The sequence below is a fragment of the Cucumis melo genome, chromosome 1 (genome assembly GCF_025177605.1).
Source record: "Cucumis melo cultivar AY chromosome 1, USDA_Cmelo_AY_1.0, whole genome shotgun sequence".
Taxonomy (NCBI): Eukaryota; Viridiplantae; Streptophyta; class Magnoliopsida; order Cucurbitales; family Cucurbitaceae; genus Cucumis; species Cucumis melo.
In genome coordinates this window covers 37385429-37496195 of record NC_066857.1, presented here as the reverse complement: position 1 = coordinate 37496195, position 110767 = coordinate 37385429, and the positions used below count along the sequence as shown (strand labels likewise).

Sequence of the window (110767 nt, the reverse complement as noted above, 5' to 3'; positions counted from 1 at the left end):
CTTCCATTCCCTCGCTGGATTGTTGCTTTCTGTACCGGAGATGTTGACGTGTATAGCCTGTTCGAAGCAGCTCAACAATGGATCTCTGCACCAGCAGGAAGGAGAAGATTCCATTGCTACACCGAGGACTAAACAAACAATCAAGGCTCTCACTGCTCAGGTAAACATTTTCGATTCTGTGTTTCTGTTTCTATTCTCTGAGAATTTCAAGGAAATGGAGTCTGTTGCTGCATAATTTTGAGGGTAATTTTCTCTTCTACCACCAATTCTTTCAATTAAACGGGAATCAAAACGGAGGAGGAGTTCGATTTTTAAAGTTGGGGGAAAGAAGCCGGACAATGAATTAATGTGAAATTGACGTTTTCCGTATTGTTATTGACATTCATGAAACCTCATTTTACTGTGAAATTGATGTTTATGATTGGAATTTTTCCTTCTACTTTCAGATCAAGGATATCGCTCTGAAAGCCTCCGGAGCTTACAAGAACTGCAAGCCATGTTCAGGTTCGTCAAGTGATAACCGCAAGTATAAATATGCAGAATCTGATTCTGCATCAGATTCGGCCAGGTTTCATTGTTCATACAAGCGGACTGGGAGTTCAAATTCCACGCCAAGGCAATGGGGAAAGGAAATGGAGGGCAGGTTGAAAGCTCTGTCAAGTGGGGAAGGAACTCCGGCTTCGGGAAGTGGACGAACTGAGATTGTTTTCATGGAAGAAGACGAACCCAAGGAATGGGTTGCCCAAGTGGAGCCTGGCGTGCTTATCACTTTCGTTTCATTTCCACAGGGAGGAAACGATCTCAAACGGATTCGTTTCAGGTAAAGTCATCTGTAATTCAACTGTTGCTCAAGATACCAATTTGTCTGGAAGTGAATCAATTGTTTGTCAGCTTGTGTCGGTCAAGGTTTGGACTCACTTGAAATATTGGTACAAAGTTAAATTTACACCAACACTTATGCTTCAACTTTTAGATTGATTGGTGATTCAAATAGAAGTGTCTGAACTCTTAGTCACTTTTACCCCTCAAGAAATAGTGAGCCATTAGTAAAGATTTAGGTATTTTTCAATTTGGACTATTTTTATTGCTATTTGCTACAATTTTTCATAAGCTGACCATGTGATTTAACACAGAACAACTATTTCTTTGTAAACTGAGGTCATTTGTCTTATTAATTTCTGTAGTTTTGTAAGATGAAGTTTCAGACAGTGAAAATGGTTAGATAGTTTGTTGTCTGGTGCAATGAAACTTCTTCAGATTGCTTCCCAAATTTGTTCAGTAATTACATTATCCTGTAAAATATGCATAGGAGGTGGGAGTCTCGTGATCGAGGTGGAATTTATATATTTTGCTTCATTTCCTTCTTTTTCATGCTTTTGTGTTTATGAATCATGAATTTAAATGTTTTAAATGTATGAGAACATACTGTAATTGCTTGATTGGCTGCTAAGCCTCGTTTTCTTGCATCAATCAGCCGCGAATTGTTCAACAAATGGCAAGCTCAGAGATGGTGGGCTGAAAATTATGAGAAGGTTATGGAATTGTATAATGTGCAGCGGTTCAACAGCCAAGCTGTTCCCCTCCCACCATCCCCACCACAGTCAGAAGACGAGGTAAATTTTGAGCTGCACTTTATGATTTTGAGATGGTTAAAATCACTTTTATCGGTGTTAAAATCTCTCCAAAAGAAATCATTTTCATAATCAATTTTCATGTTTGATTTTACATTTGTCAATTTATACCATAAAAATTGATTTTGAATTATTAAAAGCATGAAGTGGTTTTGAGAGTTATTAACCATATCAAAATTGCACATGCAGAAGCCTATAGTCTCTTTGATTCAGCAAGTTTACGTTTTGCATTGATCGTAAATTTTTGTTACATGGTTAATGAATCCTATTCCTTTATAGGACTCGAAGATTCAATCAGCCAAGGACAGCCCTGCTACCCCACCTTTGACAAACGAGCGGCTTCCTCAAAACACAAATCGACCATTAGGAAACTCGTCTTCAGAATCCTTCGATCACCGTCCTAACCAACCCCCTCGTTGCTATGATTTAGGAGGTTTAGCTTCATCCATTAAACCTTCCACCACAAACGACGCAAAAACTGAGACATCATCTGCAGATGGTTCTGTTAGGACCAGCGAGGGAGATCAGTCAGAAGATCTTTCTGTAAGTAATGCTAGTGACTTGGAGACTGAATGGATTGAGGAGGATGAACCTGGAGTATACATCACTATCCGAGCTTTGCCAGGTGGCTCGAGGGAGCTGAGACGCATTCGTTTCAGGTATTGAATATTCTTAATGAGAATAAATATCTTAAGAAACTGTCCCTTTTCTCGCTGCAATTTTGTAGAAATTATTTTACAGGAGACTATCACAATGTGACTTACAGTTTTTTACCGTTAGACGTATAAGAAGAAAGTGTCTCAATTTTATATTTACAAGCTTTTTAATCCACATGGGTCAATCACATTGAGATAGTCTTCGTCGAATAATTTTTCCACTTTCTTACTATTTCAGAGGTCCCAAAAAATGTTTTAGAAATTAGACACTTCACATTATTACTTCAAGTTTGAAAAATTGGTACGCAATCTAGGCTCCTAAACTACTCTTGGAGCTTGTTCTTAAACAACTGAAGGCTCTATTCTTTTTTTTGAGTTGGATAAATAGATATACCTGTATTTTCAATTGTCATATGCTCATTTTGGTATATTAAGCTGGAAATTACAGGCATGGTTTATGTTTTGAACCATCTTGTTTTTGATTTACTGCAAAAGTGACCTCTTTCGATTTGTTTTGATTCAGTCGAGAAAAGTTTGGCGAAATGCATGCAAGATTATGGTGGGAAGAGAACAGAGCAAGGATACAAGAACAGTATTTGTGATGAGGGGTAACTAAACTGGAGTTGCATTTCCTTTTCCTCATTGCCAAATGATGTTTTAGTTGCAAATTGTGGGTTTTTTTTAATCTCTTTTCTTTTCTTTTCTTTTCTTTTCTTTTCTTTTCTTTTCTTTTCTCCTCTCTCTGCCCTTCTGTCTCTTTCAATTTAGACTTCTCTATGTGACTTGTGCCTCTCTTTCTCAGGTTGTTAGGAATCAAAGGATGTTGAAAGATATAACATTGGTTAAGTTGGTGGTTTTAGGGAAATGGTTTAGAAAAAAAAAAGAGATGATAGTGAGATTATTAACAGAATCTATACTGTTCCATTCAAATATTCCATGTTCTCCATTTTGTGTCTCTCATTTTAGAAAGAACTAATGGTTGTTGGGTGGGAACTTTCATTGGGCCCATTAACCTCTCTTATTTGAGCCCCGTTTTAGGCCCAAACTTCAGGCCATCTTTATTTGAGGCCCATATTAGGCCCAAACTTCAGGCCATCTTCTTCACAACTCTTATTATGGTCTCCATTTTTTCGTGCTACTATTTATTTCCTAAGACTAGGTTATATCTAAAGATTGACCTACGTGGTTCAAATACATGATATTTTATTACATTAGTGCCCATACTCGAAGCAATGCGACTAATTTGAGGTCAAAACAATTTTTTTCTCTTTTATTTTGGGATAGTAAAAAATATAGCAATTAAATCAAAATAATTAAGTATATAACAACATTTTAAAAAAATTTACTAATATAATAAAACCTATCAAAATCTATTAATTATAAAAGTCTTTTGTATTTTGCTATATTTGTAATTTTAAATATTATTTCTAAAAGTGAAACCAATTATAATTATCCTTTATTTTGTAGGGTTTATTTTGTAGGGGTGAATTATTGTCTTTTTTGACATTTTTAATATTTACGAAACAATTTGATACAAAAATATAAAAGTACAATTACATATAATAATTTGCCACTTTTTTAAAATTAGAATGGGCGGAAGGCTAGAGATAAAAATAAAAGTTTATAGGGAATTTATTATTTAATCTAAATAATAAAGTATCACTTTCTTTAATTTTTGGCATATCAAATTTTCTTAATTTTTTTTTTTAAAATGACATGAAAATTCATTTTTCCTCAAGAAAATTAATTTTAAATGAAAGGAAAAGAAAAATAATTACATTTCATTGAAAAGATGAATCCATGGCGCCAGGCCTGGAGATGTTAATGGCCGTTTGACGCTGCTGCTCGAATTCAGCTCATCAATGGAGGACCAACACGAAGAGGCCGCTTATTCCTCAGGTAAAATACTCGTCGACCTGATATCTACTACTTGATCTTTAAACCAAATGTGTTCTCCTTGTTCTTCTGGATTTTTCTTATTTGAATCTTGTACGAAAGCATGAAGAAGATTTAGAGGAATTACAGCTTTGTTTTTACTTTCCTTCACTTTTTTGATAATGATCAGTAGACACTCGATCTATTTCTAAATTTGGAGTAATGAATTTAGGTTATGAAATGAACTGGAACTGCAAAGTTTCGTGGTGTTTCCGACTGTTAATCAAGGCTTATTTTAACTTTGAAATTGATGATTGCTTATAAACAGAGCAGTTTCGTCTATTTTTGGATCTATCAAGCATGTGGAATCTATAAATGGATATGAACGTATAAAACTGAATTCATACTGCATATATCAAACTAAACAGGCCTTTAATGGACTTCAGACGAATTATTTTCGGATGTTGTTTGGGTTTGAGCTGTTAGTGATTACTCCAATTTTTGTTTGAATGTTGATCAAATGTTTCTCATCTTGTTCTGTTTCTCATACTTGTAGTAGTAGCCTTTCACATTTTCAGTGTCTTTGAGAACTGATGTTTTTTTTTTCTTTTCAATCTTGGTATTTTAGAAACTAGGAATTTTCTCATTGCACTGGGAGTGTAGATTGACATTTTGTTTGCTTCTAAGTTCTAAGTGTGTTCTTCAGTGGAACCTAACCCCTAAATAACCCCTCAATTACTCTTGGAAAGCCTAGAGAATGAACCATTTATCCTTCTTTACCATTGCTTCAGTCAATAATCCAAATCTCTCATTTTGTGCTTTTCCTACAAGTTCAAAGGATTTTCTTTAATAGCTAAGGCCATGTTTGATAACAAATGGTTTTTGGTTTTTGAAGTTTGTGATCACTCTCACAATTTTTTGATCATGGTTTTCGTTTTTCCAAAGTAAATATTTAATTTATTTAGCCAAAATTCAGAAAACAGAGAAAATTTTCTTTTAAAAACAGATTTTTTTGGGTTTTCAAAACTTGGTTTTGATTTTGAGAATGATCTTAGACTATAGACCACAAAACAAAGAAACCAATAGGTAGAAGTAATGTTTATAGGCTTAATATTCAAATACAAAATGCCAAAAACCAAATGGTTATCAACAAGATCTAAGCATCTCACCTCCTAATCCTTCCAAGATCTGGAAATTAGGTGAAAATATGATTCCATGCGTTGAAAGGACGAGCTGGGACTCCATATTCATAGCAGGGCGCTGCCTGTGGCAAAATAGGGAGTTTAGACGAGTTGGCTTTAGGTATTGAAGATTTTTAATTATGAAGAACTGTCTTTCCCCCATTAGATTATCTACATTACATCCACACACAAACTCTTACTTATGTTTGAGGAAGAACTGCACAAATTTAGGATATTTATAACTTCAAGTCTTCGTTTCTGATTAGCAAAGCCAACTTCAGAGGAGTATTAGGAGTGAAGGTCTGAGTTTGAAGTTTGGATTAAGATGCAAATTGGCTTGTCCAACCAAGATTTATTGGTCACACCTATGGGCTTTGACACTGACAGTACTCCAAACCCACTAGTTCACATCACAAGTTATTCCAACCAATTTGAGTCGTTATAGATACTAAATATTTGTGATAACAAGTGCATGTGTTTGGGTATAATTTCAATTAATATCTCTGAGTTAGATGTATGTGTCTGAATATAGCTAGAAAATGAGGCTTTATGCTCATAATTATATTACTATAAAGGTTTGTCTGCCTGCTTTTTTGATTAATGCAATGTGGCTGCTTACTGTTTTTCATATTACATATCCTATTTCATTTCGTTGTCTTTCTAGACCCGCAAATGTTAGGAATCAAATAATATTGTGGTGAAAGCTAATGCTTGGATGGTTACATTGAAAGATAACTTTTGCTTTAGCGATTAATAGGGTGATTCCGAATGGATTAAGACACCCGTTATCATTATAAATGTTGATGGTTTGATGTCCACCATTATGGAAAAAAGAAAACTATAGATGAATACATTAAATAGGAATCAAAGGATGCCAAAAGTTTAACCTCACCTACATAGTTATGGAAATAGAAGGATGGGTGTGGGATTCAAACCTTTAATAACTTGGTCTAGCGCACATGTACCTTGATTTGATTAGTTATGTTCAAGTTGGCAACTACTTCCTTGTTCCCTTATTAATAAATCAATTTTTTTACGTAATATTTAAGCTAACCAGCAATTTGTAGTTCTTGTTTTGTATGTGATTTAGGGCCTCTTTTGTTCTTTCGTTAGTGCCATCACATTTGATTTATATACATATTATCAGAACACCAATAAATAATCGATGCTATATTCGTTATCCTTTTGAAAGATGAATTTTATTTTCTCATCAACCTTGCAAGTATACACCATGAAATGTTCACAGTTTCTCACCCGTAGCAATTAAGCCGAACAGTCAAGTAAATAATGTATACAATGATGAGATATGGTTAAGATGTTCATGAAAATCACTCTCCTAAGACATTCAAATCTAGATTTATATGGTTTTTCTAGTACTACGAAAGTTTAGGTACCGTTTCTATTGATAAGCGAGTAAGTATTCTCGTAATACTAAAAACTTTCCACACGGAGGTCCGCAGACTATTGCTTCTCACTTTTAATTATGCAAAATTGTGAAACTTGAACGAGAGTAAAATAAATGTAATAAATATGAGCGTAGTTCAATTGACATAAAAGTTTAAACTATCCTCTTTGGTGTTAAAAATCCAATTCTCTCACCTCATATAATTGTTGAAACGAAACTTATTCAAAAGAAGAATGAAAACTATCTTAGACCAATCAAGTGATTCTAAATTCTCTTTACCATTGATCTACTATAATTTTATGCCGACCCCTTTTAAATATTGGGGGTTATCCCATGTAACAAGAAAAAGGGAAATGAAAAACAAATTAAAAGAAAAGACAATGGGAAAAGTAATTTCCCATTGGTATGATGAACTTTATAAAAGTTGAAAGATTAAAGTTAAATTTTGAGCATATTTCACATGATTAAAAAAAAAAAGAAAGAGAGGGGGTAAGTTTGATTCCTCTACCACATGTTATTCCAAGTCTTTTTAGACTTGTCTAATCTAATTGCATAGTGGTGACAATTGGGGGCTGCATCCCACCATCTCCTCCTCCTCATCATCATCCCATTCTCATTATGATATATATCTCTTAATGTTGGAATTTTTGGGTCCCTAACATGGAATTCCAACTCTCTTATCTCTCTTTCATATTTTTTTTTTATTTTTAACCTAATTTGTTTTTATATTTGTATGAAAAAATATGTCTCTCAAGTCGCAAAATAATATAATAGGATGTTGAACTTTCAATTTTCATGTTTGTTAAGTCTTTTGACATGTTTAATAATTTAAAATTTGTAAAAAGTTATTAAACATATCATTGAAAGTTTAGTGTCTTGTTTTACATTCATTTTATTTGATGTTAGATCGATTTTGCAAATTGAATGAAAAAAATATTGAATATCATCCCTAGAGCATATAATTACACACAAACCGATGTACTGATCTCTAAGAATATAAAGTGGGAGAAACTCTATGAATTCTAATGATATATATATAGGGTTATTCAAACAAACCAATGCACTCTCTAGGAACATAATGTTGAGGACAGGAAGCTATGAAAATAATGATTTAGAGATAGCCAACTATTTTGGACTTTGGCAATGAGCTAACCAATAAGATATATGTTTGTTGTTTGAACTATAAAGGAAAAAGAATAAACAATAATAATAATAAGAAGAAAGAAAAAGCAACTTTTTGTTAGTGTGTTGGTGTGTAGCTCATAACCAATTTAATTGTGAAAAATGAAATAATTTTTAGAAAGTGAGAGAGAAAAGAATTCACTATGTGAGGGAAAAGTGGAGTGACAAAGAAAAAAAAAAAAGAAAAAGAAAAAGAAAAGCAAAAGGTCCTTTTTTAAAAGAAAAAAAAATCTAATTTGTCTTTGCTTCATTAGTTATTTCCAATTTTTTGTTGGATAATCCTAACCCTAACCTTTATTACCCTTAATCTCTTCATTAAGTCATTTAATTGTTTTTATTGTAATCCATTTCTTTAGGTTAATCAAATCACTTTTTATTCATTAATTCTAAAAAATAAACAAAAACAAAAGCTCTCCACGAGCACAATTATTGTTCCAATAAAAACATCTCTCTCTCTCTCCTCTCTCTCTTTGAAACTCACACGTAGGCATAATAAAGGAAAGTATCCAAATTAAAAAGAGAGTTTCTTTTCAATACTAATAATCATAATAATTCTATAAAAAAAAAAAAAGAAAGAAAGAAAGAAAAAAGAGGGAGATGGAATCCATGAAATCACTTTACATTTCCAAAAGATAATATGCCACTCTCTGTCTTTGTGTCTATCCCTATTGCATGGGTCAAATTCTCCAATTACATATATATATATATATATATAAATAGAAGAACAATGAATAGAAAACAGAAGTCAAAGACGAAAAGAATATCGTACAAGATTAACAAATTTAGTGGGAATGCATATGAAATATATTTGGAGTATTTAATTTGAAGATATATATGTGCAATGATTTAGTCTCTTTGTAGTTAAGAATGTTACCAAAGTTTTGAAATTTTGTATATATAGATTGATGATAATTATGTCATCCATATTCCATATTAATAGCTTCATATTCACTTAACCTAAGTGATCTAATTTAGTAATTATTTAATTTTTTGTTTTTAAAAATTAATTAATATATAAATGTTCCTTTGTACTTTTTTTTGTTTTTTTAAAAAATTACTTTTACTAAATAATTTATAAAAAAGATGAGAATTATTATTTTAAGAGAAATGAACAATTTTATTTTTAAAAAGAAGAATATCAATAATTATTATTAGGTTTTGAAAAGAAATTATTTTATAATCAAAGAAGAATTGATGCAAGACGAGCCATCTCAATTACTTGATATCATTGGAGTAGTTGACATTGTGGACAATCTAAGTTCAAATTAATAATAACATTTATAAGTCAACTTTTACAAGATCATTAATTCCAACATAGAATAGTTTCATCTAATTTTTTTGGATTTGATAGCATAACTCAGAAAAAAAAAAAAAAAAAACAATGAGAAACTCATTGCATACATTGAAATTTAGTTTTCATTGTATTATTTTAGAATTACATTTCACTAATAATTGTATTCATATAACATTATCAATTAAATTCCACAATTTTCACACATAAATCAATTTAAGATTCGTAAATTAGAATTTTCTTTGTATTTATTTGACAAAGATACTCTAGAAGATCATCAAGTCTAGAGGATAGATGGATTTTGCAAAAATGGTTGTATTGAAGAGTCTAAAATGATAGACATGCAAATATATAATATATCAAAGTGCATGCTTTCTTTGGACATAAAATACATTGGTATATAATCATTATTCAAAAAGAGAGAGAGAGAGAGAGAGGATAGTGTGGGTGTGTGTGGGAGGGTAATTTAATTAAGAGGTTTTAGGGAATTAAGTTAATGATTTAATTAAGCAATGCCCAAACAAACAACCCTTCATAGGATTAGGGAAGAAGGCTTTAATTTAATTTTGAATGGAACTATTGATTGTTGTTGGAACTGTACTCAATTGGGTAGGTGCCACTGTTTTCATGCTCTTTAATTTTGAGTATATATGTTGAGAAAACCCTATAACACAAATGATTAAAAATGTTGGCCTCTTCTTTAATTAATTAATTAATTAATTAATCCATTCATCTAATTTCTTTATTTTATATTTAATGCAAATTATTAAGGATTTAGAAAGAAAAAAAAAAGGTAAATAATAATGTTTCAAAGTTTGTAATATATATCTCTATAAATCTCTACTTTGATACCCTATAATCATTAATTTGTTGAAATCTCTACATTATCATTTTGAAAGGTTTCAAAAATAATATGGCAACTATTAGCAACACCATATCTTAATTAATTAAGTATTTTCATCCTTAATAACTAATTAATTAATTACAAAATATTTATGTAACAATTCATGCCTTATTAGCTAAACAAATATATCATATATGGGCATATATTAGTTTTATCTAATTAATCTTAGGGTCAAAATATCAAATAAAATTCAACTTTTCCTAAAGAAAAATACCAAAATATACGGTAAGAATAATTCATATTTATCGAACATCCTAAAATTGTCGTAACAAATTAAGAGATTTCTATTAGGTATAAAATGTTATGTTTGAGATTATATACTTTAAAAAATATACGCAAAATGGTTGTTATTTTAAAACCAAACCAAAGTAATTGGATCAAAGTTAGTTTAAACCTAATAATGATAATTAAGATCAAAGAAAATAATTTTTTTTTATCACCCAATTTTAAATATGGGTGTTGTGTCTTTATAACAACACATACTATTTCATCAAGTATAAGATCTAAACCAAAGTTGATCAAATCTAACACCATGATGAATCTTTATTTGGATCTTAGACAGATCCCAAATTGGCTTCTTTATTTATTAATTTATTAAAGAAAGAAAGAAAGAAAAGAGAGAGAGAGAAAGATGATCATGTTTCACAGTAGTTAAGTCACATTAACATGATTGGGGATGATCCCATAAATACTTGGCCACAATTAAGAGACATGATTGAATAATGTCATGCATATTCTTATTTTATCCAATAATATGATATAATTATATGTTTTAGGGTTGTTAATTATTCTTTTTTAACTCACACACACACATATATTCATTATGATCAAGTGAATACTACGTCTTGCTTCTTAATTACTTAAATATTTAGAATTCTAAAATATTTTTTATATATAATTTTTTCTTAATCGCTAACACATTAGTCTTTTCAATTATTTGTATTTTCTTGTTCTTTTTTGTTTAATCGTTTGTATTTCGGTATGCTACTTTTTTAAGTAAATAAAGAATATAATGAGATTAGAACTTTTGTCATACGAAAGAAAGAACAAAATCAAAAGCAAACCGCGATATTCGAACAAAAGGGTATAGGATAAGAGGGACAAAGAGAAAAGGGGAATACAAAACCCTAAGAAAACCAACTTTGGCTAATAAGAACACACAAAAAGGAAAAGGGTGTGTGAAATGGATGAGTTGATCTTTAGACCATTTTTAGTTTTTTCCACCACTTCAAAGGGACAATTAGTGGGAATAGTAATTTGAGATTTAGAGATTCAAAAAATTCTTAAAGAAAAATGAAAAGAAAAGGGTAATTGATCAATAACTTTTGACTCGTTAATTAATTTACACACCAACGAGAGAAAAATGAAGAGATATATTATTGAATTAGAAAAATATTTAAGTGTATCTTAGATCGCATTCAATTACTTGTTCGTAAACTTTGAATTATTTTAGTTTTTTTTTTTTTTTTGCATATTACAAAACATATAGGTTAGTTGAAATTTAGGGTTTTTTAATTAATTAGGGATCCCTTGGACTGTGGGCAAAGTTGGTAAGTCCCCCACAAGAAAGTGCGTTGTCATGCGCCCAAAGAAATTATAATGAAAAACTGCCGCATTAGTTGACCTTTTCCTTACTCACAACAACAAAGAAAAACCACACCAACTCCCAAAACAATTTAACATAATGAATCACGAAATTGTTTGTAAAAGAAAATCCTATAAACATACTTCAACCATATATAATTTATTTGTTTGAGTAAAACAAATATATAGATTAATAATCGAACGTACGTACTTTCGAATTTTAGGGTTAAGAACTCATGTCAAATTGATGTGTACGTACTTTTTTTTGTTAAAGTATTGATATAATATTAAATTTAATACAACTTTATCGGCTTACCTTTTAGGTTAATTGGTAACTTAATATCTTCAAAAGTTGAAGGTTCAAATCACTATAGATATTCGTTTGTTTGTAGTTGGTTAGCAAAAACATCAATGTGGAACGATGATTAGGGAATATGCCTATTTCTCACTAATAAGGAAGAAAATTTTCTCTACTATATGTGATATGAGTGGAAATGTTAAATCTCAATATTCATTATAAGCCACATAACATCGTCTAAGCAAGATCAAAGGTTGAATAACATCAAACTCTTAAATAACAAAAAGAAACTAAATTTATATATATGTAAAATTGTCATTGTCTAATTAACCATTAAACTATAACTATCTAATTCAAATGTGTGGCTAAATTCTAAGATTGAATATAGTGTAGGAAAATAACTTCATGATGGCATTATATATATATATTTAATTTGTAGGTAATTAAACAATTTAGTTTAGGAGTTTGGTCTAAGATTTTTAGTTTGAAATAGGTTGTAGCCTTGCACACACACACTCTCTCTTTTATGATCATTTGGTCACACCTTTTTTAGGCTAAGCTATACCTTGTAGCTCACAATTCATGGAAAAAACTATGATCATAGACTTTCTTTTCTTTCCGTCTCTCTCTCCTTTGATTTTCAATTAAAGAAAAAATCACTCAAAACTCAAAAGTCATTCCATTGGAATATATAATTCAAATTATTTCACTTTATATATTTTTTACTTCAATATTTAAATTTATTTTTAAGTTTAGTTTTGATAAGTTAAAAAAAAAAAGTATTTTCAAATATAACAAAATGAATCAAAATATTTACAAAATATGATAAAGTTTTATCATCGATAGTCAATATCTTTTTACTTATAATTTACTCTCTTGTTAGGAAAGTAATTATAAATAGCATGGGTCTTACATGGGCTTTTTTTTTTCAAAGAAAATTAAATATGTTTGTAAGAGCTGGATTTCTTTTGAAAATATATTTTAATTATTAACTTAGTACTTAATTAGTAGAAAGTATATGAAGGTACACAAGTCATGTGCCTACTTAATTAAATTAACATTTTCTAAAGATTTGGAATTAAAATAGATTAAATTAAAAAGCTTTGTATATGAAGCTATATAATGGGGTCAATTGAGTTTTTTTTTTTTTTTTATTATTATTATTATACTTTATTATTGTACTTTAAAAGGTCTCCCAATTTTTAAAATATTCTCCATCTATTTAATATGATAATATCTATACTTTTTTTAAAAAAATATTCAAGTTTTAATTTAATACCTAATAAATATTATTTTTATTGTATCTTTTAGTGAATAAACAAAATTACAATGTTTAATCAACACAAAACTAAGAGGTTTTTTATTTTTGAAAATTAGAAGTAAAGACATTACTCTAATTAATTTGACTTTTGTTTTGTTTTGTAGGTTAGATGATAAGTGATTTCCAAAGTCAAAAGTTCTGAAAATTAATAGAAATTATAAAAGTATTTAGAGTAAATATTTCACCTTAAAAACACTAATTTATGATTTTAAATATTTAGTTACAAATTTTTTTATTCTTTTTCGAAAAACGAATATTATTAACTTCGAAGTTAAATGTTCAATTTCACGTTATTAAATATATTTTATATATATAAGAAAAAACTCTTATCAAATTGTTTCAAAATTCATTAAAATATTTATAAATATAACAAAATTTTTATATTTATCCATGCAAACAGTAATAGGTGTTGATACATTACATCATATACATATATAAATTTTTCTTGAAAGGCATATATATTAGAGAACAACAAGTAGACTCCACAAACCAAGGTCAAGACACAAAGCAAAAGAAAAAAAAGGATAGGAAACACCAATATCACCTAGAGAACAAAGAAAAAACAACATACACTAGTAAGACATGTAATGCCCTTCGATTAGGTAAGAGCAGAGCACCAGCATATATAATCGTTAGATAATAAAATTTTGTTATATTCATAAATATTTCAATTCATTTTGTTATAATTAAAAATAATCATAAAATTATGAGATAGTGAGTAAATATAGTATTTAAATTCAAAATAATTAAATATATATATTAATATTTTAAAAAATTATTAATATAACAAAATTTATAAAAGTCTACGATGAATATATTTTATTACATTTGTAAATTTTTTAAGTAGTTGTTATATTTTTTATTATTATTTTTAAAATTGTTATCTATTGTAATTTATTTAAGGAATGGTATGAGATAGAAAAATAATTTAAAGTAAATATTGAAGAAAGAAGAAAAGGTGAAGAAATAATTCCACGTCATCATTGTGACCGTGGTTGATCCAGCTTCCCGTGCAAGCGGTGAATGGGCGTCGCCCCCTTATAAGTGCTTCTCAACCATTACTTCACTGACTCTCTCTCTCTGTCTCTTTCAAATCATTTTTTTTTCTTTTCCTCTCTTAATTTTCATTCTTTCTCCTTTCAGGCGTGGCCTTCCCCTTCTCATCATTCTCTTTTCTCTCTCACATTAAACCCTAAATTCACCATTAATGTTTCTTCTTCTTATTCTTCTTCTTCAACCTCTCATCACTTCTTTTTCTCCTCCATAATCATATAACTTCTATACTCTCTTCTTCTTCTTCTTCTTCTTCTTCATCAAACATGGATCTTTGGGATAAACAACTACCGGAACATCCACATGGTGCCCGTCACCGGAGACAGAATCCTTCTTTTTCTTCTTCTCTTCTTGACGCTATTTATCGCTCCATTGACGATACCACCGGCGTCCAACGCCAAGAACACCTCATTTTCTACACTGCAGAGACTATGAGGAACAAACAGAGTAGTAGTAGTAGTAGTATTGATCATCATGAAATTCAAGACGATAGGTTGAATTTCCGCCGTGCTTGTATGATTGAGAAATGGATGGAGAAAAAGGTCTGTGAGAAGGTTGTTGTTCGTCGGACTTCTATGGCGGATTTCGATCGGAAGGCTAGAAATGTTCGTGATCGTGATTTTAATCATAAATTGATGAATTCCAGTTCCAGTTCTTCGGAATCGAGTTCTGGAGGGGGATTTTCTTCGTCTGAATCGGAAACCAGGTCGTCTTCTTATACAATGCAAAGGCCCAGGCCGATTAGAACGGAGAAGCCTCAATTTGAAGGTACTTATGGAGATGGAATTAAAGTTTCAATTCCTAATCAGAAACCGAAGCATGAAAATAGCTTCGTGAAGACGAAATCTAAAGCCCTAAAAATCTATGGCGATCTGAAGAAAGTGAAACAGCCAATTTCTCCTGGCGGCCGTCTGGCGACCTTTCTGAACTCGCTCTTCAGTGGCGGAAGTCCAAAGAAACAGAAATTCACAAATTCCAGTAAACAAAACGACGCTTGTATGAGAAAATCAAAATCCGCTCAAGGATCAACATGCTCTTCGGCATCGTCGTTTTCTAGATCTTGTCTGAGCAAAACACCGTCGTCCGGTGAGAAACTCATAAACAGCGGGAGCACAAAACGATCGGTGAGATTTTGCCCTGTGAGCGTGATACTAGACGAAGAATCTCGACCTTGTGGACACAAAAGCCTTCAAGACGAGCTTGGTTTAATGGCGGCAGCAACAACTCTAAGAAACGCTCTGAGAAACGACCATTGCAGAGGCAAGGAAGGTTCCGAAGAACAACAAGTGATGAGCATGAACCATTGTTACGAAAAGAAGAATATCAATGGTGATGATGTGTATATAAACAGAGAAGAAGATGAAGATGAAGATGAGGAAGAAGACGAAGATGAAGACGAAGACGATGCAGTGAGTTGTTCAAGCTCTGATTTGTTCGAATTGGATAATTTGTCGTCGATCGGAATCGAAAGGTATCGGGAAGAACTGCCGGTGTATGAAACTACGCATTTCAATACGAATCAAGCAATCGCCAATGGATTAATTTTGTAATAATTAATAATTAACCAAAAAAAGAAAAATATTGGGGTTTTGGTAAAAAGTTTTTTATTTTATTTTATTTTATTTCAATAGCCTTTTGGAATTAGTGTGTTGGGGGTTTACATGAAGAATAACTAAAGATTTTCCCTTTCATTTTTTCTCTCTTTGGGTAATTTTCTTTCTCTCTCTCTCTCTCTCTCTTTTTTTTTTGAGAAAAATGCCATTATTCGCCATTGTTAGATCAAAGATACGATTCACTTTTTTTTCTTTCTCAAAGAGACCAAAATAGATTTGAAAATTTTATTTACTCTTTCTTCACATCGACACCATAGATTCGTTGTTGAGTAATACTAATTCGAGTTAATCTAGAAATTTTGTTAAGTCAAAGGAGGCTAAAAGATAGTTTTACTATTTACCTAACGGCTAATATTGATATTATTTCAATCAATAACATAAAGTTTAAAAGCTTGACATCCTAAATCTATACTAAATCCATCCGTGCATAATAGCATTAAAATTTTTACGTATTTTGTATAAGAAATAGACTAATTACGTTTTTAATCATAAGACTTATGTATATATTAGTATTAGATATAATTGAGTTGACGTACGTGAAAAGACAATTAGATGTACAACTAATAAGTTGAATACGACAAAATATATATATATATATAGATAGATAGATATAAAAGAAGTAAAAATTATGTTAAGGTTTTGATAAGGCGTAAAGAAAGTGGGAGAATACGAAAGATAAGGGTAAAAGCAAAGGCAGATTTTCTACCAATATAAACAAGAATGCATGAGAGATTTTCTTCTTTTTTTTTTCTCTCTTTAATTTTCCTTTGGACATTGTAATGTGTAGGGTCATGTTTTGCTTTAAGACAACAATGTCTTCATGTATTACGAATCATTGCTGCCGGAGAGAACAACTTTTCCGGCAAATAAAAAACCAAACAGTCCTTTCTTTTCCATTCCCAAACAACACAAACATCAAACATAAACATACATCATTTTAACCCATTATATATATATATATACACACCTTATAAAATTAATGTGGAATAAATCATTATTTAGTTCATCATTAACTTATTACCAAAATGTTAATTTAACCTTAATTAATCGATTATATAAATATCTTTGAGATAGAAAAATAAAGTAAAAAAAAGAGGAGGGAAAAGGTATGGTTTAATATGCAGTGGTCTCCAAAGTTGTGGACAACAAGATCCAACCTTTTGATCTGTAAAGCCCTTTGATGTCAAATTTTAGTTGCCTTCTAATCAAAGAGTTTATTTTCAAAGATATAGTTTTGTTTTATTTTATATATTCCCAATTCCAATTACCCACTTTCACCTAAAGTATATATATTGCTAACATACATCCTTTTCAAACTTCCACATCATTCCTATCTCCTAACAAAATTTGTACCTTCCCATCTCTTTCCCCTCTCTCTATAGTTTAGTTTAAGTTGTACAACTTTATTTAAAAGAGTTAGCATTATTGTTGGCGTCTTTAACCACAAACCCTAGAAGAAAACTTTGTAATTCGGCCGAATGTAACGTCGACATAAACTATTATTATCATTATTTTACTTGAAAAGTTAAAGCATATATAGTATACTAACGTTGGATTTATAAAGACAGGATTGATCTCCTTCTCCATAATTATTCTATTTAAGGTGTTAGAGAGTTAAAAGAAAGTAATTAGAAAAGATGGAAGTGATTTGAATTAAGTTTTTAAAAAATAAGTTAGAGGGAAGGAATTGAAAGAAAACACTTAACTTTATTGGGAGTCTAAAAAACCCCTTTGAAAGAAGAGGTACAAAACCACATGGGAAAGGCCTCTCTATATATATACATATAACCAATCCCAACCCATTTCCCTCTATTATATTCACATTAACAACTAGTTTTAGGCCCCATTTGTCTCATAATTCAAAAACAATTATTTCATATCTTAATTAATCCCACAAGGAAAGTTCAAGGTTGTTGTACTCTCTTCCGATTCCATTTTCGTCGGACATATTGATATCTTTACGTCTTTATTGTTTGATATCGATACGATAGATAGATCCATACTTTAATTTTATCGTAAAAAAAGAATTAAGCAACATGGTGTAAATATAATAGAAATAATAGAAATCTTAATTTTGTTTTAAAATCACTAATTTAAACTTTTTTTTTAGTTTTATAATTCTTAATCGAATTTGACAATTTATCGACAAAAATATATGTAAAATTAAGACGTTAATATTTTAGTCGATGTCGACATCTTAAAGTTTGATTGTAATTATATATTATATTTGCAACGACTCATTTTCATCCTATTTTAAGTATTGAATATTCTTTTTATTGAAATTTAAGTAAGGTTGATTATTTTTATTAAAATAGACATGATATAACATTTACTTACCCACTTTTTTTCTTTTGAAAATCCAATGTTCAAATCCTCACATAACAAAGGATAAAACAGCATATAATTGATGAAAGGAACAAAAAGAAATTCATTAATTAATTAGCATATCTTTTCTTTTCTTTTCTTTTCTGTCACAAAATAAATAATAAAAGGAATCAATGTGGGAAAATTAAGAGGGCCACTAAATCATATTAGTTTGATTTGCTGATTATAAAGCAACCTCTTTTTCAAAAAAAAAAAAAAATTTGTTAATTTTAGAAAAATTCTAACCCAAGAAATTTAAAAAATAAAAAATAAAGCCTATTAGCCTACAGTCAAAAGTTTCATAGGCTTCAAATAAATAAATTTCTCTTATGGATTTCATATAGATTTGGAGGATTGGTTCTATATGGGTCCTCCCTATACATATTTTTATTTTTCTATATAGTTTAATTTTGGTAATTATAAATTAATATATTCAATTAACCCTATCTTTTTTAATATTGATCAATCCATTTCTAATCATATTTATGTAGTTAAGATATCTTCTTCCATCACATCGGTGTTATCTCAATTCATAATATTATCATTACCTTTAATTAATGTCACTCTTTAACAATAAAAACACACATATTAGACATTTTTAAAGTTTATGTATTCGTTTTGATTTTAAACATAAACAATCGATTTTTAACTATTTCAAAATTACTAAAAATCATTTTAAAATTCCCTCCAAAGAAGTTCTTAATTATATCATCTATATTGGATTCAATCTAACCTCTTTTTATCAAGACTTATGGTAGATCATTTTTAAGACACTCAAAACGATTTTTTAGTACATTAATTTTATTAATAATATATATATAGATAACACTATTTTGTGTTTTAATTAACCATGTTGACATAGGAATGATTAGTGTACGTACGGTATGGTATTAATTGAGGGAATTAATTAAGTATTAAGGGATTAAATTACTTTAATTTTAAACTATGGATGAGGCAATATTGCATAGGGCCATAATGCGCGAAATCAGCGCCACAAATATCTCCAAAGTGTTTGGCGATACAAAACTCTCATTCACCACTATTATATATCTATATCAATAATAATAACAATAATAGAATATATATATATATACACACACATATATGTTTAAATATTTGGCCATGCATGTCACTCAACGACCATGCACAATCCACTGGCACTTATCAAATCCAAAAAAATTTCATTTTATTTTCGTATCATATCTATCCTAAACAATAGTTAGGAAGAATATGACATCATACTGAATTACGGATAAAGTGAATATGGCTCAACCAACGTACAATATATATTAGTGAGTAGTTCAATTTGTATGTATTTCTCTCTTGTTTTGCTCGTAGAAGTAGTTAACAAAAAGTTGATGAATCATGCGTATAAGTCTTTGTATTATCGATTCTCTACCGTTTACATTTTTTATGATTATCTTTGATTGTCAATTTCATAACAAAAAAGACACTCACATCGATTACTATCTTGAAAAAGCCATTGTGATGTGCTTCTTCGATAAATGTGTGTGCGTGTACGTGTAAAAACAAAACCTACACCTCAACGCATAAGCTTTCTTAGGGTAGTTTACACATTACAAACCTGAAATTGCTCTTAGGTCACGCTAGCTCTTAGACTACATATTACTCAGTACCAATAAGTTGGATATAAAATCTTGACGTGATTTGGACACTACTAAAGGCACTATCAGCTCTCACTTGAATACTCATTTTTTAACCAACGTAGAATTTTTATCAATTTAGGGAGACAGAATAGGGCCACCAACCTTTACTTGTTGGTATTAATTTTACTTTTTTTTTTTTTATGCTCTTGAAACTTGTTCAATTGAATAGAAACCAAATGCTTGTCACTTCTGTCTTCAAGTGCATTTGGTGTGTGTATAAATCATAAATCAAAAATCAAAAACCTTGTGTGATTTCTAATTCCCTTTTGTTTTGGCCAAATTATTTGGAAGGATGTTGCCTAGGGGGGCCTTCCCTTTGTGGTGTCTCTTGGTTGTCATATTTGTCCTCCTTTCATTAATTCCTTTCCTACCTCTCTCTCTCCCCAATTATCTATCCACATTCTCTTTTTTAAATAAATTAGTTCTTTGTTTTCTTAATTTATTCCTACCTTATCCTTTACATACTCCTTTTGTTTCTCTCTACTTCATTCATTTTAGTGTATGTAATTTCAATATTTGTTCAATTCATCATCCTTGGTACATGTATACATTAAGCATATATAAGAAGTATAAAAACTAGCAAAATATAACAAATTTGAGAACGTAATTCTAATACTAATTTGAGTAAGTTTTTGGTGATGATTTGTCTACATTTTTCATATAACCAAAGCATTACTTCTTTTTCAACTAAACATATGGTGTGATAACTTTGATTGATGTGATTTAATAAATATTTATCCAAATTATTATTCCCAAAACTAAACAACAATAATATTGAATAAATAAATCTTACCCATCACGTCACAAACTGAATTTTGAGAATGAGTTGTGTCCTTGGAAGCCGAAGGGTGTAGAATAATATCATTTGACATAATACCCACACAATCACTTTCATCCTTCTCCATCATGATCAATTCAAACACTCCCTTCTTATTAACACATCCATATTTTCACGATATTATCACATCTTCGATAAAACATTTACCAACAAATATATATATATATAAACATCAAAGTATCGACCACTATCGATTTATTAATGTTAAACTATGGTTAGGTTGATTAGTGTAGACGTAATTAAATGGTTGGTAGATAAGGATAGTGCAAGGGAGCCCACATCTTAAAAACTTGATTAAAATTTAAGAATAATATAATATTTAACTACCTCAATTAATTACTCTAATTTAATAAACACCGCCAAAATCATACACCAAAATACAGAAGAGAGATAGATAATAGAATCTTATTTAATGAAAAAAAAAAAAAGAAAAGGAAAGAAAGAAAGAAAAGAGAGAACGATGACGTAATAAAAGTGGAAAATAGAGGTGGTGGGCTCAGCAATGCACTCCAAACTCTGGCACCGAAGCGTGCTACGAGAACTGGGCGACACGGTGCCACATGCAAATTCAAAGTTACAATTTCTTTTTATTTTCCTATGAAAATTGAAAAGAAAAAATCTCTCTCTCTCTCTCTCTCCATCTCTCGTCTGTCGCTTTGTAATTTTCTCTGTCCACCCGCCACACGTGACAGATTGGGCCATCGTGTCCCAGCCTTGTCGCGCATGCACACGTGCGTCCAGATCCACCCACTCATCTTAATCACAAATTATTGATAGGACCATCAAATCTTCACTTACACATTTTTTTTCCCCTTCTCTTTCAAACTTCAATCTCCAACGGTTAAGTCCAAAATTTATCAGTTCATACTTTTCAACCATTTTTATATTCCTTTTATATTTTAAATCTTCCTAATTGTATCCGTTTTAACTTAAAATCGTTACTTGAAAAAGGTCTACACGTGTTTAAGGATCAATCCACGAATTGATTAATCGACTAACTTATGAAAATTCTAGAATTAAATTGACTCGAATCACAACTTTTGTACAACATTTTTTGTTGGACAAAAATTTAAAAGAGAGTGTAAATTGATACTACTTACAAAAAATGGAAGGTTTAGATCATATGCCGTTTAATTTGTTAATTGATATATACAACTCGAAATTTAGGGACATAGATTGATATAGTAGTTAAATTTATCTTCATCTATCGACTTAAACTTTTAAGTCAATAGACAAGTAACAATTTTCATAAAAAATGTGTACGTCGTGATTATTTGAAAGAAATCTAATACCAAAGCGAGTATTGCTCACCACGAGTCGTGTCATGTAGTAAAGTTAAGGGTCTTACAACTACATTGACGGTTTTAGGGTATCTTCTCTATCGATACTCAACACAATTCACTTGTTATTTGATAAATTAAATAATTTGATAGAAGTGAGTTGGATGGATAAAAAAAATCTACAAATCATTTGATTCGTTAATAATTAGATAAATTTATTATCTCGTTATTTATATCACGTAGAATTAACTCTCGGGTAATAATAATTTGCTCAACTTTTATCTTATTACTCATAATACGTACGTGTGTGTATATTTGTGATTGTATCCTCGTTAACACAAAAACAGGACCACGTGGGCTGTGACACCTGTACTTGTACGCCACGTGCAACTATACAACCCGCGCTATGGAAAGTACAAAACTGCCCTCTAAGTTTGAGAGGGACATTTCATTTTGAAGTGTGGTTAATGGGAAAAACCAAAATGTGGGGGTACGTGGGTGTAGTGAGGAAGGACAAAAAAGTAAAAGCGGATGGTGACAGAGCAGCTTTGCGAAAAAGAGTAAAGGGGGGGAGAGAAGACGTTGTAACGTGGGTGTGGAGAGAGAAAATAAAATAAAATAAAAGTTTTTCTTTTATTTTCTTTTATTCTTTTAAATTATTATTATTATTATTATTTTATTTTATGATCCCTAGAAGATATGTTGTTTTTGTTTTAACTATAAATAAACCAAAGAGAGCAGCTTTTGTTTTGCATCTTTGAGAAAAGAAGAATAGAAGGCATTTAGGTTATCTTCCTACAAATTGTAAAGACATTTAACATTCTACTTTATTCCATGTAAAAGTTATGATACTATTTTTCTAAATATTAAAAAAAAATTAATTAATTTTTCATCTAAGTAACATCAAATTAAAAAAAAAACGTATCTAATATATAGTTGAAAAGATATGATCTCTTACGTAAAAAAAGAAAATCAAGTTTCTCTTAACCTCTCTAAATATGTAATTTAGGCTGTGAATGATTACGATTATGAAATACCCTTGTAACAATTCTCCATTTATTGTTCATTTTCCTGGATTTTTCGATTTATTTTTGTTGTACGCTTCAAGAAATTCGTATACTAAATAAAATCCAAACAACGGTGTCAAATCTAGATTTTGAGATATGTACTATGTAGCATTTTCTCTCTCTTTAAATTAAGAGTAGGGAAACAATACATTTTTCATCTTCAGGTTTCAATCTGATTTTCATTTGGTCTCTAGATTTCAAAATATTACACATTTAGTTCTTAAGTTTTCAATTTGCAATTTTGTCCTTATGTTTAAAAAAAATTACGATTTTACCCTTATTTCAATTTGGTCCCTTGTATTTCAAGACTTACACTTATGACCTTAATTTTTCATTAAATTCATTTTGATCACTAGACTAAAAATGTATTATTGTTTTCCTTTAAAGTGCGAACGTTTAAAATCTTCTAATAACATATTCTTGTATGTCAATCAAAATACAAGAAACTTTGCGTGTTTGTTAAGACCACCAAACACCTATATATAATCACGTAGGTAATTAGACGAGTGATTGCCGCATTTGGTCGTTCTCAATGCATGAATGTCTGTGAGAGAGTCCAAAACCAATCACTCAAGTTTGTTAGAGAATTGAAATTAAACCAATAGAGAAAATGACTTCCATGAGAAAAATATTGGACATGAAATTTCATACTCAAAGTATAAAACCATTGTGATAGGTAATGACAAAGATATATATCAAAAAAAGACAAAACGCCGCCGTTTCTAACGGTTCTTGTAGCCACCAAAATTTAAAACCTACCAAGAAACTTGCAAACAAAACAGTGCATTGCAATAATATATATTTGGTCAATAATATTTATATCATAATTACTATTATTCTTTTTCAAATATAAATATTATTTTTTTTTATTTTAATTAGTTGTGTAATAGAGAGAGAGAAAAAAAAAAGGAAAAAGTAGAAATGACAATTTGATTAATTAAATTTGAACATTTTCGAAAAAAACAAAAAACAACACCATTATGAGAGATGAGAAATAAGATGAAAAAAGATTTGCTTTATGGCGATTTCAATCAGTGGCCCTCTTGATTTAAATACAAAATTAGGCAAATGTCTTTGTTTGAGCAATCCTATTTCTTTTCTATGAATTAAATTTGTCAAATCTTTTTCAAAACATCCATCCAATTTATCTACATGTGCCACATCTAAAGTTATAAATATGAAGTGCAAAGCGAGCTTGACTTAGTAGTATTCATGTAACTTTTGTTTTTAGAGGTAGAAGGTTCGATCTGATCTCACAAATCATCCCCTAATGTTGTACTTGAAAATTCAAATCATATTGTTATTACAATTATGGTGATGATTTGAATTACGGGTGATTGTTAAACAACGACGTTCATGTTAATGGGTTTTAGTTTTTACCATTATATAGGATTATGAATTTTTTTTTTCAAATAGTAATGATTATGTTATCTTTGTTTAGAATCTATGTTAATCATTGATAAGATAATCAATCATTGCTCGATAAAACATAAACTTACTAATAATTAATGTTAAGTCAATCTACGTTGGATGATTTTTTTTTTTTTAAAAAATCTTATATTTGAGATTCACCTTTTATCGGTATATACGTAAATTATATATGTCTGGAATATGAAGATATATCTTTTTCATAGAACGACCTCACTCCATGACATGGAATTTGAAAGACTATTCGTACGTTATGTTTGTGAGGGATTAAGATTGGAACTGTTATAATTGTTTTTGTTAGGTTCAAAATCACTCAAAATCAATTTAATATTTAGTTTTATAATTTTTATACCATCAAAATGATTTTGAATCGTTAAAATGTAACATGTTTTAGAGTAGTTCTAAAACATAGTAGTGGTAAATATATAACACAATTCGTAAATATAACAAAATTTAGATTCAATTCTTGAACTTTACGATCATATTTTTAATAGAAGTTTATAAACTATAGACTATAACATGGATAAAGATGACTAAATTTTCTATATTTAAAAAATGTTATTATCCACTTTGATTATTATTCATAAAACGCTTGAAAATATTAATCATTTAAGAAGGTCAAAAGTATATTAATTAGTTAAAGTAATTATGGGCTGATTCATTTATCCATCAAAATCGGCCCAATTTGCAATCCAATGAAAGAAGGGCGAAGAACCCAAACGGCCCACTTGTATTTGGGCCTTCATTACAATCGAACTATACTACGATAAGTCCAGGAAAATGCTTTTACGTACCGATCAGCCAGAAGAATAGGTGGCTCCTCCATGGCAAGAGAACATCGCTGTTGCCGGTGACATCGTGGACGGACTTTGAGCAGGGAGAGAGTTGCAGAGTTGCAGAGTTACAGAAGGAGAAGAGAAGAAGGGGTAAGCTCATCGGGATCGGAAATTCCACGTATCTTTTGGTTTTATCAATTGGCGGACAAGTATGAGCTTCCTCTTTGGCAGCCGGAAAACTCCCGCAGGTTCATAACCTTCTTGCCTTCTCAGATTATGCATATTCTGGAGAATTTTTCTTAATGATATTGTTCTTTCTTATGATGAATTTTAAAGTCTCGAGTCTAATCGTAGAAACTTATGTTTGATGTGAATGAAATTCTGCCTTCTTTCCGTCTCAACTTTACTTTCATGTGGATGAAATTCCTTTGGTAGTGATTTCATTAAATGTAATTATACTCGTGATGTCGAGGAATCTAAATTTTCCTGTTCGTTATGATTTGTATGAGTAAATTCGTGCGTTCTACTCAATAGACGGCTCGAGATTGAAATCTGTTTTCCTTTTCTGCGTAGAGCTTCTGCGGGAGAACAAGAGGATGCTTGATAAGTCCATTAGAGAAATTGAAAGGGAAAGACAAGGCTTGCAGTCTCAGGAAAAGAAGTTGATTGTCGAGATAAAGAAAAATGCTAAACAAGGACAGATGGTGAGTTGAGCAATTGGAACTTGTTCTTGGACATCAGCACATTTTCAATCATTACATTTCTGTAGCTCTGTAGGCTTCTACATCTGATTCGAAATATAGTCTTCCTTTCGTTCGTTTCTTTAGGAATGGCGATCGAATCTAGGTTGAATCCACCAATTCCACACAATTTCCTTGATTCCGTTTATCTTTTTCAGGGAGCTGTTAAAATAATGGCCAAAGATCTTATCAGAACTCGGCATCAGATAGAAAAATTTTATAAACTGAAATCACAGCTCCAGGGTGTGGCTTTGAGAATTCAGGTATTCTATGTCAACCTTTTTCCAAAACTTATACTACCTCTCATATTTCATTTTCATGAGAGTGAGTACAATTGCTGCTGAGAATTATCTGTACGAATTTTTGAATTGTAATTTCTGATTTGAACTGCTGGGACACAGAAGTAGTCATTCCTGATAGATAATCTCTAAAAGCCTTTAAACGAGCAATCTAGAGCTTGCTAAGCTTCATTCTATATGTATTATATTGGTTTAAATTCTAATTTAGGTGTGCTTATATCTGTGCTAAGAAAGAAACATTTTACAAACTATAATCTTCTTCTTCCCACATAATGGTAATTAAGATGGGTAATACTTTTTGGGCTAATCATTAAGTTTGTAGCAACATTTTAACGAATTGCAAATATAACAAAATCTACTAGTAGTAGACTCTATCAATGATAGATTTTTGTTAGCAATATGATCTATTGCTGATAGTCTCTAAGAGTTCGATCTGAATTTTACTATATTTTTGCAATATGCATATATTTTGGATTTGATTAATATGTTTGCAATCGTCCCTAAGAAAAGTAACAAAATGCTTTAGTATTAGTTTAATTCACTTGCATCTAATTTTGTTGTGGTGTAAAAGGAAGATTTGAATAAAATTGGGATTAGAGGCAATATTGTTGGTAAATTGGAATTTGAAGTAGTTTGTTCAGATCAGTTTTTAGAATACCTGCCTCTTATTTACTTCTTATGATTTTTCTTTCTTTTTCTTGGTACATTTCCATGGTTTTTCTGATGCCTCGGGGTCTTCTGGATCAGTGTCCATTGAGATAGACTAAGTTTTTAAGAGAGGCTGTTAACATTAAACAACTATTAATTGTTCGTTCTTCTTTTATATATATCCATTTTAAAAGAACCTTGATCTATTATTCAATTTTGTAAATATAACTCCTTTTATAAGCATCATCCTCCATTGAACTCTTTCTTTTTGAGAACATAAATATATAACTCATCTTTTTAATCAATTGACGCATACAGTTTGTGAAGTTGTGTTATTTCAAATTTTGCTCCAATTGTTTGCTTCCTGCAGACGCTGAAATCAACTCAAGCTATGGGAGAAGCCATGAAAGGTGTTACCAAGGCAATGGGACAGATGAATAGGCAGATGAACTTGCCGGCATTACAGAAGATAATGCAAGAGTTCGAGAGACAGAATGAGAGGATGGAAATGACATCTGAAGTAATGGCAGACGCCCTTGATGATGCATTAGAAGGAGATGAAGAAGAAGAGGAGACAGATGAGCTTGTAAATCAGGTGCTGGATGAGATTGGAATTGATATCAACTCAGAGGTAAACGTGCTTTATGCATACATCTCTTTTCATAATGATTCATATATTGTCGTGTGAAAGCCTCTAATTTAAACACTATCGTGATCGCTTTCCATTATCTCCCACATGCAGCTTGTGAATGCACCCTCTGCTTCAGTGTCAGTATCAACTGCAAATAATAGGGTTGCACAAGCAGAAGCCGAAGATACCGGAATCGATAGTGATTTACAGGCTAGACTTGATAACTTGAGAAAGATGTAGGTTTCAATTATGAGATATTAATAACACTCTTATAATATACATAATAAATCATGTATTGTGTTTATATTTGAAGTCTATTCGGCCAAGCTTGTATCTGAATACACCGATGAGTATAATCACTTGTTTGGAGAAGTAAGAACGAATTTAGCACTTGTTATTAGGTTACTCTCTTTTACAAATTTCAAGCCTTCAAGGAAGACAAAGGGTTTGAATTGTTAGTATATGCTAGCATAAGCTTAACTATTCTATTTCTTTGGCAAGTTGTTCTAGAACTAGAAACATAGAAGCTTTCTGAGTGCATATCGGGATCTACTTATTCCGATGTGCATCGAATTATTAAACCATGTTTTCAGACGGCGACCCCCTCCGACTTTCATGAAGAGAAAGCCCAATCTGGAGACTGTTATTAATGACTACTACATGAGAATTCACCACCCCCGATGTCAACTCCCCATTATTACAAGCTACATGGTCGAGTGTTGTCCGGCAGAGCGGGCAGTTTGAATGTGAATACAGCCATACGTCGATACATGAAGCATGAAAGACAAGGTTGCAGGCGAGAAGTTTCCGGATGCATTCCCCATCTTCACAAGGTGACAAGCACAAAGCACACTCACTTGGAATATTAGTTTCTTCGCTCTTGTTTTCTTTCTTGTACATGATAGTTGAGATCTTGATGAGATTTGAGTCTTCATATTTAATATTCTTAACGTCGGTCATCTCAGGCGAACGGCAACAGCAATTAAACCATCCCAGCATCGCAAGGTTGAAGAACAAGAGGGCAATAAACAGCGAGCAAACAATGGCAACGCCGGAGCAGATGAAGAGTACAGACATAGTGCAAGGAAGCAAAATTGAATGCAATATCTGCAAGTTAGGAGCCCTTAAGTGTTGCGCTGAACAATAGCAATTGGATAAAGATGCTGCAGCTGTGCTGAAACAATGAACAGCAGATCTTTTGGATGCATTTACAAATTTGGCAATTGCTCCAGCCCTCCAGGTATCAATCTTCATAAAACGACATAGAAACTGAGGCATCTTTGTTGTTTTTTTCCTGCATAGTTCATCGACTTTTTGCTGAGCTTGAAATATCTGCTTTGTCTATGTAGCTCTGCTTTGTCTACGTCCATGCTCATTGTATTTTCCAATTTCGTTCTTATTTTGGCTGCAGGCTTGCGTTGGGGGATAAATTAACCTCTTTCTACAAGCTTTTAGCTCTTATTTTATACAAGTTAGAACTAAGTTAACTTCTTTCTGTGAGCTGTGCGAAAATTTGAAAAAGTCGGAAAGGATAGGATGTCCTAAAAAAGAAAAAAAAGTTGATCTTTTTATGGGTTTAAACCTTGCACTAAAAGTACGGTCCGTCATAAGAAAAAATTAGATCATGTCTACCCATTAAAAGACAAAAATAACAAAACAAAATTTGTTATGGATCTTCTAAAAATTGTTTGTTTGCATTTGTTATTCGAATTTAGTTTACAAATACAATTGTATTTTTATTTTTTTTCTTGGGGTGGGGGAGGATAAATCTGAAAAATAAATAGGAAGAAAATAGTAGTGATAAAAAGAAGCATAAATTTGAAAATTTTACGAAATTTATGAAGAAAAAAATAAAGATTTGATTTCAAATTGAACAAACTTGTAGAGAAAGACTCCAAATTTTTTTAATAAACGTCTCTTTCTAAGCATTTTTTTTTCTTTACACTTTTTTACTCTAAATTGAAAAAAAAAACACATTAAAATAAGACCCAGTAAAAGGTTTAGGCAAACAAAGTCAAAAAAAAAAAAAAAAACCCAAAACCCAATGGTTAACAAGGGTCTTACGACACGTGCAAAGATTAAGAAAATTCCTATAATTCTTGCCACCACATCGGTTTTCCTTTTTCCTTTTTGTACTTTCCATTTCTTCTCGAGGGAGAGAAAAGAAAAAAAAAAAAAAAAGATAAAAGAGTTTGTATATTATTTACAACCGTCAAGAGCATACCGTCGAAGAACTCATCTCATGCATACTCTCACCAACTCCTCCACCACCCAGCTTGCCTTGCCCATGACTTGAGGGAGGAATTTGGGCGTGCATCTCAGCAAGCTCCCTCACCCGTAACAAGATCTGTGCAGGAATCGATATCGACGCATGTTTCCGAGAACTTATCTACATCATTCATGACGACTTGAAGAAGAATAATACAAGACAAACAAATAACAGAAGCTTTTGAAATCAAATGCTTACCCCTTCATCAACAGGTGTCTGCACCAAGCTAGCTTTCAGCAGGTTCCTCCATTTATCCTATCAAAAAGAGAAGAAACCTATTTTGAGCTAAATTGTTGTTATCCAACATGAACAAATACCTCAACAGTTTATGGTTGATAGGTCTATATAATCTTGATGTGGTTTTGGGCCCTTTTTTCTTATCTTTCTAAGACATGAGAAAAGGAGAGTTTTAGCCACAAGTGATTTTTCCCATTCAAGATTAAAGTTCCTACTCCTTCAATAGCAATGCTATACTCTAACTGAGTGTGTTTTTTATATATATATAAAAACAATTTAGCACGGCATCCATCTATTGTCTTTTTCTTCATTACGGAAAATTTCAAAAATCATATACCCTTGAACACACCAATTTTAAAAATTCACCTATATAAGTGAAGAAATTGCAACTTATTGGTTCAATTTGTATTATTTGGAGGACCGATTTCTACAGTCATGGTAAGTTTGAGGGTTTAAACTTAATATAATTTTGAAGAGTAATTGAGGATGTACTTGCAACTATCCCCGTAATTCTAGAGTGGTTTTTGCAAATCGCCCTTTTCTTTATTCTTCCTTATGCTTAACAATCTTGTCAAGGCATTTATAAATATTTTCATGGATGGTTTGTGAGAAAATGCACACCTTGAGATCAACTGACGTGCGGTATGAGTATGATGAAAAAGATAGTTTCTTAATCTCAGACCACTTCCCAGCTCCGCATTTCGAGACGCCTTCTACTAATTTGATGACTTCAACAAGAGTCCAAGCACGATGATGCTTCCTCCTCATTCCACCTTTTGTGGTTGGAACAACCGCCGTGTTATCATCTGATACATTGTCAGAAGCTGTTTGCTTCTGCTCCAAAGTCTTCTCTACTTCATCTGTCACCGTAACTGAAGGATTCTGATCTTTCTCTGGAAGGGCAAACTAAGATAAAAGATGGAATAACCCATCAGTCAGAAGCCAGCCAAACAATTATTAAAATTGAGTAACCATAAACAAGGCATCAACTGAAGAGAAAAAAGGCATTAACTTAAATAAGTCAAAACACTTACCACAAGGCCTACAACGTCTTTCCTCGGACGGCTCCTTCTAACCCTCGAAACACATGGAACTTGAAAGCCAGATCCACCAAGAGAATCCAATCTTGTGATTACAGTTCTTCCTCCATCTGAATAGACCTTCTTAATAGGTCTTGCAATGGAATTCGCAGATATGCTATCTGATATAGTATTTTTATTCAAACTAACCACCTTTTGCACATACTCTCTTGACTCCACTTCAGAAAGTTCTTCAATATACCGCCTGGTAGGTTTTCGAACTCTTTTAACAGCAGCTCTTTCATCATGTTGACCTTCACTTCCATGATCAAGTTCCATATCCTCAGAGTGATGAAGGTCCTTGTTTTCCAAACTATAAGTGGTTGGCGAAACTCTGCATTCAATATTCAAAGTTTCGGCAGTAGGAGCAGTAGACATGCCCTCCACGTTTGGAGAACTTTCTTCAACAAACTTCCCTTCCTTAATTATAAAAGATGAGGCTGGAATGTCGCATGAGTTGGTCAATCCCATGGCAATTCTCCTCTTAAGCCACGACTTGTCTTTAACTGTAGTGTCTCTCCCAAAAGTCGCTTTGAAACATTCACGGAGTTCTCTAATTGAAAGATTGTCCAGGCATATGTCGCCCTTCAACAAGGAAAAATCAGGGTTGGATGTAGTGCAGAGGGCATCTGAGGATTCAGACTCAACTGATTTATCTGGATGCTTTAAACAATCGCCTAGACTCCCATTTTCATTCACATGATTCTCCTGCAGAGAAACATTGGATTGGAGCTTTTCATCAATAACAGGCAATCTACCATGCTCATCAGAACCCTTCCCGTCTCCATTGACATAAGCAGAAGTATAGTTCGGTGACCCACATGTTAAGCGAAGCCTCTCCTCCTGTTTCACCTTTTGCAAGACCTCCTCAATGTACTACAGGGTATTAAAAGGTAAGGTCAGTACAAATTAATGAATAATTAGTGATTCAATCTTAGGAGAGAAAAACAAAATCTGTCAAATTTTTTGCACTCCACACAACAAGTCACAGTATTCAACAAAAGAAAACAATCTTTTTACCTCCAACCGGGCATTATAATCTGCAGCAGCTTCAAAGGTATCAGATTGCGGTAAACCTGGCTTATCTGTACAATACAGACATCATAACCCAAACTCAACCCCACCCCCAAGAAACAAAAAAGTAATCTTCTTAAGCTACGATAGTTACAGATTGCCAATCTAAACAATTCAACTCAAAAGGTATATAATTTTACTGCTTTGCAAGATCATTAACAAATATGATTTTAACTATGCTATTTGATATGATGTGTACCATAGAACAAGACTGGAAGGAGACTATTCCAGAGGTGTTAATAGACAAAATAAAAATGAAAACATAGGTAACTAGTCTCTTATAATCACAATTTAAACCCACTCGACATAAAAATCACACTTTGAAGATTGGAAGCACTGAATAAACATCCTATCCTAGAGGGAACACACTAAGGAGTAATTATAATAGCAAAAGAAAAGAGATGAAAAAAGAAAGAAAAAGGCAACCATTCAAGACTTCTACATGAGGCTTCCCAAATAAAGTGTCTTCTGTGGGTTTGCATCCTACTATCTGTCCAGCATCTTCCACTTTTTCATTCTTGTCGTCTTCAAGTAAATCCTCAACCTCCATTACCTCATCATCTGTGGCAGGAACAAATCTGCCATCACCATCAACCTAAATATGACATACAGAGCTTCATGAGAAACTTAAACAAACACTAATACGGAATGAGAAAGAAAAAGAAAAGGAAAGTAAAGCTATCACTGCAATCTCCTTTACAATACCAAATGATCAGATCGCACAACTTCTTCCACATATATTGACAATTTTCAGAAAAGTTACCAAAGCTCATTTAAGTTGCATCGTTGCATATTGCTATACAAACAACTTTGGAACATTTTGTTTTGCCCGTTACACTAGACCAAAGTGATGATACTACCTGACATGTTACTAACTCACGATACATACAAATGCTTGCTATTTAGAACAGAACATGGATAACAAGAAACTTCAACTTCTTTATTCAATCTACTTTCTTAGTCCTCACAATATGAAACACATTTACTTCTAGACGTCCATTTGGTACCTTCATCAATTGACATCTCTATGAGAACGACGGTACCTTTAACCTGCATAGAGTACTCCAATCAGAATGATGCTCTCAGCTAAAGGCTTATGAAGCCACCAATCAGTAACTTAATAATATGGATAGATTGCACCAAAAACAGTTCAAAACCTAGAGGTTATATTCAATTTCAAGGTCGATAGATTATACTTGGGTATAACTCGTACATCATTGAAATGCTAAATTAGCACCAGTAGCTAAAGAATCGAAATTCCTTCAAAGAAGAAAATCAAGAATGTTCAAAAACTTCAACGTTCAATCAAAATAAGTGAAAGAAGATACCCTGACAAGTTTGTACACAACTGGGTCAGCAATCTGATTTGGGGACAGAGTGGAGCCATCCTCAGCAGCCCCGCTTTCAACAATCTTCCTTTCATTCTCCACAATTCCAACCTCTGTTTCCATGGAAAATCCACCACATGCAACTAAAATACATAAACTGAAACCCCCAAAAACAGACAAGAAATAAATAATAAATAAATAAGTAAACAAAAACTTCGTCTGTATCAAGACAAACCACTTCATCAAACTCATGTAACTCAACTCCTCCACCAATAACCATAAATTAACGAATCTTTAATTCTCTCTAATACAAACATATTCATCTCCAATTAATAAGAAACCCCAAAATTTCAAAAAAATTCATTGAACAAACCAACCAAGATAGCTCCTATGTTGATTCTACTACACCGAATTCAAACGAACCAATCACAAATATCAACGAGTATCAAAGAAAGATACATTAAACACTGATAAAAACGACAAAACAGAAGAAAATAAGCAGAGAAAAAAGAAATTTGTCGCGGCTTAGGCTTACCATAGAATCAAGTGAAGGCCGAGTTGACTCAGCAAGTGAAAATGGGGAAAATCAACCGAAAGAGACAGTACTGGAGTTATTCAGCGCAGCTTATTTTCACACTCCAACAACCAACAATGGGTTGATCGAGAGAGAGAGAGGGAAAAAAAATCAAAGAAAACCGAAGATTAAGAGAGAAAGAGAGTTATGTAATTGTGTAGAGGAATTTCGAATCGTACGTGCAAAGGAGATAGGGTATCTCGTTTTCTATCTATCTTCTTGGGCTTTGCTTCTTCATCACGCTGATTTTCTACTATGCTGAACCGGACTCCACAAGGTTTTCTCAACTGCAGTTTAATTGTTAACATTCGAGTCCGAAAACGGTTCGTTTCGTCGCATTTTGTTCACACGTGCTTTTCGTTTCCTCATTCTTCGTGGGCCAATATATTGTAAATCAAATTTGGGCTTCTCAATATGGGCTAAAGCCCAACATGTGAGTAAACTCAAAATTGGGCTCCTCAATATGGGCTACGGCCCAAAATGTGAGAAGCAAGGGGTAGATTTTCCATGTATTAGAAAATCAGCATCAAAATGATTATATAACAGAATTACTAAATATAATCGAATTTAGATCTAATTCTAAAGATTAATCAAAATAATAAACTATATTGAAAAAGTTTAGTCTATTTTTGCACGATAAATTCCAATTTAATCATATTGGTAATTTGCAATTGGCCATTCTTTTAAGGTGAAGGTGAAAATCGTATCAATAAACTACATTAATGTAATAGATTTAACTTTGAAGACAAATGGTACGCTAAAGTCTTCGACTAAATAAGAATATAGGATTAAAAAAATCGGACCCAAAACACCAAACTAAGCTAAATAAGATATCATCGAAAGTTCGTATCTCCACTTCCAAACTTATATTGGTGAGAATAGATAATGAACTCAGAACAGAAAAACCAAATCGAGAATCGATACAATAGAAGTGAGTTCTTTGGCTCATGTTACAGAAGTGAAATAAGATTTAACATTAAAACACTAGGAGATATGAGATGAGAGTAAATTTACGAAGTTTGTGTGAATATTTTTGTAACAAAAACATCCCAAAATCAAAACTCAAAACGAAAACGACATCAAAACTTAGAAATTCCATATTCTGAAACAAATGACATTATAGTAAGCAACACTACACTACTTCCTCCCTCATGTCTCTCATCTCTTAAGCTGCTCCAACTTCAATCTCGGCCGTCGGGATCACAGCAGCCACAGGCCTGATGAAATCCTCTTCCTCTTTGGGAGTATGGATGGTAACCAAATCTGGAAGAGGCGTCGGTGGACCTTGCTTACCCTTAGGATCCCAATCGAGCATGATCTTGACCTTGATACCCAAAACACCCTGTAAAGTGAAGAAAATGAGACAACAATTTAATCAACAGAAGAACCCACAAAAATGCAATTCGAGAAAACAGAATGCGAATACAAGCAGGCAGCTATTAAGCCCCCTCTCCATTTGAGATAATACTGAACTGACCTGTCTAAGAAGAACGTGTCTCACGGCAGAGTCTATATATTCTTTCACTGGCTGTCCAGACGAAATCATGTAGCCATCCTTGAATTTCATGGATTTTGCACGCTGAGCTCTCAGCTTACCACTAACAATAACCTGCATGATTAAGAATACAAGTTCATAAAAATGTAATCAACTGTATAGTTGGTTCCACCAAAACATTGGACACAAATACAGTAAAGATTAGGACTTACCTCACATCCTTTAGCTCCACTCTCCATGACAAATCTAAGAACACCATAGCAGGCCCTGGAAAAAATGAAAAAGTAATGCTTAACAGGAGTGGTTGCCCAGATAAGGCGCTTAGTATGTTATAATGAGTTCCAAACCAAGTAATTGGTATCCAGAAAGAAATTTATCATCATTACGTCATCACACACACCTAGATAGATCGAAAGTTTGAAATCAAATTAGAAACTACAACACATCACAAGATTATTGCAACGATAATTTCTATTATATACCTTCTCACAGCAAGGCCTCCTAAAAGCTTGTAGCGCAGAGACTCAGCTTGAGCAATGGCACAGAGTCCTCTGTTGTTGACCTTCTCGGCATATAGCTCAACACTGTCTTCAGGGAACTTGAAACGCTTCTGAACAACAGATGTCAATTCTCTGATTCTCCTTCCTTTCTCACCTAAAGTCAAAATTCAATTTCTAGTCAGGCACCACAGCCAAACACATTAATGAATGAGAACACCTAAAGTAGATCACTCTACATGTAATGTGAAAAATTCACTTCAAAGTATGCAAGATGCACCTAAAGTAGATCACTCTACAATGTAATGTGAAAAATTCACTTCAAAGTATGCAAGATGATTTAAACACATTGGCATTGTAGGTAAGATCAACGTCCATATCCTCCAATGATGTTGCACTTCAAGACTCTAATTAAGCATAAAGAGCACGTAACCTCCCAAAAGAAACTTTCAAACATGAGAAGTATCAAGCACCAACAAACACAATTGAAATGTACATTTTAGCCAACGAAGCACTGACACTTCGAAACAATTGCCTACGCCTGTCTAAGATTCTACAAGTTCTACAATTCCAGATTCAACCTCATAAGAATTACATAAGATTCCAATTAGAGGTAAATAAACGAATCAAGAATTTGAGGCATAAATTTGAAGTTATAGAAATAAGCAGGAAAACAAGAGACACTCGTAATGGTAGCTTGATAATAAACAAAAACAGCTCAATCATCCCAAACATATCTCCATAATTTGCAGGAACAATACCAACGCTACGAGGATAATAAAATTCTCTTACCAAGAACGTTCTGAGTGCGAGTAGCCCTAATGATAATCTCAGTACGCATAGGTGTAACCCTAACCTCCACTCCGGAGTATCCATCCTCTGCAAGCTCTCTAGTAAGAACTTCGTTAAGCTCAGCAAAGAACACTCCATCAGCCACAAACTGTGCCGGAATGAAAATAATAAGACTCGACAACATCAAAATGGATGAATACTTTGTACTTCGTGAAAGACATAAGACGAAAATACGAATTCGATACCAACCTTTCGCTTTTTGCTCATTTGGGTAGCCATGACTGGTTGGTGGCGGTGGTTCGGTCGCCGTTCACCGCTGTTCTGCTTGTAGTCTAGGTTGAAGACGAAGAAAACCCTAAGAAACGCTGAGAATTTGAGAGAGGCAGATATCTTCGAATGAAAGGCTTTAACGTCTAATATTGGGCCTTCAGCTTTCTTATAGGCCCAGCAAAATATATTCGAATAAAAGGCTTTAACGTCTAATATTGGGCCTTCAGCTTTCTCACAGGCCCAGAAAAAGTTAGTGGGGGCGAATGAAAAATATCGATGGAATCAATTTTTAGAATAATTATTAAATATGTAACAATATTTTTAAAAATTGTAAATATGGCAAAGTTTATCGGTGATAGACTTCTATCGATAGACTTTTATGCTTTATTAGTGATAGACCAACATTTGCTACATGGTTTATAAGTGATAGACTCCTATCATTGATAGATTTTGACAGATTTTGCTATATTTGCAATTTTTTAAAAATGTTGTTATATATTTAATTATTTTGAATACAACGGCTATATTTGCAACTATCCCTTCTAATTAAGTGATTTAAAAGTGTTGATAGTAAATTGCAAAATTGAGCAAAATATTTGCAAATGTATCATATTTTAAATTTATGGAATTTTCCATAATCCCAAATTTGCCTTTACACGTGTTTTCTTCTCATTATATGTAAAAACGTGATTCTTTTAGTGATAAATTAATAATTGTCTTATCATATGAATATCATATATTAACACTATTTCATCGAGTTATATTTCATGTAATTGATTTTATGGTGTGGTAGTGGACTTGTAATAATTGCTATGAAAAATCATTCCACTTGTTAAAGAGCGAAGAAATATGGTTGCTTCTATAACTGATAAAACACGTATATAAATAGCTGAACGCAGTCGATGGACTTGTTCAAGAATATGTGGTCTACTGATAATTTGATAAGAAAGCGAACCTAGTTGATAAAAAGAGATGAACAACAAATCACCGTTCACTTGTAAAAGTGTGCCTTTTGTCTACAATATACTTTTTTAGTCCATAATTTACAATATAGGTTCACTTGGTCCATGAATTTTCTTTTTTAAAAAAAGTACATTTTCAATACCAAAATTTTAAAAAATAAAAAATTGTAAACAAAACAATTAGGATTCAAAATACAAGCATATATAGCAATATTTTAACAAACTGCAAATATATAGTCAAATTTCATCAACCGTAGAATTATTTCATCAGATAGACTTTACTATTTTTACAATTATTTTAAAATGTTACCATATATCTAATTATTTTATTTTAAAATTGTCGTCCATTGTAATTACCCTTTAAAAAATATGTTTAAAAGATCATTCAAATATTTTTTTTGTTTATTTTTTAAAAATATCTATATGATAATTAAGATTAACAAAAATAGTTTTTAAAATGATATGATTTTTAGTTCAAAATGTCATATAATTATTTAAAATAAAAGTATAAAGTTATTTGAGAGACCTTTCGAATACCATTTTGATAACTCAGAATCAAAAGATGTCTATTACTATAAATACGGAAGCTAAAAAAATACATTTTTAAAACCTCGATAACAAATGAAAATATTTTTCAAAATTTAGTGGGTAAAAAGTAATATTATCTTTGTTATTTTGAGTGTGACACAAAAAATGGTTTAAAGCGAGAAGGGTACTTTCGAAATTTGACATTGTTATCCCCTCCAAATAGCGGGAAACGGGAAGTGGTTGGTTGAGAGTAGAGAAAGTGAAAAGAAAAAGGTTTGTGCCAAATGCTCAACAGTCTCCTTCTCCATTCCATTGTTCCCACCCCTTCCTCTGAACTCAATCCATTTCTCAAATGGGGAAATTCCTCTCCCCTCTTCCTCATCTCCACAAGGCACGAAAGCGTTCGTTGCTTCGCCAAGAAGAAGATCGGATTCATGGATCAAATTCTTGACTACATTGAAGGTGCAGACAGAAAAATGTCATGTTTCATTAGTTTGTTAATTTTATCATCTTATTTCTTTTTAACTCGCTCTTACTTTTGGTTGTGTTGTTTGATTTTAGGCGGTCCCAAGTTAAGGAAATGGTACGGGGCGCCCGACCTTGTTTCTAAAAATGAATCTGCCCTTAAAGACGAGGATGAATATTCCGGTAAAGTGTGTAGGAAATTATTATTATTATTATTACTACCATTGTTTTGGGGTTGAGTTTGTTTCTTTAGTACAGAGGAAGGTACGATCAGGGATGCAATTTTGGTGACTGATGGGGATACTGAGATTGGTCAGGTGTGTTTTCTTTTGCGTTATTTCACTGTTTGATTTTGTAAAGAAATTATGACGAGCATTGAACTCTATTCGTATGGAATTGAAAGATATAAACATTATGATTTATGTATGTAACTGCTTGGAAGATGCTGTTATGGATCCCACACCAGAACAATCAAATATCTCACTCCATTTAAGGATGGACAAGTTACTCTTCTTAGATAAAACCCCGTGTTATCTAATAGTTGCCTCTTCAAACCACGAGATGTGATATGTGATCACTACTGTAATATCTACCTTATGCAGATGGTGATATTATCGTTGATTGTGAAAAAAGCCAGAGTCAAGGCGTTAGTGAAGGATAAGAAAGCTGCCCTTGAAGCTTTTGGATTATATGTTGAGGTGGGTTGGATTCAGATTAGAGGAACGCTGCTAGCAGAATCTATTTAATATGCTATATTTGCCGTTAATTCCACCTCTTCTGCGTTTTTTTTCCTTCCCCATCTCAAATGAACTATTGGTTTTTTTTTTTTTTTTTTTGATTCATGTGCAAAGCCAGTAGCCGGTGATATCAGAGATGAGCCATCATTGAAGAAAGCTCTTAGAGAAGTCCGCACTATAATATGTCCAAAAGTATGGATAATCAATTTCAATCTATTATTATTTTCCCCTAAATTTTCCCTCTAGCTTTTATTTGAAAATGCTCGAGGCAACATGATTTATCATTTTTTAATGTTCCCATCAACTATAATGCACATTTAGGTTTCTTGCTCCATGGCATTCAATCTTACTTTTTTTGAGATAATATTTAAGAGTGAACAAGGGGCATGGTTATAGAAATCGACTTAGTGATGGACATATCAACCATGTCATAGAGGTTCCATTATAAATATGTGAAAGATAAGCATTCCCATGTGATGGGCAGTTAACTGCTACAAATTCTGGTTCATCTTACGTTGCTGGATAAATTCCTTCCTGGATTTTCAACTATCAGGATAATTAACAATATGGATATAACCATATAAGCTGACATTTAATCTCAGGTTAGAAGCATGAGCATGCATTTGAATTCCTTAAGCTCAAACTTTAACGCAGATACATTGAGCCTTATTAAAGGGATGTATGATGGTTATTGACTCATGAGGTTTGTTAATAATCATATCACCAGGAAGGATTTTTATCCAGTGCTGCAAGCCTGAAAGGGGTGCAACATATAGTTCTCTTATCCCAGGTATACATCCAGTTCCCTGTCCTTTCCCCGTCTCTTTGGCATACACAAATATGTCGACATTGAATATTGTGTTGGTATGGACATGGCCAGAACCAATCCTTCAATCTATATTCATTGTCTAGACTTAATAAGGTTGCAGTTATCCAATTATAGAAGTGTTAGTGGTGTCCAAGCTCTTCTTAAAGGCAATGCAAAAAAGATGGCTGAGCAAGATGAAGCAGTTCTAGTGGCATCAGGAATTCCTTATACCATCATACGAGCTGGCTCCTTGCTAGATACGCCTGGTGGGAATCAAGGATTCAGCTTTGAAGAGGTTATTCTTCTGTCTTAAATGCTCCTTTATTTACAGCTTTCTGATATAGTCAATGACTGATCCAAATACGGCTGATTTATAGATTATTTTTTAAGGGAGTGTATGGAACTATTCGTTGAGAATTTAGAGGCGATGCCTTATTAATTTTTCCATATAATGATATAATGAATCGTTGTATTGCGTTTTTGGTGTTATTCTTCAGGGTTGTGCAACTGCGGGAACTCTCAGCAAGGAGGATGCCGCCTTCATTTGTGTAGAAGCTACTGATGTGATTCCTAAAGGAGGGTTTGCATTTGAGGTTGGCAAAGTTAATCTTTATGCCGAACGCCTTGGATTGTTTTAGATAAATTCATTACACTTGAAAATGAGGCAAAGATATCCGGTACTTGTGAGATATGATTGATTTAAGGGTAAATTTGGTAGGACTTTTACAATGATGAAAAGTATTTTGAGTCTTATAAAAGCACTTTTCAAAGTTCTTGTAGGTTAAACTGAACGGTCAATAACCAAGTAGTTATTGGACTGAATGAATGAGTTCAAACCGCGTTGGTCATCTATCTAAGATGTAATATTCTGTATTAGTTCCTTTACAACCAAAATTTATAAAGCTATTTAAAATAATAAGTCAAAAATTACAGAATGAGCGTGTTTTCATTTGAAAGTACTCTCTTCGAAAGTCATTGCAAGCTCACTTTGGTGGAAATAGAAACACAAATCTAAGCGTGAGAAAATTCAATGATTCAAATAGTTTTCTTTGTGCTGTATTTTATGGAGTACTTTGTAATCTCAAATTTTGTGTTCCTTGTATGTTACAACAGGTAGCGAATGGAAATGAACAAGTTTCAGATTGGAAAGTGTGGTTGACAAGATTACTAGAGAAAACAGAGCAGCTTCAGTGACCATATGCTTAAGATGTATGAATACCTTCTATCATTTGCTATTGTCTCTTGATATCTCCATTTGATTTAGCTTAAGAAATAGCTTTAAAGATTTTTGCAAGAAAAAATTCCATTCTTTCATCAGCTGCCAAAACCCTTGCTTCCCCTTGGTCCCGGACAAACTAGATGTTACGCAATGAAGTTAAATAATTTAGTTGTTATAAATTTGAAGGTTAAACAATTTTTTGTTTAAGGAGTAAATGATACAATTATCAATTTTCAATTGTAAATGATACAATTATCAATTTTCAATTGTAAATGATACAACCCAGAATTTGAGGATATGGATCGATTTATTAAAGATCTCCTCCATAAAGATTTTTTTATTTCATAATTTAATGTATATTACATAGAAACGTCGAAATTTAGTTGATAGACATGACTCATAGTATAGGAACTCAGCTGATTCACTTTTGCTTCTGTGTGTATTTGGAGGCATAGAAATTAAAACTTACAACCTCGTTAAGAGGAGTACATGCCAATGACCATTAACTATGTTTACTTTCACATTAAAATTAAATGATTACAACTTTAGGAAGTTTTATTTAATCAAAATTTATCTTCTCTCATTTTTCTTTACATTACATGAAACATCGCGTAAATTGAACTGTCAAACTTTTATAAATGAATCAATGTACACTTTTAGACATTATTTTCTTCGAAAATCGTCTATGCATTTACTCTAGTCATTTCATTTCATAAGATTGACAATTAAAGAAGTCTACACACGTTTGAGAATCACATTCTTAAAATGTATTGGTAAACAAACTTTGAAAAATGGTAGAAACATCGATATAGTTACTAAAGTCTATGTTTACATTGAAAACGAAATTAAAATATCTGATTCTTCAACTTTAACAACCGTCCAACTTCAATGATAAATACTATTTCGTTTATTCCGTACATTCATCACAAAAATTATTTTACAACTCTAAACCTCAAACACCGAATTTAACTCCATCCCAAAATTGATAGCTCAATTCCCAATCCTAAAGTGTAAGTTTATAAATTAATACTTAATCGTTATGCACGAAAATATCAGTCATCACAATAGGTGAGTTGAGGAAATTAATTAATTTCGAGATCCAATACGGGAATACTCAAAGTAATCAATCGTACTCTCTGATCGAACGTACGGGATGAATCCACGTGTATAGATCAAACCCATTTGCACAAAAAATGATATATGACCCACCCATAAAGCGGTCCATCAGATGACGTGTACAAATCCTACTGATCGTTCTTTCAACACTTCGTTCTTCTTCATCCTCCGCCCTCGCTTCCCCGTTCCTCTTTCCTTCTTCCCCTTCGGATTCAGCCGTTTCTTTCCAAATTCCGATGCAATTTTTGCCATGAATTAGTTTCTCCATCTTTGTTCAACCTTCAATTTCAATGGCAGACAGTACTTCGTCGCCTAGACCGGTTCAACCGAACCCGATGGACCCTTCACCACCACCGCCGCAACAACAACCGCAAGTTCAACCTTCAACCACCGCTATTCCTCAAAATTCATCAAATCCATCAAATTCCTCTGTAAATCCTCCCATTCCATCTCCTTCTGCACTTGTTCAATCGCCTTCGATTGACCATTTACATCCGCTAGCTCAAATCTCTTCTCCTCCTCTTTCGCACATCTCTCTTCCGCAAAATCAACAGCAACAGCAACAGCAACAGTTGAGTCCTGCGGTTGGATTGGATTACCAACAGAAGCCTATACAGCAACAGCAGCAGCAGCAGCAGCAACAACAACAGCAACAACAGCAGCAATTGGTGCAACAACCTCAGAATGCGAGTGCGATGACGAATTTCCAAATCCAGCAAGCTTTGCAGCGGTCTCCTTCTATGTCTCGGTTGAACCAAATGCAGCCACAGCAGCAACAGCAGCAGCAGCAGCAGTTTGGGATGATGAGACAGCCATCGGCGCTTTATAGTCAGATGAATTTTGGTGGGGCTTCTACAAACCAGCAGCAACAACAACAGCAGCAACAGCCTAACCAACAACAGCAAATGGGAACTGGGAATCTGTCGCGGTCTACATTAATTGGTCAGGGTAACCATTTGCCCATGTTGTCTGGAGCGGCTCAGTATAATTTGCCGTCACAATTACTGGCTTCGGTATGTACCGAAATTCTTGGTACTCTTGGTCTTAAATTGGTAGTGATGCTATTTTGGTATTGAGCTGTTGTTAGATAGTATTGAGAATTCGTTTTTTTCCCCCATTTGAAGTGGAGTTGAAGAGCTTTCTAGGAATGAGTTTGGCACTTCGGTGATGGGTTATGCCTCAGTAGTTGCCTTTTACTTTTGAATTACAATTCTAAGTTCTTAATTTGTTGACTTAATGGATACAAACATTTTGTGTAGTCAAAGCAGAAGGCTGGATTAGTCCAAGGTCCACAATTTCAGTCAAGTAACTCTCATGGGCAAGCTTTGCAAGGAATTCAAGCAATGGGGATGATGGGTTCAATGAATTTGCCCTCACAACTAAGAGCTAATGGCCTTGCCTCGCCGTATGCCCAACAGAGAATAAACCAAGGTCAAATAAGGCAGCAATTATCTCAACAAAGTTCACTCACCTCTCCACAGGTTTATTGGCAACACACCTTTGCTCTGTATCTAATGTTCATTATTACAATAATGAGTCTGTCTGAGCTTTTATTTCTATAATTCGTATTGTTAAATTTCTATATGCCAAATTTGAACCAGGGCAGATTAATGCTTTGTTTGGTTACTTTGGTCATTGCTTGGATATTTTTTATGCAGTTCATCAACCATATTAGTTTATTGACTCTATTAGAGGTGTAGTACTCTGGCTTTTATCCCATAGAACTTATATTTGTAATGCCAAACATTCATTGCATTACAAATAATGCTCATTGGGCATACTAACGTACTTATCAGTACACGTCTCTAATTTCAGGTGGTGCCCATTAACACTCCTTTTTATATTTTGGTCCATGGAATAACTCTATTTATTGGTCATAATTGCTGATTTGTCTGTCATGTTCTCTAACTCAATCCGGTCAACTTTGGTATAGCAGTAATTGCAGTATCACTTTATTACTTTAATGGATAGGTTAATGTGCTAATTTGATTTGATAATCATACTATACAATCTTGCTATTTTGTTTTGTGTATAGCTACTAGCAACTGTAAAATTGCGGGCATGATTGTGACACCCAATCAATTTTATTAAATTGCAGGTTCAGAACTTACCGAGAATGTCAAATCTTGCATTTATGAATCAACAATTGACCAATTTGGCTCAGAATGGGCAGCCAACCATGATGCAGAACTCTTTGCAACAGCAACAGTGGCTAAAGCAAATGCCATCAATGTCTACCCCTGGCTCACCTTCATTTCGTCTGCAGAGGCAACAACAAGTCTTGCTACACCAGCAGCTGGCTTCATCTAGTCAATTGCATCAAAACTCCATGTCGTTGAATCCTCAACAGTTTCCTCAGCTTGTACAGCAACAGTCATCCATGGGACATCAACAGCTGCATCAACAACAACAGCAACAGCAACAGCAGCAACCGCAGTCACAACAACAACCACCACAACAACAGCTACAACAGCAGCTACAACAGCAGCCACTTCATCAACAACAGCAGCTACTTCAACAAGCATCACCACAGCAGTCTCTGCAACCAGTATTGCATCAGCATCAGCAGCATTCTCCTAGGATAGCTGGACTTGCGGGCCAGAAATCTCTTAGTTTGACTGGATCACATCCAGATGCCACAGCATCTGGCGCTAGTACACCTGGGGGAAGTTCAAGCCAAGGGACAGAGGCTGCAACTCAAGTCCTTGGGAAGAGAAAGATACAAGATTTGGTTTCACAGGTTCTGCCTTGACTTATCACATCTCTTGTTTACTCAATGTTTTTAATGTGCTTTTTTGTTTTTTTTTTTTAAATTTTGTTCTCACTTTAGTTGAAATTTGAATATCTGCAGGTAGATCCACATGGAAAGCTGGAACCTGAAGTTGAAGATCTTCTCTTGGAGATTGCCGATGATTTTATTGATTCGGTGAGACCTCCTAGTTCTACTACTATTTCCCTTATTCATTTGTTCATTTCCACCCAATATCTTGCATATGCTATAGTAACTGCCTATGTGTCATAAGCAATAGTCAATATCAGTATCCATCAAGAGCTATTCATTCACTATTGAAGCACTATGTTCTATTATATCAAAATATATACAATAGAATGTCAGTTAAAATTTTTTTTCATAATGTCATAGAGGATCATGTTGAAGTATTTCCCAAAAAATAGTATGCTATTCTATGACACTTTTTTCTATAAGAAACGGACATAATAGAACTTTGTTTTTTGGAATATTGATCCTCATTTTGGTATTATTCTCTTTTAATCTGTTGAAGTCCAAATATCTGTTCATTTTATTTCATTTTAGACTGATGTATTTATTCATTCTGTTGACTTGGTGATTCTGGTGCGGCACGATTTGATCATATTCCTTATATCTGAAACTATTCATCTATTTCTCTAATCATTGTTGTTAAAATGAAGATTATAATTTAAACTCGAATAAAAAAGAAAAACTCAAGTCATATGAAGGCAGTAGTTGGAGGGGTCTGGTCAATGGCCACTAGTTTGATATGCCATCCCTTTAGCCTTATTACCCTTGAGTACTGCTCATTATTACACATCATTATTTGAATCAGCATATAATTTATAGCGAGAAATAAAAGAATGGACAAGAGCAGATAAAAAACAAGCTCACCACTAGAAACCCCAAACTAATTACAAGAATGAATCCCAGTCCAAAAAGATGAGGCCAAGTTGGTAAATACAAAAAGTCAGATTAACAGACCTCTCTGACCGTCTAAGGTTCCTCTTGATCAATGCTGCACATTATGGTAAAAAAAAGGTGTGCAAAGAACTCTTACCTTGTCCCAAAAAGGAGGGTTCAAGAACACCTCTTCAATCATGGAGCAACACCCTCTGTTGTGAGCCAGACAGCCCTACATGTCCAGAATAAGAGCTCCTCCTTGCTCATGATTAACATTTTAGGCGGTGGCTTTTTATATTTTCCATTTACAACATTAACGATAAATTGCTGTGCCTTATTAACATTTTAGGGCCCTGTATTTGTTTTTTTTCCCTATTTAATAAGATGGTCAGCCCATGAGTGAACGGAGTGGTATATTTCTTCTTTTGGATTGATCAGTCTATTCCTCTGTTTAAGAGAAATATGTCTATACTCCCTTGTGCTCATTATTTTCTCTTCTTTCTCATCATCAAAAACCTGTGAATTCTCACGAGAACATTGGGAAAAAAAATACTTTGTCACTAAGACGCTCGTGTGGACACCTTTAGTTCCTTCTAAAATCTACGTGTTCTTATTAAAAGCTATTTTCTCATCATTGCCCCCTCTTACGATTTTGATGTTACAAACAAACCATGTGGACTGGCTTTAGGGTCCTTTTGGTGGACAATTTTTGTAGTTGTGTGTATTGATTATTATGTTTCTTCTATTGCAATATTAAGTTTGTAGAGTTGCCTGATAATTCATGTTAATATCATGGCTTATTCGTCATTTACTATCATGTGAAAAGAGTTCTTTTTTTCTTTGATGCCATACAGGTTACTACCTTTTCATGCAATTTGGCAAAACACCGAAAATCCTCAACTTTAGAATCCAAAGATTTATTGCTACACTTAGGTGTGTACTACTTTCCTTAGTCTTTTGTTTTTTTACTTGATTTCTTGAATGCCATGCACCAGGAGCATATGACTCCCTTATCTCATTTCAAACTTAGATCTTAGTGAGTTTTTTAATTCATTCGGGATTGTTATGAGGTAATAAAAAAATATCTGAGTGCGAACATGATAATTGGCAAAGTGAAAATGTTCAGCTATTCTGTTCTAGATACAGGGAGGGAAGTGGGAACAATGCCACCTTGCTTATTGACAATAAAATGAGGAATGGCAATATTTTGTTTCTGAATAAATATTCACTAGCATAACATATTAGTGATGATTCAAACTAAAGTGCACTAGGTCACTAGTTTCTTGATTCATCGTGTTTGGTAGTAATGGTAGGTATTGTATCTTATAGTATTGGACAAAGCTTTACCGACCATAAATTGTGGATAATGTGCAGAGAAGAATTGGCAGTTGAACGTTCCTGGATATTCAAGTGATGAGTGGAAGAATCACAACAAAAATGTAAGAAAATTATATTACCCTCTCTAAAACATCATTCTATTCTCCTCTCTAAAAAATCATTCTGTTTCAATTTAACTTTCAAAATTTTGTTTTAGTTTAACCATATTGAGTTTTTTTTTTCTTTTTTTAATTATCGTAGTTATCATCAAGTGATGTCCACAAGAAACGTTTGGACATGGTAAGTTGGACTTATCTCTTCAAGTGTTTGCTCCATTTCTTCTTTTATCATTTGTCTCAAATTTTCTCTTCTGGGGTTTCATCAGATACGCCTATTGAAGGAAGCCTCCTGTGTCGAAACAAATTTAAACAGCCCTAAAGAGATGGTACGACAAGGGGTTGGAATGTCAATTGGTCCCAACACTCTAACAAGGCCTTCACCGAGTTCAGAACAACTATTATCACAAACGGCTGGTTCACAGTTGCTGCAGCAAATGATGAGGTTTTAGTGTATTAACTACGTTTGAAACTAATGCTTGGTAGAGATCCCAACTACTTGGTGAATAACCAACCCCAGTGTCAGTTCAGGGATACAACAAATAAAATGAGATTTAGAGGATGCCATATCAGAGGGAACCTGGACTGGACATCTGTGTGGAGTGGAGTGTGATGATTTTTAGTGATACGTCTTTCGGAATCAATTTTTTTAGGCTGTATAATATGAAGTTGCATTATCTGGAACACGGGCGTAATGTTAATTGTACAAAATATTTGGCAGGTCATATTAGTATAGGCCTTAAGTATTGTTGTTGTCTACCATGAAGGACATTTTCCAATTTATGATTGATAATCTTTACTTACAATCTCGAGTCATATGAAGTTTGTTGATCAGGATCATAGCACAATTATTACAAAAATGGAATAGAAGATATGATTTTTCACCCCCCCCCCCCCCCCTCCATTCCCATCCCCCCCCTTTTAAACTGTTACATTACAACTTGTTAACTGTTGATTTTCCAGATGAGAGAAAGGGCCTACTTGTCTTGTACAGAAAATTCATCCATGACGATAAATGCAGATGACCTGAACCAAACGTGACAGTAGGGGTTTCTTCTATGCCACAAAGCTCCAAGCCATTCATGGTGCGCATGTGGTACAGAGAGGCTTGATGGAGCCTCTTCACCTTGGTCCTTAGCTATCTAAAAATTGGCTTCTTATGCTGATATATCTCTTCCCATGTGCATTTGGTCCACTCCACTTTCTTCGTCGAATATCCTTGGGTTAATCCTGAATGGTAAGCACAACATTCTTGCTAATTAATCCCTCTTTTTATCCTACTTGCCAACTGTACAAGATGAGCAGAAGAAGAATTGCCCAATCATGAGGTCATTAACTGCAAAAAAGAGAAAATTTATTTCTTTCTTTGAGAATCTGATCTTCTTGAGAGTTCATTGACAGCCACATGCATCACAAAATGAAATGCTGTGTGGCCCTCATTCATTCATTCATCAATCTTCCTATCCTGCCATTTGAGTGAATGTTACTCCAACTTGCAGGAAGCTAAATTAGTACTTTTTATATAAACCCTATGAAACTCATCAAGAAACCACACCATCCCAAAAAGGAAACGAGTGAACAACTACACAACTCACCCCAAAAAATGTTTCACTCCCTACTCATCATTTCCCTCCTCTTCTCTCTTTCCAATGCAGCTGTTCAAGATTTCTGTGTTGCCGATCTGAAAGGTCCACAAGGGCCAGCAGGGTATTCCTGTAAGATCGCTAGTGTCGTGACTGCAGACGACTTTGTATATACAGGCTTAGGTGCTGCTGGAAACATATCGAGTCTAATCAAAGCTGCAGTCACTCCAGCATTTGTAGAGCAGTATCCAGGAGTGAATGGCCTCGGTCTCTCTGCTGCTCGGTTAGACTTGGCACCGGGTGGTGTTATACCACTCCACACACACCCAGGAGCTTCGGAATTGCTACTTGTGACACAAGGTATCATTGAGGCCGGTTTTATCTCTTCCGCTAATGCTGTCTACGTAAAGACACTGAAAAAGGGAGACCTTATGGTATTCCCACAAGGGTTGCTACATTTTCAGATTAATGCCGGTGGCGTAACGGCAGTTGGTTTCCCTGTATTCAGTAGCCCAAGCCCTGGTCTCCAAATCCTCGACTTCGCACTATTTGCCAACGACTTGAGCACTGATTTGGTGTCTAAGACCACTTTCCTTGACCCAGTTCTCATCAAAAAGCTAAAGGCTGTTCTTGGTGGGAGTGGTTAGAATTCCCCAACCATGTGTTTGCTTTAGCCATTCTGCATTTCCAAGTAACAAAATGGATTGATGTTCTTTTTTTTTTTCCCTCCCTTTGCTATTTGTTCATTGATGCCATTTAAATTCCTTGACTAGCTGTGTTCTCCCCCTCTGCTTCTCTCCCCAATTATTCCATTGTCTATTCATGGCCTTGATTTGCTTTTTGAGAATATATCAGTTTCTTCTACTTCAATAATCAGATTGGTTTAGACTTGTTATGACAAAGACCGTAACTTAAGAACAGATTCCATAGACATTGATTTCTCGACAAGGAAAACGAATTAAAAATGGGTGTTTAGGAGATGGATAAAGAATCTTTGAACGGCAGAAATTTTGCAATTTTGTCACAAACCATAATACGGAATCGATGAACTGACAGAAACTGACGAAAGAAACCAATGACCTAACAGTGAACTAGATCCAAGCTGAAGTCAACTTTAGTTTCTTGGACATCCAATCATGATACTAGGTCAATAACAATTGGAAATAAAATATGATGAACAACAAATATTTTCTCATAATATAGGGCATATAAAAAGGAATTAGGAGAGCTATGTTTCATATTTTTAAAGACAAAAAACCAATACGTTTAAGGCCTCTCTCCTCAACGGCGCTAAGGTGTGTAGAAAGCAAAAGGCTTTGAGTATTTTAATAAGGGAAGAAAAAGGAAAAAAAAAAAAAAAAGTGTTAGCTGTCTCTTTAGAATCCAAATGAAAGCGCAAAACCATGGCTAAAAGTTTCAAAGATTCCTCACCAATTCTCATCCATGAAGTCCAACCACCACTGCATTTTTTTTTTCTCACAATACAAAAGAATGATGAGTTATAACAACCCAGGGTGAGGAAGAAGACAGTGAGTGACTTTTATATGGGCTTTAAAAAATTTGAACCAAACATCAAATCCTCCAAAAGAACAGCACAAATAGCTTAGAAAATACCTAACAGTTGTCTGTTTATGGAGGATGTAAGTGACCTGTTGCATTATTTTACTGCTTTCTATGAAAACATTATTGGCTCTATTCCAATCTTTAGTCAATGATTAAACTTGTACCACCCCCACCATCAAACCAGCAAGCAACCCTGAAAAACTCCATCTTCTCCCTCCCTAATCAAAAGAGTCTCTTCTCTTATCTTTCTCTTTCTTTTCTGTTTTCACCAAGCAAAATGACCATTGAAGAAACAGGGCCAGACCACCCGTCAGATCACATATTGGACTGGTTAGAGGACTCGGTTCCTTTCTTTTCCTCTTTCCTAGATGAGACTAGCAACTCCAGCTCTATAAACTGCTATCAATGGTGGGATGAGAATCAGGACACAGGTGAAGATCTGATTAATGGCTGTCTCAGCAACTCCCCCACTACCGTTGTTAGCACTAGACAACCAAACACACCCACTTCCCACCACTTGCCTCCATCTGATTTGACCAAGAAAAGAAAAGCTCCAGATGATTCAGTTCATAAGAAATCACAAACCCATCAGAACCCAAGGAAGAATCAGAACAACCAGAGCAAGAATATTGCAGATAAAGGCAGTGGAGCTGTTGAGGGAGTGACTGTGATAAAGAAATCAGTAGGAAACAAGAAAAATGCATCAAAATCCACAGGAAATAACTATAATAACGGCAGCAACAAGGAAGGAAGGTGGGCAGAGCAATTGCTAAATCCTTGTGCTAATGCTATTGTAAAAGGAGATGCGACAAGAGTACATCACCTTCTTTGTGTTCTTCAAGAGCTCGCCTCACCCACCGGTGACGCTAACCACCGGCTCGCCGACCACGGTCTCCGAGCTTTGGCCTATCACCTGTCCTCCAATTCTTCATCTTCTTCTTTTTCTTCTTATTCCTCCACAGTTTCTCCGATTACTTTCGCTTCGACGGACCCTCGTTTCTTCCAGAGGTCGTTGATCAAGTTCCACGAGGTGAGTCCATGGTTTGCATTTCCAAACAACATCGCAAATTCTTCAATCCTCCACATTCTCTCTGAAGAATCTAATCGCCCGCGAAATCTTCACGTTCTTGACATTGGTGTTTCTCATGGTGTGCAATGGCCTACACTGCTCGAGGCCTTGACTCGCCGTTCCGGTGGACCTCCTCCACTAATCCGTCTAACAGTCATAGCTCCAACCGTCGAACATGACCAAAACACCGAGACTCCGTTTTCAATTGGTCCACCAGGAGACAACATCTCCTCACGGCTTCTCAGTTTCGCCAAATCTCTAAACATCAATTTACAAATCAACCGCCTGGACATTCACTCACTCCAGAGTTTAAATTCACAAGCAATCAACAAGTCCCGAGACGAAATCCTAATTGTTTGCTCACAGTTCAGACTCCATCAGTTGAAACACAGTGCTCCAGACGAAAGACAAGAATTCTTACAAAATCTTCGAAAAATGGAACCAAAGGCAGTGATACTGAGTGAAAACAACATGGGATGTAGCTGTAGCAAGTGCGTAAATTTCGAAATGGGGTTCAGAAGAGGAGTAGAATATGTATGGAAATTTCTGGATTCAACGAGCGCAGCATTCAAAGGGAGAGAAAGTGAGGAAAGAAGAGTGATGGAAGGTGAAGCGGCAAAAGCATTGAGGAATGTGGAAGGAGAAATGAATGAGGAAAAGGGAAAATGGTGTGAAAGAATGAGAAATGTGGGTTTTGAGAGAAAAAGGTTTGGGGAAGACACCATTGATACGGCTCGAGCTTCAATGAGAAGGTATGATAATAATTGGGAGATGAGAATGGAAGATAAAGATGGATGTGTAGGATTATGGTGGAAAGGCCAACCCGTTTCGTTTTGTTCGTTGTGGAAGTTGGGGATCAAATCCAATGCCCTTTGACTTTTTTTTTCTTCTCTTTTGTCAAATGCTTTGAAGTTCAAAACAGGCTTTATTGGCAAAAAGAAAGTAATTACTATGGCTTTGTGTTTGAATCATACTCCACTCTCATTTTCCTTCTTCTTTTCAGGTCGATTTAGAATATGTTTTTATCTCCAAACTTTTTGATTGAGTTTTATTTCAGAATGTTTAAAACTGTTTTTATTTTCAAGTAATAGCCCTCACAAAAGTGTTTTTTAAGGTTTAAGAAATATTGCAAAATCAATTTTATACTTTTGAGAACCGAGTTCACTAAATCAAAACAACACCAAGTCGATTTGACTTCTTGGGTAAGTTTTAGTGTAGGTTTAGATCGACTTCTTACGAGAGTTTTAGTGTAGGTTTAGATTGATTTATTGATTTTACAAGTGCTTATGTTTTCAACCGAGTCCAATTGAAATTTTCAATGTAATTAAGCATTCAAATCCCTCTCATTTCAAGAGCTATTGTAACTTCTTATGAGCTTTTTTTTTTTTTTTTTTTTTTTGCTTTTTTCTCTTGAAACCAAGTACACGAAAACGAGATTTGAAGGATCCAAAATTCTTATTTTTAGTCAACGTAGATATATAAACCTATTAGGCTAGACTCGAGATCATTTTTTAATTAAGTGTTGCGATTTCCTTAATTTAACTTTTAAAGTGCTTAAACATATGTTTTGAAATATAACCATCTTAAAAAACAAATCCAACCAAACACATGAAAATTAAATCATATTTATTTTTCTAAACCATTCGGAGAGTCTAAGTTTTGAGAAAAAAAAAGACAGAGAGTCAATCCAAACATACACTTACAAATACACTTATAATTACAGTAACGGAGCCAATACTAGAGTTTCTTTTTCTCATATCACAATATCAAAAGTGTATATTATCTGATATTTACAAGAGCCATTACTTCAAATGTGGCTTTAGAAACTTTAAAGAACAATCCCTGAGATCAAAATGTGGGGATAAATAGTTACAAATAGACGAGGAAAAACAAACTTCACATCTGCTGTCTTGTGGAAGGGATTGGCATTTATATGAAATCTCAAGCAGTATAATATCAGCAAAACGGGATTTGTCGTAGTTAGAACCTGAAAAGATGATTTGTTTCTCTTCACGAATCGTAAATCCGTACAGAACTACGGATTTGCTGGCGGCAAATGGGACATTTGGGAGATGAATCACGTTCAACTGACACAGCACATCGTTCGCAACAAACTAGATGACCACACGGAATGAAAGCAGATCGTTTTCTCCTCATGAGACAGATCACGCACAATTGTCCATCTGGAACGTTTGATGATAACTCGTCATCTGGAACAGTTGCTGCCTCGTCGTCTGATGCAAAATCACCATAAATAGGAATGTCATTGCTTGAATCCAGTTGTGACGTGGTGGAATCATTCCTTGAATTCTGTAACCGTCTATGTTGCCTCCATTGTTTCCATCTATTCCAATTTCTGAAGAGAATGGATATTGGCACTCTTTAAACTTTTCGAAATGCGATTATAGAAAGAAGGAAGCAACAAGACGAGTGGGGTATACTTCGGAATAATCTAATAATAAAAGGACTAATGAAAGGTATTCAAAAAGTATAGTGCAAAGCAGAAAAAAAGAAAAGAAAAGAATTCATGGAAGGTATATTAAGCCAAGGTATTGCTTTGCCTAAAGAAAAATATCTGTCAGCACAAAGGTACTGATAGGCCTTCCATTAAGAAAGTATAGAAGAAGAAGGGTAGAAAGGGGATTACACCAGCGAACCCAGTCCCAGATGTACATGTTGCAGGGGAATGTTGGTATTTAAATTATCATTTTAGCTAGGGTTAGCTATATAGTGTTTAGTGTGTGAACAATACTCCAACAGTGGGATAGAGCAACCCTCTTGCTTGGGTTGGGTTGGGTTGTTTTGTTCGTAGTTCTTGTGTTAGTCAGACTCTATTTTACTTCTGTTATTATCATGTAAATATCAAACCATGAGCATGTGTCCTTACAGATACCTCAACCAAATAAAATAAAAGAAAAAAAATTAACAAAAGAAAACATACCTCACAGCAGAATAACCAAGAATGCCTACTGTCAATGAACCGAGGACAATACTACTCCAAAATAGAAATTTTGTTTTGAAAACTAGATCTAGAATCATCTGATCCTTAGTCATTTCACATCTGCAGAGAAAAATACATCATCATAATGTTTCTTGTTAACATTTCAATGAAGATTGTCTCGAAAGCGTAATCAGGAACAATTTTGTCCAATTAGACAGTTTTTTCTTTTCAAGGAATAGATGAAAAGAGGCTAGTACTCAAAATATAATGTACAAGATACCAAATACAAGGAAACCAAGGAAAATATAAAGGAAACGATTTTTTGTTGTCCAATCAGACAACATTCTCCATATACAACAAAGAGGAAATTGCATGAATGTCACACATCAGAGACGGCTTCAATTGGTTGCCTACATTTTTTTTTTCACTTTGGGTGTGCAGGAGAGGAGAGACTAAGTACTAGCTAGCATTGGTAACGAAACAAGATCTGTTGCATAATTTAGGAAACCAAAATCCACACTTCAACAAGAAATGAGAATGTGCACACACAAACACTATGTATAGAGAAGAGAGTATCGGGACCCAGACAAAAAATACAAACAAATCCATTTAGCTCCAAAAGACAACAAAAGCTTTCAGAGGCTTAATCCTAAGACCTAGTTGAAATCCTATCCAGAGCCCCAAACCCAATCAACAGGGCTCACTATTGGCAGAAAGAACGCATTTATTATCAATTTTATGTCCACAAGTTGAGGGAAATAAGATATGATGTGCATCAATGATCTACTTTGAAATGTATAAACTTACAGAAAATGGGGAAAATCACTGCAAGACTTTATGACAGGAACTCCATTTTCAAAACTGCATATACCAACAGCACTGATATTTTTTCCTAATGGAAGTATTTTCTCCTCATCAAGCACTCCAACCTTCAAAAGTAGAGCATAACTAAGCATTTTTAACTAAAATCTATTTAAAAGAAGAAAGAAAAAGAAAAAAGTGATGTTCGGCTTCTATATAGATTGCCTAACTCACAGGATACTCGTGACCAAAAACTGCTTGAAGGAAGGTATAAGGAGTAGCACAAACGGGCTGCAGTTGATGATACACAGTTGTAAGAGGTAAGGGATGTCTTGAGCCTTCCATGTTAACAACAACAAAATCAGAGTATGTTGAATGACCATCAACGAGAACAAAAGGAACCTGTTCAAATTTTCCCAAATATCAGCATCACATAACTCTTCATGCGCAAACGCTCTGAATATAGTTCCCTATCTAAAGACTAGAATATTATTTTACTTCACAAATCACGCGTCACGACCACACATAAATGTCATATCAGGAAGATTTAGTTTTTGTAGACAATAAGTAATCTGTCATAATATTTATTTCTTGAAACTAAGGGGTACATCTTCAAGCCACTCTGTTGGATCCGTTTCTTAAGAGGTATTACTTACAAACCTACTTGCATATGCCATCAACGAGATAGAAAAAAGACCCAATAGAGAATCACAGGAAAAGGGCGCAACTCTAAGGCCCCAAATTCGAGAGATGCCCTCATAAAATCACTCAACTTCAATTAGTTAGTTCTTTATTTACAGAAAAAATCAAAAAGCCCCATAACATTCAATAAAGAGGTATTTTAAAAAAATCTTCTTTTTTTTTTTTTCTTTTGTTAAGGGTAATGAAAAGAGCAAATCAATCATAAGAATAACAGATATAAGCCTTGAATTTACCGTTCTAAATGATGTTGACTCTTGCTTTCTAAAGGTTCTTCCAAAAATTGCACGCAAGTCAGAAGTCCATCCGAAAAAGCCTTTCCATTCGTTGAATATGCACTAAACAAAGCCACAATACAACCAAAAAAGCTTTAGTTTAAAGAATATATTATTATATGCACATGTCCATCACATTCAACAACCAAGGGGAACGAAAACAAACACTTAAGAACACAAAAAAGTCATGTTGATCAAGTAGTTCAAGATTTCCCAAATACTCAATCACCACATTATATACACACGGGGGTACACGATGATGACAAATCAACTTCGGGCAAGCCAGAAGGTCTATAAAGATAAATTAAACAGCTACTTCACCCGATGATTCTTCTCTATCGTGGTTCATCCAGGATACAATTGTATAATAGCTACCTCTTGAACCGAGTACCTATACTAGAGACCTTGTAATGTGAAAATTCTAAATCTGCAAGTTAGTCGATTAATTGGTTAGACTTTGTCGACAATTTCAGTGGAGCCATCAAATTACTCGAATACTGCCACACAACGTTCCATAAGCATGACCTACTAACAAACGGATGAATAATAATTTTCAATCATGCAATCTCCTAAATCCCATAACTCCAGCAAACCCGAAAAAACAAAAAAAAATCTCAACACAGTCGCTCAAAGGAGTTACCACTTGAGTTCGCTGAATAATCACCGCTCTATCTCCAGACTCCTGAGAAATCAATACATTAGGCTGTAAGCTCTTCCAATTACCTTCCACAGACGACCTAGTCTCCACGGTGCCACGAACAACAACAAGCTTCCGATCAGACTCGGATTGTTCCGAATTTCCGTCGGAAACGATATGACGAAGATCAGAAACAGTAACATAAGGAGCTTTACGGAGCTCATTGAGAGCGGAGCAAGAAGCAGTCAGTTTAAGGACGGTACGAACGGTAGCATAAGCTAGGGCAGCGCCTAAAACCGCTCCATCAAACGATAAAGCAAAACGAGAGAGTAAAGTAACAAGGGCTTGCTCCGATGTGGACATGAGGGAATTCCGTGTTTCTGTGACGGTGAAAATAGTTCCCTCCTTGAATGCGGTGGAGACGACGACCGGCACCGCTGAATAAACGCCCGCTGCGGCAGTTATGGGGAGTGATAAGGGAGGCCAAAATGGAAGAGAACGGCAGAAATTGGGAAATTGGTAGCGTAATGGGCGAACTTTTCGTTAGGCAATCCGCCCGCGTGGTTGTGGCTACTAAGACTTCTATTAATATTTATAGAAATCAAATTTCCACCGCGACAAATTGCAAACACAAACATATAATCGTAATTATTATCCCAAACTTTTAATAATAACCATAATTCAACCCTTCTATTGGTCGAGATTGGTTTTGTCAAAAAGTAAACGTTCAAACCGACCTCAATATTAATGAGTAAAGATCGATCGAGTCGGTTTGGTTTAACATTTTCAAAATTTTCAATTTGAAACTTTTTAAAATCGACCCTATTGACCCTTTTGTTTTTTGATTAATCGAATTTGATTTGGTCGGTTTGCTCGATTTTTTTTATGTATCTTTCACCACTATTTTTAACCAATGTTAAAAATTTGACTTTTAAAATAATAATAGTTGTAAAAATTAAACCTTTAAATAATAAAAATTGGATCTTTCAACTTATATAATCAATATAATTTATACAATGATGTAAATTTGAGAGTCCAAATTTAAAAATTTGGATATGTTTGAATACTCGATTTTTTATTTTGAAAATTTGAAGATATAATGTAATTTATAATAACAATAGTTATAATAGTTTGTAAACAACTTTAGTACAAATCTCAAGCATGATTTACCTTCGACTTAAATATAAAAACACGATTAATTTAGCAATGAAATAGGTGTTTATAGACTTTCAACTAATCTCTTAATTATTCATTCAAATTTTGTTCACCGCTCAATTTGTTTGTAATATTCGAAAATAAAACTTAATAATATAAAAATTTATTGAAAAAGATAAGAGTCGTTTGTTTTTAGCTAAATATCGTCTCTCAGCTTGAAAAAATTCAAGAAAGTGATAGACTTGTAAAACTATCATATTTAGTTTGAAAGTGGAAAAAAGATTGTTAGTACAAAACCTCCCAAAGAGTAAAATCGAGTAGATAACTGTTTTTATAATGAATTTTATAATCCAATTTAGGTTTTTCCATCCAAATTTTACTGTGTTTATTTTTTATTTAATGAAAAAAGTTTTGCAATAAACTTTGATATTAAATTATGTTTGAGTGATTAGAAGCACTATAACATATTGAAAAAAGATGTCATATCAATTACTATAAATTATATCATTTCGAACTATATTTAAAATTTATGGGATGTTTACTTATTATTAATTTTTTAAAAACAACTTACTCGTATTCATATTGTATGAACGAATGTGAATTTACAAAAGATATTATGAATGGAATCAACGATGTTTAGTGGAAATTGCTCCGAATTAATTTATATACACTATTTTCTATTTTTCTAAAAATCATATTTGCTTTTAAGCTTTGGAAGTTTCCAATGTATTTCTTTTAGAAACAATAAAAAATAAATTTTCATTGACTTTGAATCGTAAAAGTTGAATCTAAATGGTATATGTTTATTATTAAAGTTTGAATTTAAAAATTGTTTTTATGTTACTGTATTGACAATATTGACTTTTTCAAAATTATTGAAATTTACAATTTTTTTTCTTAATCAAAATTTTAAGTTTGAAGTTAATTGAGAATGAAATTCTCGTAATTTAAGAAGTTTTAATATTTTAATCGTTTATCAGAAGTATATATTAATCATTAGGTAAAACCATAAATTATTTGTTATTATGTAAAATAAAATATATATTACAAGAAACAATGAGATAAACATTTACAAAGATTAAAGATAACTTATTGAAAAATAATTAAAATTTACCATTGAGCTTAGACGAGCATATGTGTATTCAAATCCCGTACTTAAATAATAATAACAATCGACTTCTCTGCAGCTCGCAATCTCTCTCGCACATTTTGATCACGGCGTTGCTTTCCGTCATCAACGCGGCCGAAAACCCCAACCCGATTCTCCCTCGCGCTCACCGTCTCCCTATCTCCTCCAGCCGACGCTATCACCTGCCGACTGCCATTGCGCCGTTCGACTCACCGGACGACGACCAGCACGCCAACGTTCTAGCTTGCATGACGACCAGAACCGTTCGACTCTCTTTCTCCTCGTGCCGCGCTCAAGAGTTCAGCTTACACGCCACCGTTTGCCGCCGTCACATCAAACTCACGAATCTGGTCGTAGCTTAGTTGTTCGCTCGCGTCGCGAAGTTCTTGTCTCATATTTATCTTGTACCGCAGCTGTGAATACCGTGCCTCCGCTGTTCTCAGCTAAACTTTGGCTTTGGGGTAAACATCTATTTTATTTTAGTCGAGTTTCTTGTACACTTTCAAACACCCACTAAGTCTTGGCTTGAATTGAACATTACCCATAGCATTTTGATGCTAGATTTGAGTTCTTGAAGGATTTAGCTGCTGTCTAGCCGAGAAGAAGTGAATTCTTTGGGTGTTCGACCCAAATTTGGGTAAAATTTCAAGCTTTATGTTTGGGTCTTGAATACCCATTTAATTCTAGTGCTAATATTGTATAGCCCATGATGTTAAAGCTAGATTTCAAAGGTAGAAGGTTGTTAGGACGCTGTCCATTAGAATTAAGGCTACTTTGCGAGTGATTGGTAAGATTTTGGGTGATTTTAGTAAGTTTCGTGAATACCCATTTAGTTTCGATATGAAATTTCCGTTACCATATTGTATGAATGGAAGATGGGAAACTTTAGAGAACTATGAAGCTTTGTTCATTGCACTGAAAATGGTTTAGGACTATGGGTAAACTCTTAAGCTATTGACTCATTAGTTTGGCATTGAAATTGTTAAATGATCTAAATCTCTCAAATTATTGATATGGTGAATAAGAGCATATTAATATAAAAGACCCATTGTAGATGCTCATTTTGTTAAGAGTTTAATGTGAAGTTTAAGGGTCCAAATGTGTAATTTTTAGCCTAGATTAAAGCATGTAGGGAAAAATTCAATCTAAATCTTGGAAGATAGAAATTGAAGTCTTTGGAACATTAGTTTGAGTTTGCCTTATGTCGTGTTTTGGAAATGGTTGTAGCCTCGTGATATGTGAAGATAAGTAATGTGACCTTAATCTTTGTTTCAGGTCAAATTGAAGTGGAAAAAGCATATAATCTCGGGGGATCGAGTCATTGATATTGGCGGTTAAGGACTAAACATACGTTGGGCTCCTCATCATTGGTGGTAAATTCTCATTCTTTTTGTATGTATACATTTAAGATTGTATTGCATCATGGGGTGGTTAGAAGCAGTGAGGGTCATGTGCTTTGAGAGGTCTCTTTTTGGACTGCAATTCTTTTGTAACTAATTCCTAGCTTGGATGTAAACTTTGTTCCAGACTCTAGACTCGTTTGGATGAGTATGTGGTGAGACACACTCGATGTTATTTTGAGTCTGAAGTATATATATAGGTAGAAATGAAAATTTCCTCTCTTTTCAGGTTTAGCTAACCCATATTTTAGGGGAGATGTTGTCGAAATTCCTGTAGAATTTTATATTACTTGTTTACTTGACTTTTAGATTGAAAAAACTTGTTTTCAAAAAGTGTTATCTAGGTTAGAAGGAAAAACCTAGAACAGGGTGTGACACCTTTTATGTATATTGAGCATGTCTAATTCTGTAATTGTTTTGAATAGCATGATGTTTAGTTTATTTGTGGTTTGGTGGCTGTTTAGGTTTGACCGTATGAACTACTAACTAGTATTGTTTTCTATCGACCCCACCATGTTTCTTAGGTGATGCTGAGTTTCTAGACCTTGGTGATGCTGAAGTGGGAGCTTGAGAAAGATTGACCATTAGGCGTGTTTGTTTTGTTTTGCCACTTCCCTTATTCACTCATTTTTTTACCCTATCCCAGTCTCACATATTCTCTCATATCCTATACAAACAATCGAAGCAATCTATTCTATTGGTTTTTTTGCTAGAATGGAAGCCCAATGTTCTCTCTGTCGGTCTTGCCCAAATTTCTCTTTTCCGTTGATTCGATCTCCCAATTATTCATTCCTTTTGAAGCTTCCTTCTTCGTCTTTTTTTTCTTCTTCTTCTTCCTTTGTCCAAACCAATCATTCCACTTTGCGTAGTGTTTGGTTCAAGGAAAATATTGCTTGTAGGAAGGTTGTGAGTGCCAGTCTCGAAGGGGAAGTTTCAAAAACTGTGATTCAGAAGAAGAAACTTGCTGTTTTTGTCTCTGGTGGAGGCTCCAATTTCCGTTCGATTCACGAGGCTTCTCTTGAAGGATTGGTTCATGGAGAAATTGTTGTTGTGGTTACTAACAAAAGTAGCTGTGGCGGTGCAGAATATGCAAGAAGTAAGAACATTCCAGTTCTTTTGTTTCCAAAAACCAAAGATGAACCCCATGGCTTATCTGCATCTGAGCTTGTAGCTACCCTTAGACACTTTGAGATTGATTTCATTCTTCTGGCTGGATACCTAAAACTTATACCCCTTGAATTGATACAAGCTTATTCCAAATGTATACTAAATATACACCCATCACTTCTTCCTGCTTTTGGAGGCAAAGGGTACTATGGAATGAAGGTGCACAAGGCAGTGGTTAACTCTGGAGCTCGGTTTTCAGGTGCAACAATCCATTTGGTTGATGAGCACTTTGACACTGGACGGATTCTTGCTCAAAGAGTGGTTCCTGTGCTTTCAAATGATTCAGCGGAGGATCTAGCAGCTAGGGTTCTTAAGGAGGAGCACCGTCTTTACGCTGAAGTAGTTGCAGCATTGTGCGACGAACGAATCATTTGGAGATCAGATGGTGTTCCTCTCATTCAAAGCAAAGAAAATCCTAATGAATTTTACTAGTGACCTGAAAAATGCTTGAAATTTGAGGCTCAAACCTTCTTGATAGATCTTTGTAATAATGATATCTGCAAACCATGAAGTTTGAGCTTTTTTTTTTCACAAAATAAAGTTGCAGCCTACCCTCTCTATAACTAGGGCTCATGGGAACAGTTTTTAAAGATCATTGCACTGGATTTTGTAGTGTTATTAGTTTGAGAACCACATTTTGTCTTCATTTGTTTGCAAAATGCATAATCTTCTTATTTATTGTTATTGTTATCATTTTCACTCTTAGTTCTTTTGGATTTTGGAGAAAGTGATATTACTGAAGTGTGTATATATTTTACTAATTTGTTCGTTTTTTTACAATTTCTCAATTGAAAAACATACTTCTAATGCACCCATAATTACTATTCAACCTCCTCTAAAAAATGGTTAAGAAAAATACGAAAACTATGGTTCTTCATATGCTCACCTTCTCTCTCAATTAAATTCAAATTTCATCGATGTTATCTTCTCTCTCAAATAAATTCAAATTTCATGTCTCAATTTATTTGATGCGTTTGAATTAACTAAATAAAAAATGTTTTTTTTAAATCATTTTTATATTTGATTTAAAAATATTTTTAAAATATACTAAATATTTAGAAAAGAATATTTTAATTGATTTACAATAATCTAACATCTGTTTGATAGAGAATTTAGATTTTGTTTTACATTTTTAGATTTATTAAGTTTAATATATATAATCTTTGGTTGAATTCTGTTTTAAATTTTGTGATAAGTAATGTATCATAAATTGTACAATAATACAAAATAACAATCATATAAATTTTTAAGTTTAATTACAAATTTGGAGGCATGTGAAATTTTGTTAAACTATACTCTAAAGTTACAATTTAACTATTTTTTAAAATATAAAATATATTTATAGACGAATTAATAATAGTTTACTGTTAACTAAAATTTATAAATAAGATTAATTTTATGATTTATAAATATATAATAATACTTTATATACATATACATATATATACATATATAGCTCAAAATAATTCTCTAAACGAAAAAAAAGGAGAAGAAAAAATCACATTCAATCTCGCAAGTCTCTCCCAGCTCTCTCCATATCTCAGCGTCGCCCAGCCACAGCTTCCCCACTGCACCTCCGTCCCACGTTACGGTGAGCCATTTTCCATCTCTGCCTCTCTATGTTGTTAGATTTAGAATTTGGAGGTCTTCAACGAGCTGTCCAGCAAGGGTAAAAGTTGTTTCGGGTGATTTTTGGATAAGTACTGTAAATTGAGTTTGATTTTGGCGAGTTGAAACGAAGGACAGATTTGTTAGGGCGAAGATTTTGTAGTTTAAATGATTGAGAAACAATCTACACAAATTACCATTTTGTTTGTGGGGGTAGACATGACAATTAAAACATTAATTTTGACCTTCAAAATTGGGTGTGTTGATATTTCTATTCTTTTCATTGATGATATCCTTATTTTTCTTGTCCAGTTTTATTCAATTTTTTCTGGGTTCTTTGAGATTTTAGGGCAATTGATTTAATTTGGGTAGTTTGAATTCATAATTTTTCGATTAATTTTGAAAATTGGAATTAACTAGGGAAGAAAATGTCTACGTATGAGGACATAAAGCAGAGGAAAAAAAAAACCCTAATCTTTGTCTTCTACCCCTCCTTCTCTCTGTCACAGCCGTCGATCCCCTTTTCCCCTTTACAATTCATCTCCTTCTCCGACATCCTTCCCTCTAGCTGCGAATGCCACACTTAACCACGAGTTCGGCGCCAGACATCTTTTATGTGGTAGTTTACTTAGAAATCGTTGGTAATAAATTGTCACTGTTGAATTGTGTAAGCTATTCTTATGTTTTTGCATTCTTGTTTTATATAATATATATATCGCACTTAACTTCGTCATTAAAGCAATGCTCACTTCATAATTATCAAACGTGTGATATAAAAAGATGATGTTTGGAACATCAGTTTGCAAAAGTGATGTACATTTCTTGTGTGGTTGAAAAGGTTAGTAAGGAAATGTCTGACGGAGACGAGGAGTTACCGAGGGATGCTAAAATTGTGAAGACACTGTTGAAATCGATGGGGGTTGAAGATTATGAACCACGAGTTATACACCAGTTTCTTGAGCTGTGGTATCGTTATGTTGTTGACGTACTGACGGATGCACAAGTCTATTCGGAGCATGCCGGCAAGGCTGCCATTGATTGTGATGATGTGAAGCTTGCTATTCAGTCGAAAGTTAATTTCAGCTTCTCGCAACCTCCTCCAAGAGAGGTAACAATGGCTTCATAGTCCAAATTACATGTAATTTGAGTTGATAAAATGTCTGGACGCTTGATATCTGATACATGGTTTACTGAAAGGCATTTGAAACTGAATTATTTGAACGGCAATCCTGGATCCTGGTTAGTTGCAGTGTATCTTGGAATCAAATCATCGTCTTGTTAACTGAATTATTTGAATAATAATAATCTAGTTGTTATTAGGGTATGGTCTTAACGGGTCTGACGAGTTGTCTGGTCTATATATATATATAGCCTGGAAAAAAAAGGCTTAGAGGTGGTATGTACTTGTAGAAAGATCACACTCAGGCACATTTTTTTCTTTCTATCTTCTCTCCCTGGTGAAGAAAAGTGTTTAACCGTGACTTCATTTTCTGTCAGGTTCTTCTAGAGTTGGCTAGAAACAGGAATAAGATCCCATTGCCAAGGTCGATTGGCGGGCCTGGTATTGCCCTTCCACCCGATCAAGACACATTGCTCAGTCCCAATTATCAACTGGCAATCCCGAAGAAGCAAGCAGTCGAAACAATGGAAGAAACAGAGGAAGATGAAGGTGATGACACAGTTGTTCCATCCCAAGAACCCAGCTCATCAGAAGTACCTCAACAACATGCCCCACAAAGAGTATCTTTTCCATTGGCAAAACGTCCAAAATTAACATAGTTGTTTTTCCTTCTTTGTTCAACCTCTAATGAAAAGGGGATTTGAAACAGATTCATTTGAAGTTGGTGTAAGTGTTTTGTTGGATATTATGAAATTATTGTATAATACATCTAAAAGAATTCAGTGGCTTAGTTTCCACTAATGTGTCAATTCCAAAGATATGGACATTTCTTCCCAACTTTATGGAGAAAATTACGTCTATGAGCGAGTGGTCTATAAAAGTTCTCAAATTGTCTTCAAATCACAACTAATAAGCCAGTACATGATAATGATGGAAAAGAAAAACCATATTAATGAAAATGAATTCCTACAAGACTGAGCACTCAAGAATGCTCTCCAAACAAGAGTGCTTTTTAATTTTGATTTTGAACGGTGTTGAATTTCAGTTAGTCATCTTTTTTTCTTTTTCATTTTTTGGTGTACAAAGACCCTTATATACAGAATAATTTGATAATCACTAATTGTATACCACAGAGAAACTAAGGTATGGTTAGCTCCAGAAACCAACAATGTTAGGAGCAACAGGAGACGGTCCGGGGTTTGATACCGTGATCCCACGGTCATACATTCGCTGGATTTCTTCCCTGTACTCTGTTAATGACTTGTCGGGTATGGTGGGAGTTAGCTCCACCACATCGCCCATCTTCAGCTTGCACGTTGGATCATTCACTTGCTTGTGGTTAATTCTTGGCCTCAAGTCTTCTTTCATGGGGAAGCCATGGGAGGTCCATCTTGCGCTTCCTCGACCACATCTTTCCATTAAATTCGTGATCGTTGAGTTTGCAGGAAACTCTTGAACCGACATCTGCAGTAGTTACAGTACCATTGTTAAACTAGTGCAACCAACCATTGTTAAACTAGTGCAACCAACACGAATTCACTTAATGAAATTCGGTAACCTTCAACTAATATAATACAAAAAAAAAAAAAAAAAAAAAAAGGACCTTGTCATTCTCAATCGTTATGACGAATACAGGTCCATCTTGTCCATCACATTGGGTTTTGTACGAGTATGGACAGCCCTCAGAATGAGAAGGGAATTTGCAGGGCGGTCTAATTGAATCAGCACAGTCAACTGACGATCCATCTTTGCTCATAGACAGACATTGCCAAGTGACTACCCAACGGGCCCATTCAACCATCTGAACGACAAATGGAGAGTATTCGCTGTCGCCCTCCTTGTATCTCCAATGAGCTGCAATGCCAAACTCTGCTTGCAAATGCATCTCTTTTGTTCTAATTTGCACTTCAAGGTGCGCCATGTCTTCACCCATCACAACAGTGTGTAGAGATCGATACCTACAAGTTGATGAGTCAAGTCAGAATGGAGACGAAAAGAGATAAAGACGGATATAACAAATAAATAATGAACTCAGGATACTATATGCCATTTTGAGCCACAACATACCCATTAAACTTGGGTCGACTAATGTAATCTTTGCACCGCCCAGGCACTTCAGACCACAACTGATGAACTATTCTTAAAGCTTTCTGGCAGTCTTCTTCATTTTTTACGATAAGACGTATGCCGTGAATGTCATGGATTTCGTCCATGGTCAACTTCTTTCTGTTGATAAAATGATAAGTACACACTTTCAGTCAGAGAATGGAAGGTTCACGTCAGAATTCATAATCATCAGATAAAGGACAATTAAGCTATTTAACTTCAACTTTTGATGAACCTATATTAAATTCTAAGCTATATCCAGCCAATTCTTTTCATAGAACAATTAAATAGAACATGTAAAAACTAGAGGTGAAAATTGAAATGAAGAGTGAGAGAACACACCTCAGCATTTTCAAGTATATGCTGTATAAGCTCTTATTGCGTCCAGATAAGAGATGGTAAGAAATCCCTTCATTTTTCAGAGCTTGATCTAATTTCTCGATTGCTGAAGTTATCCTTTCTGAATCAAAGGAGTCAACGAGTTTAGATGAAAGTTCTTTATGTTCTTCGGGATGGAGATGCTTAAAGCATAAGTTTTCCAACTGCTCCTTCCAACTCAATATTCCCAAGCGATTGGCCAATGGTACAAAAATTTCCATAGTTTCCTTGGCAAATCTTAGTCGTTTGGCCAATGGCAATGCATCTAGTGTCATCATATTATGCAGACGATCGGCCAATTTCACAAGAACGGCCCTAGTGTCTGCCATGGCAAGGAACATGGTATGCAAGCGATCTGCCTCAACGGTTTTGTTGGCTGTATTGTTCTCGCGTGCAAGCTTGCTCAAATGACTAAGTTGAGACACCTAAAACCGTTGCAGGAAGAAAATTAGGATACAAAAAGTTTGAGGTCATGACAAGGATGTAAAGCAAATTAATTAAAGTATAGAACTGTAAGAGAAAAGCAAAACTAGAAGATCAAAAGACTGCATCCAGCAGGCAAAAGTATCTGAGATCAATTCTTGTACAAAGGGCAGAGAGATCGACAATGTAACTATAAGGATTTCATTTCACCACATGCTCCAATAAAAGTTAAAGTCACAAAACAAACTCCACGTGTGGTTACAGATCCAGATCTCAGACACATTAAATACAATCAACCCTCATCGGTGAGTGCCTCATCAATCAAGCAAGAAAAAGTATCCTCACCTCTTCAACTAAATCAGCAACCCCAGCTCCAACTGACCCTAAAATGTAGTCATAACACATGAAAGAATCATCAAGCGCATCGTGTAGAAGCCCCGCGGCGACCACCGTGGAATTTGCACCGATTGTAGCAAGAAGCATCGCTGTTTCCACACAATGTTGTAAATATGGATCTCCACTGGCTCGCATCTGAAAAGAAAGAATACTGGTTTAGTCATCTTCAATAATGCCACGGATTAAAACAGAGGAAAAAATCATGAGGTTGAACTCATACTTGTCCTCTATGTGCCTTTTCAGCTTCGTAAAATGCCTTGATCACAAATTCATCAAGAAAGATCTTATGCCTAATTTGTGCACCAAGAAGCATATCCTTTGCATATGGCTCTGAGGTACACTCCCCAAACCCATCTTCCAAATTGAAAGTCAACTCATCCATGAGCACAGCCGATGAACTCACATCAAGAGCATTTCTATGAACATCCACATATGATCCTGAAGCATTCCTCAAGAACCCATTGAAGAATCCATTCGACCCAACTCCAATCGAGCTCTGGAAATTAGATTCCCCACTCTTCTCTCTAGAAATCGAAATCGGAGGGCTTTTTGCCGACGAACCAACTCCGCTACTACAGCACGAAACCGGTCCCTGGAACACTGATACCGGGCTAGAATCCCTTGCCAATGAAGACCCTAAATATTTGCTCGAAGAATATCGAAATGAGCTACTCAATTCCTCCCCTCTATCATGCCACAACGATCCCAATTCCTCTCCACAACCGGAAAAGCTCGTCGTCGACGAGACATGACGTACAGGTGAAGCGGAAAAGAGACACGAAAGTCCACCAGCCACCGGCTTCTGAGAAGTCGACGCTGTTGACGACGCTGATGAAGATCGAGAACCAATTTCGAAATCGAAAGACGAATGAGCATTGATCTGGCAAGGATGTGTAGAGCAAATACTGCTCGGTGGACCAGCGTATAAAGCAATCGTCGGAACTCCCATCTTCTAGGGCACAGCAAATTACTTCCCTCTCCAACTCAGATCGCAGTCGCACTCCAATAATCAAGTTCTTCAAATCAAATACCAATACCACTACAATCAAATCACCCTCCGATCCAACTAATTCCCTCGCTAATCCAATACCCAACCCACGGGAAAAAAACAACTTTACACGATCAAAAAACAAACAGCTTTGAAATTCCCCGGGAAACTGTACAGTCTATAAATTCGGTATCAAACTAAACAGAAACAGCAAGAATCGAACAATTTTATACAATAAGAGATTAAAGAAACAGACAATAAACAACAAATTTCCTCAATGACCCACAAGCCAAATCAATAAACCCAGATCAGTAAATGAAAAACCCAGCTCTAAACTCGAATAAAAATCAAGTTTCAGAGAGACGCGAAACTTTTGTCCCTCGGAAAGTAGTGGAATCGGCACCGAAGTATACAGAAGAGAAAAGAAAATTCTAAATGATGTTAAAAAGAATATATACAGATTTATAGAAGAAGATGAAATGAAATAAGAAAAAGGGATTGAAATTGAAGGAAAAAAAAATTAAAAGGAAGAAGTGTCAAAGAAGAAGAGGGAATTGGCGAAGAAAGATTGAAAGGAACAGGGAGAGCTTCCTACGATATTCAAAGAATCCGCGTCTGTTAATGGCTTCTCTTATTTCCAATTACAATTACAGCGAAAGGCTAAATAAATCCCCGAAAAAAATCAGGAAATAGTGCAATTACGGAAATGACCTTTGTTTGTATTGAAATAACGATGCTACGTCTCAAATTTAGGGGATTTGTTTTGGTTTCCAATTTAGAGAGGATGAAATGTAGTCCAAGCATTACCAAGAATCTCAATCGGTGTTGGGAACGAACGAAAATGGAATCGGGTTAGGTTAAAAAATGTGCGAACGAAATGAATCTGGTATTAAAAATCGATCAGAACATTTGATTTAGATGTTAAATTTGACAATTCAATGAATTCGCAGTAAATGATAAATTAGAGAAAGTCTATTTTTACGACAAATTATATATGTTATAAACATGAGAATCTGATTCTATTGTCCACGAAAAATGTATGTATTCGGGCAATTTGTTCGTTGAAAGGAACACCGTAATTGAAATTTAATTATAAGTGAATTTGATTCTAATGTATACCATTTCAGGAAAAGGTAATATTATTCAAATCAACTTCATATATTTCCATATATGCTTCCATGGTTCTAAATTCCAAATTAGTTTCACTTTTTTCGATCATAGAGATTCCAATAGTACCATTAGATTCTATTCATTTATATCAACATGGGTTTTTAATATATATATATATAAATAAGTGCATGAATTTTAGTGATTTATCTTTTGAAACTTTAATTAAAAGAATAATCATTATTATAAAAATATATAGACTAAAATTAAAAATACAACAAAAGAAAAATAAATATCTAAAAATATAGTCACACCAAGTCTTAACACGAATATAATTCAATCAATATGAGTTTGTAATAACAATCTAAAATTAAATATTTAATTCCCTCGTCCCAAAAATTTATTTTGATAAAATTCGAATATAATTCAACCTAATTTAATTTAATTGTATATCTGTAAAAGTCTGAATTTGTAATCTATATTTTAAATTAAATATTTATTTGTCAATTTACACGACACATTGTAAAATTACTAAATAATAAAATTTATTATATTTAATTTATATGGAAAGTCTGAATATTTCTCAAATGTTTTATTTTTAAAATTTTTCCTTTAAAAAATTATACCTTTATTAGTTTTGAATTTTTACTCCAATTATCTTCCAACCTTTTCTTTTTTCCTTTTTTTTTTTTTTTTTTTTTTGTGCTTATCTTCTAAGGAATACTTAATTGTGAATTTTCAATTAAATACTATAATGATTGCATCATTGAGAGGATAAAAAAAGCAAAAACCACTATTTAAAAAAGTGATTTCCCCCGGATTTGGATACAACTGGCTAGAAGGCATCAATTTTAATAATTATTAAAGTGACAATAATGCTTTTAACCCAATTTGCCGCTCATTTTAATTTACAGATTAAAATATTTGTGGATAAAGCTGACGTGTTGTTGCCATTTTTAATATTTCATTGGTAAGAAATTAATTGCAATTAACAAATTAGAATTAAACTATATTACAAATGACTTCTAGAATCTTGGTTTAGTGACACATTAACAAAAAGTGACGACTAATCATATATTAAAATATGTTGAAGTTTTTGTGCTGGGAATTTGGTGGATAATTTAATAATTACTTGGGTATGGTCACCAATTCATTTTAAATTGATTCAAATATAATTGGTTGGGATTTTTATTTTATATATTTAACTTTTAATTATTCAATTATAGTATCAAATAATAATTATATTGTTTTGTGGAGAAGGGAGGGTCGAGGCTTTCGATATTAAGGTTTGATTGAATCCATATTTAGTTTGCTAAAAAAAGAAATATAAAAGTTAAACTTAGGACGCCATGTTAGAGATAGAGTTTAGATAAAAAAAACGAGCTTAGTTTTATTACTTTCCTTATTGTATGTATTTAAACGAGATTAAAATAGAGAAATTTAAAATATATTTATAAAATTTAATTAAATTGGAGTTTATGAATTAAAATGATGTTTTTAACTAATATAACTCTGTTCTTTGAGTTGATCTAGTTTTAATTTTAATATTTATTCCTCACATTTTACTATAGTTGTTTATAATTTATTTATTCAAATCAGGATTTAGAATTCGAACTCCAACCTTTCCCTGCAGCCTGGTAATGTCATCCTTATTCACATACATCTTATGAAAAATCTCATAAGACTCGTTTTATAAATTCACAAGAGGTTACCCAACATATACTTGCTTCAAGCTAAGCACGTCTTAACTTTTGAGTTTATATGATCGAACCATCGAAATATAGGTACACCTTGTTGGTATAAATAGTAACTTTTAATTCTTTTAAGTTTTTCTTAACCTTTGTAATATGTCCTCGAAATCCCTCTCATCCAGATGTGATATCGATTCATTCACATCTCGTTCCTAAATTCAAAATGTTACAATATATGCATAGTAAAAAAAATTGATTAATTTTATCTTATTTAGACCAAAGTTTCAAAAAATAATAAAGGATTAATAACATTATCTTAACACCAAAGTTTCAATAAACAATAAAAAAGAACGTTGGTCAATACAATTTAAATAGTGCAAATTAATGTTGACGTTGGACTAATTAGGGAGACAGTACCCCTAAAATAATATGTAACGAATTTTATATTTCAATAACCATAAGGTCGTCTTTTAGTTATTATTAAAAAATGCTTTCAATCGTCAATTTTAAAATTAAGTTTGAAAAGGTATAGAAAGGGTAGAATTGGAATTTCATTTTTGAGGGGGACGAAAAAAATAGGGGAAAATAGGATTTTATGGTATTTTTGGTTTTTTATGACATGTTCAGTTTGGCCAAGCACGTGGCCGGTTGCTTGCAAAAATCAGCGCCACGTGGTCAGCCCACTAGCCGCCATTAGTCCAACAACACGCAGATAAATATACGATTTATATATTTTGAATTTTATTTTAGAAAATTAAATTGTATGGTTCTTTTTCGGAAAAAGGGTCAAACTTATGTTACCAATAAAAAAAATAATAAAAAAAAAAGAAGGAATTAGTGCTTAATTTTTCTGTTAATAAGATTTAATTGGATGTAAAATGGGCGGATGATCGAAGAATTTAGTATAAGTTTAGAAGATTTAAATCTATCTCTATTTGATGCTATTTATATTTTTATATATAAAAAGCTAGAAGTTAGCGTAATAGTAAAAGTATCTCATAATTTCCTGTTAACATATGTTAAAGCCTTAGAAGGAAAGTCTTATCTAAACATTTGAAAATGTGATACAAGTAAATGAAGTAAATTTATAATTCGAAATTTATTAGATTATGGATTTTAATTGTATATGGGTTGAATTAGTTTTTTAGTTTAAAAACATTTTTATAGTTTTGTTTTGATAAATAGCTGGAAAGTTATGCATTGATGTAAGTGGATCCCATCATTAAAAGCACAATGAAATTGATATTATTATTATTATTATTTTTATTCAGGGAATGAGGGCTTAACCAAAATCTAGTGAGGGTAGAGAGACAGTATTAACCGACAGTTTTACTATTGGGCTAACTTTCAAATTTGTTTTTTAGATATATATATATAAATAATAAATAGCATAAAGTTGAAGATGGTCTATACTAAATTTATAGATGTTTTCAAGTTAGTGACTCAAGAGTGGTTGTCTGTGAAATCTCACGAGTTGATTATTCTCTCATAAATGCAACATTTTAAAGCAAGGTTCGATAGGTAGGAGGCTAGCTAGGAAGCAATAATTTTAAAAAGACCCCTTCATATGTAAGATAAAAATAATAAACGATGTCACAAAGCACTAGAATCTGATATTATGGAAAGAGATAACTAATATTAATCGGAGAGAAAATAATATTTCGGTGTGTCTGAACACACAATTATCGAACTACCTAATCTGATATTAATTGATAAAAAAAAAAACTTAAACGAGTAGATGGCTACAAATTTGATTGGTGTATCATTCACCGATCATCTACGCCTTCCCATGGAATCAAGATATTTAGACGGCGGAGAGGGAGAATCGGACGGAGGTGAGAGGCTTGACTTGTAGACGGAAGGGGACAAAAACGACAGGTGTGGGGCGGAGGTTACGGCGGCCAAATGAGAAGAGTAATGTCAAAATGGTGGTTGGCGGACCAATCCATAGTCAAAGGTGGGAAAAGCTGATATTCATTCATGACCGTTGGATTACCAATGAATCTACAAACATCGTTAACCCTAATGGTCCCAACCTGTTTACGGCTTACAATATAACAATTAAATATCTAATATATTAAATTTATGGAATTACTAGAAAAGGGAGGAAGAAAAAAAAATTAAAACTCGTGTTTTTTTTTTTTTTTTGTTTTTTACTATATCCCACACGTGCGAAGAGTGAATTTATCGAATTATCAACCTCGATAGTGGTTGTCGTTAATATATAAAATTATTGTCAAACATTTGAAAGTGTTTTGAGACAATGAGTGGTTATCGTAATCCTAAATTGTTATGGTTTGATTAAAATATATTGGGTTTAGGGTGTAGATTATTTTAGTTTATATTATAATAGTATGTGTTTAAATATTATTTTATTTTGATAAGAAAAATAATAAATATTGTAGCAAAAAAAAGAAGTCAAATAATAAAAACCATAACAAATTGGAAGTTTTGAAATAATGTTTAGAATTAAAAATTTTTAAATAGTATTTATCGTAGCAAAAGATGGTTAGATAATATTTGTCCTAAAGGTTTCTTTTATTTGTTTTTTAAGTTGTTTAATTTGAAAAGTGACCGACACACTTTCTTAATTAAAAAGAATAATAAATGGGTTTAGATAATGAAATGTCACTTTTGTAACAAAGAAAAATGACTTTCGTTTATAACTATATAATAACTATATATATTCTATTAAAAACAGTAATTTTAACTCACGTGATAAAGAATATAATATTATTGTATGACTTATTTTCTTCAACAACAAGTTATTAAACTGTTTTTGAAATAGACTATATGCTAATAGAAATAAAAATACTAGTCAATATTTTGGAGATTAAGAAACAAAAATATGTTACGAGTCGTCACAAAATTGTCTCACATGTAATGTCTAGAATTGCATTTTGAAATTCTAGGTTAGAAACGTTGTAAACTTACAAATTTTCACTAACTTGGCCTAAATTGAAAACAATCATAAATTCACGTATTGTGCTTTAAAAACGAGAGAATTACTGAATTGTGGTATTGGAGGATCATAGACTACACGATGTTAAACTCATGTTGACATGTTATCATATTTTCATATACGTTTTTACATTTTTATGAGGTTTAATATCAACATTGTGAATGGATGAACATTCCCATTTACATCACACGCACAAGAAAAAAAAAAGCACTAAAGAAAGTATATAAATAAAGTTAAAACATGATCGTTTTAATTTATTACACACTTTGAAGTTCATTCATTTTCGTTCCTAGACTTTTAAATGCATTTCTAGTATTCATACTTTCAATAAATCTCTAGTTTAGTCCCTACTGCTAATTTGTTTTGAACTAGTTCTTTTTTTTTTTTTTTTATTGAAGAGTTTAACTATAAATTTTGAAAACATGTTCACATATTGTATTTCTTCGTATGAAAATTATCTTAATTTGTCAAAATTACAAGAACTAAAAGTAGACAAATAAAAGTCAAGCAAAAGTCGACAAATTTCAAAAGATAGGAACAATAACTATGTTTTAGCATCATACAAACAATAAACACGTTAACTTGTTTAAAAATATCTAAAATATTTATTCCTTTATCAACTTTATTTTTTCTTTGAAAAATAACTTTTTGTAAATCAAACAAGCATTTACGTTTTTTTTTAGAAAAGAATATTATTTTCATCAACATTGATAGTAATATTAAAATCTCGAAATTTTGATCGACATCGACATGAAGAATGTATGACATGTCACAATGGAGGATTGGCAATGTGCCAGTTGTGAAGGAATTGATTGGGTTTGTCCAAGTAGAGACGTAAAAGAATGAATACATAAAAAGCAATTGATTTTCCCCTTTGCGTGTATTTTTGTTGCCTAAAATGTGCAAGCAATTGGTTAGATGATGATGGACGCGTCCACGTCAATTCCCATGCCCACGTGTCATGTTCAATATTCCAACCATTATCTTCTTTTTCTTATTTATCTATTTATAAATAAATTATAAAAAGTATTATAAACAACAACAAAAAAAAAAAAAATTATTTACAAAATACATCATAAATTTTGCTATATTTTTTAAATAGTTTTAATATTTTACTGATTTTAAAAAAATATATATTATCTAAGTTTAATAAATAAATAAATTAAGAATTAGTTTATTATATAGTTTTTTTCTAAATAGAAAAATTGTGAAATTATTTTCGCTTTATAGAACAAAATTATTAAAAGATAAAATTCATTACACTCAATTTTTCTGTAAATATTTTTCAAATTTTTTATTTCTGATAAATTTTCTATCCTCTTATTTATATAACTAATATTACACAATATTTTAAAGTTTATTAATATTTCGTGTTAGCGGTATATATAATTTTATATAATTTTAGAAAATACTTCATTGTTTTTAGTTGACATCATTTTAAAATGTTGACTTTGTTTTTCATATTTATTTATTTTTTGGTCAATTCATTTTAGTGCATGATATTTCAAATCTATATTTTGTAGGTTTTTAACAAAATTATATTATAGTAACTTATTATAATAGTCAACTCTTCGCCTAAAGTTTAGTCATGGAAAATAATATATTTGATTTTTAGATTTGAAACATTCACGAAAAATATATCTGTTGTCATTAATTTTAGTTATTTAATTTTAATTTAGTGCTCAAATTTAAGAACGTGGTATACTTTTCTCCTTTAGTCACGAGTTTACTTCGATTTTCGCTAAATACTCACTTTCAAAATATATATATATATATATATATATATATATATATATTTGTATTTTATGCTGCTATGACTACAATTAATCAAAAATGTATGGATGTAATTGTTTAAATTAGTTAACAATAATTTAACATTAAATATTAAAGTGATCATTATTAAAAATTCAATTACAAAAAAAAGTGCAAAATACTAAAAATCATTACGAACAAACTGGAAACTAAACTTAAAATTCAATGATATAGAATTAAAACTAAATTCGCAATCCAATAGTAAAGGTATACCAAAAATTTCAGAAGGGAAAAAATATATTTTTGGCAACTTTTTCTAGTCTAGATATGCCAGTTGAGCTAAGATTTTTGTTGACATTAATTTCAACATTTTAAGTACGTAAATAAATATTAGGGTTTAACAATTTGGACATTCATATGAAAATATTTGTTATCCGTTGTTTTATGAAAATTTGAATTGTAAATAATGAATTAACATTATGTTATTGATCTGTTTAATAGATACGCGAATAGCTTAACATGAACAAAATCTATAAATCATACATTTTTATAATCTATATTGATTTAGCGTCTAATTTTGACATCGATATAGAATACTATATCTCTGGTATCATCAACGGTCAATTAGTTATAGGAAATTTTTGTCCAATTAGCCCAAATGATACAAGGATGTTAAATGAATTATAGACAAAGAAAATGGCAAAAAGATATGTCCAAATGTAAATAAAATTGTTGTCAAAGCAAAAGTACATCGGATACTATAATAAAGAGAGAAGGATCGTTGGTCAAGTATAGTCGTGTTTTTTAGTTCAACGATAATTGATACGGTTTTTTGTTGTAAAGGTGAGAGGATGTTCAAATCCTCTAACCTCAAATTGTCGTACTAAAAAAAGTTAAAAGTACAGAGACTAAAATGATTTAAATCCTCCCAACTTTAACTGTTGTACTATCAAAGTTGAAAGTGTAAGACCAAAACGGTCGTGGTGGTAAGAAATACAATGAACAAAATAATATTTATTTATCTTAATTTGAGAGTTTGATAAGTTTGAACTGATGGGTCTGCTTTTGTAAGCCGATATCATCAGCCCAATCTCAGAATCTCGCAAACATTGGGCCAACTGCCGTTGGAAATGGGCTTGCTTAGAAAAGCCCATGAACTCGAAGTAGTACATTGTAAAAAGTAAATTTACGAATGTACCCCTCAGAGTGCTATCGGATGATGGCATTTTGAAATTTGGTCAAATATGGGTCTTCCTGGGAGTCGGAGCAGTTTTACCAACAAATTTGGCGCGTGACCAAACGCTTTCACGATCGCGTGTACGTGAATTCAGTTATAATATATAGAGTTATGTTTCCGAGAAAAGGGGTACATGTCGGATGTAATTTTTTTATTCTCAACTTTACCCTCCTTTTTCTAAAACATCAATTAACTCAACTTTACCCTCCTTTGACCCTACACATTTGAGTGTTAAAAAAATTTGTAAAAAATTAATTCAGAGATAGGTAGCTCGTAACTTGGTTCATCGTGCTATTGTTTTGGAGGTTCTCGTGTTTGGTTTGACTTTGTGCTATCTTGACTATTTATCATATTGTAGTGGTTGAGATTGGTTTTTTTTGTTAATTTTATTAGTGGTATGTTTTTATTTTATAAAAAACATTTTTTAAAGTCTACGTAGAGTTTTAAATAACTAAAGGTATCGACTTCCTATAACATTAATTTCGATTGTAACGGAAATAGGATCTTGAACTAGTTTAGAATGACTTATAAACATGTTTTTACAAAACTCATTTTTACTTAAGCACTTTTGATTTTGATGAAATTTTTTATTTTAAATATACTTTAAAAACTATTTTGATCGGTTATTGATTATTCTAATTTTATTCGAGGATGACTTGTTTTTAAACCATAAGAGTTGAAAATGTATTGAAAAATAGAATTGTGTTTGAATAAATTATGTTATTTTTAATATATGTGATGAAAGTTTCTAATTTTATTTTTTTTCCAAACATCAAATAACCAAATAATAATTGTTTGCGATTTGAAAATTTAAAAATAGTTTTATAGATGACATGATTTCGAGAAAACACAATGCTATTTTAAAATAGGGATAGTTGCAAATGTAACAATTATATTCAAAGTAATTAAGTATATAACAACATTTTTAAAAAATTGCAAATATAGCAAAATTTTTCAAAATCTATCAATGATAGAAGTCTATCACCGATAGACCATGTAGCAAATGTTGGTCTATCACTGATAAACCATAGGAGCCTATCAACGATAAAAGTTTATCACCGATAGATTTTGCTATATTTACAATTTTTTTAAAATGTTGCTACATAGTTAATAATTATTCTAACAATAGCTATCCATTCTAATTACCCTTTAAAATATCATATAATTATTTAAAACAAAAATATAAAGCTACTCGAAAAATCTTTTAAACTTACTTTTAAAATAGTGTATTTTGTAAATTCAAGAACAATTATAAAATTTGTAAAAGAAAAAGAAAACACGGTGATGTAATTATACCCTCAAATTTTCAATAGTAAAAATCGAACCTTCACATTTCTACCAATGTAAAACATTTGAAAACTTACGAAAAATAAAGTAACTATGTAAATAGCAACGATTTCATAAAGTGTATGATTCAAATTTTATTAATCGAAATCCAATTTCTACAACTATTGAGGCCTTTAATAACAAAAATTATATTCATTTTCACAATTAATTAATTATTAATTTAGTCGTCGTTGTTATTATTATTATTATTTAATATTAGTAATAATAATAATATTATTATTATTATTATTATTATTATTATTATTTTACAATATATCTATTTATTATTTATTCTAATATACGGAGGCGCGATAATTAGCGATTGCTATATAAACTGGCAAACCACCTCCAAATCACAAACCCTAGAGAGAATAGAAATAGAACAGAAAAAGAGAGGGAAAAGAAAAAGGAAAAGAAAAAAAAAGAAAAAAACGAAAATGCTTATCAAATAAATTCCATTAGAACTCTTCCTAAAATACTTCTCGCACTATAAAGATCCGTGAATTGATCTGAATCCTATAATAAAAAGGTAAGCTTTCTGAGAAACTCAATCTCGATTTTCACTCTCTCAAATCGCTTCCCTTCCATTGCTCTTTGCTCTTCGCTTCGTATCACAAACCCCACAAAAACCCTTGAACAATTTTGTTCCCGATCAACCCTTTTGGTTTCCAGTGATTCTGCGAAAAGGGTGTTGGTAAATATCTTTTTTGGTTGTTTGTTTGTTTGATTTTGAGTTGTGGGTTTGTGATTTTTAAGCACCATGGATGACTTGGAGAAAGCAATAGTTATCATGTTTGATGAAACGAGCAATGTGGATTCCAACTTAAAATTAAAGGCTAATGAGTACTGTGATAAGGCAAAAGACGAATCGGCAATATGTAGAGTGTGTGTTGAGAAGCTTTGTTTTTCAAACATTGTTCAGGTTCAGTTTTGGTGTTTGCAAACACTTCATGAAACTATTCGGATTCGTTATTCGTGGATGAGTTTAGATGAGAAATACTTCATTCGAAAGTCAGTGTTTTCCATTGTGTGTTTGGAGGGTATTGATGAGAATCACGCTCTTAGAATTTTACGGGGTCCTGCTTTTATAAAGAACAAGCTTGCTCAAGTTTTGGTATCACTAATTTACCTTGATTACCCGATGAATTGGCCATCTGTTTTTGTTGATTTCTTATCTCATTTGAGAAAAGGGCCCGTGGTGATTGATATGTTCTGTCGGGTTCTTAATACGTTAGATGACGAGTCAATTAGCATGGATTACCCTCGAACTCCTGAGGAAGTAACAGCCGCAGGGCGGATTAAGGATGCTATGAGAGCGCAGTGTGTATCTTCATTAGTTGGAGCGTGGTATGACATTTTGTCCATGTATAAGAATTCTGATCAAGAATTGTGTGCAAGTGTGTTGGATGCAATGAGAAGATACATATCTTGGATTGATATCGGGTTAATAGTGAATGATGTGATTTTGCCATTGTTATTTGAGTTAACTTTAGTCGATGGGCTCCTCGAACAACTTCGTGGAGCTGCAGCAGGGTGTTTACTGGCAGTTGTTTCAAAGCGGATGGATCATCAGGCAAAACTAACCCTGTTGCAGAGTCTTCAAATAAGCCGGGTTTTTGGCCTGGTTGCTACTGAAGACAGCGATTCTGAGTTGGTCTCAAAGGTGGCTAGCTTACTTACCGGTTATGCAGTTGAGGTTTTGGAGTGTTTCAAACGGTTGAATTCTGAAGAATCTAAGAGCACTTCATTGGAGCTGCTTAATGAAGTTTTGCCATCTGTTTTCTATGTATTACAAAAATGTGAGTTGGACTCTGCTTTTAGCATTGTGCAATTCCTGTCTGGTTATGTTGCTACCATGAAGAGCCTTTCTCCTCTTACGGAGAAGCAACTTCTTCACTTGAGTCAAATATTAGAAGTGATCTTGGCACAAATCTGTTATGATCCCGTATATCGGCACAATCTTGATATCTTAGATAAGATTGGACAAGAGGAAGAAGATAGAATGGTGGAGTTTAGGAAGGATTTATTGGTACTTTTGCGTAGTGTGGGTCGTGTAGCACCTGATGTAACTCAACTGTTTATTAGAAGTTCAATGGTAAGTGCTGCTTCTTCTTCATCAGATCGGAATGTTGAAGAGGTAGAGGCTTCGCTTACACTTTTCTTTGCATATGGGGAGTCACTCAGTGATGAGGTGATGAAAAATGGAAGTGGACTTGTTGGAGAGTTGGTTACAATGCTTTTATCCACACGGTTTTCTTGCCATTCTAACAGGCTGGTTGCACTTATATATTTGGAAACGATTTTTCGATATATAAAGGTAGTGCAGGAGAATTCTCAATTTATTCATGTTGTTTTGGCTGCCTTTCTTGATGAAAGAGGCATACACCACCCCAACATCAATGTTAGTAGAAGGGCAAGTTATCTATTCATGAGGGTTGTGAAACTTCTAAAAGTGAAGCTCATTCCTTACATCGAGACAATTTTAACGGTATAAATCTCCTCACTAATCGAGCACGTTTCAGTTTTGAAACTTTGTATTCCCTTGTAAAGTTTCCTGTAATGTTAGTTATCTCTAAGTTTGTCTCTCTCTCTTCATGGTGAAACTTCAGAGTCTGCAAGATACTGTCGCACGATTTACAAGCTCAAATTTTGCATCCAATGAACTTTCAGGGTCTGAAGATGGAAGCCACATATTTGAGGTTCTCCTTTTAGTGTGTATATAAGATATATACGTTTGTCTTATTTCTATGGTTTTATGTTCATTCCACGTGCCCATGTGCATATAGTGGTTCTTCGTTCTGTTCTTTCTTTACATATCTAAGGTAATTGTTTACAGGCAATTGGCTTACTGATTGGGATGGAAGACGTACCACTGGAAAAGCAATCTGATTATTTGTCTTCTTTGCTCAAGCCTCTTTGTCAACAGGTTGCCCTCTAAATTGTCAATAGTTTTTTTTAAATGGTTTGGATCCCTTATTTTATGTTAAGTTCTTATATGTTTTGAGTAAACTTATCCTGCTTTAATCTAGGTTGAAGTGGTGCTAATTAATGCTAAGGCATTAACTCCAGAGGAGGCTACTGCAAAGATTGCTACCATTCAGCAAATAATTATGGCCATTAATGCCCTTAGCAAGGTCACTTTCTTTAACGACTTCTCTCTTGGGAGCGAAGTATTTATTTCATCATTACACTTTTTTCATTATTGGGCAATAGTTTTTTTAAAGACCTTTTCCCCTCAAATTGTGATATTATGGCCAATGGTTTCTGTGATATCACAGATGTTTCTTCCAATTATTTATAGATTTTCTTAACTCAACTTTACCTTCTTTTTCGTCAATAAAAAATAGTAACAACTTCCTTTCCCCCTTTTGTAATCCAGGGGTTCAATGAGCGTCTTGTCACAACAAGTCGTCCTGCAATTGGTCTGATGTTCAAACAGGTTAGCTCCATGACCCCTTTTTCCCGAAAATTTTCAAACTTGGAATAAAGAAATTATATAGAAGCACCTATAAATAGGGTCTTGCCAGCTGGTGTTCCATGCAATTAGATTAAGAGGCTGGATGCTAAGCAATTCATTTTGGTAGCTTCTGTTGAGGATTAAATCATTAAATGAAGCAAAATATGAATTAAACTGCCTTTCATTGAGTGTACTAACTGATGTACATTCTTCTTCAATTCAGACATTGGATGTTCTTCTCCAAGTTCTTATTGCATTTCCTAAAGTAGAGCCTCTACGGACTAAGGTACAGGGTTTGATATGGATCCCTAGAGATACTTCCTTTTCTATATTTTATAAATTGCATCAGCACTGATGTTGGTTTCTGTTGAATGAAGGTCCTCTCTTTTATACATCGAATGGTGGAAACTTTAGGCGCATCTGTATTTCCCTATCTTCCAAAGGCTTTGGAGCAGTTGCTTGCAGAAAGCGAGGTACTGATGAACTCTGAGTTGGCATTTGATCCATTAGATAAATCTGATAAAAGGAACTATCCGAGACACCTTTGTTTTGAGTATTATTTATCTTTTGTATGAGTGAAGCTTATTTATTGTTATCTCGCAATTGTTTTAGAGCTTCAATTTCAATGCATGTTTTCTTGCAGCCGAAGGAGTTGGTTGGTTTCCTTGTGTTACTTAATCAACTAATCTGCAAGTTCAGCACTTCGGTCCATGGCATTTTGGAGGATGTATTTCCAACAATTGCTAGTCGGATATTCAATGTTATACCAAGAGATTCTCTTCCTTCAGGACCAGGAACCAATATTGAGGTACGCTTATTGTGTTTTTTTTAATTCTGAATTTATTTACGTTTGTTATATTATTAAATGTTGGCTTCAAGATCACTAGCTTTTGCATCATTGTGCATTTCAAATGTGGTAAGTTATTTGGTTATTCTCATTATTTTGCATTTCACTAGCTTTTATAGAAATCATTCATTACATTGTTTGAAGTGGAACCCAACTTGTCTTACTTTGGGACATTTCCACGTGTTATATACGTTAAGGTTTCCCTGTTGAAATCAATATTTTACCGGGTATGATATGACTTGCATTTTTTCTAGTTTACTCACTATTTGTTAATACCTAGTTTACTCACTAGTTGTTAATACCAAATTTACACTGTAGCAAATGGAATTTGTGAGCATATGTTAAATATGACGTGTTGTGCTTCAAGCTTGAAAAGTAATTCTTCAAAGGCTTGGCCTTCAATTTAATAAGTAGAAAATTTGCCATCCATTATCTTATGCTCTGCCCTTGTGCTTTTATTGTAGGAAATTCGTGAACTACAAGAGCTTCAACGAATAGTCTATACATTTCTTCACGTGATCACCACACATGATCTCTCTTCTGTCTTTCTATCCCCTAAAAGCAGAAGCTTCCTGGAACCAATGATGCAGTTACTTTTAAATACATCGTGTAATCATAAAGATATTCTTGTTAGAAAGGTATAAAATTGCTTGCCGCATTTGACAGCTGTTATATGTTTTAAATTTGTTTTCTCCCAATGTATACACATCTCAATTGCTTTGGATGTCTGGACTTGATAATTGTTTTCTGTGGTCTAGGCATGTGTACAGATATTCATTAAATTAATTAAAGACTGGTGTGTCTGGCCTTCCGGAGAAGAAAAGGTAACTGTACCCTCTTTATGCTTTCCTTGTTGAGTACGTGTCTCTTCTTTCCTGAAAAAAATGAACACTCTTTTTATAACATGTGTTACCATATTTGATCTTTTGAATCAGGTGCCTGGCTTCCAAAGTTTTATAATCGAGGGCTTTGCAAAAAACTGTTGCTTGTACAGTGTACTTGACAAATCATTTGAATTACATGATGCAAATTCTGTGAGGATACTATTCAGAATTCTGTTTCATTTCTTATTGAACCGCAAGGATAGAGCAGCAAAATATTCTATTTGTGTATATATTTAATGTACTTTTTCTTTATATTGGATGCAGCTAATTTTGCTTGGAGAAATTGTAGCGGCCCAGAAAGTAATGTATGAGAAATTTGGGCAGGATTTTCTATTCCATTTTGTATCAAAAGGCTTTTTAACTGCACACTGTCCTCAAGATTTGGCGGAGCAGTATTGCCAGAAGTTGCAGGTACCTACCTACTAGCATCAATTAAAAAGTTTATTGACAAATATCATAAAGGTTACGTAGTTGAAATTGTGACCATGCATATTTGCATTTTTAATAAAAAATTGAGGTTTGACATTTTTTATAAAAACTGGGTGATTCAAGCAACTTCTCAAATCGTAGGGTTGGAAAGATTTATGGGTACTGTTTCTTCATAAAGACAAAAATATGTATTTAGCCATAGGAGCAATGAACCATGCCTTTATTTATGGCCCATAGGTCCAAACACTGGCTTCCACATGCTTTAGATATTGCATTTCTTTTGGAATTTCTGACCTCAAATGTTTCAAATTTTGGGGTGTTTATGTGGATGTAGTTGATTAATATGTAAGCTTTCGTGGAAAAGGAAAATCTAGCTTAGATAATAACTTTTGGGAGAAAATCTCATGGTTGGGAGGGTGAACAAAATTTCACTTTAAGCACCTGTTATATGATGTTTATTGGGTTTGAGTATCTGTTCCCCCATTTTAAAGTAATATATTATTACTTGCATGCTAGGCAGAGCTGTCAAATCCAACCTAAATTAGTGGTTGGAGAAAACAAAAAAAATTCCCCTCAGTTATACATTTATTTACCTTTTAAAATGTGAAGCGCACTCAAAACACCATAGCCTCATAGGCTTTTAGAGTATAGAGTATTTATGTTTTGGTGAAGTGCATGATAGCTTAACGTATTATATAAAAAAATCAGCTTGAAGTATAAGATAGAGAAACTAATTGATTGGCTATTTAAGGCACTAAGTTCATGAACAAGAGTCAACAAAATTCCTGTAAATAATATTCATAATTTTAGCCTAAAATGATGAATAGTTTTCTTATATGTAGCTTTTGTATTTAGTTTCATACTCATATGGGTTTTCTCTCATTTGCAGGGTAGTGACATTAAGGCGTTAAAATCATTCTACCAGTCGCTTATAGAAAGCTTAAGAGTTCAACAAAATGGAAGTCTTGTTTTCAGATAGCATTGCCTGTTGGATGAAATAAGTTAGTAGTATTTCCTGAGAACTCCATTTTGTGGTGTTTGTTCTGAAATATGACTTCCAATTTTGATCAACTAAGGGTGAGGATGGATCTCATAATAATCTATTGACTAGATTCATATAAAAGATTATATCTCCATTGACTTCATTTGGATAATCTTGTAGGATCTGTGCTGTATATACCTTTTTGGCGGCTGTTTAATGGATGAGGTAATTTTTGTTATCTTTATGTTCTTTTCAGCTTCCTAATTTTGAATTCTTTATTTTCCGCTCATTCTTTTCTTTACATCTTTTTTTCTTTTGTTTACAGTTGTACATTTCCTGATAAGACGTTCTCAACCACAGAAAGTTCAATCATATTTGGTCGTAATGAAGATCTACTTATCTACAAGATCATGGTATTTTTTTTGTCTATACCATTGTTTAGTTTTTTGTATTTTCTTACTTCTTTTCAACCGTTACGATACGTTATGTCGATTATTTAAAACATGATAAATTTTGTTTCTTGGTTTCTGGCTCTGCATCACTGGATAAAGCTTATCAGCAATTCCGATTTGTATATTCTAGTCAAATATTAGTTTGTGCCATCATGAAATAAAAATCTCAAGTTTGAATTTCAAGCTCTCAGTAGGGTTAATCCAAAGAACCAACTTCTTTTTTAATTGCAGACATGGAGGTCTTGTTTAAACGTTAGTTTTTATATTTCGTCGGAGACTCTTCGAATCCTGAGTGTTTATCAACATGCACATGTCACATGTGATAGAAACAAACACACGCAGACGTACACATACGTACAGATACAAATTCAATGGTTGAAATGCAGATTTTCTTTTGTAGAATTCTATGAATGTACGCTGTTTTAATGGGTTGGTATGGTTAGATTTGGTCTATAAGTTAGACTAGGAGGTTTGTACATAAAATAATAAGGTAAAGGTTTGTATGCTTTTTTTCTTATGATGTCATTTAGAACAAGTCAGCTAAAGTTACAGTATTAAAGGTGAGCCAAGACTTTGATTTTGCCAATATCTTTCTGATGACTGACCAGTCCTCTCCTCTTAATTCTTTCATTTGTTTTTATAAAATATACTATCATGAATCTTCAAAGCAATAATGTTGGACACTTTTTTTTTTTTTTTTTTATTAAAGCCATGATTGAGGATGATCTCTTTATCTCACAAGTACTTTTAAGATGATTTTTAACCGTGTCTAGAATTGGTTTAAATGTGTTTTGTAGAACCAAAGAGACTTGTAAAGATGCTTTGTGGAAAAGTGTAGTCAGAATCTTTCTTCCAAGTGCTTGGGGAAAACAACCTCCCCTTTTGTAGGTTTAAAGCAAAACCAAGCTTTGCTGTGAACCCCTTTTTTTAAGGTTAAACGACAAGTTTTAGTCTATGAGCCTTCTGACGTCAGTGTCTATTTGATGTTTGGGGAAAACTTAGAAGCCTAATAAGTTTTTAATTTTAAAGAGTCTAATGAATCTCGGATATGACTAATGTTAGGTTTATGAATTTAAAGAAAATATTGAACAATTTTAAAACAAAAATGCAATAAAAAAGTGTAAAAAAAGAAAACAAAAAACAAAATGATTACCAGACTTAAACATTTCTTCCCTGCACAAACTCCTCTTTTTCTCACAAATTTTTCCCTTTGGTTGTTCTTCCAATTTTGCTGTGATTTTTCACAATTGTTTAAAATCAAACAATTTTAAAATATTAGAATAATTATGAGCATCAATATATATATATATATATATATATATATATATATATATATATAGAAGTTACATATCAATGAATATATTTATAGGTATTGACTTATAACGATAAAACAAAACTAAAACCAATATTTTAGGATAAAGTTAATAAATTAAAATGAAATAATTAAAAATCACTTTGAGGTTTTGATTATAATTGAATTGAAAGGTAATGTTTACGTTCATACGTCCAAGTGGACTTTGGGTTTACAATCCCATGAAATATAAACTAAGAAATTAACAACGAAACACTATTTGAATAGAGGCTAAAAGCCAAAGTCCAAATTTATTAGTGGAAGACGCGTAGTTATTTCTTTCCTACTTTGAAATAATATATATATAGATATGCATAATTTCAAAATTCAAAATAGTTTTAAAATTACATATTACTTAATCTACAAAAAAGAGGTCTTTAACAAACTTATTATTATTGTTTTAGATTTTGACATGACATGTTTAATTAATAATAGTGTACACTTTCATTGGGACCAATAATTTAAATTTTAGTGGCACATCTTTTATTCTTGTTTATAAAAGTATTATATTTTTTAAAAATTTGTTAAATTTTTTGGTCAACGATATCGACCATCGAAATTTCTCTAGGTTTTTCAGTGCATCTTGTAGATGATTAGATTGAGATTCTACCATTTTTCAAATCTTTAATTTTTTTTTATCTTTTCAAAAAAGTTATTCAAACCTTCCTAAACTTCCACCGGATCTTAACTTTTTTTTTTTTTTTTTTAATTTTTTTTGCTATTTTTACCAATTTCCTCGACCATTCTTGTAAATTATCATTTTTACTTTTCCTAATTTGTTTCCTTTCTTCGTTACAATTGAATTTGCAATAAAAAATGAAACCAAGAAGAAGTATACACACGGAATCAATTTCCTCAACTATTTCTTGTAAATTACTATTTTTCCTTTTCTTAATTCATTCTCTTTCTTTCTTATAATTGAATTTACAATAAAGAATGAAACCCAAAAGAAATATATAGTTTTCAAGCGTAATTAATTCGATTATTTTATCGAAAGGAAGTGGCAGCGCTTTATGTGGCTGAGTAATGTAAAAGAAGGTTTTGGATTGAAGTCGAGAAAATTAGGATAAGGAAAAATGGTAATTTACAAGAAATAATTAGGAAAATTGGTAAGAGTACAAAAAAAAAAAAAGTGTAAAGATTTGGTAAGGTTTGAATAACTTTTTGAATGGATAAAAAAATTAAATAAGATTTGGTTGATCAATAAGTTGTTCGAAATTGATTGAAAATTTTAGGGAAATCTTGATGGTTGATCTTGTTCGAAATTGATCGAAAAAACAGTTGTATGAGTTTTAAAAAAATGTGCTACTTTTGAAAACGAAAACCAAAAGTGTGCTACTTTTGTTAATTTCTCTTATAATAACCATTTTTTGCTACCGCAAATATCATTTAAAAGTCTCCAACCAGCTGTAATAAATATTATTTCAAAGCTCTCGTTTGTAACGATATTTACTATTTTCTTATCAAACTAAAATAGTCTACACCAAACACATACAACTATAACCCAGACTAAAATAATCTACATTCAACACAAACTATTCTAATCAAACTATAGTAACTTAAAATTATAATAACTCATTCCTTGTCCCAGACACTCTCTTAAAATTTAAGTAACTCATTTAGGATGGTGTAGATGGTTTTAGTTTAATAATTTAAATTGTGTTTAATATGGTATCTTTAATTATTTTTTTTATAACAAAAGTTTGTTAATTAAAAATACATGAAACTCTTAATAAATAATTTAGATTACTTTTAAAGCAAGTTTTTATGGACCTTTTGTTCATTAACTTTTTTTTAAATGTTAAATGGAGTAGTTGACATAAGATTAAATTGCATAAGAAACCTTAAAAAAAAAATACTTACTCATATCCTGAGTTGGTACCAAATGGCATATTTTAAGAGTTCTTGTTTTAAAAAAGACTCATCAAATTTATGATATACAAACCATTTGGAATTTACTTGAAAAATACTCACTATTTTCAATAATAATAAAATGAATTAAAATATTGACAAAATATAACAAAGTATTATAGTCTAATTTACGATAGATCACATCAAGATAAACTACTAATTATGTTTATATTTATCATGATATACACAAATAAATTATGATATTTTGCTATATTTGTAAATGTTTCCAAAAGTTTTCTTATTTAAAATAATTTTCTAAATATAAAGTATGAAACTAAAAGTTTTAAATCCTTTTTTTAAAAAGAATCAAATTGGAAAAAAGAGGAACTATTAACTACATTGATATCTCATATAAAGTGAACTTGAACATGACTGAATACTCTTTATTTCTAAAAATGACAAAACAAGTATAACTTATCTGCTATCAAGTTTGTAATATCAACTTCGAAATCATAAATTTGATTTTCGTGCTCAACATGTTATTAAAAGAAAACAAAAAAGAAAAAAAAAATTCAATCAAAATTGAAACTAAACTTGTAATTTAATTGATATAGTCTAAAAAAAAATAATTGAATTATATATATATATATATAGTCCTTAGTTTGTGTGTAATTCACACGGCGCCCACACTCATACAACAAAGGATGGCCTCTTCACATTCATACCGATCTCTTCCTCAAACAAAATTCAACAAACATATGAATTTGCTAAGAAATTACAAAATTAACATATGTCCAAACGAAAATCAACACCCAAAAAAAGAAAAGAAAAACAAACCAACTTTTTGAAAAATTATGACCCTCCCACTAAAAAAATTCCCTCCTTTTCTCTTAATAATCAAAGTCAAGAAAATCCAAATCCCATCTCTTATTCCCCACACAAACTGGATTTTTAGACTCTATTTTAAGAAGTAATTCTACAGGAGAGTGAGAAGCTCTCTTCTTCTTCTTCTTTGTGGATTTTAACCTCGACGGTTTTGTGTTATCGAGTGAATATGAGAGGCCTAATAATTTAGGTGTTTAGATAATTTCATTCGAATATGACATTTGCAATTACGAAAAAAATAGGGGTAAATATTTATTTACCATTGGTACATTCTGTCATCAATCGAACGGACCCCATATTTAAACACTGACCCACACAAAAAAGAACCCAACTTGTTTAGTCATCATTAGCTTAAAAAACCTGACTTGACTTTAATATTGTTCTAGACCCCAATTCATCAGACACTATATAACTCCAAGGATTTGTCCCAAAATTTATGAGCAAAACACCAAAATCATCCAAAAAAGAAAAAGCTTCAGTGAACTATGGGTTTCAAAAAGCTATCATTATTCTCTCCAAAGTATTTGATGCCCAGTTGTTTAAAGCCAAAAAGGCTGCTCAAAGGCTCTTCTTCTTCTTCAAATGGAATTCAAACTTCAAAAAAAATCTCTCTCAGAAGAATCTCATCATTTTCTGATATGAGTGTTAGATCATCTTTATCAGTTATCAGTGATCTTTCGAACTCTTGTATTGGTTCAAATCTTCAAATTTTCACCTTTAATGAACTTAAAGAACTCACTCAATGTTTCACAAAAAGTAATTATTTGGGTGAAGGAGGATTTGGGCCTGTGTTTAAAGGGTTCATTGGTGAGAATTTCAAGCCTGGTTTGAAATCACAGCAAGTGGCTGTCAAGATTTTGGACTTGGATGGCTCTCAAGGCCATAGAGAGTGGCTGGTGAATATTATTTTGATGCTTTTATGAAGATTTTTTTTTTTTATGTAATCTGTGGTTGATTATTGAGTTTTTGCTCTGTTTTTCTTTTGTTTGTAGGCTGAAGTGTTTTTTCTTGGGCAATTGAGACACCCAAATCTTGTTAATTTGATTGGATATTGTCTTGAAGATGAACAAAGGCTTCTTGTGTATGAATACATGGAAGGAGGAAACTTGGAGAATGTGTTGTTTAAAGGTAATTCAACAGGGAAGAAGCTATGGCTGCTTTGTCCTTTTTTTTTGTTCTTATGCTTAGTTTAGTGTTTTAACATTGATTTTCTTTTGGGTTTAGGTTGTTATGTTTCGAATTTGACATGGTTACAAAGGATGAAGATTGCATTAGGATCAGCAAAAGGTCTTGCTTTTCTTCATGAAACTGAAAAACCGATCATTTTCCGAGATTTCAAAGCTTCGAACATCTTACTCGACTCGGTAACGTCGTCTCTACCTACTTAACCAATCTCTTCGGAAAATTTATCATATATAAATCAAAATGACGCAATCACTAACATTGATATGATTTTCTTTTTTCAGAATTATAATCCAAAACTTTCGGATTTCGGGTTGGCCATAAATGGTCTTGATGAAGATGATATGCACACAGCGACTCGAGTCATGGGAACCGAAGGTTATGCAGCCCCAGAATATGTCATGACAGGTTTACTAGCAATTATATTATGAAATCGATGAATAGAGATAAACAGAAAAGTGCAAACAATAAAAAATTGAGATAGAGATTTACGTTGTTCTATTGTGTTAACTACATGCACATGTGCCTTTAGGGTTAGAAAGTTTATATAACACATTTAAATATGAAGTTGTCTAAAAAACAAAATTCATAAAAATTTGCAACCATTTATGATCAAAATTTTGTGTTATTTTTCAGGGCATTTGTCAACAATGAGTGATGTATTTAGCTTTGGAGTGTTTCTACTAGAGTTGTTAACCGGTCGACGAGCAATTGACAATAGTCGGCCGAGCCGAGAACAAAACTTGGTGACTTGGGGAAGGCATCTCTTGAAAGATAACCACAAACTTGAGAAAATAATTGATCCAAGGCTTGAGGGTGAATACTCAAATGAAGGGTCTAAAAAATTGGCTGCATTAGCTCACCAATGCCTTAGTCACCACCCAAAATGTAGGCCTTCAATGAGCTCAGTGGTGAAGGATTTGGAAGCTATTGTAAAGATGAAAGAGTTTCTAATTGAGCCATTTGTGTATATTGTCCCAAGTGAAGATATCAAAGAGGTGGAGAAATCGACGAACCAGCACCGAGACCAAAAAGGTCGAAGCTATAGGCTTAAGCTACCATCGTTGAGGTCGAGGTCAAGATCCGGTGCCATTCATTCCGATACTACCTTTGTGGAAAATAGATAGATTGAGTTCATGTTTTGTTAGTATAGTTTGTGTTAAAATCAATGTTGGACATAAAAAACTATAGGGGAAATAGATGTTAGTTGGTTTGTTTGTTTTTGGAATTGGTTTTTTCATATTTTCTTTTGGTTTCCAAGAAGTTGAGGCCAATGAAGATCTCTTGTGAATGGAAACCTAAACAACTTTTGTTTTTTTGATGTCTATGAATAACTTGATGTTGTTGCTCAAAATTTTCCAATCAAGTTTTCGTAGATATCCATCGAGTTTGTCAATATCTTGATTCTATACTCTTAAGTTATATAATTATCAACGTTTTATTTCAACATGATAGATTGATTGTAGCTTTCAAAATATTTGTTGGTGTTTATATTTTGAGAAAAATTACTTGTGAAATGAAGTACAATGTTGTTTTGAACGTTTTCGATCTTAAATCAGAAAACACTAGTTATATATATTAATCTAAAAAACTAAATCTAAAAGTGATTTGTTTTACTAAAGAACATTGGTTAATGAATAATTGTATATGAGATAAGACCTAAATTCTACTTTCCATATTGAAATATATATCTGTTGAAATGCCGATATATTCATAAATTGTAAGGTACAATATTGATTTTAAAGATTAATCAATATCACTAATATCTTCGTGTAAATACACAAAAGTATTAAGCAAATATCATCGATTAATCCTAACCAATAACAAAGGAGTATCACATAATTTAAAAGCGAAAATAACTAAGGTATTAATTTAAATAATGTTTTATAATTTTTTTACAAATTAATATTGGTTGATAATAATATTTGTTTCGATATTTTAGTTTTCACTATTTACATCATGATTTTACATTCGGTAATATCTAGTTATTGGACTTTTCACATCGATCTCCCTATTTTATCTTTGACTAAAGATTAAAAATGTTTAGAGAAAAAACCATTTAGAAATGCAATAGTTTGAGGTTGATAAATTTCTCTGACTTATTTTAGAGTGGAATTTTACTTTTGATTGTTGAATTTATTTTACTCTTTATGAATACTAGAGATGTGTGATTCAACCTTTAATAATAAAAAAAAGAAAAACTCTTGACATAAATTGAAATTAAAACATAAATATTATTTAAAAAGGGGTAAAGCTCAATGAATAGGATAATAAAACTTAATTCAATCAATGATCATTAGAAGAAAAAGAAAATTTTAACAAATTCTTTTGGGAGAAAGTTTATAGATTGATTTAAAGGTTAGAAGTTCACGCAATCGATGACTGATCCAAAACCAAACATATCTAACCTTAGAAAAGAGAAAAGTGTATTTTATTGAAAATTATTAACCATACATCTACATTTTTAGGATTTCTATCATCCAAATGTGATCTCGAGTATCATTCCTAAACTCATGTTGTTACAACATTTTTGTGAGAGATTTTATCGAATCATAGAGACTAAATTTTAATATCTTCAAACTTGATATGTAAATTTTAATTCAATTCTAACTTTTCTTTAATCGTAGATACTTGATAAGAGTGGAATATATAAAGATAAGTCCATTTTGAGAGTAACGAAAGTATTGCTAAAAAAGAATAAAATGTATTTTCTTTAGAAAGATTCACTCGTACATCTAAAACTGCATCCATCTTTATACTAAGGGTGAGCACGATAGACTGGAAAATTGAGCTGATCGACCAAATCGAAGTCGATCGGTCGGTCGGAGTTGTTTCGAGAATTTTCAAAAAAATATATTTAAGTGTTAAACCGATTCGACAAAAACCGATTAACTTTTACTCATCGATATCTAAGTTAGTTTGACATTTTACTAAACCGATTATGATTGGTTTGAGGTCGGTTTTATGTAATTATAGGTTCTCACATGGTGTGCCTTTTCTCGTTGGTGTATCCATTTGATTTTCCTCGTGTGGTGGAAAAGTTGAAATTCATAGTATGAATTTCAAAGTTGAAAAATGGAGAAATTGAAATGTCTAAAATTAATGGTTGTTATCATATCCTTGAATGGTATAGCCCAATCTTTCATATCTTTACCAACCCACTCAAGTTTAAAAGGGTTGTAGTCCACTAACTCAACTCAACTTGTGGTTTGATTTGTACCATTTTTCATGTGTTTGTTTTTGGGCTTTTAATTTATGATTCTAATTTTTCAAATTATGGAAAAAAACAAACCCCTTTTTAATGGGTTTAATCAATTTTTCATTATGTTTCATCATTGCTCTTTACTGTTTTTGCCTTTGAACATAAACTTCTTTAATCTTCTTTGAAAACATTAATCAAACTCTAAATTAGTCAAAACATATTAATCTCAATTTTTTTTTAAACCAAATAAGTTTTTTCTTTTAATTTTATTTAATAAACAAAAACAAAACGTTAGATTTTCACGTTTAAATTTTTAAGGCTTTTTTTTTTTTGTAAGAAACACTTTTACTCTCTTAACTTTTATAAAAGTAAAAATTTAGTGTTTGAACTTTCAATTTTATATTAATTTAGTCATTAAATTTGGTATGTAATAATTTAGTCAGCGTACTTTCAAATTTGTAACAATTTAGTCTCCAACATAAACGAAATTCATCAAAATTTGTTGTCAATTTTTATTATTATATGATGTACGACGCATTGTATTTTATTAAAATTATCGAGACTCTAATTAGTTTATCAATCTATTTATGCAAGCCCTCTCATTAAATTTCCACACTCAGTTTTACATTAATAGAGACTAAATCATTGAAAAATTTAAAGCTCAAGAACAAAATTGATACGGTGGAAAAGTTATGGACTAAGTTGTTACAAAATTAAAAGTTCACAAATTAAATCGTTACAAATCAAAGTTTAAGGACTAAATTGTTACTCGTATAAAAGTTGAAGGGTGAAAGTGTTTTTTACCTAAAATGTTAAACCTACGTTATAATACTATGTTTGTTTTTTAGTTGAACTACCGATCAAAAATCGAACCATTGAATTTTAATATATACATACATACGCGTGTGTATATATAGTTTCATTTGTATAAGTTCCTACATTAATATCATCATCTTAAATAGGAAATTCACAAAGTCTTTCATTCGTCTGGTTAGAATACCATTAAAATTTTTCTTATTCTATATTATTCATTTGATAGAATGTCAATCAGTTGAAGCTTTCTTTGACTCAAGATTTAGGGTGAAAGAATTTAAATGTTGATTTTATAAATAAATGAATAAAATCAAGAGTTCACGCCTCTTAAATATTAATCATAAATCAATTTATCTAAATGATAATCCATTCATATATGAAACTCTATTTTACATCAGGCGATGTACTTTTTCAGGATGAAATTGGAAAAATCTAATGTGACCTCAAAATTAACCGTACAAAGTTTATACTATTTTTTCTTTTTACGATAAAAAAGAATAACTAAACCTCTAATCTCGAGTTTAGTAATATAAATTTGTATGTAAGTTGAATTAAGATCATTTTTAAGAGCTTAATTTATATATAATACTAAACCTGATTTTGATATTTTACATCTAAAGTTTTATTTCTCATGAATTATATTTTATATTATTATAAGATATTTTCACTAGTACATAGAATATATTTTTTATGGGAATATTGATCTTGATATATGTTAAAATAAAACATTTGAAATAATTTTCTCCACAAATTTATCAAGTTGTTTATTTAACTCATCCATTTGTAGGCTAAAGAGAATTATATTTATGGTCCTTAATTAAGTAATTATCTATCAAATTAGAGTATATTGAGTAAGAAGTTTGGACATATGTTATGTTGTAAGGTTTTAAATATTTGATTACAACCATATTATAAATTAAAAATTGTGCTACATTAAGCTCAATGCATTTTATACATCCTATAGAACAAACTTTATTGCTTAATTTCATCTAATTTAATCATTATATTAAAGCTCAAGCTTGACAGCATTTACAAAAATATCCCTAATTTACTATTTTCTTTTCCTTCTCTAAATATTTAAATAAATTCATATAAATATTCCTCTTCACCTCAACAATGGCGGGAAATGGAATTGCCTCAAATCGACACACTATTAGGAACTCCCCGGCAAGTAACTCCCGGTTCGGAGCTTGGCGCTAGCAGTTCATACGCCAAAACTCCGGCGCCGCACCGGTTCTTCAACCGTCCATCCGAGTTTCTTCTATCGATTTCCTTCTCAATCCTTCTGATCTCCGCCGAGAATCCGTAAAATGCCTCCACCATCTCCGCATCCCCCGTCCAAATCGACGGTTGCTGTCTTTCTCCGAGGTACTCCTCGTCCGGCGAGTGAGTTGATAGTGTATCTACCACCGCCATGAACTTCGTCGCCTGCAGGACACTAGGCAATGCTGAGAGGAAATACTTCTGAGGATCGTTCAGGAAGATCGTGTACTCTGGATCGTTCTCGTCGGGAATTAGTCGACGCATTAATGGAGGTCGGTTCGGTACGTAGCCTCCGTATGGATACTGGCCGAAGTTTAGTGCTGCGTGTTGTGCCGATGAGAGCCAGATGAGCGTGGTGAGAATGGAGATGAGATCGTCGCAGTTGTTCAATTCCGGCCACCAGGTTTCATGGCGGAGATCACCGTGGCCTACATTGACGGACTCCCAGTACCAGGATTGCAACTCTTCATCTTTGCGGATCATGCTAGGGTTTGGGTAGTAATGAGTGACATAGGTTTTTACCCAATTCTCGATTGCGGCCCAAATCAGAAGCCCATCGCTAGCGTACGGATAATCCTCCATCAAAAGCTTGAGTCCATGAGGCTTTGAAGGGTCCGGTTCAGCCATTCCCCTGCGTATGAGATCGGCGGGAAGGCCTTCCATGTCGAAGCGCCAAAAATTTTTGTAAGCTGCGGCACTGATCTCCATGCAGTAACGGCCTGGAGTGAAGCAAGACTCGATCACTCCGTCGCCGCTGATCAGGCTTTGGCGCGCCAATGCGTTGATCTCCATTGTGTATCGCATGTGTGGGTCTAAGAGCTTGAAGATTGGGTGCATTGCGCTTAGTTGCCTGTGTGCTGCCAATATGAATGGCTCTAAGGTTGCATGCGTTCTCAACCTGCCATCAACAGTAAGCCATTTTTAGTAATCAGAAAGCTTAATCCATCTCTTCTTTTCGAGTTATAAGTTTCCTCACTTACCAGTGATTAACAAGTTGATGAACTCCGGCGTCGTTGGAGCAGACGTGAGCCTTGGCGAGCTGCCACGTCCAGTTGCTTGTGGCGTCGACTGGTGGAGTTACGACACGCTTTGATCGAGAACTTGGTGCAGTTGATGGAAGGCTGAGCTCTATGGCGATAGGTTTGAGAGTTCCAAGTGGTGTCAAGAAGAATATTGTGCGAGTTGCATATGTTTTCCTGCCGTCGAGAGCGTTGATCCGATCAATAAATGGAAGGTAAACATCATGGTAATCCACTATAAACAATTTGTTTTCATCCAATGCCTGTAACAATCAGAGCAATTTGAAGGGAGATAATATTAGGATTTGAAAATGTGGTTGTCAATTCTTGTTTTAGTGAGAAAATATCTGAGTGATAGGTTAACATCTTGACGTGATAATTCACCTGCTGCACGGTCATCCCATTAATTTGGCCAAGAATGTGCTCTTCTTTAAGGGAAGATTCCAGTGGACCATAAACGTCGGGATCAAGGTTGCTCACAGGAGGGAAAACCTTGAGCCTCTCAATGTTGACTGGGTTAACTCCTGCTATTGCTTGGCGGGCGAATTCGTCATCTCGCAGCCAGGCAAACTTGTCCTCTGCAAGTTCAACATGACCCACAAAATTAATTTCGATGAAAGTTAGTTAAGAATGACTTGGGAAAGTTAGTTAAGAATGATTTGGGTTTGTCAATTTTGCATTCAAGCAAAAATTGATGTGCTACGGCAATCAAGGTAGTTTCTGAGGTTACCAAAGTTGAAAAGACTTTTCTATTTCATTAATTTGGATTGTTCTATTTCTGTAAAACTGTTGATTTGAATCTTTATGAGAAGTAATTTTGCAAACTGATGGTATGTTAGTCAATTGCATGCTAGCATGAATAACTTTTGAAGGATGATGATGTCACTTACTGGAAAGGATCTTGGGTGTGTTGTATCTTAGCAGTCCTTGGCTGGATTCACTCACAACTCTTGGCAGTGGGAGCTTCTTTAGGAGTTCATCTTGCAAGCCTAATTTAAGGAGCACCCCTTCACTGTAAAGGCTGTCAATGTCTGAGAAACCATGGAAATCATGTTTGTTTGACAAAATACTGGCTTTGAGGGATGGAATTAAGTTGTGAAGAACTGCCTTAAGCCTCCCAAGAGAGAAAGTGGTTTGTTTAGACTCCTCAAATTGTTCGTCCCTTGGCACGTACATGGGTAACGGTTTCTCAACTCGACTCTCTGCAGTCATATCTGTAGCATACATACCGTTATTAGACAAGGTTTTTGTATAGCTCTTGGTAATCATTGTTATAATTGCAAATGCTGGTGTCAAATTTTACCAGTATCGGAAGGGGCACGTCCGGTGCGACATCTTCTAGGATATGGAATTTTCTCTCCACCAAGCCTTGGGCGAGCGTATTCTATTCCTTTGTCTGGATTTCCCAAATCGTTGTACACATCAAAGTCATATACTCGATCAGACAGTTTCCTTTCTCCTTTCCCATCACCTCTAATGTCTTTAAGCTCAATCTCTCTTAATTTTTTAATCCCTGCAGGTGTCTCACCTGGTAGATAAGGCTGCAGAATTGGGGAACACACATTAGATAGCCATTCAAAAATCCACAGCAAGATTGAAAGAGAACATGCGATTTTGCAGGAAGGTTCGATTACAATCTTTAGCTCTTTTCGGTTTGAAATTGTTCTTCTTCATTTATGATTGGCATGCTCATAATAGCAAAAGTAGCAAACTTGATGATTTGACTATAGTTTTGTTAGATCGAATTCTGGGTCCACAGGCAATCTTATCAAATAGTTTAGCAGATTCAGAACTGTAGAAAGGAATGAAACAATTAAATAAAGAAGAGTTTCGAACGGAAAACAAAAGCTTGCAAATTCCCCTCCCCTTTCTTTTCACCTCCCCAATAGTCTATGATATGGGACTTATATTTGTCATTCATTATAATGACAAAAGGACGTGGAGACATTTAAAAACAGATATATGAAACAATACATCACATCAGCTTTAACTCGCATTATCTCGTAAAGGTCTTTATTATTTAGTTGAAAACAAATTACGAAAGCTGAACTAAGAAAAAACGTTGTTTTTTTTTTTTTTACTTTTTTAAAAAATTACCTTATTAGAGAAAAATATCCTCTTCGCAGGGTGATCTTTTCTGGACTGAACCCAGGAATTGCAGGGAAAATGAATAGGATCATTTGCAAATTGCTCGATTGTGATAGTCTCCAAGAAGAATTCCTGTTGATGCTTGTTGGTAATTGTGATGGCTCCAGGCTCTCCAAAGTCCGAGGTCAGTAAAAATTCTGCTATGTAATTTACCCTCTCGGCTTTTAGATTAGTTTTCTTTGACCAATCTTTCAAAACAGCCTCGTTGCTTTTCTTTGGAGCGTTTGTTTCTTCAATGTTCCAAATGAAAATCAATTCAGTAAAACTCTTTTAGATTCAGACAAAATCAGATAAAACTATTATAGTCAGGGAAGAAGACAAAAGGTTTTCTCACAAAAACTATAACGAAAACATGAAAACAAAACAAACCCAGAAGCGGAAAACGCATAGAACGTCCATAAATTGGAAAAAAGAACACAAATAAACAAAAAAGAAGGGAAAAATGACTCACTTGGGTCAATCTCGGTGCTGATGAGTTGGAGAACAACGTTCTGGCCAATCCTATCAGTGAGAGCATCCAAATGCTTAACAATAGTTTCTTTAATGTCTTCCTTGTTCTTGTTTCTGATAGTTACAACGGCTCTGACCTTGTACTTAACCGGCTTCTCGTCCAAGGGGACAACCTTGACTAAATCCTCACTGATAGCAGCCACAGGGCTGTTCACAGCCTTCCTTAATTGTGCAACCACCTGCCTTTTCGCTACTGGAACCACCCAAATTGGCCTGAAGAATTGCTTACCTTGAAACTGAGAAGAAACAGAGGATGTTTTGTGAAGAAAAGATGATCCAATAATTTCATTTGCTAGTGCCATCCAGTTTTCTTTCCCTTATTCCTTGGGAACTGGGAAGTTGATTTCTTTTGTAGAGATGGGAAAAAATGAAGGTTGGAAGAGAAAGTGTTAGAGGGAAAAATAGATTGGTTGGGAAACCACCGGGTTCTTATTGATTGGCCTTGCCACTGGGTTCTCTTTTTATACAGTTTAGAGAGGGAAACGCCAAAAGGCAGAGAGAGAGAGAGAGAGAGAGCAGCTTTTTCTTCCATAGATCTCACCGTCCACACGTTTTACGAAAACTTTTATTTTGCTTTTATTTTTCTTTTTTCTTACAAAAGAACTTCATCAAATGAGATAAACTCAGTAGTAATTAACATTAACATGTTCTTCCTTTCTAAACTTGTTACAAAGAATTTCTTATTATTACTACAAATGTAAAATGAAAGATAACAAAGAAATCAATAAAACTGAAATAATAAACTGCTGTGAAAAACTTCAAACCAAAAGAAGACATGTAGATTAGAAAAATGGTATTATGTGTAAATTGTTATAATCACATAAGTATCTCTTCAATTTTACATCGAAAACACTTTCTCAAATCATTATACTACTTATTCATTAAACTAATAGTGTAGCTTAAAAATTGTTTGAAATGATTCAAAATAAAAAATATAGACTTTGCTTGAACTCCCGTGAACTTTTTAAATATTTTGTCATATTTGTAGTTAAAAAAGATTTTTGAATCTTTGATTTTGGTGTGGAGATTTGTTTAAATCCACTTAAATACGTTAACTATACTCGTAGTTTATACTTCGCTTACATTTCTTACGAGAATACCACTTAACTATATTTGTGGGGGTTAATTCTATTTGTAGGAGAATATTCTATAATGGTTGATAATTAGATCTTGATTAAATTTATGATTATTATTATTTTAAAAATACCATTACTGAGGATTAAAAGTATTTTTTAATTGATGTTATTTGGTTAAAATTATAAATGATGCTTTTAACAGAAACAAACAAGTAGTTAACACATTTTCAAACACATTTAACAAAAGTTAAAAAGCTTTTAAAGGAAATATTTTATTAGTCGAAATTATTTGGGCACTAGCATAAGTTAAACTATCATAAATTAATAAAGAAATTATCACCATGTTTTAATTAAAAAAAATGATTGAACTAAGATATCTTTATTTTAAGCAACGGTGCATTTTGTCAATTTATACACCATCTTTAAAAGCTTTTGGGTTTAACTATTTAAATGTTGAAATTTAAAAATAAATCATTTGAAATAAATGAAAGTAAACTTTTGAAACACTTATAAAGTTTATCTCAAACCATTTTTATCTGAAAAATATATATATTTTTTTATTTGATAAAATACGACTTACTTAATAAAAAGAAAGTAGAAAGAAGAGGGAGAATAGTGGGATTATTTAAGAATATGGTATCTTAAATAAAATAATTAAAGAACTTTGGTAAATATAAAATATAAAATCTAAAAGTTGATTTAGAAGTACTTTTTAAAATTGCGTAGTGTGGTCTTGTTTTTAAAATGTTGAAAAGAAAACATGTTTCATTTGGAGATTTCAAACGAGTGGGGCTGCTTGCCCCCAGTCAAAACGAGTTTCCGATTTTCCGAGTAAAGAGAAGCAGACCCTTAGGAAACCGGATAGAACCTGGGTTGGGTTTCTATTTTCTTCTCTCACCATCTCAAAAATCTCCCTACCCTTTTCTCATAATCCCCACTTTGTCCCTCCTCCCGTCCAATTTCTTTCTTGCTTCCCAAAACCATATCCTACATCACTCATGTTTAAAAGTTATATATTAGGTTTATAATATCAATATTCTTGATCCTTTACTGGATTAAATTAAACTAGAAGTTTTTTCCCTTTTCCTTCCACTCGCTATCACACCAGGAGGTGTTTCCTTTTTATCAGACAATCTAAATATTTAGTCATTTTGATATCAAGAAAACATATAAAATACCACCGTGAATTAAATCTACGATTTCTTAGCCATTTATTGAGTCTATGTTCCATTTCTTACAATTAGGTCAATTCATAATGACTCATTTTGAATTTTTTTTAAATAATCTAGATTGAAATAATATTTTGATTCATATACTCTAAAAGTTGTTTAGTATCTTAATACCTAGTTTTAATAAATTAGATATGTGAAAGAACAAACCCTAAAATGAATAAAATGTTATTTTACCCAAAATATAATATTGGTGCAGTCTAGTAAAGTTAAATAGTAGTCTTGTAAGTTAGTTGGAGTTGTGTAATTTTGCAGGAACTTTCACCTATATATAAAGAAAATAAAATTAGAAATGTAAGAATATGTAATTAAGTGGCTTTTAAAGATCCATTTTTATTGCGACATGTGGGATAGGATTAAAAATATTTACCAAAGTTTGAGTTTATATGGTTTGTCAAACGAGAAAAACCATCTTAAATATTGATTATAGAGCCAAATTCAATCTTAGAATAAACACTTTGAGAAACAAAGTCAAACATTTCTTAAATAAATATTTGGCAAAAAGTTAGAAAGAGATAAAAGGCTATTCAACTTTTAAATATTATAATTTACTTTTTCTCACATAATATGCCGTCTGTTTGGCAGCCTAATTAGGTGTCGAATTTGAAGGCACAATCGGTCTTCTTACAAACCGATTTATATTTTCTCTTGACCCCAAAAAAATTTGGTAGGAAAAAAAAACCTTTTTAATGTAGATCGAGTCTAATTTTTATTTGACTTTAAATTTTAAAATGTAACATATTAGAATGTAGGATTAAGAAAACTATAATTAAAAATAAAATCTAGGGATCAAAAAATTATTTTCCTAATATTTAATATAGTGGTTGACATTTTATTTTAACCTTTTAAAAGGTTATCCTTTGGATCATCAATTTTGCTCTAAAAAATGTTGAGTTTTTAAGCTTTTACTTTGTCAGATCACAAAAACATGCGTTTGATTATAACAAAATTGTTTATTAAAATCTCATAGTATTTTTTTAAAAAGCAAAGTACAAGTGAGTTTAAAGGCTTACCAAACTTTAGAGTTTGAATTTGATAAAAAATTCAAGGAGGCCAAAGTTAAGATGAATATTTGACCATCCAATGCGTACACATTGAGTGTCAATCTTAATTCTTAATGGTTGACCACTTCCCATTTGAATAACTTTAATAAAAAAGATCGAAAATTCCATCCTTTCACGTAATAACATTATTCAAAAAATTAGAACAAAGTGTTCTCTTTTTTTTTTTCTCAACTTAGTCAAAATAGACAATATTATCTTTAGAATTTAAATTTTAATGAATTCTTAGTTTTTTATGCATTAAATTTTGCCATTAAAGCATGAGAATTCTTTGAAATTTTAAATTTTTAATAAGTTACCTGGATTAAAATTTTGAATTTAGCTTATAGAAAACCAAAGTATTTAAAGGCTTTTTCTTTAAATTAATTGGAGCATTCTTAATTCTATGTCCAGAATTTTCCTATCATGCCTCAAGAATGATATCATATGATGATGATTCAAATGTTCAAAAAATCAAAGTGAGAATTTTTCTTTTTCTTTTTAAATTTCAATGTGGAAATTAAAGGTTGAAATCTCTTATATGAGGACTTGAATTTTAGAGTCATGGAGTATGAATTAAGGAATGCTCTATCAACAAAAATGGATTGTAGATAAAATTATAAAATCCAAAACCATTATTTTATTAAAAAAAAGTACTATAAATATTAAATCATGTAATAAATATTATAAGGAATGAGGATAATACAGAATTTTTAAATTGACAAAGTACAAATGTGATGGCTTAATCTAATAAACATGGTTACACTGATCTAAATAAATAATTAAATAAACATATTAATTTTAAAATAGTAATAAATATGTTTTGGTGGTAATAAATAATATATTATAATAACAATCCATTGGAATGAGTTGGTAAATCTGTGGTCAGGTCAGTAATCAAAAGGAATAGATTTTGTAGGTTTCTTCGAAGGTCCCATATTGACTTGTCTTTCAAATCTCTAAAATTAATTAATTAACAAATCAAAATACAACCAACTGTCCGTACAGTTGCAACAATAACAGTCAACGGTCTAGCGAATTGACCACCGTCCGTGGACCGTTTGGGTGACCGTCCATGAACCGTTTCTGGTCCGTTTCGAACCGCCATCGTCCTCTAAATTACAACCACTTCCTTTCTCGCTCTCTTCCGTCCATAAAAGTTATGACCTTTTAACCCAAAGCCTAAATTTCCCTTTTTTTTGTACATTTATTTGACTAAGGTCTAAGAAATACAAATATAAATATATATATATATATATATATATATATATATATATATATATATATATATATATATAATACTCTTTCTTGAGAGAGTTGTTAAACGATGTTATTTATACTACTTCCTCTAACACTTGTATATTTTGTGTAATTGCAATGTGTTAGAAGGATTGCAACCCTCAAAGGTATAGAGCCTCACTATAGAGCTTGATTTAGTTATTTTCCAATTAGTATAATTCATTTGGCTTGATTGATCGATTAGTTGGCTTAAATCTTGATAGTCTGACTTTTTAGTTTTTGGGCACACATCCTCCAATGTCATCTCTCAATTTTTTTGACCTTCGGTTTGCCCATGAGTTTTGGACCTTGGTTGGGACAATCCTCAACAAATTTAACCTCTTTTAAAAGAAAAAAAAAACTATCTAAGAAATTGAGTAAAAATAAACTCAATTTTTAGAAACTAAATAGTACGGACTCAAAGATTGAGTTTCTTTTCTTCTTTGTTAATTGAGATTTTTACTCCTAAAATTTTATCTCTACCAAGCGAATGAAACTATATTGTGGGTATTAGTTATTTTAATTGTTTTTGTTTTTCTTTTTAAAAAAGGTGATATTTAAGTGCTTCTATTACCGCACTTATTTATGGTCTTTTCCATTAAAAAACTCATAAATATATTTTAAAAAAACGTAAAATAAAGAGCCACTTAAAAAAATTGTAGTTAGATAAGGTAATTGATTGAAGAAGAAAACGTGCCACTTTTGTTGGACTAGTTATTTGATTTTAAGAAAATAGATTTGAATATTAGAGTTGAAATGAAGTATGTTTTTTACCTACTTTATTTGTGTGGCAAATGCATTTGTATGACTTTATATTTTTAGTTTTGGTAGAATCTTTGGTTGAAGTTATAGGCAGAATCATTAAACATTACTTATGCTTAATATTGCACTATTAATAATAAATAAATAAACAAATATTAAATGAATCTATATAGTTGTTAGAAAAAACCCTTAAAATGGTCCATTCATTTATAAACTCGAAAGTGATTGTTGAGAAAAAGTCAAAAATTGACAAATATAATCATATTTAATAGTTTAAAAAAATGTGTATATGCTAAATACATTACTTATACAATTTGACATTTTGTAAATAAAAATTTTCCATGCAATGTGGAATATCTTTTTATATTTTTCTATGTCGGTCTTATTATGTGTGTAACAAGCAACCACATACCACATATTATATCATTGATAGTACTCTAAAGCTCTTTAATTCTCTCTCTCTCTCTCTCTCTCTCTCTCTCTCTCTCTCTCTCTCTCTCTCTCTCTATATATATATATATATATATATATATATATATATATATATATATATATATAATATACAAACACTATTCCTAGTTTATTTTTCAACCATCTCATATCAAATACTGTGGATTAAAGTTTTATTGAACTCTTCAATATATATATATATATATATATATATGCCAATTTTATCACAAGGTTAGCTAAAAAAAATTGATATTATTAAAGTTTTTTTATATTATATAAAAAGCATAAACGTGAGAGAAACCAATCCCTTCAACCTCTACTACGACTGTGTATATATACATATATTCCATTAAGAAAAGAAGAAAATGTTTTTATTTCTTTGAGTTATTGAGAGTCTATACTATAACACATCATGTCATTTTATAATGTTTATAATTTTGATATTTAAATTTATTTACCTCTTCTCTAATATAGCTTTATTTTACATTTCAATATAAACTTTACATAATGCCATAGACAAGATATAAATTCTTTATAGACTATTTAAAGATCAATTCCATAAATCAATGACTAATTAGAATAATTCAAAGACTTAAATGCTTCAATTTGGAAACTTCAAAACTAAACCAATATCATAAATTAATTCAAATCTTTTAGATCAAAAAAGTATGTTTTACTCTTAAAATTAGCTTTGAATGTGAACATGTTTTTCAATGGTTTACTCTTCACATTTATTGCATTGGGTGGAATGACGAAAATGACCTTAGAACGAGCCGCACAACATCGTAGCACCGACCAACGGAAACTCAGTCCGTAATTCTTATTGTCTGCCGTTTGATTAACTGACGATAATGTCACGAGGAGATCCCAAACGTTGATCCAGTTATAATCAATGGCTGTGGTTCATGTTCATCCCATAGTTCATTACTAAAACAACAATGTTCTCTTCCACTCTCATTCCCTTTCTTAAATCTTCCATCTTTTTCTCATTTTTTTCTCTCTCCCAAATTAAAAAGAAATAATTGAACTTTGCCATTTAATTTTTCTCTTAGAATTTTAAGTATAGAAATAGACATTTTCTTTTCAAGTTTATAGAGAATTAGAATTTCAAAATAGTTTTAAAACGTTATAAAGTTATAAAGGTGTATTAGTTTTTCTCCATTTATCGAGTTACTAGTGAAATCATGGTGTCTCTAACTTCTTATTGATTTTGAAGTTATAATATCTTAATTAGTTGAAATGGGTTTTTTTAAATAGTTTTTGAATTATGTATGATTTTGTTTGTTGTTATTGGTGCGTAAATATATTTTTACAAATTTTGGAGTTTATTTTTAATTAACCCATAATTACTTGCTTTTAAAAAGAAAACTTTCAATCTTGTAAAAAAGAGTGGTTTAAAATTTTAAATTAACATTTAAGTTTCGTTTCGATTTACTCTTAGTTTTAAGATTTATAGTTTTAACTTTGATATTTTTCTAAACTTCCACTTTCCAATTTCAGTATAAATATCTTTAATTAATTAAAATAATTATAATAGGGTAAGTTTCACTATTTTTCATCACTTTTATATATTTCTCTTTCACATTTGCCTAAAAGTCTTGTTCCTAACAACTTCATAAATTAATTAAGAGGCAGAATGACTACGATGTAACCATATGAGTAACATTATTCACTTCTCCCTAATACTTTCATTTTCACACTAAACTTCTATTTAGTTGACACATCACTCTAATTATTAAAAAAACGATAATATCCAATCACATATGAGGACAATTAAACATTAGTTGAATTAATTTCGAGATCTAAAGTTTAATCATCCATAATTAAAATTTCTAGATACCAACATAAAGTAGAAAGAATGCCGTAAAACTAGGATTAGACTAAGTTGAAAACCTACTTCATTCTGTAAAGGATAAAAAAAGTGAGACTTTAAACTTTAGTATTCCCATTATTATAACAATAATTTTTAAATAGTAATTTGTGTGGATAATTGAAATATTTTGAAAATGGTCATTCACCTACTTTATAAAATTAAAAAAAAAAAAAATTGTATTAGCCACTCTCATCGAATGCTATAGGAAGACTATCGAACTCTATAAAATTCATATCTTTAACCATGATCACACAATATATATCAATACAAATTAAAATATCAAATCACACTCTATTTTAGGGTAAAAATTTTATGTTTGTATCTATGGTAGAATTAGGTGAAATTTAGATGTCCATATTTAGTGTTCTAATAGTTCATGGGGTCATACTTCCAATATGTGTGATGTGTCATCTTGGTCACCTTTATTGAAAATATACATCAATTGTGTCCAAATCATTCCACTTCCTACTTGCTATTTTGTCAAAGATATTTGGTGGATCCGAAGAGAATATAAATGTGTGAAGATTAAAAAAAAAAAATTTGAAGATAGTGGAAAATTTAGGATATATTTTATTTCTTTTATATATTGTTTATTTTAACATTATATATTCTCAATGTCCGTATTCCGTTATGACACGAAAAAAATTACTCAACTTAGTTTTTTTAAATATTAGACATTTACGTTTTGAGGTAACGAGTGAGTTATAATAGTTTGTGTTTGGAATGTGTATTATTTTAATTTGAGAAAAAAAATAGTAAACACTGTAGCAAATAGTAAAAAAAAATGATTAATGTCTAATATAAAATTGTATTAAATTGAAGGTTTTGAAATAGTGTTTACTATACTTAGAAATGGTTATTAGAGTCTTGTATGACTCTCGTCCCAAACGGCATTTTAGACTTTATCTAATGGCCCCCGAAGACATATATAAAAGCTAAATATAAAAATATTGACTTAAAAATCCATTTAATGTTTTTTTAGACTAAATTCATCTCTATACAATCCACTGATTTTAATTACATTCTATCGTGACTTACTAAACCAAGTTACCACTTGAAGAGACTCGTGTTTCAAGTTGATATGAACGGTAAGTCACAAATTTTGTTTATTTGGTATGGTCAATTTACTCTATTTTCTTAAACATATATTTGATTCAACTTTTGTTGCAAAGACATTGGATATCTTTAGAACCATATTCCAAGCAATTCAATTCAAAAGTTATTCCTTTGGGAATTAGCCAACTATTTTGTATGCCTATTTTTTCATAACATTAAATCAATGCTCCCACGTTTTTGTCCTTTTTTTCCCCCCTCAATAATTCACTTTTCATTTTTTAAGAAAAATAAGTTTTTTTTCTCTTTGGGGTGCAACAAATTTCCACCTTTTTTATTTGATTATAATTTTCCTTGAAAGTCATAATATTTCATCATCACAACTTCACAATGATTGTTTCCTCATAGTCAACTAAGTCAACTAACCCTTCCCTAATTATAAACGTTAAACACACATATATGGTTGTTATTATTATTTTATTTTAAATTAAGAATGAGTGCTTGCAATCTCGAAGGTTTTTTGCATTCTAGGTGTGTGTTGTTTGTGTAATAATAAATTTTCATCTACATGTCGATATTTATATTAAAGATAGTGTGTTTGTCCTTGTCAAAGTTATTTACGAAAAGAACTAAATTTCTTTCTTGAATAAAATCGAATCAAAGTGTTAGTAGATATAACATAATACAACAAAATTTTCATTAATAAGATTTAATGTAATTTTAAGTCTAAAAAACCCATTTCTCTTTTAATATATATGTTGGTACTGTTTGCATAGTTGACCGTATATGATGATCATTTCAATGAAATAGACAATTATGTTTATTATAATCTAATAAGATTGCATTCCATCATGGAACGACATTCATTGAGTTCGAAGAATCAATTATCCTAAAAACATAACTAAAGTATGTGTGTAATGACTATAGTATATGCCTTAAATATACTGCAAT

The 110767-nt window shown here is 32.6% G+C and overlaps 16 protein-coding genes and 2 long non-coding RNA genes across 35 annotated transcripts in view; 12 read left to right on the top strand and 6 right to left on the bottom strand.

Moving 5' to 3' along the window:
* LOC103500705 (protein Brevis radix-like 2) overlaps positions 1 to 3400 on the top strand; it is a 4310-nt gene extending 910 nt beyond the window's left edge. For 2 of the 4 annotated variants that reach the window (XR_540131.3, XR_007824891.1), the window contains exons 2-7: positions 1 to 160; positions 447 to 820; positions 1475 to 1613; positions 1911 to 2290; positions 2811 to 2957; positions 3090 to 3400. The exon at positions 1 to 160 is cut by the window's left edge. Coding sequence is in view for 2 of the 4 variants with exons in the window: in XM_008464105.3 (XP_008462327.2) it covers positions 41 to 160; positions 447 to 820; positions 1475 to 1613; positions 1911 to 2290; positions 2811 to 2889 (1092 nt within the window). In the remaining 2 variants the exon portion in view is untranslated. Of the gene's footprint in view, positions 161 to 446; positions 821 to 1474; positions 1614 to 1910; positions 2291 to 2810 lie in introns of all 4 variants that reach the window. The other 2 variants (XM_008464105.3, XM_008464106.3) reach the window with 1 other exon arrangement.
* A 611-nt stretch (positions 3401 to 4011) lies between these two features.
* LOC103500704 (uncharacterized) lies at positions 4012 to 4445 on the top strand. Its single transcript, XR_540130.3, has 2 exons — positions 4012 to 4186; positions 4395 to 4445. It is a non-coding gene; the product is annotated as an uncharacterized LOC103500704 (long non-coding RNA).
* An 886-nt stretch (positions 4446 to 5331) lies between these two features.
* Positions 5332 to 5656, bottom strand: LOC127151735 (uncharacterized). Its single transcript, XR_007824892.1, has 2 exons — positions 5544 to 5656; positions 5332 to 5426 (listed from the first exon to the last, which is right to left on the bottom strand). It is a non-coding gene; the product is annotated as an uncharacterized LOC127151735 (long non-coding RNA).
* An 8636-nt stretch (positions 5657 to 14292) lies between these two features.
* LOC103500703 (protein BIG GRAIN 1-like B) lies at positions 14293 to 16079 on the top strand. Its single transcript, XM_051091787.1, has one exon. The coding sequence runs from the start codon at positions 14648 to 14650 to the stop codon at positions 15929 to 15931; it is 1284 nt and encodes a 427-aa protein (XP_050947744.1). The 5' UTR covers positions 14293 to 14647; the 3' UTR covers positions 15932 to 16079.
* Positions 16080 to 25417: 9338 nt separating this feature from the next.
* On the top strand, positions 25418 to 28036 carry LOC103500700 (vacuolar protein sorting-associated protein 2 homolog 1-like). The gene is made up of 5 exons (XM_008464095.3): positions 25418 to 25662; positions 25988 to 26118; positions 26313 to 26417; positions 27472 to 27732; positions 27844 to 28036. The coding sequence occupies exons 1-5, from the start codon at positions 25626 to 25628 to the stop codon at positions 27970 to 27972; spliced, it is 663 nt and encodes a 220-aa protein (XP_008462317.1). The 5' UTR covers positions 25418 to 25625; the 3' UTR covers positions 27973 to 28036.
* Positions 28037 to 29611: 1575 nt separating this feature from the next.
* Positions 29612 to 34518, bottom strand: LOC103500701 (uncharacterized). Of its 6 annotated transcripts, XM_008464099.3 has the most exons (9): positions 34255 to 34517; positions 33720 to 33832; positions 33399 to 33441; positions 32818 to 32986; positions 32338 to 32402; positions 31273 to 32193; positions 30860 to 31144; positions 30200 to 30256; positions 29612 to 30121 (listed from the first exon to the last, which is right to left on the bottom strand). In XM_008464099.3, exons 3-9 carry the CDS (start codon positions 33402 to 33404, stop codon positions 29945 to 29947), a joined length of 1680 nt encoding a protein of 559 aa, XP_008462321.3. In that variant the 5' UTR covers positions 33405 to 33441; positions 33720 to 33832; positions 34255 to 34517; the 3' UTR covers positions 29612 to 29944. The 6 variants fall into 6 exon arrangements, with proteins under 6 accessions (XP_008462321.3, XP_050947725.1, XP_008462318.3 ...); XM_051091768.1 differs by lacking the exon at positions 33399 to 33441 and having other exon boundaries at positions 29612 to 30079; positions 33720 to 33876; positions 34255 to 34518; XM_008464096.3 differs by lacking the exon at positions 33399 to 33441 and having other exon boundaries at positions 33720 to 33876.
* A 674-nt stretch (positions 34519 to 35192) lies between these two features.
* Positions 35193 to 37509, bottom strand: LOC103500699 (40S ribosomal protein S3-3). The gene is made up of 6 exons (XM_008464094.3): positions 37327 to 37509; positions 37078 to 37225; positions 36271 to 36442; positions 36001 to 36055; positions 35771 to 35902; positions 35193 to 35635 (listed from the first exon to the last, which is right to left on the bottom strand). Exons 1-6 carry the CDS (start codon positions 37354 to 37356, stop codon positions 35459 to 35461), a joined length of 714 nt encoding a protein of 237 aa, XP_008462316.1. The 5' UTR covers positions 37357 to 37509; the 3' UTR covers positions 35193 to 35458.
* A 1530-nt stretch (positions 37510 to 39039) lies between these two features.
* Positions 39040 to 42261, top strand: LOC103500698 (uncharacterized protein At2g37660, chloroplastic). The gene is made up of 9 exons (XM_008464093.3): positions 39040 to 39299; positions 39399 to 39485; positions 39561 to 39619; positions 39905 to 40000; positions 40154 to 40231; positions 40767 to 40829; positions 40969 to 41142; positions 41345 to 41440; positions 41961 to 42261. Exons 1-9 carry the CDS (start codon positions 39122 to 39124, stop codon positions 42039 to 42041), a joined length of 912 nt encoding a protein of 303 aa, XP_008462315.2. The 5' UTR covers positions 39040 to 39121; the 3' UTR covers positions 42042 to 42261.
* Positions 42262 to 43307: 1046 nt separating this feature from the next.
* Positions 43308 to 49151, top strand: LOC103500697 (transcription initiation factor TFIID subunit 12b). Its single transcript, XM_008464092.3, has 8 exons — positions 43308 to 44195; positions 44442 to 44663; positions 45281 to 45922; positions 46034 to 46108; positions 47689 to 47767; positions 48209 to 48273; positions 48413 to 48451; positions 48537 to 49151. The coding sequence occupies exons 1-8, from the start codon at positions 43473 to 43475 to the stop codon at positions 48717 to 48719; spliced, it is 2028 nt and encodes a 675-aa protein (XP_008462314.1). The 5' UTR covers positions 43308 to 43472; the 3' UTR covers positions 48720 to 49151.
* Positions 49152 to 49303: 152 nt separating this feature from the next.
* On the top strand, positions 49304 to 50723 carry LOC103500696 (auxin-binding protein ABP19a). Its single transcript, XM_051091735.1, has one exon. It carries the CDS (start codon positions 49799 to 49801, stop codon positions 50495 to 50497), a length of 699 nt encoding a protein of 232 aa, XP_050947692.1. The 5' UTR covers positions 49304 to 49798; the 3' UTR covers positions 50498 to 50723.
* Positions 50724 to 51228: 505 nt separating this feature from the next.
* On the top strand, positions 51229 to 53447 carry LOC103500695 (protein NODULATION SIGNALING PATHWAY 1). Its single transcript, XM_008464089.2, has one exon. The coding sequence runs from the start codon at positions 51562 to 51564 to the stop codon at positions 53356 to 53358; it is 1797 nt and encodes a 598-aa protein (XP_008462311.1). The 5' UTR covers positions 51229 to 51561; the 3' UTR covers positions 53359 to 53447.
* A 763-nt stretch (positions 53448 to 54210) lies between these two features.
* LOC103500694 (E3 ubiquitin-protein ligase SPL2) lies at positions 54211 to 58408 on the bottom strand. 2 transcript variants are annotated; one of them, XM_008464087.3, is made up of 6 exons: positions 57839 to 58408; positions 57160 to 57261; positions 56459 to 56626; positions 56231 to 56352; positions 55424 to 55543; positions 54211 to 54838 (listed from the first exon to the last, which is right to left on the bottom strand). In XM_008464087.3, the coding sequence occupies exons 1-6, from the start codon at positions 58196 to 58198 to the stop codon at positions 54493 to 54495; spliced, it is 1218 nt and encodes a 405-aa protein (XP_008462309.1). In that variant the 5' UTR covers positions 58199 to 58408; the 3' UTR covers positions 54211 to 54492. The 2 variants fall into 2 exon arrangements, with proteins under 2 accessions (XP_008462309.1, XP_050947683.1); XM_051091726.1 differs by having other exon boundaries at positions 57922 to 58204.
* A 1750-nt stretch (positions 58409 to 60158) lies between these two features.
* LOC103500692 (phosphoribosylglycinamide formyltransferase, chloroplastic) lies at positions 60159 to 63370 on the top strand. Of its 4 annotated transcripts, none has more exons than XM_008464085.3 (4): positions 60159 to 60580; positions 60697 to 60756; positions 61395 to 61492; positions 62044 to 63370. In XM_008464085.3, the coding sequence occupies exon 4, from the start codon at positions 62234 to 62236 to the stop codon at positions 63116 to 63118; it is 885 nt and encodes a 294-aa protein (XP_008462307.1). In that variant the 5' UTR covers positions 60159 to 60580; positions 60697 to 60756; positions 61395 to 61492; positions 62044 to 62233; the 3' UTR covers positions 63119 to 63370. The 4 variants fall into 4 exon arrangements, with proteins under 4 accessions (XP_008462307.1, XP_008462306.1, XP_050947679.1 ...); XM_008464084.3 differs by having other exon boundaries at positions 60681 to 60756; XM_051091722.1 differs by having other exon boundaries at positions 60667 to 60756.
* Positions 63371 to 64137: 767 nt separating this feature from the next.
* On the top strand, positions 64138 to 66251 carry LOC103500691 (transcription initiation factor TFIID subunit 9). Of its 3 annotated transcripts, none has more exons than XM_008464080.3 (3): positions 64138 to 64277; positions 65133 to 65402; positions 65792 to 66251. In XM_008464080.3, exons 2-3 carry the CDS (start codon positions 65145 to 65147, stop codon positions 66071 to 66073), a joined length of 540 nt encoding a protein of 179 aa, XP_008462302.1. In that variant the 5' UTR covers positions 64138 to 64277; positions 65133 to 65144; the 3' UTR covers positions 66074 to 66251. The 3 variants fall into 3 exon arrangements, with proteins under 3 accessions (XP_008462302.1, XP_008462303.1, XP_050947661.1); XM_008464081.3 differs by having other exon boundaries at positions 64142 to 64277; positions 65138 to 65402; XM_051091704.1 differs by having other exon boundaries at positions 64172 to 64277; positions 64804 to 65402.
* A 91-nt stretch (positions 66252 to 66342) lies between these two features.
* On the bottom strand, positions 66343 to 70332 carry LOC103500690 (probable GTP diphosphokinase RSH2, chloroplastic). Its single transcript, XM_008464079.2, has 6 exons — positions 68938 to 70332; positions 68667 to 68852; positions 67863 to 68323; positions 67482 to 67640; positions 67018 to 67372; positions 66343 to 66878 (listed from the first exon to the last, which is right to left on the bottom strand). The coding sequence occupies exons 1-6, from the start codon at positions 69664 to 69666 to the stop codon at positions 66564 to 66566; spliced, it is 2205 nt and encodes a 734-aa protein (XP_008462301.1). The 5' UTR covers positions 69667 to 70332; the 3' UTR covers positions 66343 to 66563.
* A 9807-nt stretch (positions 70333 to 80139) lies between these two features.
* Positions 80140 to 87994, top strand: LOC103500689 (exportin-T). Of its 4 annotated transcripts, none has more exons than XM_008464077.3 (16): positions 80140 to 82268; positions 82390 to 82479; positions 82617 to 82706; positions 82810 to 82914; positions 83160 to 83219; positions 83461 to 83523; positions 83615 to 83710; positions 83881 to 84045; positions 84549 to 84722; positions 84843 to 84908; positions 85020 to 85118; positions 85233 to 85379; positions 86287 to 86474; positions 86560 to 86604; positions 86705 to 86792; positions 87629 to 87994. In XM_008464077.3, exons 1-13 carry the CDS (start codon positions 80541 to 80543, stop codon positions 86374 to 86376), a joined length of 2973 nt encoding a protein of 990 aa, XP_008462299.1. In that variant the 5' UTR covers positions 80140 to 80540; the 3' UTR covers positions 86377 to 86474; positions 86560 to 86604; positions 86705 to 86792; positions 87629 to 87994. The 4 variants fall into 4 exon arrangements, with proteins under 4 accessions (XP_008462299.1, XP_008462298.1, XP_050947649.1 ...); XM_008464076.3 differs by lacking the exon at positions 87629 to 87994 and adding an exon at positions 87063 to 87417; XM_051091692.1 differs by lacking the exon at positions 87629 to 87994 and having other exon boundaries at positions 86287 to 86398; positions 86705 to 87014.
* A 3381-nt stretch (positions 87995 to 91375) lies between these two features.
* LOC103500688 (serine/threonine-protein kinase RIPK) lies at positions 91376 to 93473 on the top strand. Its single transcript, XM_008464074.3, has 5 exons — positions 91376 to 91814; positions 91911 to 92046; positions 92143 to 92282; positions 92385 to 92508; positions 92737 to 93473. The coding sequence occupies exons 1-5, from the start codon at positions 91404 to 91406 to the stop codon at positions 93225 to 93227; spliced, it is 1302 nt and encodes a 433-aa protein (XP_008462296.1). The 5' UTR covers positions 91376 to 91403; the 3' UTR covers positions 93228 to 93473.
* Positions 93474 to 97024: 3551 nt separating this feature from the next.
* On the bottom strand, positions 97025 to 103662 carry LOC103500686 (linoleate 13S-lipoxygenase 3-1, chloroplastic). The gene is made up of 7 exons (XM_008464073.3): positions 100997 to 103662; positions 100495 to 100775; positions 99701 to 99938; positions 99288 to 99611; positions 98782 to 98975; positions 98359 to 98660; positions 97025 to 98276 (listed from the first exon to the last, which is right to left on the bottom strand). Exons 1-7 carry the CDS (start codon positions 101355 to 101357, stop codon positions 97253 to 97255), a joined length of 2724 nt encoding a protein of 907 aa, XP_008462295.1. The 5' UTR covers positions 101358 to 103662; the 3' UTR covers positions 97025 to 97252.
* Positions 103663 to 110767: the final 7105 nt, after the last annotated feature.

What these genes read in the sequence shown, in the direction of transcription:
- LOC103500703 (XM_051091787.1), top strand. Translation starts at nt 14,648, where the DNA reads ATGGATCTTTGGGATAAACAACTACCGGAACATCCACATGGTGCCCGT.
- LOC103500700 (XM_008464095.3), top strand. Translation starts at nt 25,626, where the DNA reads ATGAGCTTCCTCTTTGGCAGCCGGAAAACTCCCGCAG. An exon ending in ATGCTAAACAAGGACAGATG is followed by an intron (nt 26,119 to 26,312) that starts GTGAGTTGAGCA and finishes TATCTTTTTCAG; the next exon opens with GGAGCTGTTAAAATAATGGC. An exon ending in GAATTGATATCAACTCAGAG is followed by an intron (nt 27,733 to 27,843) that starts GTAAACGTGCTT and finishes TCCCACATGCAG; the next exon opens with CTTGTGAATGCACCCTCTGC.
- LOC103500701 (XM_008464096.3), bottom strand. Translation starts at nt 33,842, where the DNA reads ATGGAAACAGAGGTTGGAATTGTGGAGAATGAAAGGAAGATTGTTGAA. An exon ending in AAGACGTTGTAGGCCTTGTG is followed by an intron (nt 31,145 to 31,272) that starts GTAAGTGTTTTG and finishes CTTTTATCTTAG; the next exon opens with TTTGCCCTTCCAGAGAAAGA. An exon ending in GCACGTCAGTTGATCTCAAG is followed by an intron (nt 30,257 to 30,859) that starts GTGTGCATTTTC and finishes TCTTTTTGATAG; the next exon opens with GATAAATGGAGGAACCTGCT.
- LOC103500699 (XM_008464094.3), bottom strand. Translation starts at nt 37,356, where the DNA reads ATGGCTACCCAAATGAGCAAAAAGCGAAAG. An exon ending in AAATGAGCAAAAAGCGAAAG is followed by an intron (nt 37,226 to 37,326) that starts GTTGGTATCGAA and finishes ATTCCGGCACAG; the next exon opens with TTTGTGGCTGATGGAGTGTT. An exon ending in TCGCACTCAGAACGTTCTTG is followed by an intron (nt 36,443 to 37,077) that starts GTAAGAGAATTT and finishes TTTTGACTTTAG; the next exon opens with GTGAGAAAGGAAGGAGAATC.
- LOC103500698 (XM_008464093.3), top strand. Translation starts at nt 39,122, where the DNA reads ATGCTCAACAGTCTCCTTCTCCATTCCATTGTTCCCACCCCTTCCTCT. An exon ending in GGGATACTGAGATTGGTCAG is followed by an intron (nt 39,620 to 39,904) that starts GTGTGTTTTCTT and finishes TACCTTATGCAG; the next exon opens with ATGGTGATATTATCGTTGAT. An exon ending in AAGGATTCAGCTTTGAAGAG is followed by an intron (nt 41,143 to 41,344) that starts GTTATTCTTCTG and finishes GTTATTCTTCAG; the next exon opens with GGTTGTGCAACTGCGGGAAC.
- LOC103500697 (XM_008464092.3), top strand. Translation starts at nt 43,473, where the DNA reads ATGGCAGACAGTACTTCGTCGCCTAGACCGGTTCAACCGAACCCGATG. An exon ending in AGATTTATTGCTACACTTAG is followed by an intron (nt 47,768 to 48,208) that starts GTGTGTACTACT and finishes GATAATGTGCAG; the next exon opens with AGAAGAATTGGCAGTTGAAC. An exon ending in GGAAGAATCACAACAAAAAT is followed by an intron (nt 48,274 to 48,412) that starts GTAAGAAAATTA and finishes TAATTATCGTAG; the next exon opens with TTATCATCAAGTGATGTCCA.
- LOC103500696 (XM_051091735.1), top strand. Translation starts at nt 49,799, where the DNA reads ATGAAACTCATCAAGAAACCACACCATCCCAAAAAGGAAACGAGTGAA.
- LOC103500695 (XM_008464089.2), top strand. Translation starts at nt 51,562, where the DNA reads ATGATTAAACTTGTACCACCCCCACCATCAAACCAGCAAGCAACCCTG.
- LOC103500694 (XM_008464087.3), bottom strand. Translation starts at nt 58,198, where the DNA reads ATGTCCACATCGGAGCAAGCCCTTGTTACTTTACTCTCTCGTTTTGCT. An exon ending in TTTTTGGTCACGAGTATCCT is followed by an intron (nt 56,353 to 56,458) that starts GTGAGTTAGGCA and finishes CTACTTTTGAAG; the next exon opens with GTTGGAGTGCTTGATGAGGA. An exon ending in AGTGATTTTCCCCATTTTCT is followed by an intron (nt 55,544 to 56,230) that starts GTAAGTTTATAC and finishes TTTTCTCTGCAG; the next exon opens with ATGTGAAATGACTAAGGATC.
- LOC103500692 (XM_008464083.3), top strand. Translation starts at nt 62,234, where the DNA reads ATGGAAGCCCAATGTTCTCTCTGTCGGTCTTGCCCAAATTTCTCTTTT.
- LOC103500691 (XM_051091704.1), top strand. Translation starts at nt 65,106, where the DNA reads ATGTACATTTCTTGTGTGGTTGAAAAGGTTAGTAAGGAAATGTCTGAC. An exon ending in CGCAACCTCCTCCAAGAGAG is followed by an intron (nt 65,403 to 65,791) that starts GTAACAATGGCT and finishes ATTTTCTGTCAG; the next exon opens with GTTCTTCTAGAGTTGGCTAG.
- LOC103500690 (XM_008464079.2), bottom strand. Translation starts at nt 69,666, where the DNA reads ATGGGAGTTCCGACGATTGCTTTATACGCTGGTCCACCGAGCAGTATT. An exon ending in TTGCTGATTTAGTTGAAGAG is followed by an intron (nt 68,324 to 68,666) that starts GTGAGGATACTT and finishes CAACGGTTTTAG; the next exon opens with GTGTCTCAACTTAGTCATTT. An exon ending in AGTCGACCCAAGTTTAATGG is followed by an intron (nt 67,373 to 67,481) that starts GTATGTTGTGGC and finishes ATCAACTTGTAG; the next exon opens with GTATCGATCTCTACACACTG.
- LOC103500689 (XM_008464077.3), top strand. Translation starts at nt 80,541, where the DNA reads ATGGATGACTTGGAGAAAGCAATAGTTATCATGTTTGATGAAACGAGC. An exon ending in ACATCGAGACAATTTTAACG is followed by an intron (nt 82,269 to 82,389) that starts GTATAAATCTCC and finishes GTGAAACTTCAG; the next exon opens with AGTCTGCAAGATACTGTCGC. An exon ending in CCATTAATGCCCTTAGCAAG is followed by an intron (nt 82,915 to 83,159) that starts GTCACTTTCTTT and finishes TTTGTAATCCAG; the next exon opens with GGGTTCAATGAGCGTCTTGT.
- LOC103500688 (XM_008464074.3), top strand. Translation starts at nt 91,404, where the DNA reads ATGGGTTTCAAAAAGCTATCATTATTCTCTCCAAAGTATTTGATGCCC. An exon ending in AAGGCCATAGAGAGTGGCTG is followed by an intron (nt 91,815 to 91,910) that starts GTGAATATTATT and finishes TTTTGTTTGTAG; the next exon opens with GCTGAAGTGTTTTTTCTTGG. An exon ending in GGAGAATGTGTTGTTTAAAG is followed by an intron (nt 92,047 to 92,142) that starts GTAATTCAACAG and finishes TTTTGGGTTTAG; the next exon opens with GTTGTTATGTTTCGAATTTG.
- LOC103500686 (XM_008464073.3), bottom strand. Translation starts at nt 101,357, where the DNA reads ATGGCACTAGCAAATGAAATTATTGGATCATCTTTTCTTCACAAAACA. An exon ending in GGATATTTTTCTCTAATAAG is followed by an intron (nt 99,939 to 100,494) that starts GTAATTTTTTAA and finishes CCAATTCTGCAG; the next exon opens with CCTTATCTACCAGGTGAGAC. An exon ending in ATGGGATGACCGTGCAGCAG is followed by an intron (nt 98,661 to 98,781) that starts GTGAATTATCAC and finishes TGATTGTTACAG; the next exon opens with GCATTGGATGAAAACAAATT.